Raw genomic sequence first — 102,015 nt, 5'->3', positions numbered from 1 at the left:
ATCTTCTAACCAAAAGTACATTAAAGCCTTTATTACATCAAATCGAAAAACGCGTATTTGTTAGTAAATATAGGGAAAATGACAAAATATACTTATATAGTAATTTTAAATGTTGCATTAATGATACACAATAAGAATGTAGGAAATGCCAAAAAAAATCTCTATGCATATCTGCAAATATCAGTCTTCAAAATAGAATCTTACCACCCAAAACATTAACGTAGTATTGTACAATTTGAAGATTCATGTATTTAAGATTGTCCTACTGTATTAGTCATAAAGTGTCATTTAATATGTAGTGAAAGTTATGTTATAAAAGAAAGAATAGTTGAAAAAATAAACATTTGAGACCTCCCAGGAGAGGTAACTTGAAGTTTTTCACCTTCAAACCATGTGTCAGTCTGGGCTGCCACTAATTAGCTAGATAGCTTTGAATAAATCATTCACCTGTGAGCCTCAGTTGTCTCACCTGTAAAATGAAGGGGAAGAATCAGATACTCCTCTAAGGTCACTTCTAGCTCCGACACTCTAGGATTCTAGTATGCCACTAGTGAAATTCACATTGTGCTAAGTGAGTAAGAGTCAAATTGACACTGATGATGAAAGCAGGAATAAGCCAATTGTTTCTATTAGGAAAACTCACTGAATTCAATAAAAATAGTTAAGTTTTTAAAAGAGGAACTTAAATATTTTTAAGGACCTGACCTATTTATTATAATTTACATCTTAACTTTGAGAGCTGCCAAAAAAAGATGAGTAAGAGTCACCGAAAGAGTTATCATCTAAGTCTTAGCCCAAATTTCCAGAGTCAAGGCAAACCCCTGAAGGGTTCGAGAGTGTGCTGGGAAGGGAATGAACATTTGTATCAAGTATCTGACATCCAGGGTCTTCCGGAACTCTCCTCTGATTTTATAAGACAGTTATTATTCTTATTTCAGAGATAAAGAAATAGCTCTCTCTTTTTAAAAGCAGACTTGGCTAAAAATAACTACAACTGTCAACAATCCCCTCCTGTTTTCTTATTTCTCTAGTGGAAGCGAAAAACCTACCCCATTTGTCCCACTCCTCCACCCTTTCCCCTCATACTCAACCCCCGGGGAATCAGGAAATAAAACAATGATTTGGGCCTAAAGAGTACAATACACGCACCTAATGCTGCGGTGGTAGTCTCCATTCAGAGTTCAAAATACCAGTTTTATCCACTCAAATAAATGCAGGAAAAAAAAAAAGCCTACCAAAATTTAAATAATGTAACCACAAAAACAAAAGATCATAGTTAGGCAGGGCCAAATCCCATTATATACACCCATCACACACACCCTACCCCATCTTAGCCCTTAACCAAAGGGGGGAAAAAAACCCCAAGAAACCCAAACCTAGCAGGAAAGGCAATACAAAGCTGTTAATTAATAAACTGGAGTTTAGTACTTTATAAACATGAAACCCATTTTTCAAAAATTAAAACAAGGCTTTTGACTGGCACACCAAATTATTATGAATAAAGAGAACTACTTATTACCAAACAACCTGACTCTTCACATGACTAAAATGTAGTAAAATAGGTGGTGACTTGGAAATCTTTAAAGTGAACTTTCTAACAGAAAAGGAATGTCTACATGTAGATACGAAGAACTATTTTGGGAAAGGGGGAGGCGCAGATTTGGATCTGGTTATATTTTGACCTTGCAAGTAATCATTTTTTGCACAACTAGATGGAAAGGATCCAGTGCTTTTTATAGTGAGAACACAGACAAACACTGGTAAGTCTTTAAAAAAATGTGATTAGAAGTTGGAGTGCTGAGTGATTTCAGAACCTGAAGCAACAGCATTTCTAAACAATTCTTAAAATAAACTTGTTATCCACATCAGCTTCATGCATTACATTTCACAACTCATGGGGAGAAAAAAGGTCTTTCTTAACTCTAAACATTCAAGTTTTAAAAGAAGAGTTTTAATGAACTGAGGCTCCCAGAACAGGAAAAGCCTTATGTTAAAATAATTCAGTCGTTGGCCAACAACTAGATTGAATTAACTACCTGACTTGGAGCTGACATGTTCTGGAAAACACATTTAAGAACCTTTAACACTTTTCTCCCCTTGTAATTTAAATTCAAAGCATAGACTATATAAGTAAAAGTTAACTTAATGAACATTTAACTAAACCTAAGTGGAAGTGCAAAGGTTTACACCATAAAACAAGACATCCCCCCCAACCAGGGAGGTCATTATTTAATTTGAAAAGTTCTCATTTAAATTCACAATGCTTTAAATGACTGTCACTTAAAACAGTCATCCACAGAGGTGAGGAGAACATGACAATATTCTTTCTCATAGAAAATACAATGAAAATAGGATTTTTAAGTTTCACCCTCAAATGTTTCTCTGCAGTAAAATGCTTCACTCACCTCTATTGACAGGTTGGTTTAAGAATCTTTAAAGCAAACCCTGGGTGTTGTATGAAGCACTTTTAAACTTCTATTTTTTAATCTCTATTGACTCTTATTCAAGTTTTATTTTCTTTTTAATATTTAAACAAGTATTCTCATTTTCTTGTCAATATTTTGTAATTTCCAAGAGATTTTAAGGATCTTGAGAGAACATTTATTTCAGAAGTACCTACTACTATTACTAGTCAAGGAAACAAAACAATTTAGGTAAAGACTTGACATTTTGTCCTATATACATCTTAATTATGCAAACAGTAAAAACGCACATGAAACTTTAAGATACAAGATGATATGAGAATCTCAACATGGAAAGCTGTCACTATAACTACAAGCAGTGTACAAACATGCTTCTACTTTTTCCTACATAAGCTGACAGATGTTTAAAATACTGGGTTAACAAAGATCTTTTAGTAAAGTGACTTAGGCAGGCTTAAACTAGCAAGGATTAAGGATGAATCCTTACTAATTAATTGGAAGATCTGAGACATATTTTATATTTCATTTTACAAAATCAGGAATATTTATTTTGAAACAAGAGAAGACATGGTCTACCTGTCAGAAAACTACCACTCAGAAATATTTTTCATCCACAAAAGCAGGAAAACAAAAAAACATTTAAATTTCACATTGGCACCAAAAAGGTTAACTGCTCTGCCTTCTTGGATTAGAAAAACTAAAGCTGAGCAATAAGTAGTTTTGCAGGCGTTTGAACATGCCTAAGCCTTTAAATCAGTAAAATACTTTCTAAAAATTCTGATTACAAAATTAATACATACTTACAAAAATCCAAACAGAACAAAATGAAAAAAGTAGAAAGTGAAAGGCCCCTGCAACACACCCCCCCCCCCCCCCCCCCCCCCGCTCTGGGCCCTACCCTCCCCCCACCAAGAGAAACCACACTTTAACAGTTTGGTGCTTTATCGATCCAAATCTTTTGTTCTATACATATACAAAACACACACACCTTCATCTGACTCATTCTATACACAGTGTTTTGCCACTTCAGCCTACACTTAATATATCTTTGACATCTTTCCATGTCAGTACATGTTGGCTAGACGGTATTCTATCCTTAAATACCCTTTTAACAATGGCAAAATAATTTTTTACAATCACCCATCCAAGCACGTGTGTCTAATTTTAAAACAGAATGGACAAAATACTAAAACACAAAGACAAACATCTAAAAATAATCTCTATCTTTCCACCAGTGTGGAACAGTTCATTCCTTTTCACACAAAACAAATTATGTGATTGGGGAGATTAACTCTAATCTCCACGTTTACAAAGAATGCTCCATTTGTTAAGCCTCTATGAAAAGAATGAAAAATTCAGCTGATTAATTCACTTACACTTAGAAACTAAGTTAGTGTACTACAAATACACATTGTGATCAGTTATACAGTATGATGCTTCTTAGTCTAGATTTCAATTAAATAAGAGTGAAAAAAAGGATATACAATATATCTAATATTTCTCCAAATCCAGAAATTCAAATTTTAGATTATGAACTAGAACACTGTAGTTTACATTTTGTCTACTTGGTAGCAAATGCTAATGGCATTCAATGCTGATTACTTAAAGTCAGTTCACATCACACACTCAATCAGGGTAATGACAAGAACATAATGCGCCGAACTGTAGAGTTAGATTAAGACATAAAATTTTTTAAGACATAAAAATTTTTTGCTTGAAAGTAATGACTGTGTAGCACATGGGACATTTGTCAACTGCTTCAGCACATTGTTTACAAGTGACCAGATGTCCACAAGGAATGAAAACCACGGCAATATTTCTATCCATACAGATTTTGCAAAGCTTTTCCTCTTGCAGGAGCCTTAGCTGCTCTTCAGCACTAATCTCTGCACAAAGAGAAAAGAAATGTGTTAATTTTTACTTTCTTAGTTGTTGAAATGTACTGAAACAATGAGAACCCCTACTGTGTGCCAGGTGCTAGGCGAGGGCCGGGAGATAGGACAACTCACGCACGAAGTCTGCTCTCAAGCAGCTCGTGGGCTAGAGAAGGACGTGAGCTGAGGCTATGGAGAGAAGCACAAAGTACAAAGCGGCAATTGCTAGGGGCGCCTGGGTGGCTCAGTGGGTTAAAGCCTCTGCCTTCGGCTCAGGTCATGATCCCAGGGTCCTGGGATCGAGTCCTGCATCGGGCTCTCTGCGTGGCAGGGAGCCTGCTTCTCTTCCTCTCTCTCTGTCTGCCTCTCTGCCTACTTGTGATCTCTGTCTGTCAAATAAATAAATAAAATCTTAAAAAAAAAAAAAACAAAGTGGTAAGTGCTATAATCAAGTCATGTACAAAGTGCTCGGGGATGAGATGAGAGAACCAGTTCTTCTGTTCAGATGAAGTGGGAAAAGCTTCTCAGGTTGGCAGCTGCAGGGTGTGGGGGACGGGGAAAGAGGTGGAGTGACATTTAAACATGGCCAACAACTTGCCAGGCGGAGAAGCCAGGATTAGGTAAAATGAAGTGACGTATGGAAAGGGCACGACTTACTCCAGAAATGGAGGGATGGGGCGCCTGGGTGGCTCAGTGGGTTAAGCCGCTGCCTTCGGCTCAGGTCATGATCTCAGGGTCCTGGGATCGAGTCCCGCATCGGGCTCTCTGCTCAGCAGGGAGCCTGCTTCCTCCTCTCTCTCTGCCTACTTGTGATCTCTCTCTGTCAAATAAATAAATAAAATCTTAAAAAAAAAAAAAAAAAAAAAAAAAAAAAAAAAAAAAAAAAAAAGAAATGGAGGGATGGATGTGAGGGACACTTCTGAAGTGGGACTACTAGGATTTGGTGACTGACTACATGTGAGGGATAAGGAAAAAGAGGAACCAGAGTTGATTTTAAGATTTCTAGTGTGGCTACAAGGGGATGGTGATGCCAAAAGGAAATATTGGTTTGGCATTTTTCAAGTTGTTTTGGAGGTGTCTGCAGGGCATCTGTATATAAATGTCATTGGACAGCCACGTCTTGAGATCAGAAGTTAGGGCTAGAAAAAGAGATTTGGGTAACATCAGCATGTAGGTGGCACTAAAGTACTTGTTTAATTCAGCCTTTCCCAAACTAGGTTTTGAGGTGTTAACAAATACATCACAAAAATGTGTTTCGTGGTCAAACAAAACAATAATGGCAGGGGTACTTGGGTGACTCAACTGGTTAAGTGTCCCACTCTTGATCTCAGCTCAGATCTCGATTTCATGGTTGTGAATTCAAGCCCTGTGCTGGGCTCCACACTGCACGTGGAGTCTACTTTAAAAAAAAAAAAAGAACTATAATGACAACAACCAACAATGGCAGCAGTTAATAGTAACATAGCACTTATTATTACGTGCCAGGCACTATTCTAAAGGCATTACATATTTTAACAATCTTTGTAGACCAGTGGTTTCCAAATGTGGCCTCACGTGAGAATCACTTGGGGCATTTTTTTAAAAAAATGTATTTATCTATTTCTGAGAGTGGGGGAGGGGCAGCAGGAGGGAATCTTCAGACTCCCCACTGAGTGGGGAGCCACTCTGGGGCTCCATCACAGGACCCATGAGATCATGATCTGAGTCAAAACCAAGAGTTGGATGCTTAACTGAGCAACTTGGGCGCACTTGGGCATTTTTTAAAATGATCGACTGCTATGCCCCATTTACTAAATCTAAACTTTCTGGGTATTTTTGTTGTTGTTGTTCCAAAATTAAAATATGCAAAATAAAGAAGATATGGTTTTATACAACAACAACAACAATTTCTGGAATTACACACACTGGCTTGGGAACCAATGCTATGAAGTACAGGTCATATCCCCTCATCTCCCCTGTAAGTACAGTACAGTGCATATCCCCTCTTAGAAAGTCACATTTAACTACAGAGTTCCTTTTTTTTTAATTTTTGCTCCCTTTTCATGGCATCCCCTTTAACATCCTGGGGAACACTGTTTGTTTGTTTGTTTTTTTAAGATATTTATTTATTTATTTGACAGAGATCACAAGCAGGCAGAGAGCTCGAGGGAAGCAGGCTCCCCAGAGAGCCCAATGCGATTTCAGGCTTGATGCTACACCCTGAGATCATGACCTGAGTCAAAGGCAGAGGCTTAACCCACTGAGACACCCAGGTGCCCCAGAACACTGTTTGAAAACAAGTTTGGGAAACAGTGGTTGAGTTTTGTTCAACAAATATTTACTGAACACTTAACTAGGTTTTAGGAACTTGAGATACAACAACTAGCAAATACAAAGGCCCTAGGCCCCTCATCGTTCATAAACAAGTGAGAAACACAAGTAGACAGGAAATTATAATAGAAGGTAATGATAAGGGTAATTGCAATATATTATAAAGAACACAGGAAAGGTGTAAATGTGCATGTACACATAAACAGAAGGCCTCTTGGAAGAAATTATAGTTAAACTGTGTCCTAGAAGAGGAGGAGGAGTTAACTAGGAAAGATGGAGGGGGGACCCTGGGGGACAGAGGCAGTGGGAGAAGAGTGTTCTGGGCAGAGGAAACGGTACAGGCAGGCTCCGAGGGGAGAGACAGAACCAGGACTACAAGTACACGGATAAGCCTTGGGGAGACACAGCATGACTTGAGGCTACAGAATATCAGCAGATGCCCCACCATGGAAGACTTGGGAACCCACCTAAAGGAGTTTGGACTTGATCCTAAGGGTCCTGGGGGCCAGTAAAGGGTATTAACCTGGAGAGAGATAGCAGGAGATTTGTGCTTTGGAAAGGTATGCCTGACCAGGGTGGAGAGGAAGTATTATTTAATCTCTTTCTTCTTAAAAAGCAACCTCATGGGCATAATCAAAACTGTAAGCTCCTGTAAGCTCAAACGTGGACTGCACCGGAGATAAGATAAAGCACCCATCCTCAAGAAGCTTCGTCTGAGGTGCTGGACAGAAAAGGAAAACCATAACAATGTTACGAATGCTCTCATAGCAGCACACATAGAGAAGAGGGAGCTCCGGACTCTAATGTGGGTAACTGGGGAAAGCTTCAGAGAATGACCTCTAAGTGGAACCTTGAAGGATGAGTTCACAAGATGGATTTAGGGGACTGGGGGTGGAGTGGGGAATAAGACTAGGTACACAGACAGGGAAAAGGCAGATGGGGTGCAAGTAACAATGGAATTAAAGAGATGGCACTCTACACTGATTTGTCTCCTATGAAAGCATTTAACCAAGAAAGTTAGAATCAAGTACATACTCATGATGCCCCATAAGGAGGAAAATAATTAAGAAATTTACACATGGGAGCGCCTGGGTGGCTCAGTGGGTTAAGCCTCTTAGCGTCCTAGGATGGAGCCCTGCATCAGACTCTCTCTGCTCAGCAGGGAGCCTGCTTCTCCCTCTATCTCTGCCTGCCTCTCTGCCTACTTGTGATCTGTCAAATAAATAAATATGATCTTTAAAAAAAAAGAAATTTATTCATGACTTTTAGATGTGATGCTCCAATGAGTAAAAATGAACACTGGACCTAGAAGAGTCAAGTTTAATGGAGACAGAAAGCACAATGGCGATTATTGGGCTGGGGGAGGAGGAATAAGGATGTGTTGTTTAATGGGGACAGTTTCAGTTGTTTAAATAAGAAGAGTTGTGGAGACTGGCTGCACAACTGTCAATGTACTTAACACTACTGAACTGTTCACTTTAAACATTTTTTTTAAAGATTTTATTTATTTGACAGACAGAGATCACAAGTAGGCAGAGAGGCAGGCAGAGAGAGAGAGGAGGAAGCAGGCTCCCTGCCGAGCAGAGAGCCCCATGCGGGGCTCGATCCCAGGACCCTGAGATCATGACCTGAGCCGAAAGCAGAGGTTTAAGCCACTGAGCCACCCAGGCGCCCCTAAACATTTTTTTTTTTTTTAAAGAGGAACACTGGACCACCTGTCAGGAAAACTGATTTTTATTCTCAACTCGCTGAGTGATCATTGCCAACACCACCATCTATACTTCAGTTTTCTTACTGAAATAATGAAAGTTTTTTTAAAAAAAGATTTTATTTATTTATTTGACAAAGAAAAATCACAAGCAGGCAGAGAGGCAGGCAGAGAGAGAGAGAGAGAGAGGAGGAAGCAGGCTCCCTGCTGAGCAGAGAGCCCGATGTGGGACTCGATCCCAGGACCCTGAGATCATGACCTGAGCTGAAGGCAGAGGCTTTAACCCACTGAACCACCCAGGTGCCCCTAAGTAATGAAAGTTTTTATATGATCTTTCAGGTTCATTTTGGTTCTGATGATTTGTGATTCTGTTTTACAGAGCACAGTGGAATGAAATGCCAGGCCTACCAAACACTGTTACTGATTTTTCCTACCTTATTTCAGCCTTATGTACAGCAACTTACTTGACATGGTGAGGTTCTGGCCATAGATTTCACCCCCTGAGACTAATAGTTTACCTCTGACAATTTTATTTCACTCAAATCTTCCGGTAACTATTGGATTCTACATCCTTTACTATGGTACCTTTCCCCTTACACTGTCTTTCCTTTCTTTAGTATTTAATTAATTTATTTATTTGAGAAAGAGATAGAGAGTACATAAGCAAGTGGAGGAACAGAGGGAGAGAAACAGGAAGACTCCACACTGAGCACAGAGCCTGATGCTGGGCTCAATCCTACGACCCCGAGCCATGACCTGAGCCGAAATCAAGAGTCAGATGCTTAACCACCTGTGCCACCCAGGCACTCCCTCTTTTAAAAAAGATTTTATTTATTCATTTGAGAGACAGAGAGAAAGCAAGAGTTGGGGGGGGGGGGAGAGGAAGACTTCCCTGCTAAACTAGGAGCCCAATGTGGGACTAGATCCCATGACCTGGAGATCATCACCTGAGCTGAAGCCATACACTTAACCACCCGAGCCACCTAGGTATCCCCAACTTTTAAAAAAATTATTTGAGAGTGACCACGTGAGTGGGAGGGAGGGGAGAGGGAGAAAGAATCTCAAGCAGACTGGCCACTGAGCACAGCACCCAATGAGGGGCTCAATCCCACAACCCTGAGATTGACCAACCCTGAGCTGAAATCAAGAGTCGGATGCTTAACCGACTGGGCTACCCAGGTGCCCCAGCACACTATGTAACCTTTAAAAAGAAATAAATATTCTATCATATACTATTTTTAGAAGATCATTTACTGGGCTATTCTCTGTCACATAGCCATTGGGATAAAGTTAGTACTGAATCTAGGATTTCTCAGTAAGCAACAGTAACAGTGTAGTTTTTCTAATAACTTCTACCCACTTTACCTCAGTTAGGCCCATCTTCTCTTCTGGATAGAATTAAGAGTCTTAGCGCCAGTCTTTACTCATCAGCCCTTGGTAAGAGGAATAGGCAGTAGCCCTGGTGTGAGAAGATAGCCTGTATCAGTTAACCTCCCTCTCAATTTAATGAGACCAAGGAGACAACTGATGAATTCCAACTCCTGCTTCTGAAGGCTGCCATTTGCTCAGGCCTTCCTTCCCACACCATCCTAGTTTGTAGGCTCTCTGGTAACAAGAATGCCCATCGACTCCTGTTGGGTAGAAAACAGACACTCCCTAAAGTACTCTGCCCCTTGTTCTCTTCCTATTGCAACCCACTAAATCATCCTGTTGCTGACAATACCTTTAGGTATAAAAACACCTTATTGTCAAACTTGAGTTGTGGTTTAGATGCGAAAAATGATACGGTCACTTGTATTTCTATTGTAGTAGAAAGATGACCAAGTCAGTGGTTCATTTTACCACTGCCAGGATAAGTGAAGCTATTACTGGTTTTATTTTTTTTTTTAAGGCTTTATTTATTTGAGAGAGAGAGAGAGAGAACATAAGAGGAGAGAAGGTCAGTGAGAGAAGCAGACTCCCCACCAAGCAGGGAGCCCAATACAGTAGTTGATCCCTGGACTCCAGGATCATGACCTGAGGCAAAGGCAGTTACTTAACCAACTGAGCCACCCAGGCGCCTCTATTACAGGTTTTAAATAAATGCCTATTTAGGAAAAGAACAGTATGCTTTCTGTTGAATGTTTTATATCAACCGATATAACTTAAAAAAATCACTATTATACTGTTTTGTGACCAATTAATTATCTGAATGTTTTAGAAGCACTGGAATTAACTTAAAGATCAAAAGGGTATATTCATATTTTAATTTTTATTTTTTTTAAGTAAAGCCTACACTCAATGTGGAGCTTGAACTTATAACCCCCGATATTAAGAGTCACCAGCTCGGGGCGCCTGGGTGGCTCAGTGGCTGGGCCGCTGCCTTTGGCTCAGGTCATGGTCTCGGGGTCCTGGGATCCAGCCCCGCATCGGGCTCTCTGCTCAGCAGGGAGCCTGCTTCCTCCTCTCTCTCTGCCTGCTTGTGATCTCTCTCTGTCAAATAAATAAATAAAATCTTAAAAAAAAAAAAAAAAAAAAAAAAAAAAGAGTCACCAGCTCTTCTGACTGGGCCAGCCAGGAGTTCCAAAAGGGTCTTTAATGTAAAAAAAAAGTAAACTTTTAGATTTATTAGCACTGGGAGAATTTTCAACCTTTGCGAGAGGTGGTCAAGAGCTCAAAGAATAATGACTATAACAACGTACCTCAGTACCCAAAATTATTCATAGTTTGAAATGTACTCATAGTTTGCCAAGCAAACATCAAAGAGTTGCTTTCATCCTTTTTTAAAAAAAAGATTTTATTTATTTATTTGACAGAGATCACAAGTAGGCAGAGAGAGACAGGGTTGGGGAGGGGGGCGGAAAATGCGGGGCTCGATCCCAGGAACCTGAGATCATGACCTGAGCCAAAGACAGAGGCTTAACCCACTGAACCACCCAGGTACCCCGAGTTGCTTTCATCCTTAAAGAAGGAACTTATATATTTTTAAAAGATTTTATGTATTTATTTGTCAGACAGAGATCACAAGTAGGCAGAGAGACAGGCAGAAAGAGAGGGGGAAGCAGGCTTGCTGCTGAGCAGAGAGCCCCATGCGGGGCTCGACCCCAGGACCCTGGGATCATAACCTGAGCCGAAGGCAGAGGCTTTAACCCACTGAGCCACTCAGGCACCCCAGGAACTTACATTTTTTACCTTTTACTGCATAAACAACAAAATGGCAGTTCTACCGGGATGGGGCTGCTCTGGCTGAATAGGCTCTTACACCTCTTGTTCCTAAAAGGAGTTTATATGCTTCCCTTGCACATTATTTAATGCAATTTTTAGGGGCACCTGGCTGGCTCAGTCAACAGACCATTTAACTCTTGATCTCAGGGTTCTGAGTCCAAGCCCTGGGTTGGGCGTGGAGTCTATTTAAAAAAAAAGTTTAATATACTTTCCATATATGATTTACACTACCAGGGTGCCACTCATTCAAGCTCTATTTAGTAATATGGTGTGTTTACAGGTTTACATCGCATGAAAAGTTGCAGAACACTCTAAATCCATTTCAATTGCAAAACGTACAGATTCCACACATGATCATAAAAGCCTTCATTGTTCTTTATCTAAACCCACACCTACATAAATCAAATAAACTAGGCATGCCTGGGTGGCTCAGTCAGTTAAGTGTCCAACTCTTTTTTTCTTTTTTTAAAAAGATTTATTTTAGAGAGAGACAGAAGGGGGAAAGGCAGAGAGAGAGAATCCTCATGTGGACTCCCAACCCAGCACGGAGCCTGATCCCACAACCCATGATATCATGACCTGAGTTGAAACAAAGAGTTGGATGCTTAACCAACTGAAGTACCTAGGCACCCCAGCATCCAACCCTTATGGCTCAGGTCATGATCTCAGGGTCATGGGCTCAAGCTCTGCAAAGGTTCCATGCTCAGTGGGGAATCTGCTTGAGATTCTCTTTTTCCCTCTCCCTCTATCCCCTCCCCCAGCACTATCTCTAACATAAATAGGTAAATCATTACAAAAATAAAATAAAATTACTAAACTAGTGGATCTTACCTGAATACCAATTCGGACAAATCAACTGTTATGAATGTTTCAAGACAATGGAAAAAATTAAAACCAACTGACATTCAAATGATATTATGGAATTACTGATAATTTTGTTAAGTGTGGTAACAGTATGTTATGGAATAAATGTATCCACTCAAAAATTCCTATGTTGAAGCCCTAAACACCCAATGTGATGGGACTCACAGACAGGCCCTCTGGGAGGCAGGTAATTAAATTCAGATGAGGTCATAAGAGTGGGACCTGCTCATTATGGAATCGGTATCCTTTTTTTCTTTTATTTCTTTCCTTCACTTTATTATGTATGTATGTATACACGTATGTATGTATTTTTATTTTCATTTATTTTAAAGACCTTATTTTTAAGTAATCTCTACACATAATGTGGAGCTCCAACTCACAATCCCACGATCAAGAGTTACATACTCTACTAAGCCAGACAGATATTCCATGGAATCAGTGTATTTATAAGAGGAAAAGAGACCAGAGTGCTCTGCCTTTACAGAGAAAAAACAGCCATCTGCAAGCCTGGAAGAGTGTCCTCATCAGGAACCAAATATGCTAGCACCTTGATCCTGGACTTCCTGGCCCCCAGAAATGTGAGAAATAAGTATCTGTTGTTTTAAGTCTATGGTATTCTGTTAGAGCACTCTGAGCATAGTTTAAGTTACTGCTTAACACGACAGCCTTAAGTTAAAAAAATCTTTATCTGTTAGGTATATATTAAAGTATTTATAGGCAAATGATATATGTGATACCTGGAATTTTCTTTGAAATACCACAGCAAAAAATGTTGGGGGAAAAAAATGAAGCAAGATTGGAAAACTGATGATGATTACTGTATCTGATTTATGGGTACATGAAGGTTCACTGTACTGTTTTCTCCAATTTTGACTTTTTTTTGAATTTTTTATTAGCAGGAAGTTTTTTTAAAAAGATTTTATTTATTTATTTGATAGAGTGAGCACAAGTAGGCAGAACTGGAGACAGAGGGGGAGGAGAAGCTGGTTCCCAGCCGAACAGAGGGCCCCATGGGGGCTTGATACCAGGATTCTGGGATCATGACCTGGGCTGGAGGCAGAAGCCCAACAGAGAGCCACCCAGGTGCCTATAACAGAACATTTTTTTAAAAAAATTGTTTAAAAGATTTTATTTATTTATTTGACAGACAGAGATCACAAGTAGGCAGAGAGGCAGGCAGAGAGAGAGGAGAGAGGAGGAAGCAGGCTCCCTGCTGAGCAGAGAGCCCGATTGGGGCTCAATCCCAGGACCCTCGGATCATGACCTGAGCGGAAAGCAGAGGCTTTAACCCACTGAGCCACCCAGGCGCCCCAACAGAACGTTTTTTAAAAGAAATTGTTTATGCCAGGGGGGATGTGAGAAGGAAAAAAATGAATGGGTCACAATCATATAAGATATGATCCATAATGAAGTACTATTAGGCTTTTCTTGCTTTTTAAAAATAAAAACAGCCATGCATACCTTTTTGTAATGAAGTTTGGCTTGATTCATCTTGTGTATTGTCTTTCTGAGCACTCACTAAATCTGAAACCAGAATCTCAAGTGATGTATAGTTGCTCCCAGATGTCTGAATTTTTTCCTCCATTATTTTCTTAATGTCCTTGAAATTGAATCCCATTCGTAGAGCCTCTTGTAACATAGGATTTTGGAAGATGGCATCATCTGAAATAAAAGTTGGTGAGGAAAAAGAACACAGAGTTTAAACAATTATTTTCATTAACACAACTCAACAGCAAAGTACAGTTAAGAAGGGGCGCCTGGGTGGCCCAGGGGGTTAAAGCCTCTGCCTTCAGCTCGGGTCATGATCTCAGGGTCCTCGGATAGAGCCCTTCATCGGTCTCTGCTCAGCAGGGAGCCTGCCTCCCCCACTTCTCTGTCTGCCTCTCTGCCTACTTTTGATCTATCAAATAAATAAATAAAATCTTTTTAAAAAAAGTACAGTTAAGAAGAAAAAGGTACGCAGCAAGAAAATTAAAAAAAAATCAAAGCTACTCTGGGAAGATTTTAAAATACTTAAGCACTGAATAATCAGAATCTTATAATCATTGACAATACAGTATTATTTTGTAGCACTATTAATTGAGATTAGATGCTTTATTTTTTTTTTTTAATATTTTATTTATTTATTTGACAGACAGAGATCACAAGTAGGCAGAGAGGCAGGCAGAGAGAGAGGAGGAAACAGGCTTCCCGCTGAGCAGAGAGCCCGACGCGGGGCTCGATCCCAGGACCCTGGGATCATGACCCGAGCCGAAAGCAGAGGCTTTAACCCACTGAGCCACCCAGGCACCCCGAGATTAGATGCTTTAAAGACTAAAGAAATAGTGCAAGATTAGGTAAAACTGAGAAGATAAAGTTAAGTGCTTCAAAAATCAGATTTTTTTTCCAAATCAACTGTACTCATTAACAGCTAACCTACATACTGAAGAGTAGATGTCTTTCCCAAGTCACTAGCAATTATTTTGGAAAAATCATGGGAAATGGGGGGAATTTGGAGTCTGTGACCTTGAATGTGTGAGCTTCCTAACTCTGAGACTTAGTTTCTGCAGCCGAGGGGGGTGAACTAGATAAGGAAACAAAATGAACAGAAATTCACCTCAACGGTACTCGAAGTAGAAATACAGGTTATGAATGGAACTGCTGAAAGAGGAGACTTACACCCTCTGATTCACCAATTCTACTTGAGTACTAAAAATAAGTACAAAGGTCCACAAAAAAAAAAAAAGATCCACCAAAGATATACACAAGAATATTCATAGCAGTGTCATTTGTAAGAGCCTCAAACTGGAAACAACTTGAACATCTATCACCAGGTGAATGAGTAAGTAAACTGTGGTATATTCAAACACTACACAGCAATAAGAAAAATGAACTTCTGCCACAGACAACATAATGAATCTCACAGATCTGATGAACAAAACGTCATCATAATGATGAACCAGAGACAAAAGAATATACCGTATGTTTACGTTTATTGGATGTTCAAGACTAATCTATGGTGGGGCTTCTGGTTGGCTCTGGTCATGATCCCAGGGATGAAGCCCTGAATCAAGCTCCTTGCTCGGCCAGAAGCCTGCTTCTCCCTCTTCCACCACCCCTTGCTTGTGTCCCCTCTCTCACTGTGTCTCTGTCAAATAAATAAATAAAATCTTAAAAACACAGAAGTCAGAACATAGCTTGGGGTAGATATTGATTGGGAAAGGGGCCTGAAGGAGTTTCTGGCATGGTGGGAATGTTCTATTACCTTTTTATTTTTTTTTAAAGATTTTAATTTATTTATTTGAGAGAGAGCATGCAAGCAGTAGTGGGTGGTGGGGGGGTGGGGGGAGGGAGAAACAGACTCCCCGCTGAGCAGGAAGCCCTCTCTAGGGCTCCATCCCAGGATCCTGAGATCATGACCTGAGCCAAAGGCAGATGCTTAAATGACTGAATCACCCAGGTGCCCCCAGTTCTATATATATTTTTAAAGATTTTATTTATTTATTTGACAGAAATCACAAGTAGACAGGGAGGCAGACAGAGAGAGAGGAGGAAGCAGGCTTCCTGCTGAGCAGAGAGCCCGATGCGGGGCTCGATCCCAGGACCCTAAGATCATGACCCGAGCTGAAGGCAGAGGCTTAACCCACTGAGCCACGCAGGCGCCGCCCCCACCCCCAGTTCTATATTTTGATTTGACTAATCACTACACAGGTAAATGCGTGTTAAAGTTCACTGACTTAAATACTTAAGATTAGTCTATTTTAAGCATTTTATTTTATGTGTATTATACTTCAATACATGTTTTTTAAAAAGAGAAGTTGGAAAGGGATTTGATTTTAAGAAATATTACATGGTAAGTAATAAGAGAAGTAAGAAAGTAACTTAAGATCTTTGATATGTTGGGAAGTTATAATGCAGATAAAAGACCATTTATGAGACTACTAAAGCAACTGAATGAGAAATAAGGGCAGAAACTAGGGCAGAACCAGTGATTTTTGACAATATTATAAAGGTTGAATTCATCAGACCTGGTGGCTAATTAAATATAGAGGGATTAAGGAAAGCAAAGAGCTTAAAATGACTCAAATTACTGGGCAACTTTGTGAACTGTGGAACTATTAACCAGCTTGGGGGGAAAAGAACAGGACTGGGTTCAGTCTGAGTGATTTTTAGAAATGCTGAATTTGAGCTGCTTTTTGAGATTTCTAGGTGGATATGTCCAGAGGTCAGCTGGACATCACTCCTTCCTGGTTCTACTGTCTGATTTTTTTTCCAGCTTGTTTTGCTGGCTCCTTCTGCTCACCTGATTAGACACTGGTGGTTCCCTTCTATTCCCTCACTGATTCCCCCTTTTTAACAATCTCTCTGGATACTCCCCCCAATACCACAATTTTACCCTTATTTACGTGAGTTCCAGATTTTAAGACCCACCAATTTGGATATTCTGTAGGTATCTCAAGGTTATTCTGCTAAAAAATAAAAGCAGGGACAACAGGATATCCACATGAAAAATAATTAAAAGGGCCCCCACCTTACACATATATAAAAACTAACTCAAAATGGATCAAAGAACTGAATGTAAGAGAAAACCATAAAACTCTTAGAAGAAAACATAAATGACCTTGGATTAGGCAACGGTTTCTTAGATATAATACTAAAAGCATAAGCAACAAAAAAATAAGATAAATTGTTTTCATCAAAATTAAAAATTTATATACGTCAAAGTACACCAGCAAGAAAATGAAAATGAGTGAAAATATTTGCCAATCATATATCTGACAGGGACTTACATGTAAAGAACTAGAATATACAAAGAACTCTTATAACTCAGTAACAAAAACATAAATAACCCAACTGAAAAACACACAAAGGCGATGGACACTTCTCCAAAGAAGACATACAAATGGCCAACAAGCACAAGAAAGGATGCCTGACATCATTAGCTATGAGGGAAATGCAAATCAAAATCACAGTAAGATACCACTTCACATCCACTATGATGGACATAATAAAAAGACATACAATAGCAAGTGTTAACAAAAATGTGGAGAAACAAACTGGAACCCTTCTACACTGCTAGTGAGAATGTAAAATGGTGCAGCCTGTTGGAAAACTGGCCATGTATCAAAAGGTTAAATGTAGAGTTACTACATAACCCAGCAATTCCATGCTGAAATCTATACTCAAGAGAATTAAAAACCTTTGTCCACACAACAATTTGCACACGAATGTTCACAGCAGCATCAGCATCATTCATAAGAGCCAAAAAGTGGAAACCCAAATGTCTATCAACTGATGAATGGATAAAGAGAACGTGGTATTACCCATACAAAGGAAAACTTTCCCCCCATAATAAAGAAGGAAGGATTCATATGAGTACCACAACATGGATGAACTTCAAAGCCACGTATTATTATCCCATTTATATGAAATGTCCAGGATAGGTAAATCCAGAGAGACAGAAATAGATTGGTAGTTGTCTGGCTAGACTTGAGGGTGAAGGGGCAGCAGTGGTGACTGACTGCTAATGGGTACACAGTTTCTTTTAGAGATTATGATAATGTTCTGCAATTAAATATCAGTGATGGTTCCATGACCCTGTGAATATACTAAAAAACACCAAAGTGTACAGTTTGTAAGGGTGAAATTTTTGCTATCTGAATTACATGTCCATTTTAAAACATTAATCCTGAACTAGAGCAAGAGTCGCAGTAGTCATTGTAAGTACAGTATAGGGCACCCGCATGGCTCAGTTGGTTAAGCAACTGCCTTCAGATTATGATCCTAGAGTTCCAGGGTCGAGTCCCACATCGGGCTCCCTGCTCAGCAGAGAGTCTGTTTCTCCCTCTGATCTCTCCCCTCTCATGCTCTCTCTCTCCCAAATAAATAAAATCTTTTTAAAAAAAAATATACATTGTTAGGGTGATTACTATCAAGAAATGTTACAGAATCTTTTTTAAAAAAAGATTTACTTATTTGACAGAGAGAGACACAGTGAGAGAGGGAACATAAGTAGGAGGAGTGGGAGAGGAAGAAGCAGGCTTCCTGCCAAACAGGGAGCTCAATGTGGGGCTGGACCCCAAGAATTATGACCCAAGCCAAAGGCAGATGCTTAACGACTGAGCCACCCAGGCGCCCCAAGAAATGTTATAGAATCTTCATTTGTGGATAGTTTCAAAAATATAGGCTGGAATAAGTGGTTTCTTAAACTTTAGTACTTATGCCCATTACAAAACCTGTATCAAACATTATCAAAGTGGCTCTCCTTCTTAAGCATATTTATGCTTATATATAGTTTTCTCGTGTAACCCTTAGAGGATGCTGTAAGGAGTGGGGAATTAGCAGACATATTCTACAAGACCAGCGCTCTCACCCCTGAGCTGTGGAGCCAGCAGACATACTCTAAATTAAAATTTTTTACTATTTCTGAAACATGATACCTAAGTTGAGAACAATATCTACAGTGTGATGTAGGTTTCAGAAGACCCTGTTTACAGTCCTAGTTCTATTAATGATTCATAATGTAACTGTGGGCAGGTCACTTAACTTCATTGACTGTGTTTCTTCATCTGTGTTTCTTCATCTGATAATGGTATCATCTCTGCTTAACACAGTATCTTTCTGGTTTTTAAACATGTTTATGATGAGTTAATAATCTTCGGGATAAAAACCTCTACCTCTCTATAATGTAACAGGAGATAAACTGAACCATGCCCCTCTGCGAAGAAACTGGGGATGCACAAAGATGGCATGGGATAAGGAAGCAGGTAGAGCTGATCATGGTGATGGCACATTAGCAGATCACTTTGGATTCATGATCCCGGCTAACTCAAGAAGCACCTGGGACAAAAATACACTTACCTCTTCCTTTTTTGATTTTAACAGAAATGGCAATAGACAGCCATTTGGATCCAAATGGACAGCTGCTGCTTCTGAACTTAGAAAAGCTAACTGCCCAACCTCCATAGGAATGTCGTTTCTTAAAATTTTATTTATTATTTTTAAGTATAATTAATATAATTTTATATATGTAACTATATAACTTATAATTTAATATGATTTAGTGTCATTGAAAATTTTTCCAGTACAATTAATGTACAGTGTTACCTTTGTCACATGAATGTTATTAATATATAAATATCTGGCTTAAATTTATAGGCACTTCATTAATTCTTAGCTTTATAGCAATCTCATCTTAAATAAAGATACCTTAATTACCTTGAAAGAACAGCCTTATGTCTCCACCCTATAAATAACAACTGCAATAAATTAGCAATGGGATTAAAAGTATATTTATTTTAGGGGTACCTGGGTGGCTCAGTGGGTTAAGCCTCTGCCTTCAACTCAGGTCATGATCTCAGGGTCCTGGGATAGAGCTCCGCATAAGGCTCTCTGCTCAGCAGGGAGCCTGCTTCCCTACCCCCTACCCCCGCCGGCTTCTCTGCCTACTTGTGATCTCTGTCTGTTAAATAAATAAATAAAATCTTAAAAAAATAAAAGTGTATTTATTTTAATAAACGTATTTACCAATTCTTTTAGTTAATGATGTTGTTTTTTCAGCAGTTCTTACCTAAAACAGAAATATGGATTATAAGTTAGAATTCTTTTTGGTAGAAGGCAGTTACCTCAATTTGAAAAGTTATACTAATCATGAATTTATAAGTTGGCTTTATTCCAATTTAACATATGAGAGTTTGCAAGAGGCATAATATGATGAAGCTAGAAAGAAGTTAACAGACCATCTAACCCAATCCATTCCCTTTACAGACAGGACGCTGAGGCGTCTTTATCAGGGAGATAAAGCAACTCCATCCAGGCTAGAGAGTTATGGTAAAGCCATAATGGCAACTCAGGCCTTCCATTCTAGTCCATGGCTCTTCCCATGTGGTGCCGATACCTTGGCCACCCCAGGCTGCACTGTCAATTTAGATACGTTTTTGAGATTTTAAAATAATGTCTATGAAAAGTTTACAACTATTTATGAGTATAAAACACATTACACAAAAGTAATTTCAGAAGCTGAGGGGTTAAGTACTTTAGTTCTTCAAGCCCATTTTTGTTTACGGTGATCACTGAATGAGTCAGCTCATGGTGATTCCCTTTTCACAAATCTGCTTCAGGTCAAGAACAAGCATTCTTCAAGATCTCCTCTTTAAGGCTCACTGTACATTATTAATTTAAGATACTATACTGTGACTTTTACACCAAGAAATCATTGCAAAAGAAATTAAATATTTAAAATTAGGTATTCTACAATATGTGACTTACCATAGAGTCCTCAAGTGAATGGGTTAAATGAATATTGCTTACATATTCTTGTCCCTTCTCTTCTAACAGATATTTACACCTAAACAGTTAAAAGAAGGTTAAAAGAAGGTTAAACTTTGGTATCTGACAAATTAGTAAAGTATAAAGAAAAGATATAATCTCCATGGTCTTAATTCCATGAACGTGCTTTTTGGCATTTCTAAGAAGCTGCAAAATGAAATGTTATCCAATTCCCTATCAACTGTCATTTTAAAGTTAAAAAAAAAAAGGTTCCCTTTGTTACGCTACTTTGCTAATCTTAGTGAGGCAAAAAATACCAACGTGAGAACTTTCAACTTTTAAACAAGTTATTACATTATTGCCTTAAGATTCAAAAATTTTTTTCAAATAGTTAATCTTAAATTTTATTTAAAGGATTAACCAACTGTACATTGTGAAGGAATTTTTTGGGCTTTCAACCTTTCCTCTTAAGGCTTTTTAGGTTTAAGGTTTATTTTCAAACAATCACTCTTAAGTTTTAAGTTATACTCTTTTGCAGGCCAAAAATTCTACACCACCTACATATATGTATACTTTATTTTTAAAGATGACAAAGAGACATTTAGAGTATGTCATTATTATTTTAAGATGCCACTGATTATAAGAAGCATGATTATTTTATGTGTCATGAGTGCCAATTAAATTATGACCCACCACTAGATGTGTCCTCTTTTCAAAAATCTGAAAATATGAACAACTGTATGTCTTAGAATCAGTGAGACACAGAACTATTTGCTAGGGGATGTGATGGGTTCTTAGGAAAAATCCTTGGCAACAAGGGCTCTCTTGTGCCCACTGTGAAAAGAACCCACTTCCAACAACAAAACTATATATTCCTAATTTGCTGTTTAGAAATAGAATCATCTGAATGTCATAGATACAACACATAAGCAACAAATGCTTTGGTCACCAGAGAAGGCTTAGGGTTTTTTTTTTTCTATAAAGTAGGTGACCCCATTTTTATAAACCTGGTGTGAATTGCAAGCCATGGTGAAGGCAAAAATAGTTGAGGTGAAAAGTTATTCAAGATTTTCCCATCGCAAATGTCTAACTTGCCTGTTCCTGAATAAACATTTAAATACCTTACCCTGGATACCACTTAGCATGTTGTTCCCAAGGGTCTTCACTGGGCTTCCAATCAGTTAGCCCTCCTCCACAGTGAAAGCATTTTACTTTATCACCTTCCCCTAAGAAAAGACACAAGTAAAAATACATGTATTTGTGCAACTGGAAGCTTATGAAAAAATACCCCCTTTCACACCATGAAATTAATCATTTCTAAATTACATGAAAATCTTACAGCTTCAAGGAAGATATTCAAATTCATATCTAAGTAAAAGATATGATTGTTTGAGGAGGAAATGTATAGTAAACTCACTGATTTAATTGAGGTATTTTACATGCCCAATTTTTATGTAAAAAATTACGACTGTTAACTTCTTTATAACATGTCATTTAGGGCCACCAATACTACACTTTTTCAAACTGTGGAACTTCAACAGTAAAGTTCAGCTTAACAAAAACACAAAGTAAGTTTCTCTAAGGTTATTATAGCTACATGACACTAAACAAGCCTTCAAGATTGCTATAGGAGACTACGTAAATAAAATACTGAAATAACTAATAATTTGTGTTTTGGTACAACTCAATCCTAAAATAAATGGGTCAGATATATAATGGTGTAACTTTTCTTAATACTCCTGGAAGCCATCACACCAATGGTCCTTCCTGACACGTTTACAGCAGTCCCTTTGAGAAGTGCTTATCTGAAGCAAGAAGCATCATATAGGTCAGCTTTCAAATATACAGTTTCTGTACAAAAGGCAGATATCAATTTTAATATCAGCCATACTAAACTCTTTAATGTTAACTCTTTTTATGATATGTAGAAAGAGTGCATATAATACATGTAATACATGACTGAGCTCAATAAATTAGAGTTATTATTATGGTCAGAGCCATTGTCTCAGAGAGAACTATCATCTTTTGCATGCCATCCTTCTCCAAAAAAACAATCACATAAAGGTAAACATAAGTCACAATATGGTAGTCATTCTCCCCTAAACGTAGTGGTTACACTGCAGATTCAACATAAGGGTTTGCAGATTAATACTGATATAATCATGCCAGCCTACACATAAATATTTACCAGTTCAAGGGGCTAAAGGAATCTACTTTTAAAAAGCACTAGAATAGTTGGAAAGTAAGTTATTAGCCTGGTTTTATAATGAAGTTTACCTAAAGCATAAAATCCAGCTCTTGCAAGCTGCTCCTTGTTAACTGAGTATATCCACGTCCCAAAAGTAATGATCCGTGCTTCGTAATCTGCCATGGCTGGATTTCTTGGAACATTTGTTGAATTTGGGAAATTCCTATCAGAACTCACAACATCAGATTCACTTCGCATGTTAACATTCCGGCCCAGAACAAAGAAGCAGTTGGGAAAGTGTCGCCTGTGTTCTGACCATGCACGATCACACGGTTCCCAATTTTTCAGTTTTCCACCACAACAAAAGCACTGCACTTGATCATCAATACCTGTGTAGTAGAGTCCAGCACTAGCTAACTCTCTTGGGGTCAAGTGGGCATAGTCTGGCCAGTTCTGAAAGGACTTTAATCTAGCTTCTTCACTACACATGGCGGGGTTCCTCGGGTATATGGTGTCTGATATATCTACAACCTGCCCAGTTCGCAAAAGATAGTCTGCATGAGTCTCAGATGGCCTGTCTAAAACAAAATGATTTCTGTTTCCCAGGTAGCTTTCCACTTTATACTGACCATTTGGGATACCCGGATTTGTAGGTTGTGCAGCGGTATTTTCAAAATAAAAGCCATTGATAAACCTGCAATTTGGGGATACTTTCCTGTGTCTTCCAACTGCTGAGTCTCCATATTGCCATCTATCTACTGCTGCATGACAACTAAAGCACCGAACGACGTCTCCTTCACCAGTATACAGAAAACCAGCTCGTGCTAGTGTTGATGCGGAAACAGGACTACTACTTGGAAAATTAGCAAAAGTTTTTAATCTATTAAACTCTTCTATAAATTCTTCATCCTTATCGATGTCTGCAGGTACACAAGTTTTAGATCCTTCAAAACTGTTAAAACTCATCTTCTCTTGAAAATAGGACTTGTCCACCTTTTCTAAAAAGAGAACATTACATTAGGAAATCCAAAATGTGAAACATAGGCGATAGAATTTTGATATTAGGAGCTAACAAATTACCTACTGATGACATAAAATTTATTACACAATCTCTAAGAAACCGTCTAATTCTAAATACTAGAGCTCTATATTACCACAAGATTCAAGTTATAAGATAAAACCTAGCATTTTCATTTTTTAGAGGAAAGTAATATTTTAGCAGGTAGAATAGAACTATTCATTTTTAATTGCTTATTTCACATAAACATGGAAACTATGTGATAAAGAATATATTAAAATTATTAACCATGCAAAATTATTAATTAGGAAAAACAAAAGCATAAAATATGCAGATTCTCAAACTATGCGTAATTGTTATAATGGATCATTATATATTCAAGGCATCAAAGTTCAGTTCTTACAATTTAAAAAAAGTATGTTCAGAATCTTAATGAATTAATTTTTGGTATTTCTTTACTTTTCTGCTTAGCAAAAGGTATTTGAGTTTTACTCATCGTATTGGTTCCAATATGTCCTTTAAGCGCATCAAATGTTTCTGATTTTCATGCATATGAAAACAGGACTTTTTGTCCATATTTTGTTGGAATCGGATCATTTCAGGTGTATATATTACTGCCCTCTAAAGAATAGCTCAGGAAAAATACTAAGTATGGGTAGACCCTAACTGCAGTTACTTTTGCTGTCAACTTCCCATGGTCAAGAAATAATCTGCTCAAATGGAAGAGAAGTGCTACTGCAGCCTCATTAAAGCTGCTGAATTACAGCTGTGTAACCTTTAACCCAGATAAAATAGTAAAAGGAACTAGCTGGATTATGAGAAGGATGGCCAGATAATTCATCCTCCAAACCTAGACACTTTGGGAAGTGAAAAATGATGCTACTAATAATTACACTAGGACAACAGGTGTAAATCAGAGTTGCCTCAGGCAACCTGATTCTCCAGAATCTCACACTGTTCCTAATACTGTGCTCAGTATATGCTTGGGAAAAAAAAAAAAAGTCACAATAATTCTGTCTCTACTTCCTATGTGCATTAATTGATTTCTTGGGAAGAATAAGGAGCCCTGGCATTATGTTGGCACAATATGTCTTAGAACATCATCTCAGAGTAATGTTCAACACAAGGCTTCTGTCCTGCAGGCTCAACAAACTTTAGCCATTCAATTGGCCTTGTCAATTTACAATGGTAGTAATTCATATATACCACAAGAGCTGAGATATTATCTGCATACAACAATTTTTGGAAGATAGACTCCATGATTCTTCATTATTGTTTCCCAGATGTCTGAAAACATTTTGACACTAGCTTCAAGACCCCTTGTTCAGGGGCACCTGGGTGGCTCAGTGGGTTGAGGTCTCTGCCTTCGGCTCAGGTCATGATCCCAGAGTCCTGGAATCGAGCCCCGCATCAGGCTCTCTGCTCGGCGGGGAGCCTGCTTCCTCTCTCTCTGCCTGCCTCTCAGCCTACTTGTGATCTCTGTCAAATAAATAAATAAAATCTTTTTTTAAAAAAAAAGACCCCTTGTTCAATCAGCATAAGCTAGATGACAAAAATCAAAATTCAAAGAAACTAAGGCTGGCTGACAGGCTGAGATGAAATTTCACAGGGTTATTAAACATTACATTCTGACTTTAGAAATTTGTTGTACAACTAAAGGAAAATGGAAACTTGGTTTGGAAAGAAGTCATGTGAAGGCAAATCTCTATGTTAGAATCTTGGGATTTTAGTTAATTAAAAATTCCGTTATGAGGGGTGCCTGGGTTGCTCAGTTGGTAGAGCCTGAGACTCTTGATCTTGGGGTCATATGTTCAAGCCCCATGTTGGGTACAGAGCTTATTTTTTAAAAAATTCATTATGAGCCAATATCAAATGGCTACTAAAAAGAAATTTAAAGCAACTCCAGGCTGCATTAATGTCCAGATGTACAAGGCCTGGACCCAATTCAGCTACACACTGATTATTATTTTCAGTACTGAAAACACTTCAGAAGGAACATTAACAAAGCGTCCTATCTATAGACAGCAATCGGGATGATGAAACTGGTGCTCAGTGAGGAACAGGTAGAAGAGCTGAGAGTGTTTATCTCAAAGGGAAAAAAATATGGAGAGAGAGAGAGAGAGCTGTAGAGGACAGAATAATTACCGTTAGCTATCTAAAGGGCTGTTATATAGGAAAGGGATCAAATTCAGTGTAGCCTGAGGACAGAGGCTGAGTCAATGAATATAATTCTAGCCAGCAGATTTTAACTCAATACAAGGAGGAACTGTTCGAACAATCAACAGCAGTGCAGAATGGACTGGGGTCTTATAGATTTTTCCCATCATGAGAAGGCACTTGGGCATACACTAGGAGACAGAACAAAACATTTCTAAGTCCATAATGACCCTGAGGAATTAATGCTCAATATAATCCAAACATATGAAAATTACCTTCTCTGAAGTGCTAAGTTTTATTTCTCAGGTCAATCAAAACAGAAGTATAAAATCAAGGATCTATTCTCATTTTGCAATAGTGGACATTTTGTATGGTTCAAGTAGTCACCCCATTTTAGATATTATTATATAAAACTCCATCATTCAATAATAGCAGGAGAATCTCGATTTGAAGCTTTCAAGTGGAGACCTCATCTTCCCAATGGTTATTTCCATGCTAATAGTTTAGATTTCACTGTTTTGAAAAGCAGATATTTATTCAGAAGCACCCAACTGAACACTACACATACATTATCAGAGTGTGAGCTTTTGTTGAAGGGAGCAAAAGCAGAATTACCAGAGATTAGGGGTAAAAGGGAGAAAAATGACTGACAACAGATAGAAACCTTGGGATTGGCGGAAGGCACCAAAGAAAAGGGATGAGAGAGAGGATTTTTTAAATAAAGGATTTAGGTGAAATGAAGGTGGGAGAGATGATATTTAGAAAATAAGCATAGATGAAGCACGGGAATTGTGAATAGAGAAGAAAATGGGGTACAGATATTGGAGGAGGGTGATAAAAAGCTTTAGATGTGAAAAGGTCTGAAAGTAATAAAGTATGCTGAGATCATTTAAGGCTTCTTTGTGAAAGCACACTCTCAGGCTTTATACTGGGTAAGCAGAAAGGTAAGAAGGCACTGAGAGAAAGATGTCAAAGAAATCTCTGACATTAAAGGGGCTAGGTAGTCAGTAATCTTGAATGGAATGGTCGTTGGGAAAATGGTATCACGGAAACCAACACGGGCGCAGAAAGAATCAGCAAGCAGTGCTACATGTTTATACGAAGGACATGGACGATTTCAAGATAGTGAGATGTTGTTTAAAATATATACATACCCCAAAAATACACATACATGTACATATACATACATACACAGTACACATACATATTTAGCGCAGTCAACTGGGTAAAGACAGCCATGAATGGGTACCGAGGAGTGATCGATTGTTAATCTATCAAAAATGTGGTAATGGGGGGGGATTAGAGGGAAGAGAAAAAAATACACATAAAACCACCTACTGATATCTGCACATAATACAAAAGTTTCTTTTTCTTTTGTTTAAAGATTTATTTATTTATTTATTTGCCAGGGAGAGAGAGAGATTGAGATCCTGAGCACAAGCAGGCAGAACAGCAGGGAGAGGGAGAGGCAGAAGCAGACTCCCGGCCAAGTAGGGAGCCTGACCGTGGGACTTGATCCCAGGACCCTGGCATCATGACCTGAGCTGAAGGCAGATGCTTAAAGACTAAGCCCCCCAAAGTTACTATCCCTCCAGCTTTAATTACTAAAGTTTTTAAATATATAGAAAAAAGGTTATTTTAATGGGGAATAGGACATAAAGTAATTTGTACATTAGACTGCCACTGCATGACAACATATACTCATGGATAAGACCTGTAAGGTAATTTTTTAAAAGCAAACTCTACCCAAACATGGGGCTTGAATTCACGACCCCAAAATCAAGAGTTGCATGCTTCACCAACACATCCAGCCAGGCACCTCCCTTTCTTTTATCATAAGATAACTTATGTTAAGTGAGTAAATTATGTTAGGATGACAGGAACACAGGTGATCCTTTTCTCCAGAATGTCTGCCCCACCACCCTGCAAAATGTCTTTAATAATATTTTCACTTACAGTCTCTCAGGCTGGCACTGTTGGCCCGGATCAGGAGCCCAGGCCCAGGTCAGGAGCCTAGTCATGGGGAAGGTGGATGAAAGCAAGGAGGTGGATAGGCTAACTGCCCCCTCAACCTCCTGCACTGGAGCCCGGCAGAGAGGTGGAAGGAATTGTGCCTCTACGCGCTGCGCTGCCAGACAACTCCTTGCTGCCCTGTGAAAGCCCCGTGGAGCTCAGTGGAGCTGAGCACCAAGATCCAAGCTACTGTGATAGGTGCATCTGCTGAGCTGTGGATTCCTGGGCTGCAGCTGAGGGTGCACATGCGCCCAACGGGCACTCCACACAGAGGCAGCCCAACACTCAACAGGACAGTGGTTGCCAGGGCATCCTGGAGGTGAAGAGCAGGTCTGGCAATTAATTTTGTTGGTTTTTTGCTAGAAAGAGCAAACCTTGGACATTTTGAGTAGTTTTATGGATTACTACGACATGTTCATAAGATACCTAATGCTGACAATTTATTAAGCTATGCAGACTTCAGGGAGACGTACTACCTACAAATAATAATTATCACAAAGGTGTTTCAACAGACAACCCACACTTAGGATCTTTATGCAAAAAGAGGAAGAGGCCTCTACCTTAAGAAAGAGGCACTACCTTAGTGCCTAAGGTATAGACATGCTAATGAAGAAGGAAAATGTTTACTCAATGCATTGTGCTTCCTCAACACCCAGTCATTGGTATGTCCCAAGCTGTTAGACTTGCATCTTCTATTACGGCCATGAATATCCTCCCAGAAAAACATCATAGGGTTAGTTTATCTTTACAAACACAGGACTGAACATTCTCCAGGACTCGATAGCCAGAATGGTTTCAGAAAGCCCAAAGGAGACACTACACGGCTTTGGTAAGTCCCAGGGATCTTTCTGGTTTACAGCGCAGGATTACTGAATATTCATGATGAAGTTTTAGAAGTTAATGGCATAGACGTTTCAGAAAAGAGTTTTGATCAAGTAACAGGATGACTGAAACAGATGCAATTTCATCATAACAGCCAGACAAGTAAACCAGAATAACGTTACGAACAGTAGGACTTCCAGCAGCTCTAGCAAATCTACCGATAATAGCCTTCTTGGCTATCCACAGCAAATTAAACCAAACTTTGACCAAAGGATGAAGACAGTGATGAAGATGACATTACTACTGAAGATAATGTATGCTACAAAAGATTCCTAAAGCTCTTCTCACTATCAGAAAGCCTGGAATGGTTAACACACATTGAATAAACTTGATTTTGAGTCTGGACAAAATGGTTCTATTCCTTCTGAGTGTAACATCCCTATCAAGTGGCACAAACAGAATTTGAAACACATGACCCAGATCAAAACCTCTTAGAATATGGAACAATCATATTATGAAGTCATCATTTGAATGTTTTATGAATGAAGATGTCATAGGACTTGTAAATATGGCTACTTGAAGAACTTCTAAACCTCTGAGTCAGTGACCTGGAATAGGTATGAGAACAATAATGTTGCAAGTTTAAAATGTTATGAAAATAAATAGAAACAGGAAGTAGATTAGTGATTGTGCACAGCTAGGGCAGAAGGGGACTAGAAAGTGACTGCAAATGGTTACTGGGTTTTCTTTTTTTTTTTTTTAATTTATTTGATGGGCGGAGATCACAAGTAGGCAGACAGGCAGGCAGAGAAAGAGAGTGAAGCAGGCTCCCCACTGAGCAGAGAACCCGATGCGGGACTCGATCCTAGAACCCCAAGATCAGGATCTGAGCCGAAGGCAGCGGCTTAACCCACTGAGCCACCCAGATGCCCCGGTTACTGGGTTTTCTCTTCAGAGTAATGAAAATATTCTAAATTAGACTGTACTGATGGTTGCACAACTGTGAATATACTAAATGGCAACAGAACTACACACTTTAATTTTACGGTAGGTGACAAGTATCTTGATAAAGCTGTTTCAATGCTAGTTTGGCAATTGTTAGTATGAACTGGTAGATTACAGGTGATTTTTAATTAAAAAAATTATTTTTAAGTAAATGCTATGCCAAACACAGGGCTTGAACTCACAACCTTGAAATCAAGAGTCACATGTTTCACCAACTGTGCCAGCCAAGAGCCCTGGATCAGATGTGATTTTAAGGCTAAACCAAAGGGACCTTTGCTAATGAAATTATGTGCTTTTTTATATGGAAAACTAGATGTTACTGTACATTTTCAGAAGTAGGTTGAGAGGACAAAATCACTTCTATTTGAGGTGGTTTAATATTTAACCTGTTACAAAGATCCTAGTTAATTTTTCTTTCAACTACATTCTTCAAATTCTAATATGAAGTCTAATTTTCTACCCTGAGGACCTCAGTTCTTATGTTTTCAATATTTTCTTTTTTTTAAGGTTTTATTTATATGAGAGAGAGAGAGAGCGCGCGAGCAAGCAGGGGCGGGGTACAAGCAAGGGGAATGGGAGAGGGAGAAGCAGGCTTCTGGCTAAGGAGAAAGCCCAAGGCAGGGCCATCCCACCTGGGATCATGACCTGAGCCAAAGGCAGATGCTTAACCACTGAGCCACCCAGGTGCCCCAATATTTTATTTCTTAATATTCTTCTGTTCCTAATCATTACAAATCATTTTCTGAAATGTAGTCTTTTCTAACTTCTAAGAAAGCAAGCCAACTGGCTGTTTTTTTTTTAAAGATTTTTATTTATTTATTTGACAGAGAGAGATCACAAGTAGGCAGAGAGGCAGGCAGAGAGAGGAAAGGAAGCAGGCTCCCCGCTGAGCCGAGAGCCCGATGCGGGGCTCGCTCCCAGGACCCCAGGATCATGACCTGAGCCGAAGGCGAAGGCTTAACCCACTGAGCCACCCAGGCGCCCCCCAACTGGCTGTTTTTAGGAGCTTCTTTCCATATTATGAAACACTGAAGCTATGTTCCTGAATTATGAAATTCTGTGAGTTTTTAACATTCGCTCTGTTCATCTTACAGCTTACATATTTATAAACTAGTTCCAAACAGGTATAATTCATTACTAAATGCAGTTAATGACACGGACTCTGGTAATATAGGAGACTCTCCTTTAAGTCTTATCTTCATTCCCTCTCATTGAAAGCATTCTTTTTGCTGTGTCTACACATACGTTAGCACACTTTTGAACCTTTTTAATGTATTCAAGTAGTGTGAATTGTTTTGAAACCAAAATACACATAGATTGAAAGATTTTTACACACAGGACAGATTTGTGCACAAATTTAAACACAGATAAATCTGCGCGCAGGTTTATACAAAGATTTTAGATCTTCTTCAGCGGGATTATTCTAGGATCACTGACTACACTTTAGAAGAAAGTTGTGGTATTTATTATTGACAGGTAGAGTTTGTCATCCATATTATTTTCATTAGGCTATTTATTTCTCGCATATCCACTTAGAACAAATAAGAGTAAGGCTGCTGGGATGCCTGGGTGGCTTAGTTGGTTAAGCCGCTGCCTTCGGCTCAGGTCATGCATGATCCCAGGATCTGGGATCAAGTCACACATCAGGCTTCTTGCTTGGTGGAAAGCCTGCTTCTCTCTCTGCCTCTGCCTGCCACTCTGCTTACTTGTGCTCTCTCTGCCAAATAAATCAATAAAAATCTTAAAAAAAAAGAAGAGTAAGGCTGCTAACTTTCATTCTTTGCCTGACTTCCCTGGTATTTATCATTGTACAGTGTGCAAAAGCACTATAGTATACATGTATATAGAAATTAAGAATATCATGAAGTATATAAATTCCTTACAGTTTATGGGTAATTGCCCCCAAATCTATTTATTTCATTAACTAATCTCTATGCACAATGTGGGGCTCAAACTTAGGACCCCAAGATCAAGAGTCACATGCTCTACTGAGCCAGCCAGGCACCCCAATTAATTTTATGGTAGTTCTGCTATGGACACCTTTATTTTTTTTAACAGGATTTATTTTTTGGGGGGGAGGGGCAGGGCATAGAGAGTCTTAAGCAGACTCTGCACTGAGTGCAGAGCCCCATGCAGCCTCGACGCCAGGCTCGATGTCACAACCCTGAGATTATGACCCATTTAACCAACTGCGCTACCCAGGCGCCCCATGCATGCCTTTAGAAACAGTTGTGTACTATTAAAACAATGGAAGACCCAAATGACTACATTCTGAAGGGCATATTCTCTAAATGGTTAAAAAAAAAAGAAAAAAAAAGAAAATCCTGATTAATTGAAAAAGGAAAAAAAAAACCCAGCCTCTAGTGTTAAAAGCAATAGAAAAAAAATCCCATGCAGAGAGAAGTATTTTTTGTTAGATTTAATAAAAGAACACTATTAAGAAATGTATTAAGCTTTTTAACAATACCTGCCTTACTTGAAACAAAGATTAATATTTTTTTAAAAAGTTGTTTGGTAGTCAATTATTACTGGCTAAGGTAATTTTAAAAAACAATGTACCCCATAATATCATGAGTTTCAGTATCACAGTACCTTTGAAAATATAACTACGCAGTTTCAGATGTGTACCAGTGATGAAAAGTCTGCAAATTAATATAAATTTATTTAAGATGGCTAACTAGGATGATGTCTCTGATGACTGAAATTAAATACTATAAATACCCATTAAAATTTTTAAAGTCAAAATAGCACCTGAATAATAAATCACCTTTCTTAACAAATAAATAGCAGAAGCTTTAGTAGTGGGTTTTTTTTTTTTTTATATCAAGCTCACAGATCTCTACAATCTGTCTATGCTTCACTCTTCTGGTCTCTGGAAGACATTTATCCAATCACTACAGGCTCACTTAATGAACTACAAATTTTTTAAGATTTTATTTATTTGAGAGAGAGAGAATACCTGAGAGAGAGCACAAGCAAGGGGAGCAGGAGAGGGAGAGAAGAAGCAGGCTCCCTGCTGAGCAGGGAGCCCAATGTGAGGCAGGGCTCCATCCCAGGACCCCAGGATCACAACTGGAACCTAAGGCAGCCACTCAGGCAACTGAGCCACCTAGGCACCCCTGAACTACAAATTCTTTTTTTTTTTTTTTAAATTTTTATTTATTTATTTATTTATTTATTTGACAGAGATCGCAAGTAGGCAGAGAGGCAGGCAGAGAGAGAGAGAGAGAGAGAGGGAAGCAGGCTCCCTGCTGAGCAGAGAGCCCGATGCGGGACTCGATCCCAGGACCCTGAGATCATGACCTGAGCCGAAGGCAGTGGCTTAACCCACTGAGCCACCCAGGTGCCCTGAACTACAAATTCTTAACATTATTCCTGCAACCAGGGGCTTTGTTAACCTCTCATCATGAAAATGCATTTCTCAAGTAATTATATTGATGATACGGCACAGTACAAAGGGAACTAAATGATTGTTGCAGGTTGAATCATGCCCCCACAAAAGGTATGTTTAAGTCCTAACCACTGGTTAGGAATGTGAACTTACTTGGAAACTGGGTCTTTGCAGATGTAATCAAGTTAAGATGAGGTCATTAGGATGGGCCCTTATAAGGACTGAAGTCCGAGTAAGAGAAGAAACACAGACAGAGAGGCACATAGGGAAGATGGCCATGTGAAGGTGGAGGCAGAGACTGCAGTGATAATGACCATCAATAAGCCAAGGAACACCAAGGATCAGTGGCAACTCCAGAAGCTACAAGAAAGGCATGGAACAGATTGTCTCCAGAATCTTCAGAGAGAATGTGGCCCTGCCAATTTCTAGCCTCCGGAACTATGAGAAAATAAATTTCTGTTTATTTAAGCCACTCAGTTTGTGGTACCATGCTATGGCAGCCCTAAAAAAACTAGTAACAATGATGTTAAAAATTGGACAGGAATTATGCAAGCAATATATCCCTATTAGCTCCCACTGCAGCACTATTATGCTTAAATACATTATGTAATTAAATAAAGGCATCTGTTTAAAACTCAGAAAATGTGTGTTTTTAAGAATCTCATTTACAACATCCTTGCAGATTCTTCCACTCCAAACCCCAGAAAGATTACTCTTTGTGCCCCTACTATATCCTCTATACAATTTGCTGATGACCCAAGTTTTACTAGGACAAGATGTAATAATTTCTGTATGCATGTATGTATGTGTGTATATACGCAGTACATTGTTAGAATGGTCCTTTTTGGCAAGGATTGTCTTACCACACCTGTATTCCCAATGCCTAAGGAAATCAACATACAGTAGTGCTTAATGAATGGTGGGCAAAACCATCTCTAGTAGGTTACTGCTAATATTACACCACATCCCACCCACCATCTCCCTAAGACACTTGAGATTATGGTGAGCACTAAAAATTATTAATATATGCTTCAGAAATGTGAACAAAATAGGAAATACAGGCATACCATGCAAACAGCATAATTCTTCAGTGATTAAAACCTATACTAGGGGCGCCTGCTTGGCTCAGTGGGTTAAAGCCTCTGCCTTCAGCTCAGGTCATGATCCCAGGGTCCTGGGATCGAACACCACATCAGGCTCTCTCTCTGCTCGGGAGGGAGCCTGCTTCCTCCTCTCTCTCTGCCTGCTTCTCTGCCTACTTGTGATCTCTGTCTGTCAAATAAATAAATAAAATCTTAAAAAAAAAACCTATACTAAAATCACATTTTAGGGGCCCCTGGCTGGCCCAGTAGGAGTAGCATTTGAATCTTGAGTGGAGAGATTACTTAAATAAAAACTTAAAAATCACATTTCAAAAATATAGGATTCATAAAATTTTTCATAGTAACAATCAAAATCTTATGTGTTCACCATAAAATACTGTAATTTCAAATTTATCTTAAGATTCTCTCTCATTGGGGCACCTGGGTGGCTCAGTGGGTTAAAGCCTCTGCTTGGGCTCAGGTCATGATCCCAGGGTCCAGGGACAAAGCCCCAAGTGTGTGGTTCTCTGCTCAGTGGGGAGCCTACTTCCCCCTCTTTCTCTGCCTGCCTCTCTGCCTACTTGTGATCTCTGTCGAATAAATAAATAAAATCTTTTTAAAATTTTCAAATTTTAGCCAAATTGTTTGCTTATCCTAGTAGGGTTCTTCAAACCATGACATATTATAATTCTTTTAACTTTAAGTAATCTCTACACTCAATGTGGGGCTCAAACTCACAACCCTGAGATCAAGAGTCGCATGCTCTTCCAACTGAGCCAGCCACGCACCCCTCTTTTAACTTTATATTAATGGTCAACAAAACGTTTTTGAGATTAATCACATTCAATCAAATCAAAAGTTCATTCCCTAAAATTAAGCACCAGAGTCATTCAAATAACTAAATGACATTAATGAGCACTTAGCTTATAAGTTCAGTCAATAACCTAAACTTATGAATAGTGCCATATACAATAGGTACTTGATCGTGAAACCTACTTCTATAGACACCTGCAAAGGCATACTTAGAATCAATAAATAGAGTTATAAATTACATGCTCTATACTTGATTTATAAAGTCAGAGTAATACTTAAATTTTGAGCACAGACCTCCAGTCTTTGCCTAATTATTTATAATAATTAATTCCACAGGTACAGTTGCTCAGAATGGACACACAGTAAGATATTCCCTCCTTTTTTTTTTTTTTTAACATTCCCTCATCTTTTAACAAATTATGCACCTGTGTTTCCCAAAACAATGTTCTGCATGAAGAATACACAGGTTTGGGGCTCAATAATTCATTAAAGATCATAAAAAGGCTCGATATCACTATTACTATTCCCTCTTTCATTTTATTGGCAACTGTTCAAAACTTAAGCAATTTACCATGCTTGCTAATCAGCTGCCTCTGATTAAAAAACAAACCATCTACAGTCCAAACTGTAGATCCATGACATAATTAATATTTATGCTTATTCAGAGCCCAGATCAAAACCTTTGCTAAAATCTGAACAGGCAGAAAAAAAAAATCTCAAGATGGACATTAACTCAATCTTTAATACAAATGTTTTCTTTCTTATTTTTTAAAAGTTTTTGAAGATTTTGGGGACGCCTGGGTGGCTCAGTGGGTTAAGCCGCTGCCTTTGGCTCAGGTCATGATCCCAGGGTCCTGGGATCGAGGCCCACATTGGGCTCCTTGTTCAGCAGGGAGCCTGCTTCTCTCTCTGCCTCTGTCACTCTGCCTGCTTGTGTGTGTGCGCCACGCGCTCTCTTCCTGACAAATAAATAAATAAAATCTTAAAAAAAATTTTTTTGAAGATTTTTTTTTTATTTATTGGGTGGGGAAGAAGAGGAGCAGAGGGAAAAGCAGATTCCCTGCGGAGTGTGGGAGAACCGATCCTAGGACCCCGAGATCATGACCTGAGCCGTAGGCAGATGTCTAATCAGCTGAGCCATCTAGGTACCCCTCATGTTTTCCTTTTCAAAGGACAGGAATTAAAAAAGAATCTTATTATGCAGGCTGCGACCTTTAGTATATTTAACCTTTTAAGACCCTTTCCAGGGGTGCCTGGGTGGCTCAGTGGATTAAAGCCTCTACCTTTGGCTCAGGTCATGATTCCAGGGTCCTGGGATTGAGCCCCGCATTGGGCTTCCTCCTCTCTCTCTGCCTGCCTCTCTACCTACTTGTGATCTCTCTCTCTGCCAAATAAATAAATAAAATCTTTAAAAAAAGACTTTTCTGTGTGAATGTACACATGACATTATAAATATTTCTAGAGGGGATTTATTATACATGGTATTTTATAACTTGCTTTTTATCTTTTTTTTTAAAGGTTTTATTTACTTAAGAGAGTGAGTGAGAGTGAGCACGAGAGTGAGGAAAGGGGCAGAGCGAGAAACAGACTGCCTGCTGTGCAGAGATTTGCCCCCCTCCACCTGCCAAATGTGGGGCTCCATCCCGGGACTCCAGGCTCATGACCTAAGCAGAAGGCCAATGCTTAACTGACTGAGCCACCCAGGAGCCCTTGTTTTTTTTTTTTCCATTTAATAATGTATCATAAGCATCGTCCCAAATCCATCTTTATCTTGATTAGAACATTATTTTACATGGATGACTAAGGTGCCTCATTAGCGCAGTAGGTAGTGCATCAGTCTCATAAATGAATGACCAGTACATGACTATACAAATGTATCATGACCTCATCAAATCATATTTCTGAACACTTAATTTTAGATGTATATTTCATTTTATTTTTAAAAATATTTTTATTTATTTGACAGAGAGAGAGCACAAGTAGGCAGAGAGGAAGGCAGAGAGGGGAGGAACCAGGATCCCCACTGAGTAGAGAGCCCGATGTGGGGCTCAATCCCAGGACCCTGGGATCATGACCTGAGCCGAAGGCAGAGGCTTTAACCCACTGAGCCACTCAGGCACCCCTAGATGTATATTTAAAAAAGAGACAATACACACATGATCAAACAGTTCGAGAAGTCACCTCATTCATGTTACCTACCCTGTACTTGAAATCCTCTGGTTTCCCTTGAAGGGATTCAGCAGCTTTCCCAAAATATGCCACTTTGGCATGTGGATTACTTTAAGTTGAAGTCAAATCAAGGCCCAAAGACTCAAAAAAAGCTTTTACCTTCTCCTTAACTGCCTAAAGGAATTTAGATAAAGGGCCACATCCAGGAAGAGGATATTAGAGAAAACTACAAAGAATCTGGGTTAGGTGTGCTTAAGCTGGGGAAAGCTCTACCAGGCCTAGAGATCAAATTCCTCTCTGGTCCCACACTCTCGGTATGGTCTGGTAAACATTTGTTTATCAAACATTTGTTCTTCCCACCTTCTTGTAAACGGTCTTTCTCCTCTTTGAAGTCTCAGACCCCTAACCCCCACCCCCGCCAGCTTCGGATGGCAAATAAGCCTCAACCACCTGACTGCCTGCAGCTCTCATATTCCTATGTGGCTTCTGTACATACTTAAATTTGTTTTTTTCCTGTTGCTCTGTTTTGTATCAATTTACCAGCCAAAGAACCTGGAATAGCAGAGGAAAAAACTTTTCTCCCCAACAGTTGGTGAGCCAGGCAGGAGCAACTTTACTGACTGATCACTGCTTGCTCCAGGGCTACGGCAGCTGAGAAATCCTGGCATCTCCAATAGGCATGGCAGAAGGTAAGAATTCTTACCATGTCAGTCTTCTGGATCTCTGCCTAAGGGGTCCAGTGGAAATTAGAGTGGTCTGAGTCCTTTTTTTCCTTTTCTAAATTTAGATTAGTAGGAAAACATTTGTGAAACTAGTTCCTTGGGTATAGCCACTGTGCTAAAGATCTATTATGAGTACTCTTGATTTTTTTTAGTATTTTTTATTTTCATTTTTATTTTTTTTAAAGATTATTTATTTATTTATTTATTTGACAGACAGAGATCACAAGTAGGCAGAGAGGCAGGCAGAGAGAGAGGATGAAGCAGGCTCCCTGCTGAGCAGAGAGCCCGATGTAGGGCTGGATCCCAGGACCCTGGGATCATGACCTGAGCCAAAGGTAGAGGCTTTAACCCACTGAGCCACCCAGGCGTCCCGAGTACTTTTGATTTTTATTGATCCTTTTCCTCCCAGAGATAGTCACTGTTTTCCTTTGTCTCTGCTGTGTTGTCATAAGAAGGAAGACCATAGGGTAGAGAACACAGGCTCAGGCCCTATAAGTCTGCTGTTCAAGCCGGCCTCACTGATTGGTGAACTCATGGTTCTCACCAGACCGGTGTCTGTTTATACAAACTCTGCTATGGGTTAATGAGCACATGAGGTAAAGGCTGCTGCTAAGAAACATCTTGGAAGCCAAAGTCACAAGATTGGAGGGTATAGGTCAAGTATTTAAGAGCTATTACAGCACTGGCCACGTAATCCAAAGACTCCTGTATTAGAGTAAGTTGGAACAGAACAGGTTAGATTCCTATTAGGTCACCTGTCAAACTCGGAAAAAATTCCATGCAAGTTACTCTGTAAACCACCACACGATCCCCAAACATGGATGGTGGAACATCCATCTTAGGTATTAGTTTGGCTCGAGAGATTGGCTTAGCTTAAGCTGTTAACATACATATACAAAAAGCTGAATAAGGTTTTCCTTTTGTCTTGTTCTGTCTTAGAGAGTGTGGCTGTATGACCAGTGAGAATATTGTCTCTTGTCTCTGCCAGCCAGAAGATGCACATACCAGTGTGCATCTTGATGGCCAAAGAGACTGGGTTCTGAGACATGAAATCACAAGCAGCACTCTTTTCACCTAACTGTGCCAGCTCTCAGGGGAGTCTGTCAGAAGGGGTCCCATCCTAGTCCATAAGGGGCTTTTATGGCAACCTTCTTTGTTTTCCTAGTGTTGGAAAAAACCCATTCTAGTAATGCCTGGTATCAGATTAGTGGGTCTGGGACTGAAGATGTTTTTTGCGAGAAAACAGAGACATGGTTTTCATACCACTCTTACAGCCTGTAACAACAAAGGGCTTTACTTTCTTCGACTATCTTTGGGAGTGAATTTTTAGGATCTTGTAAGGACTGCATCTTTTGCACTCTCTTGTAGGATACCTCTTGCATCCTTGGTTAAGCCATAAAAAGGCTTCCTGATTTGAACCACTACTGACATTAATAGATGCTACTTGTTGGGGCACCTGGGTGGTTCAGTCAGTTAAGCATCTGGCTCTTGATTTCGATTCAGGTCATGATCTGAGGGTCAGGAGATCGAGCCCCATGTCAGGCTCTGTTATCAGTGGGGAGTCTGCTTAAGATTCTCTCTCCTCTCCCTCTGCCCGCTGCCCACTTCACATGAGTGCACACTCTCAAATAAATAAATCTTTAAAAAACATAGATTCTACTTCTCAGTGGCCAGATGATGGATCTTCAGAAATGAAAAAGTTCTATATTAGAAAAAAATTTTTAGAGAGCTCTCATCCTGAACAATTGTCTTAATGGTACTTATGGGAAAACCAAATTAAAAAGTAGACAGAAAGACACAGAAGAGCTAGCCTTAGAGATTCCTTTAACAAGATATAAGAATAGAAATGAGAATAAAAGCTGTGAAGTCCCCAATATGAATTCACCTTCTTAAAATCTGGTCCATCTCTTCAGCAAATTCTTTAGTCCCCAGAGCTCCTTCACCTTCCCCAGAAAATCCCTTAAAGCACTTAGCTGCTTGTTTCAGCTTCCCCTTCCCTACAATATTTACAGGGAGCACTCCTGCATGATTTCTAAGACTGGGGTAGAGAAGTTACTCAGGTAAATACTGAAAGTCAGAAAATAAATTTAACAGAAGTACCTAGGATGGACAATAAAGCTCATACATAAGGCTTATTTTGCTGGGTTCTATAATCAGGCTCCTCCAGTTTCCTCCTAGGCAATGTCCCTAAGAATTCCATGTCCCCTGGACAGCAGATCTTTTAAATTATAAAGCCCTTACCTCTACTTTCAGGAGCCTACCAAATTTAAAGAGGGATTCAAAAAATTAATGGCCATTTACAACTCCACTCAGCCAGACCACCTCCTGAAAACCTCCCCCTGCCTGGAATTTCTCCCAGGCCCTCCTACAAATATCAGCTGAAGGCGATGTTTGGGGCCGACAGGGAGGCTTTTCCCCTTAAGGTGAATTCAAGGTTGAACTGAACACTAAGAAAGAAGGCCTTTATTAAAATGCTTTATACAGGGGCGCCTGGGTGGCTCAGTGGGTTAAAGCCTCTGCCTTCGGCCCAGGTCATGATCTCAGGGTCCTGGGATCGAGCCCCACATCGGGCTCTCAGCTCAGCAGGGAGCCTGCTTCCCCTTCTCCCTCTGCCTGCTGCTCTACCTACTTGTGATCTCTCTGTCAAATAAATAAATATTTTTAAAAATAAAACAAAATAAAATGCTTTATACAGACTTTACAAAACTGTATTAAACTTGGAAAATGTTTGCTATCTATCTGGCTAAAAACTGACAAAGGTTTTTTTTCCAGGGATGCCTGGCTGGTTCAGTTGGTAGAATATCCAACTCATGATCTCAGGGTCATGAGTTCAAGCCCTATGATGGCCATAAGGCTTACAGCTTACGTAGTTCTGTGGTAAGAGACTGGCCAGGTTGAAAGCTAATATTCAGAGTGTGACAGGAACTTTTTTGGCCTCCTCCCCTAAGTTGAAATAAAACTATGTACCCAGAGGGAAAGAAAAATCTTCTAATGTTCCTGGGTAAGGATTCAAGTTGCAACCCAATTCTTGGAGGGCCTGAGAGCACCTGTCCTTATCTTACAAATCTTTGCAAAACTAGAAATGCAACACTAGAGGCAATTCAAAGTTCACCTATACCTTTTTACCATTCCCCAAACCTCTATTTATCTCACAAGGCTTGAAATATTGGCCTTAAGAAGCAGAAATTTATCTGAGGAACTTGTACTCTTTCCCTGTACCTTTGAGATTTTTAAGGGTAAAATCTTACCTAGACTATGCCCAATTCCTAAGAGTGGTGTGGAAAAAAGGGGTAGGGGACAGAAACATTTTTACTTTTTTATTTTTTTATTATTATTTTTTTAAAGATTTATTTATTTATTTGACAGACAGAGATCACAAGTAGGCAGAGAGGCGGACAGAGAGAGAGGAAGGGAAGCAGGCTCCCTGCTGAGCAGAGAGCCCAATGTGGGGCTCGATTCCAGGACCCTAGGATCATGACCTGAGCCGAAAGCAGAGGCTTTAACCCACTGAGCCACCCAGGCGCCCCCAGAAACCTTTTAAAAATATAAACTGCTAGCTTTGCACAGTGGCAGTCAATGAGATTTATTTGAGACACGATTATTGCTAATATAAACTTCTAAAAAGGCTTTTGTGCCTCAACTCTAGACTACAGCCTCCTTAAATATTACTTGTCAAGGACAAATACATATCTTATAAGTCTTCTCTATAAATATGAGCTAAAAGGCTTCTACTCAGGTAAGCTAAACTTATTCTGACTGTTCTAAGATTTTATTTATTTATTTTTTTAGATAGAGCATGTGTGCATGCAAACATGAGCGGGAGAGGAACCGAGGGGGAGAGGAAGGAGGGGAAAAAAATTTCAAGCAGGCTCTGCCCTGAGCAGAGCCTGGCAAGGGGCTTGATCTCCTGACCCTGAGATCATGACCTGAGCTGAAACAAAAAAGTCGATAGCCACCCAGGCACCCCCACAACTGCTCCTTTACAAACTAGTGAGTTTTGCATTATCATACCCATCTCATGGCTAAAATGCCCAACGTGGGGCTTGAACTCACGACGCTAAAATCAAGAGATGCATGTTCTATCAACTGTGCCAGTGAGGTACCCTTCTTATGGTTAACATTTTAAAACAAGGTCTCTACCTGCATTTATCTATATATTTATCTCTGTGTTGTAGATGGGTGGCATTTTCTATCTCCAGGTGGTATTACTAAAGTTAATTTGTTAAAAAGCTCTATAAAATTAAATGCTTATAAATTAGGTATCCCAAAAGTTCTCAGAGACTCTCTTCCTCTCCCCCTGCCTCTCCCTCATGTGGGCTCGCTCTCTCTCAAATAAATAAATATCTAAAAAATAAAAAATAAAATAGGCATGTTTTTAGAGTTATCAACACTGATTATAATGCAGACATTCAACTTCTATTCTGCCTAGGTTTACTAGTCAAGTATATAGCTCTTACAGAAAATAGCTTGGGGTGACGGCTGTCTAATGCCTCATGAAATTTTTCTGAGTAGTCTAAACACAACCGTTGGGAGCAAGTGATTTAGTTAGATGTGAGATGTTAAGTGGGGTAGAGGTTTTTGGTTGAATTTTTGAGCAGTTAACTATATTTTACAGTATGTGTACTTAAAAATAGCTTCTAGGGGCACCTGGGTGGTTCAATGGGTTGAAGTCTCTGCCTTTGACTCAGGTCATGATCCCAGGGTCCTGGGTTGGAGCCCCGCTTCGGGCTCTCTGCTCAGCGGGGAGCCTGCTTCCTCTTCTTTCTCTGTCTGCCTCTCTGCCTACTTGTGATCTCTGTCTGTCAAATAAACAAACAAAATCTTAAAAAAAATAAAAATAAAAATAAATAAATAAAATAAAAATAGCTTCTAAAATCTTTTTGGCGGGACGCCTGGGTGGCTCAGTTGGTTAAGCAGCTGCCTTCGGCTCAGGTCATGATCCCAGCGTCCTGGGATCGAGTCCCACATCGGGCTCCTTGCTCCGCAGGGAGCCTGCTTCTCCCTCTGACTCTGCCTGCCACTCTGTCTGCCTGTGCTCGCTCTTCCCCCCCCCTTTTTTTTTGATAAATAAATAAAATCTTTAAAAAAAAATTAAAAAAAATCTTTTTGGTAACTTTACTTTTTTTTTTTTTTTTTTTAAGATTTTATTTATTTGTCAGAGAGAGAGAGAGAGAGAGCGCAAGCACAGGCAGAGAGAGTGGCAGGCAGAGTCAGAGGAAGAAGCAGGCTCCCTGCAGAGCAAGGAGCCCGATGTGGGACTCGATCCCAGGACGCTGGGATCATGACCTGAGCCGAAGGCAGCTGCTTAACCAACTGAGCCACCCAGGCGTCCCGGTAACTTTACTTTTTTAAAGGATTTTATTTATTTGGCAGAGAGAGAGAGAGCTTCAGCAGGGAAAGCAGCAGGCAAAGGGTGAGAGAGAAGCAGGCTCCTACCTAGCAGGTAGCTGATGTACGGCTTGATTCCAGCACCCTGGGATAATGACCTGAGGTGAAGGCAGATGCTTAACTGACTGAGCCACCCCGGTGCCCCCTTTTTAGTAACTTTAAAGTTTAGAGTTTTGCTAAGTTAAATGATGGAAGTTTACGGAATATCTAATTTCCAAGTAAGATAAACAATGAAACATTAATTACTGAACACAGGGGAAGCCTGGGTGGCTCTGTTGGTTGGGCCGCTGCCTTCGGCTTGGGTCGTGATCCCAGTGTCCTGGGATGGGAGTCCCACATCAGGCTCCTTGCTCAGCGGGAGCCTGCTTCTCCCTCTGCCTCTGCCTGCCACTCTGTCTTCCTGTGCTCACTCGGACAAATAAATAAATAAAATCTTTTTAAAAAATTACTGAACACAGGTTTTTATCTAGTTTTGGGTTCCTGTTACACATAAAGATAAATATGGGTCTATTAGTAAACACATTTTACACCAAATTAAAAGACTAAAATGAAGAAGCATATGCTTATAGGAATTATGAAATGTACTCAAAAATTTGCCAATCTAAAAGAATACTGATGTAAACTGCACACAATTGCTTATTAGTTTTAACCAGAAAAAAAAAAGCTGGTTGTGTTTTTGGCTATGAAAGTGCATGAGGTATGGAGATGCATTTGTGATATAGGAAAAGAAAGTAATTTGTCCTGAAGTCAATCCGGTTATTTCAAATTGGGAAAGGTGAAAAGAAGGGACAAACAGAAAGTTGGGAACACAGAGAGAGAGAGAGAAAAAATCCTACCTGGCATAATAAAGCTGGCTAAAATTGAATTGTTGGGGCACCTGGGTGGCTCAGTTGGTTAAGCATCTGCCTTTGGCTCAGGTCATGATCCTGGGATCCTGGATCAAGCCCCGAATAGGGCTCCCCACTAAGCAGGGAGCCGGCTTCTCCCTTTCCCTCTCCCTGCTCATACTCTCTCTCTGGCTCTCTGTCTCTCAAATAAAATCTTTAAAAAATTTTGAACTGTTATTACAAGGGTTTTTGTTTGGGTGCCTCAGTGTCTCAGTGGGTTAAGTCTCTGCCTTCAGCTCAGGTCATGATCTCAGGGTCCTGGGATGGAGCCCCATATCGGGCTCTTTGCTCAGCGGGGAGCTTGCTTCCCCCCCTCTCTCTGCCTACTTGTGATTTCTCTCTCTGTCATACAAATAAATAAAAATCTTTTAAAAATTAGGGTTTTTGTTAAAAAAAGGGGGGCACCTGGGTGGCTCAGTGGGTTGAGGCCTCTGCCTTTGGCTCGGGTCATGATCCCAGGGTCCTGGAATCAGGCCCTGCATCAGGGTCTCTGCTCAGTGGGGAGCCTGCTTCCTCCTCTCTCTCTTCCTGCTTCTCTGCCTACTTGTGATCTCTGTCTGTCAAATAAATAGATAAAATCTTTAAAAAACAAAAATAAAAATTAGGGTTTTTGTTAAATTTAATTTTTTAAAAAAGATTTTATTTATTTGAGTGAAAGAGTGTGCCAGCAGGGGAGGCGCAGAGGCAGAGGGATAAGAAGACTCCCTGATGAGCAGGGAGCTGGACACAGGGCCAATCCCAGGACCTGGAGATCATGACCTGAGCTGAAGGCAGATGCTTAACCTACTGAGCCACGCAGGCACCCTACAAGGGTTTTTTAAATAAGCTTTAATATTGGTAGTACACTTACGTAAAATTAAAACTCAATTTTTCATTTGCTAAAAGGATAATGTTTCCTTGCACTATTGCTCTGCTAATTTAAGAGACTGTGAAAGGTTTTTCTTTACCTTTTAAGTAATCTTCTTAGAAAGCAAAGATTTTGTATTTTATTAAAATAATTTCCTGTGCTTTATCAATCAGCTCTTTGATTGGTTTTGCTCACAACTATGTAAGCTTTTGTATTTGCCCATAAAATCTTTTGTCACTCTGGTTAAATAATGTTTCATAATCATCTCTGATCCTATTTAGTCAAATGTTTTAAAGTATTTTGGTATTTTTGACAAAGTTTTCAAAAATTAAATTACAAATAAAGTCTTTTTGACCTCAAACTAGTTTGGGGATTTTTCCAAAGGGCACCCTTGAACCTCTCAAAAGATTTGTTCTCTCCTTATAAAAAGTGAGATATTAACTAATTAGGCTCATTTGGTATGTTAAATTACATGGGAAGCATTGTCAAATAACTGATAATAATCTTCTTAAACCTAAGTGTTCCACAAATCATATGAATTTTTAAAAAAGATTTTATTTATTTATTTGACAGAGAGAGACACAGTGAGAGAGGGAATACAAGTAGTGGGAGTGGGGGAGGGCAAAGCAGGTTTCCTGCCAGCAGGGAGCCTGATGCAGGGCTCCATCCCAGGACCCTGAGATCATGACTAGAGCCGAAGGCAGACACTTAATAACTGAGCCACCAAGGCACCCCTCATATGAAATTTCTAGAAATCTGGGGGTGCCTGGCTGGCTCAGTTAGTCGAGTGTGCAACTCTTGATTTCAGGGTTATAGGTTTGAGCCCCAAGTTGGGTGCAGAGATTACTTAAAAATAAAACCTTAAGGAAAAAAATTATAAAATATTCTAAATTCTGAAAAAATTCTAAAAATCTGTTACATACTGGTATGCTTGCCATCTTAAAATGTATCTCACCAAAACAACCAAATTTCCTTGTCAACCGCATTATAACAAACACTCATCAGATCTTTAACCATTGCCATGTTAAAGGCTTTTGCTACTTACACTTATTTACTCTGATGCTTTTGCAAATGTTCCGCGCAAGTGTTTCACCTTCAGAGAAATTCATGGGAAGGACTCTTTTTGCTTTTCCTTTTTAAGTAGGCTCCCTGCCCTGAGTGGAGCCCTATAGAAAGGACTCGACAGGTACGCTAGAATATAGGTTTCCAATAACTTTAAGATCATAAAACTGAACTGGGTGAGAATTTTTGGAACAAATGTAAAAGCTGGATTTAACAGAACAAGTACTAATTACATAATACTATAAAGAACTGAAGAGGTTGATTAGGATTCTTTATGACTTGTTTATAATATCACTTGTTCTTTCGTCTTTTTTTTTAAGGTTATTTATTTATTTATTTGACAGACAGAGATCTCAAGCAGGCAGAGAGAGGGGAAAGCAGGCTTCCCACTGATCTGAAAGCCCGATGTGGGGCTCAATTCCAGGACTCTGGGATCATGACCTGAGCTGAAGGCAGAGGCTTTAACCCACTGAGCCACCCAGGTGCCCCCAAATAAATAAAATATTTTTTAAAAAGAGATTTAATTTATTGGGGCACCTGGGTGGCTCAGTTGGTTAAGCATCTGCCTTCGGCTTGAGTCATGATCCAGGGGTCCCGGGATCATGCCCCAGGTTGTTGGGCTCCCTGCTCAGCGGGGGACCTGCTTTTCCCTCTCCCTCTGCCGCTCTCCCTGCTTGTGTTCAGTTTCTCTCATTTTCAGATAAATAAATTTCAAGTAAGTTTATTTGCGAGAGAGAAAGTATGTGTGCATGGACTCAAACTGGGAGAGTGAGAGGGAAAGAATCTCAAGTGGACTCTGCACTGAGCATGGAGCCCAAAGTGGGGCTTGATCTCACAAACCCCAGATCATGACCTGAGCTGAAACCAAGAGCCAGATACTTAACCGACTGAGCGAGCCAGGCACCCCAGGAAACCCTTCTTCTTAAGCTACGACCTTAAGCAATTTGTTAAATGATACCTTTGAGAGCAGAAATGGAACATACATTTTTTACCTGATCCATCCAGAATTTGGAAACTCAGTATTCTTATTTTCATGGCAAGATAGTTACTTGCATAGCTTCTATAAGAATCTGTTCTCCTTCTAACAGGACACAACTGGGAACACTGGCTATAGTACCAAGGCTTTGACTGGGATGTTATGTTTGAGAGAGACATGCACAGACTCAGATACCATTAGACAGCTTTAAGGAGCTAAGGCTAACTTCATGGAGCCAATAAAGCCCCTTGGAAAAATCAGCCTGATACCTTGCTTACAGGATTCCCGGTAGCCTTACCAGGTAAGGAAGGAAGGTCACCTTCAAGAAGGATAGGAACCTTAGGAAATCCTGGGAACTGTGAAAAGAGAAATTAACCCAAATCTGTAAGTATTACAGGTTAAGTCTAATGGCAAGTCTTAGCTTGGCTTTCTAACCCCAAGAAGCCTTTAAAGAGTCCAATCAGATTTCTTTTTTTTTTTTTTTTAAGATTTTATTTATTTATTTGACAGACAGATCATAAGCAGGCAGAGAGGCAGGCAGAGAGAGAGGAGGAAGCAGGCTCCCTGCTGAGCAGAGAGCCCGATGCGGGGCTCGATCCCAGGACCCTGATCATGACCTGAGCCGAAGGCAGAGGCTTTAACCCACTGAGCCACTCAGGCGCCCCTCCAATCAGATTTCTTATGAAAAGTTCCAACAAAGCAGATTAAAAGAGCCTATATGACAAATCAACACTCTTGTTACACTTATGTAAATAAGCCAAGTTTATTGAAACTAGACTGAATTTGCGAATAGACAGGTATGTGACTAACTTTGATAAAAATGGGGGGGGGGAATCTGACAGAGAAAAATTATGTTTCAGTAATACACCATTATGAATATCAAATTCTAGTTCTACTGGGGCACCTGGGTGGCTCAGTCAGGTTAAGCATTTGACTCTTGATTTTAGTCCAGGTTTTGATCTCAGGGTTGTGAGCTCAAGTCCCACATTTGATTCCACATGAAGCCTCTTAAAAAAAAGTGGGGGTTGCCTGGGTGGCTCAGTTAGTTAAGTGTCTAATTTTTGGTTTCAGCTCAGGTTGTGGGACTTCATCTCATGGGTTGTGGGACTGAGCCCCACGCTGGGCTCTGGGCTTAGCAGGAAGTCTGCTTGGAGATACTCTCCCTCTGCCCCTTTCCTCACTTACGTTCTCTCTAAATAAATAAATCTTTTTTAAAAACTCTCAAGTGCTAGTGCTATTGTCTTTGAGTTCTACCTATAAACTGGATTGGATTCTGAATCCAGAAGTTTCCTCCAATATTTGGCTACAACTCTCCAAACTAACATTTCTAAATTTACCCCAACCTCCTGAGTTGGAATCATAGAACTAAAACTGCTCCTTTTCCAAAGCCATGTGAGCTAAAGCCGGACAACTTCAGAGACATCACAACAGCTCACATACAGTCTTCATGCCTATTGCTATGTGGACCACTCAGAAAGATCACCAGAGACATTCAGGAAAATCTTTGAGAATGCCACTGTCTGCCTGCACTCTATCTGAAGCTTCTTCAAACTGACCATCTAGAAATCCTCTCACCAGGCTGCCTTCAGAACTCAGAAACTAGGCGGGTACCTGGGTGGCTCAGTCCTTAGGCGACTGCATTCAGCTCAGGTTGTGATCCCAGGTTCCTGCGATGGAGCCCCACATTGGGCTCCCTGCTCAGTGGGAAGCCTGCTTCTTCCTCTCCCACTCCCTCTGCTTGTGTTTCCTCTCTCACTATATCTCTCTCTGTCTAAAAAAACAACTCAGAAACTGAAACTTTCATCTGCTCTATTAACCTTTCTGTTTCGTTTTCACAGAAATTTCTCTTATTAAATACCAGACTGTTTGCATCACAGCCCTAACTTTGGGAGCTCAAGTGCATCACCATCTTCTGAAATGAGACACAATTATTTAACTGAACTGACTATTCTCAGGATTAAGAGACCAGTTCAGTGAGATGGAGCAATATACCAACTCAACTTCTGGGTTGTGAAACTTCATGGGCAAGCTTCAAAGGCTGGACTAAAGGGTATCAAAAGAAGCCTTCCCAAAGTGTCCAGCTTTGGTATGAGGATTACTTTTAAAATATTTATTACTATTATTACTCATTATAATTTCTACACCCAACTGGAAGCTCCAACTCACAACCCCGAGATCAAGTTGGATGCTCTTCTCAATCAGCCAGTCAGGCGCCCCTTATTTTTCTAAGTAAACTCTACCCTCAATGTGGGGCTTGAACTCAAGACCCAGAGATCAAAAGTTGCATACCCTACCAACCCAGCCAGCCAGGCGCCTGGGGCCTGTGGACTACTTTAAAAATATATAAGGATATTCAATACAGTGCTATTGATAAACAAAAAAATTCAATATCCAACAAATGAGGACAACACTTCGGTAATGTGGATACTAGGCATTCATTAAAAACTGAGGTTGTAGAAGAATATTAAAGGACACAGACATATGTTCACCCTGTTGTCTTAAGTGATAAAAAAAAAGCTGATTACAAAATACTGTGCAGTATAATCCTAATTATAAAAAAAATACAGATATATAAAGACAGGCTAAATTATACATCAGAATTCTACTGTGGTTATCTCTGGCCAGTGGGATTATTGATTTTTATTTTCTTCTTTGTGCTTAATTTTCTAAATTTTATACAGTAAATGGATTATATTCTAATCAAAAGAAAAAAAGCAGTTGGGCTCTTAGTCAGGTCCCTTATATAATCCTACTCAGCCGACTGGGGGGTGTTACTTGGCTATATGCCAGGTGACCATGCTTCCTTCATCTGTAAACACATAAGCCTGGTAAACTATCAAAAGCAGGGCCTGGTATTGCAAGGTTTGGGCATTTCATTCACAAAAGATCATTCTCATAACAAGGAGAGGGAAGGATATATTCTTGGTTCGTATCTTTTTGCCTTTGGTGAGAATTTTTGCCAGCTTGCTACTTTGTAATATTACTGTTAGGTTACTAACTCCAAGCCACACCAATGAGAAAGAAGAAATTGTAAACTGATGTCAACACTGTCAATCATCAGGCTCAAGAAGAAAAGAGAGAGATACAGGTCAACTCCCAGAGGTAAAAGCGGTAATCAGGTCATATCTACAGTGGTTGGCCATGAACAAATGTCATCTGGTGCCCTGCTTGGTGGCAGTAAATCACCAGCAGTGAAGACTGAGAAATACAGGTATTACCTAATTGCTACTTCTTGTTAACTTGAGTTGAAAATGGGAGGGACTAATCACAGGCCTGTACCCCTGAAACAAATAATATATTATATGTTAGTAAAAAAAAGAAAAGAAGAAAAAAAAGAAAATGAAAGGACTTTGTTGCAAATGTTTGAGTGATGTCTATAGCAGGAGTTCTGAACTACTCATTCACTGCGTTATAAAAATCATCAATTAATTTGGGACCTGGTAAGAACAAGAGTTGCCTGTAATCTTTCCCAAAAAAATTCCCCTAGTTTTTACAAAAGGGAAGTTCTGAATCAAGTACATTATAAACCAAAATCATCATAATTTTCAGACACCCACAAGCAAAACTTGTTCACCAGAGCTGACTGTACTTGTGTTGACAGGATAACAGAAATCACTCTTTCATTTTGAAGCATAAGGAAGTTAAATGATTTGACTGAGGCCATAGAACTGATTGGTGGCAAAGAAGTGGAACTTACTCTGTTTGATACTTACCCAGATAACTTATCCTGACAGAATGATTAGAATGCAGGACTTAAAAAAATCAGATGGTTCCACACGTGCCATGCTGAGGTTCTTTAATAGATGATTTGGTGAACAGGTAATACCTACCCTAGATATTTCTCAGAATTAAGTACTCTTCCATGATCATGTTGAGATCTCAAGCCAAGTGCTGAAACAAGCTCTTGGTAAAAGCCAGTATCTTTTCCTTTTCTCCAGTAAAAATATTTAGTTCTATCTGAAAGTCACTCTGCTGCCTATATGCATGCAGGTTTGTCTTCTGTCTGGGTTTGAATTAAAATGACACCAAGTAAAGGAGACTGCCACAGCAGTCAGATTAAAACAGTACCACATAGTTAATGAGTGCTCACGTGTTCTAAACTATCTACAAACTCACTTTCATTTCCCTCTATACAATCATGTTAGCTACACATAAAACTACTATAACATGCTGAATTGAAACTGAAAAATGTCACCCTATTTAACAGAAGGTCAAAAACTCAACACAGAGCTTGTGTGAGTCCACGGCCCATCCTCTCTTTTTTCACCACGTCACCTCTGATAATAACTAAATACGTATGTGAATTACAATTAGAAGGTTTTCATATGTGGTATCTAATTTAAACTAAGCAATATATCACAGCCCCCATTTGAAATATGGGGAAACTGTGGTTTTCTGATAGTTACTCATCAAAGATCATACAGTAAATGACAGTCAAAAGACAAACCTGGTGATTATGAGCAATATGGGTCTAAAGAAATTACTCTAAGAATTACTGGCAGAAGGGTCAGTTTGGTGAGGCAGCAGAAAATGTCAGTTCCTGGCCCTTTCAAGGCTTGAAAAATTAGCGGGAACCACTGAAAGGTAAAGCACATAGCAATGTAATTACATATAGGAGAGGCCTGTATTGTGAGGCCAACAAAATTATCACAAGATGTATAAAAGTTCAAACCATATGTAAGAATTTATAGATTCCAGGGAATACAACTTTCCCCAGTTAAGGAAATCAGCCTTAACTCACTCAGTTCAACCTCTGCCTGATCATCTGAGTTCAAGCTATTTCCAGTCTGTACAGGTAAACCTCAGTTTCACCATGACCTGTATTCTTCAAAATACATTATAAAAGCAGATCATGGCAGGGCGCCTGGGTGACTCAGTGGGTTAAGCCTCTGCCTTTGGCTCAGGTCATTGTCTCAGGGTCCAGGGATCAAGCCCCACATCGGGCTCTCTGCTCAGCAGGGAACGTGCTTCCCCCTCTCTCTCTACCTACTTGTGATCTCTGTCAAATAAATAAATAAAATCTTAAAAAAAAAGCAGATTATGGGGACACCTAGGTGGCTCAGGTCATGATCTTGGGGTCCTCAGATCAAGCCCCACAGGCTCCCTGCTCAGTGGGGAGTCTGCTTCTCCTCCCCCTACTGCTGCCTCTGCCCCTCCTCCCCACTCGTGTTCCCATTCTGTCTCAAACAAATGAAATCTTAAAAAAAATTTAAAAAAAAAGCAGATCATGATAAGTGAATCACATGTATCCTTAACTAAGATTGGGGATCAACCATACCAAAATCAAGTTGTAAAATGTATCACATAGCAAAACTACAACAATACCAGAATTAAAAATAATAAAAGTCCATGCCAAGTCCTACAAAATTACATAAAATATGCTTTTACCACACAAAGAACAATCTAATATTAAGTATAATCAGAGCACATAAAACATATAACTCGTAAGTCTGGCCTCAAATTCTTTTGGTAGATATAGTAACTAATCAACAGCCGCTTTGGTTAATTTCTCAGAGCACAGAAAGACCTTTTTTTCTCTGGAAGGCCTTAGAAGTTTCAGTTTTTCCTTTTTTATCTAATACATTATAACAAGCAAAGGCATTCAGTCAACATTTTTTTTAAAGACTCCACTTCTTTATTTGAGAGAGAGAGCACACAAGCCAGGGGAGAAGCAGTAGGAGAGGGAGAAGCAGACTCCCCACTGAGTGGGGAGCCCAACCCAAGGCCCAATGCCAGGAATCAAGACCTGATCCAAAAGTACACCCAACCAGCTGAGCCACCCAGCTGCACCTCAGTCAACAATTTTTAAGATTTATTTATCTGAGAGAGAGATGGGAGGAGGCAAAGGGAGAGTGAGAACTTTTTTTTTTAATGGTGTATTTAAACTAACAAGGCAAAGAAAAGAATTCAGATATTTCTGACTTCAAAAGAGATCAATCAGCAATAAGCTAATTTTTAAAAAAGATTTTATTTATTTGACAGAGAGAGACACAGTGAGAGAGGGAACACAAGCATGGGGAGTGGGAGAGGGAGAAGCAGGCTTCCCGCGGAGCATGGAGCCTGATGTGGGCCTTGATCCGAGGATCCTGATATCATGACCTGAGCTGAAGGCAAAGGTTTAATGACTGAGACCCCCAGGTGCCTCATAAGCTAATTTTTAAAACCCAACATCAAAACAAACAAATCAAAAAGCACCCAGTAAGCATCTTTCAAACGTTTAAGCAGTATTTTTTAGCTTGAGGTCTTAGTGTTGACCTATACCTGATAAAACTCTTCCTTTAACTTGACAAGAATTATGCTTTCCTTCTTTCAGCACCGAAATGAAAGGCAGACACCCTAGATTTATTCACTTCTCGCTGGGAGAGCTACAGTGTTAGGCTTATAAAAATACAAACAAAAGAAACGCATCTCCAAGGGAGACAGAAACTTAAGCAGACTCCACGCCAAGTGTGAAGCCCAATGTGGGGCTCGATCCCACAACCCTGAGATCTTGACCTGCACCAAAACTAAGAGTTGAATGCTCAACCAACTGCACCACTCAGGCGCCCTTCAGTCAACCATTTTTTGCCAGGCACATACTTACTACATGCCAGTCACTTAATACAGTGATGTAAGAATTTGGCTCAGGGGCGCCTGGGTGGCTCAGTGGGTTAAAGTCTGTGCCTTCAGCTCAGGTCATGATCCCAGAGTCCTGGGATCGAGCCCCGCATCGGCTCTCTGCTTGGCAGGGAGCCTGCTCCCCCCCGCCCCCGCCTGTCTCTCTGCCTACTTGTGATCTCTGTCTGACAAATAAATAAATAAAATCTAAAAAAAAAAAGAATTTGGCTCAAAGCAGAAGGTGCTCAGGGTGTGTTAGTTGGGTTGTCTCAAGCTGAAACCATCTTAAGTGCTATCTCAGCATTTCTCACTTCAGTTCCTCAATTCATTCAAAGATACTAAGTTAGTCAATTTTGATCAAAGCAACACCATCAAAATATGTGTCTAAGAGATCTTCTAAAATATAACATGCAATGGAAGAAAAGCATGGCTACCAGAATCGGAGAAATCTGGATTCCAATCCTACCCCTGCAACATAATAGCTATTTGGACTTTAAGCAAGTTACTGAACCCTTCTGAACTTCCACAAATTTTCTCTCCTCTGTACTATGATAATCCCAGAAACCCAGTTTTTCCCTCTTCAACTTATTCTATACCCACCCTACAAGATAAAACAGGCCAGCTTTTAACACAGTAGTGACACAGATATCATCACATCTTCAACAAATTAAAGTTCAAGTACTTAGCATGTGAAATTTTTAAAAAATAAAGTATTCAAATCATAAAGACAGAAAAAAATGAAAGAATAATCACAAATTATTAAGGTTTCTATCTCCACCTTATTCTTAATTTCTTTTCATTTTATTTGAGGTATTTATTCCAAAAAGATTTTGAATTGTTATTTGGGATTTTTTTCCTTTGGTAAAATCTGAGATAATCAATTTAAAACAAAAACCTATTATAATGGATTTTCAATCTTTGGAGTCAACTAGCCCAAACCTGTTACTTTATAAAATGAAGGCAAAGCATAGAGTAAGATGTAGGATATGGGGCACCTGGGTGGCACAATTGTTAAGCATCCAGCTCTTGGTTTCTGATCAAGCTGTGATCTGCAATCGGGCCCCACATCAGGCCCCTAGCTCAGTGTGGAGTTTGCTTAAGACTCTCTCTCCCAGGGTGCCTTGGTGGCTTAGTAGGTTAAGCGTCTGAGTTCAGCTCCGGTCATGATCTCAGGGGTCCTGGGACTGAGTCCCCTCCCCACAACAGGTCATCACTCAGCAGGGAGTCTGCTTGTCTTTCTCTCTCCCTCTGTCCCTCCCCCTGCTTGTGCTTTCTCTGTTTCAAATAAATCAATCTTAAAAGAAAAGAAGAATATGGAGAATAAATAAAAACTACATTTTAAAAGACTTTTCATGACACAGGAAATCTTCAATAAAGAATGCTGAGTAAGAAAAAAGGATTACCGCAATGGACATACAATATGAGCCAAAACAGTAAAAGCAAGCATAAAAGAACAGGATTTTGCTTCTTCTCTTTATACTATTCTCAATTTCATAAATTTTCCATAATAAACATATTTATCTTAAAATTTAAAATATTCAAAATATTCTATGTTTTAAATGGGATATTTAACTCATAAAATGTTAAGAAAATAGAAATATGTAGGCACTGAGGGGTTTAGTGACTTGCTCACAATCTCACAGCTAAATGGAAACAAAGCCAAGACAACCCAGGCATCAAATCCAGGGCTCTTCTCACAGTACCACATGACCTCCACGACATGAAAATAGTAAAATGTTCACCGGGAATTGCACAGGAAGAACTGATGAAGAGCTGGAAGCCTGGAACTTTTAAATTTTGTTAGCAATAAATACCTTTTTTGCCTTAAGTTAAAAAAAAAAGAGTATTCAACATCAATTTCTTTTACCACTACTGTTTTTGTCTCCTCAAATCTACTCACGATGACCTTAAATAGTGGTACAGATTACATTTTATAATACTATTACCAGATTAGAACACAGAGATAAAGTTTGAGAACTGACAGCTCCTGATAATCTCCCAGCCTCAAGAGAACAAGGACATCTATTTTGCCACATCTGGTCTTTCGAACCCTACACCACACAGTAAAATCCCTGGCATACAGTAGGTGATCAATAAATGTTTACTTTATAAAGTGTAACTTTCCCCCCCTCACATTAGCACTAACTACCAGACTTTTAAATATTAGAACAAAAATAACCAGTGACAATATCATTTCATACTGGGGTAAGTGTTTACAAGAGAAACAAAGAATTTATCAAACAAATTAATGTTTATAACCAAATGTAAGGGGTATATTTAGGTTAGTAAAATATTTCAAGCACTATACAAATTAACTGGCATGTTAATTACAGTAATTCTTATCTACTGAAATGGGCCTAACCTTTAGCCAGCATTTCTTTTTCTGCCTAGCTGGGAGTCTCTGAATGGACTACAAAGCAATAAAGTTACAAAGGTAGCACAAGGGGTACTGGACTAGGACCCAGACCTTAGTCCAAGCTCTTCTAATAGTTAGATATATAATCTTGGGCAAGTTACTTTTTCAACTCTTTTGAGTCCCAGTTAATCTATTCATAAAAAGAAAAGAGTTGAAGTACTGATCACTAGAGACCCTTCCAATCTCAATTTTTAAAAAATGATTCTTATCCACAAAGATTCTACATTCAGATTTTTTCACTGCATCAAACTGGGTATCTTGAATGTTATAGTTTGCTATATTACTTGATAAGGAAAAGCCAGCATATTTTCTAAGAATATATAAAGATTAGTAGTAACATATTCTTTTTACCATCTTATATTAGGGACAACAAGAGAACACAAGAAATGTGAGCATCTGTTAATCAGGCCTGCTCTGCCAGGTAGGCTGACAGGAACCATACTGGATTTTACAATATAGACCACTGATACATAAATGCATATATATGTATGTCTTTACATAGCACAGATAAATACTTATATTGATATACATAGAGGTGTGTGAATTTTAAAAATTGTTCCTAATTGTAAAATCAATACTTATGTTAAGAAATTCCAAACAGGGGCGCCTGGGTGGCTCAGTGGGTTAAAGCCTCTGCCTTCAGCTCAGCAGGGAGCCTGCCTCTCTGCCTACTTGAGATCTGTCAAATAAATAAATAAAATCTTAAAAAAAAAAAGAAAGAAATTCCAAACAGTACATTAGGCCACATGTGAAGAGCAAATTAAAAAACGTTCCATCCCTCCATTAAGTAGCCACTGTCCACGTTTTTCTTGTGTATACGTCAAGAAATTATCTAAGTATATTCAAATATGCATATGTGCATGTGTGTATAAATCTTAACCTACTGTTGCCACTTCTTGAATGATGGGGAAAGTATCTCATGCACTGGCTTCATAAACACGTGAAATACATTGAAAGTTTTAGCACAGCTGTATGGTACGAAGCGGTATACGCTTCCGAAGTGTGCAGTGAATTGCTTGGAGGCATGTGCAGCAGTTGCTCTGAAAGAGCGGTGAGCAAGGAGCCAGACAAGCTGGGTTCTAATCTTAAATTGAGTAGCCTCAGGCAAGCCATGAAATCTTCCCGTACCTCAGTTTCCGCTTTTGTAAAATTAAGACGATTCAACTAAGATCCCTTCCAACTCTAAAATGTTATAGTTCTAAGATGGCCGTCTGTAACTGTGTTCTTTTGAACTGGTTTTAAGAAATCCCGAAGTAAAAAAAGGGAAGAAAGATACACCATAGCAACCTCCAGTCTTACAAGAGTACATTTCTATGCGTCACTGACTATCAAGGTATGGTGTGACAAACCTAGGGACATAATTATACTTGAAAGCAAAGTAGTAGATTATTAAAATCGGATAGGTTTTCACAAAGCTTTGATTGACATTTTTTTTTGGAGGTGGAGGGGGCTGTTGCTGAAACGCTTAGTTTCAGCAATAACCAACCCCCTCCTCCCAAAAATAAGTGTATTATGGAGTTAAAATAATGAAACTGAAAGACTGAATTTTGTTTTACTCACAGAATATGCTCGGGAGGTGACTAGGGCAGCAAAGATTGGAAAGAATTACTAGCTAATTTCCTCTTCCGGAAGCTCTTTGGCTCCTATTCTTTCTGCTTCACAAGCCCTTGCCAGGCACACTCCACCCAGCTCAATACCTGCCACACGCATCAGATGGGGGGGGGGGGCTCTTTGATCATTTAAAAAAAAAAGTTCTTTGACTGCATTTACCGTAGGGGTCACAGGGTTTAAGAAGGCACCCGGCCACCTGAAGCCACCCACCCACCCACGCCTTCCTTCGGCGCTCCCAGGAACCTGGGCGAGCAGCCGCTGCTGGGCCACCCGCGCCGCACACGGGCGGCCTTCCCGCCCTCCCCCGCAGCGCGGGGCCCGCGGGGAGGGGGGGGTTGAGGAGGAGGAAGCCCGTACAGGCAGTACCCACCGCGCTAGGAGAGCCAGCCCGGATCGCCCGCGGCGCCCTGCGCGGTCCGGAGGGGAGGGTCCTGGAGGAGGGGCGGCCCGAGCCCCAATCTGGAAAGGCCAACTCCGCTCTGCGGCCGGGCCCCAGCCTAGAAGGAAACGGAAGTCCCTTCGTCTCCCGCAGGCGCACCCACCAGCCCGCCCATCGCCCGGAGGAACCCCGAGTCCATGGCAGGGCCTCAAACAGACACCCGCCACTGTCGCTCAAGCTCACGGCCCCGGCCTCGCCACGGGTACACCCCCCTACGCCCCCCCCCCCCCCGCACACTCCTTTTTACCGCCCCCGCCCGGGGGCCAGCCTCCCGCCCTGCAAGGCCCCTCCTTCTTCCCCTCCGCCATTTTCGAACTTACCCTTCGGGCCCTGGCGTCCTTGAGTAGTGCTGAGCCCTCCCGGGGCGCAGCCAAGGTCTCGCCACTTCCCTGGGCCGGAAGGGGGCAGCCAGGACAATTGAAGCCCTTGTTCCCCCCCCCCCAACTCCCCCCCCCCCCCCACAGCTGGAAGCCACAGCCTGACCTGGCGGATGCGCCTGCGCAGTGTGTACTTCGCAGTCCCCGCCCCCCCGCTCAAGCGTTTCCTCTTTGCCCTTGAGGTGTTTTTTTTCCCACGGCTTTTACCTGCTGGACTCGTGTTGACCAGTCGGGGACTAGAGATAAAATTACGAATGAAAAGAGCGAACAAGTTGCGTTCTCACTGTAGACCAGGCAATGTGGTAGGCATATAACGTGTTCTTTGTTGTAATTTTGACAACTCTGTAAGATAGGCACTCTCTTATTAATCCCATTTTACAGAGGAAATTGAGGCCTAGAAAGGATAAGCCCCTCCACTACCATGCAACTAATAAATGAGGGAACTGGGATTAGAATATGGTCTGTAGCCTAGTTGGGAAGGATAAAAGGAAAGAGATTTTCATTTCGGACAGCAAGGGGATTGAGAGATAAAGGGAAAATGAGTAGGATGAAGGCAGGGAAAACTGGAAATCTGGTACATAAAATGCTGAGCATATCCTGGATTTATTTCAGGTATGCTGTGCTGTAAGATTGTCAAACAGACAAATGAATTTTGTGTCACAAACTTGGGAGCTCCCTTATATGCTGGCATAGTGACATGAGAGGTTCTGAATGAGTGTTTCATTTAAAATGAAAGAGGAAGAGGGACGCCTGGGTGGCTCAGTTGGTTGGACGACTGCCTTCGGCTCAGGTCATGATCCTGGAGTCCCAGGAACGAGTCCCGCGTCGGACTCCCAGCTCCATGGGGAGTCTGCTTCTCTCATTTAAAGAGGAAGATTATAAGTATCACCTCCATCCTCAAATGATGTTGCTCTTCTTGAAAAGGGAACTTGGAGGGAGGAGCGGAAAGACTCTTTGGTTGTTAGGCTTTTGCTAAATATTACCCTCTCCGATCCTCTTTTACTGTCATAGCTCTGAGAATCTCACATCTGACTTACTGTGGTAATACTAATTGCAATCAAATACTTATCTCACTTAATTCTCAGAGCAATCTTATGAAATATGTAACTACCATCATTTCCATTTTACAGAGGAAGACATTGAGGTTTAGAGAATTTAGGTGGCTTGCCCAAAGTCACACTGTGAGTAGGTGTGGGAGCTGAAACACTGATTCAAACCTAGATCTTCTGATTACAGGTGTGTCTGACCACTACCTGGTCTCCTGGACTGGCCTCTCTATCCCTAGGACTGGTCCCCAGCATTACAGCCTGTACAAGGCCATGTAAGTTAAACCCTTCAACACTACTTCCCAGATAATGTTAAAACACCTTAGCTCTATGTTCACTCCCCTGGACACCCTACTGTCAAGTGAAAGAAAACCATCCTCAAAGTAGGTTAGCAAATGCTTTATTCATTTTCTTACTGGGGACTATAGCCTGGGAAAACAGTCTTTCAGATGGCTCTGAAGAACTGCTCCAAAGCTCATTAGCTACCGGGGATTATATATACAAAAGGGGAAAAGGGTATGCCTGCTTGCAAGCAGCTGTCCAAATACTTGCACATCAAAAGGTATAATTTGTTACGGTTGTAAAAATTAAGGCTTAAAAGAAAATAAGCTTTATTGATTTCCACACAGACACAAGAAAGACCCTTAGGTCATCTTAAGACTTTATGTTTTTATCATATCTGTTTAAAAATATTGCTTGCATGTCTCTGCTTAATTGGTTTTCCAGTTCTTTCTGTTTTTGATTCTTCCTTGAGGTCACTTGAGACAGTCACAGAACGCTGTCATCAGTCATCGACTGTAGTTTTAGTGCACACTATCTTCTAACAAAATAGAGCTATGAACTAACTGTGCCCCTGCCCACCTCCAGCTTTTCTGCCTTCCATTCATTTACTGAAATGGCTCAAGGGTAGAAAGACTGCCCTTACTCAAAGCCTCTGATTCCTTTAGCTGAGGGTCATCTCTTCTTCCTATTCTGAACTCTCTTGGCACTTGAATTTTTGTTTTTGGTTTTGTTAGCACCTTTTCAAAGTTTTTTTTTTTTTTTAAAGATTTTATTTATTTATTTGACAGAGAGAAATCACAAGTAGTCAGAGAGGCAGGCAGAGAGAGAGAGAGGGAAGCAGGCTCCCTGCTGAGCAGAGAGCCCGATGCGGGACTCGATCCCAGGACTCTGAGATCATGACCTGAGCCGAAGGCAGCGGCCTAACCCACTGAGCCACCCAGGCGCCCCTCAAAGTTTTAATTAAATGTGTATAACATAGGGGCATCTGGTTGGCTCAGTCAGTGGAGCATGTGACCCTTGATCGTGGGTTGTGAATTCCAGCCCCATGTTGGGCATAGAAATGACTTAAGAAAAAGTATATAATGTAAAATTTACCATTTTAACCATTATTAAGTATACATATCAGTGACATTGAGTACCTTGAGAAATTTTTATCTCACTTGGCACTTGAATTTGTGCCCTTGTTATGGAACGCAGTGCTTTCTGTGATGTAATATACCTATTTGTGTACATGTCTTATCTCATCTATACCTGAAGTTCATTTATGGTAAGATCTATGTCTAACTCATTTTTGTAATTCCTCCAAAGCTCTTGGAGTCATCTTTAATCCACCCCCCACTCTTCTATCCCACATCCAATTCATCAGCAAATCCTATCCATCTCAATTTTCAAAATATATCCAGAATCCCACCAATTCACATTGACACCATTATGACCCTGGTCTGTCTGTCTCTTGCACTTTAGCTTCCTCGCTTGTCTTGCAGCTTACATCCTTGCTCCTCTCCAATCTATTCACACAGCAGCCAGAGCTATGCTAGTAAGTCAGCTCATTGTCATTTTCATTTATCAGCTCAAAGCCCTCAGTGGCTCTCCATTTTACTCAGGGTAAAAGCCACAGATGTATAATGGCCTACAAAGACTATTGTAGCCAGCCACCAAGATGATCTCTACTGATCTTTACCTCTTGCTCTTCATGCCCTTGGCTAGTTGTCTTCTACAGAGAAGTAGGGCTGACCTGTGTAAACTAATAGAATACTGTGGAAGTGATGGCAGATGATTTAAAAGCCTAGGTCAGGGGCGCCTGGGTGGCTCAGTGGGTTAAGCCGCTGCCTTCGGCTCAGGTCATGATCTCAGAGTCCTGGGATCGAGTCCCGCATCGGGCTCTCTGCTCAGCAGGGAGCCTGCTTCCCTCTCTCTCTCTCTGCCAGCCTCTCTACCTACCTGTGATCTCTCTCTGTCAAATAAAATAAAATAAAATAAATCTTTAAAAAAAAAAATAAAATAAAATAAAAGCCTAGGTCATAAAAAGCATTGTGGTCTCTGCCTCACTCTGTCTTGGATTTGTTGCTCTGTGGGAAGCCAGCTGTTATGTCATAAGGATTCTCAAACAGCATGTAGAGAGGCCCACATGGGAAAAACCTGAGTCCTCCCCTTCTTCACCTCTACTCCTCCCCCACCACCAACAGACACCAACTTGTCAACCACATGAGTGAGCCACCTTGGAAGTGGATTCTTGAGGCCCAGACTTCTGATGACTGCAACTTCTTGAAACCCAAAGCCAAAACCACCAGCCAAACCACTCATAATTCCTGTGTATTGCTGTTTTAAATAGCTAAATTTCACTTGTTTTTATTTTTTTCCATAATCTCCATGCCTAATGTGGCTCAAACTCATGACCTCGAGATCAACTGTCCTGTCTTCCACTGACTAAGCCAGTCAGGTACCCCTTAAATAGCTAAATTTTAGGCAATTTGTTATTCAACAATAAATTACTAATACAAAGGCTCTACACAGTCAGGGTCCTTTGTCCCTTTATGTCTTCATCTCCTAGTCTTTCCCTGATTTCTTTAGCTTTCCTGCCTCAGGGCCTTTGCACTTGCTATTCACTCTGTATGGAACACTTCCCCCAGATTTTTCCATGGCTTGTCCTTCAAATCTTTGCTTAATTGGCACCCTCTCAAAAAAGAAAATTGTCACCTTCTCAATAAGGTCTACCATGACCACCATATCTAAAATTACAACTTCTCTCATAGCATTCTCAATCTCCCCTGCTCTACTTCCCCTCCCCCCCCCCATGGCATCTATCACTTTGGAACATACTGTATGGTTATTTTTTTTTAATATTTTAGTTATTTATTCGAGAGAGAGAGAAAAAATGAGTGGTGGGGAGGGGCAGAGGGATAGGGAGAAGCAGACTTCCTGCTGAACAGGGAGCCCTAAGTGGGGCCCTGTCCCAGGACCTGGAGATCATGAACCTGAGCTGATGGCAGACATTTAACTGACAGAGCCACCCAGGCACTCCAATTATTTTCTTTATTGTGTTTATTTGTTGTATGTCTCCTACCAACCCCTACTAGACTCTAAGCTCCAAGAGGACAGGAATTTTTCTCTTCTTCACTGATCTAGCCCAAGTACTTAGAATAGTGTCTGGCACAGTGTAGCTACTCAGAAGTTATTTGTTGAATGAGTGACTAAAAATTTTATAAACACGCCAGACCCTTGGAAAATATTTGTTAGGTGATTTGTCATTTGGGAGATGTGAACAGCAAAGGCAGACATAGCTGAGGCATGGTGTTTAGGTTTTATACGAACGGACACAGGAGGTGTGAAGTTAGAAAAATACAATCTTTGGAGGGGTTACTCATGTCTGTACAAGGATGTTTTGTTGTAATTGTTTTTGGTCGAGGAGAAGGAATATTTAGAGAGGAAAAGTACAAAGGTATATTAGCTTGGACCATCTGAATTGCCAGTGTTAGACCATTGCCAGATACTCCAAGCAGCAATTTAATGGCAAAAGGGAAATAGATAGCATAAAGATGCAGCAGAAATGAGAAAGAGATAGAATCAAGAATGAGTAGTAGCATTAACCTTGAATGGGAAAAAGGATACATCCTTAGAGGCTAAAAGTGATGAGATCTAGGTAAGTAGAGAAGAATCTAGAGGGTGATCATCACACCTCAATGGCAGCTGGATTCTGTGGAAAATAACATATGTAGTTATCTGCTGGGAAGAACAGCCAAAGTTTAGCACTATAGTGCTTTTTGGAAATGCAGTTTTAAGTGAAAGTCCAACTAAATAGAGAGCAGAATTGTTTACAGTGAAGGAAGGTGGGGTGAGCCCTGACTTCCAGGCATTGGCCTCAGAGCTATGTACCTTCTGGCAGGAAGGAGTACACACCTGCATAGGATTACTCTTGACTCATCACCAGAGAATAGACTCCGTGAAGGTCATTCATGCTGAACAGTGTCTATCAGCAGCACTGCCCCTCAGTCTCCTGACTTCTGCTCAGGTGTCTTGATTGCTAACTCTCCCTCCCTCCTTGCTGCCAGAAAGATGGCTACTGTAATTTCCTCTCTTTGAGCAGTCACAAAGATGCCTGCCCTTATCTCGTGCCCACAAAACTAGCATCTCCAGCCAGCCCTCTCTTTTTTTCCTTTGCTTTTATCTTCCAGGACTCAGTAATACAGAAGAGACCTTTTGCTTGTTTGGAGTAGGGACCAAAGAGCTCACTCTCAAGTTAAGCTATTGGAAAATTCTGCCCAGGTTTCTAATCTATTCCTATGGTTGTACACAATGTTTTTATTTTAATAATTTTTTTAAAGATTTTATTTATTTATTTGACAGACAGAGATCACAAGTAAGCAGAGAGGCAGGCAGAGAGAGAGGAGGAAGCAGGCTCCCCACTGAGCAAAGAGCCTGATGCGGGGCTCGATCCCAGGACCCTGACATCATGACCTGAGCTGAAGGCAGAGGCCTAAGTCACTGAGCAACCCAGGCGCCCCTGTACACAATGTTTTTAGTCTGCAAAAGTCCAACAACAGTGTCAAGGTCAGGATATTGTCATGGTGTGTCTGGAGTAGGGTGAAGGTTATAGTTACAGGAGTTGAGGTCCAGGAGAGGTGCTAGCATGTTGGAGGTGTCATCACTCAGGATGACAGTAGGATTTGTGTTTAGGGAGGAAGACTGAACCAAAGGCCACAGATGTCAACAGATGTGAGTAAGTGTCCTGAATATAGATAGATACTAATTGTTAGCACTTACTGAGAGTTTACCATATGCTAGGCACTGTCTTAAGTCTCTCATAATCCTCTCAGTAACCCTGTAAGTTAACTGTTTTTTTTATTCTCATCTTGACTCGGAACCCAAAATGGTGCCTGCCATATGGTAGGTGCTCAAGCCAGATCAGGTCACTCCTCCACCTAAACCCCTGCAATGGCATCTCACTTGGTAGAGGCAAGCACAGAGTGCTGTGGGAATCCAGAGGAGAGCTCTAGAAGCGTGGGAGGGAGGAGAAGAGTGAATCAGAGCTGGCTCTACACGGACTTCAGTCTTGAAGGACAACCAAGATTTAGCTAGCTGAGGAGGTGGGAGAAGGGCATTCTAAGACAGTCAGCAGACGTGCTGACTCAAGGAGGTGGAACAAAACAACATGTAGCTGGAGAATGGCAGTTAGTGGAGAATGGCCAGAGTGTAGCCGCTAACATGTATTGAGTATTTTTATGTTCACATTGTGTTCAGATCATCAGTTAGATGATCACATTTAATCATCGTGCAGCTCCTGGAACGTGATATTATTTTCCCCATTTCATAGGTAAGAAAACTGAAAGAGAGGTTAGGTTGCCCAAGGTCTCAAAACTAGCAAGCCAGAGGTGTGGGTGGGTGGTGATGGCGGGGATGCATGGAACCTGACAAGAGAGCTGTGGCTCTGGTAGTTAGGGCCCAGATAAAATCCTTGTATATTAGTCTCCTCGAGCTGCCATAGCAAAATACCACAGACCATGTGGCTTACACAACAGAAATTTTATTTTCTCACAGTCTTAGAGGCTTAAAGTCTGAGTTCAAGGTGTTGGCAGGTTCAACATCTGAGGTCTGTCCTCTAGGCTTGCAGATGGCCGTCTTCTCTCTGTGTCTTCCCTCTTGGTGTGTCTGCCTCCTAATCTCTTCTCAATGAAGACATCTGTCATATTGGATTAGGGCACACCCTAATCACCTCGTTTTTAAACTTAATTGCCGCTTCAAAAGCCTTATCTCCAAATGCAGTCACATTCTGAAGTACTGGGGGTTAGGACTTCAACATGAATTTTGGGGAGAATGCAGTCCAGTCTCTAACACCTTGCAGGGCACATTATATCATTTGGCCTTTATCATGTAAGTCAGTGTTTCCCAAACCTGAGGGTGAGCCAGAATCACTTGAACACCGATTTTTTTTTTTTTTTAACAGACACAGCGAGAGAGGTAACACAAGCCAGAAGTAGAGCCTGATGCAGGCTTCAATTCCAGGACCCTGGGATCATGACCTGAGCTGAAGGCAGACATTTAACAACTGGGCCACCCAGGTGCCACCACTTGAACAGCTTTTTGACAGTACTAATTTTTGGATACTCCCCACTCCTGTGATTCGAAGTCAGTAAAGCTAAGCCATGTTTGGTGGAAATGTAAAGCTTCGCCACAGGCTCCAGCTGATTCTGGTGCTGTGTCTATCTGGGCTATGTTTTAGGGAAATCAACTCCAGCCTGATTAGAGACAGAAATGTGAAAGGCAGAACTTTGACATTTTTTCAAATTTTATTGTTATTATTATTTTTTTAATCGGGAGAAAGAGATAGAGGGAATGCTCAAGTGGAGGGAGGGACAGAGAAGAGCTCTGATGAGAAGATCATGATGTGATCCCAAACCAAGTCTGATGGTTAACCAAGTCACCCAAGTGCCCCAAAACTTTGACATTTTTAAAGAAAATTCAAGAGAGGGTACCTGGGTGGCTCAGTCAGTTAAGCGTGTATCTTCAGCTCAGGTCACGATCCCAGGGTCCTGGATCAAGCCCCACATTGTTGTCAGGATCCTTGCCTGCTTCTCCCTTGGCTCCTCTTCCTTGCTCCTGCTTTCTCTCTCAAATGGACTCTGAAAAACAATCTGAGGGTTTTGAAGTGGCGGGTGGGTGGGAGGTCGGGGTACCAGGTGGTAGGTATTATAGAGGGCACGGATTGCATGGAGCACTGGGTGTGGTGCAAAAATAATGAATACTGTTATGCTGAAAATAAAAAAAAATTTAAAAAATATATATAATGTTTAAAAACTAAAATACAAGAGAGTATAATTTCATCATAGGATAGGAAATGATTTTTAGACCAGTGGTTTTCATGCTGTTTGCTCTCATATCCCTCAAAGAATTTTGAAAAATTATGGATTCAGTTTTACATGTTAATGTGACATAAAAATGTTTTCATTTTAAGTTAAGATACTTACAAAGGATGGGGGCACCTGGGTGGCTCAGTGGGTTAAGCCTCTGCCTTTGGCTCAGGTCATGATCCCAGGGTCCTGGGATCGAGCCCCACATTAGGCTCTCTGCTCTGCAGGGAGCCTGCTTCCTCCTCTCTTTCTGCCTGCCTCTCTGCCTACTTGTGATCTCTGTCAGATAAATAAAGAAAAAATCTTAAAAAAAAGAAGATACTTACAAAGGATGTAATTTCTAAGATATTATAAATGGTGACATAAAAGCCAAATCTATCATTATTTTAAATGAATTCTAAGTACCATAGTGGTTTGATACCCATCATCCATATGAAAGTTAAAGGGATGAGATCTTCTTTAAAAGGCCAGAAAATTGTTATCTATTTTTGTCTTTATTTCATTTTTCCTTTCCACTTCTCCCATAGAATTTTATCTTAGGTGATATATTTTTATGCTTAGATTTTTATTTTTATTTTTATGCTTTAATTTTTACTTTATTGATCACTCTATCATATTTCTTTTTTTAAAAAAAAGATTTTATTTATTTATTTGACAGAGAGAGATCATAAGTAGGCCGAGAGGCAGGCAGAGAGAGAGGGCGACGCAGGTTCCCTGCTGAGCAGAGAGCCCGATGCGGGGCTCAATCCTAGGACCCCAAGATCATGACCTGGGCTGAAGGCAGAGGTCCAACCCATTGAACCACTCAGGCGCCCTATCACTCCATCATATTTCTTTGCACAAAAATGTGAATATAAAACAATTTTTTAGCAAATGTCCTATAAACATTTTTAGCTATTAAAAAATTTCTCTGGATTGAGTTATTTGTAACTGTTATTATTGGTGTAAAATTGCTCAAAACATAAATTTTTTATACATTTTGATAAATTAATGGAAAACATAAAAGTCAAATTTTATTGGAAATGCACCCTTGAATGAGATGGACTTTTTTTGTTCCTTCCAGTGTACATATATGGGTGGATGAATACAACCTGTTGCTAGAATGAGAGTTCAGTTTCAATTCTGTTTTTGTTTTTATGGTGCACTGAGAAAATTGTTCAAACATGTAAGCATCTGAAAATATAATAGTATTGTAATAGCATTGTAATTTAATTTTTGAGCTCTTTCTGAGTTGTTTGCCAAAAATCACATAATGATCTATCAGAAATGTCTTTTTATGATCTCTTGTCTGGCTACTTGATTAGATTTTCCTTCAAATTTGTTGAAAGCAAAGGATTGGAAACCATGTGACTTGTAAAAGGATTTGTTACTCATTCACTAGAGTTATTCAATTTCTCACCTTCTTAGGAACTATACCAAAAAGGCTTTTTAGATGACTAGTAACTGTACCTCTTTACCTTTTCATTGAGTGTAACTTATTTAACCTGATATACTCAGAAAGTGTTGGAAAAATTAAAATATTAATTTGAATGAATATTTGCCAATTTAGTATTTTAAAATGAATATTTCTGTTTCTTCTTGAGCTTTAAATATTTTTTCATCAAAAGATTTTGATGTTACTGATCAGAGTTTATTCAATTTACAGAAAATGCCCACTATATAATCTAACTGGAAGTCAGTCCTCTTCATCATAAAAAAAAAGGTCAAATGAGACTTATTTTGTTTTAAAAAGTCTTTTTTTTCAATTCAAATAAAACTGTATTAATGCCTTCCTTGTAACAACTATCTCAATTCTGCATTCTCATTCTAAGATAGATGAGGCTGAGTCTTGCCATGAATTTGTTGCCTAGATGAAATAAGGCACTGCCACCCTCAGTATTTCTTACCACAGTTCTCATTGCTTTGTTCTCATGGACCTGTGTCTCAGAAGCAGAAAAAGACACAAGACTTTGACTAGAGGAAGCTTCCTCAAGATCTACTTGTTTTAAACAAGTAAAGAAATTGATAGAATTGTACACAAATGTCCATATCCTTGACACCTAGATTCTACAATTGGCATTTTGCTGTGTTCACTTTAATACCGCCTTTTCTATCTACCCATTGCTCTATCCATTGTTGGGGTAGAAGACCTACCTTTGCCTTATGGTCCTTCTAAGTGGACTTAGAATCAAATTGTCATGAGACAGATTGCCAGGAGAAAACCAAATTTAACAGACGTATGTGTAGTAAATCTACAGACCTGGAAATTCCAAAGACAGCGAGGCAACATGAAGCTTATGTGAACTCAGGAGTGGTCTGAGGATACAAAGAGAAGGCCATTAGCAGGAAGGTGAAGGGAGATGTTTAGAAAAGCAAGGTTTTTCTGTTATGCAGTTAAGTTCCTTACATAAAGGGGAGTCTTTGTTAATAGCATTCTTCCTGGGGCACCTGGGTGGGTCAGTTGGTTGGGCCTCTGCCTTCAGCTCAGGTCAGATCTAGGAGTCCCAGGATCAGCCTCAAAGGGCTTCCCGCTGGGGGGGAGCCTCCTTCTTTCTCTGCCCCTCCCCCTACTTGTGCACTCTCTCTCACTCGTGCTCTTGCTCTATAGATAAATGAAATTTTAATTTTTTTAAAAAAGATTGATTTGGGGGTGCCTGGATGGCTCAGTGGGTTAAGGCCTCTGCCTTTGGCTCAGGTCATGATCCTGGGGTACTGGGATGGAGCCCTGCATCGGGCTCTCTGCTCAGTGGGGAGCCTGCTTCTTCTCTCTCTGCCTGCCTCTCTGCCTGCTTGTGATCTCTGTCTGTCAAACAAATAAATAAAATCTTTAAAAAAAAAGATTGATTTTATTTATTTGACAGTGAGATACAATGAGAAAGGGAACACAAGCAGAGAGAGTGGGAGAGGGAGATGCAGGCTTCCCACTGAGCAAGGAGCCTGATGCTGGGCTTGATCCCAGTGACCTGAGCTGAAGGCAGATGTGCAATGGCTGAGCCACCCAGGAGCCCATAAATGGAATCTTTAAAAAAAAAAAAAAAAAGTTCTCTTCCTGGTACAGGCTCTGCTTTCCAATGTAAATTTAGGCCGTTTGTCGGGACCTAGAGAGCTTTTCCTGCATCTCCTTTTGATTACATTTTTTTAAATTAATTTATTTATTTTCAGAAAAACAGTATTCATTATTTTTTCACCATACCCAGTGTTCCATGCAATCCGTGCCCTGTATAATACCCACCATCTGGTACCCCAACCTCCCACCCCCCTGCCACCTCAAGCCCCTCAGATCAAAATAATCTTTATGCCAAAGTGGCCCATCTTGGGGCAGCCTGACCTGGACCCCTGTACCTTCCATTAACCCATGTTGTGTTTTTACGCATTTTAAAGTAAGTTTAAAGACATTAGTACACTTCACTCCTGAAAACTGACAGTGACAGCAAGTCACTTCGAGACTTAGACATTTTAGTAAGTAGACAGCAAAAAATAAAGTAAGCCTAAGTTGCCTGCTCGCCATGATCCTTGTTGCACATACTAAAAAGGACAACACCGAAACATGCATATTATTTGCTCTTGTGTTTTTTTGTTTGAGGTAGGCAATCTTCATTCCCACCACAGAAGCAACCACTGTTCTGACTGTTCTCACTAATAATTCATTTTCCCTGTTCTGTAATTTCATATAAGTATAGTATGCACACTTTTTTTTAAAGATTTATTTATTTATTTGACAGAGGTCACAAGTAGGCAGAGAGGCAGGCATGATACATGATGCATGATACATGATAAAGTAAATGTGACAAAATGCTCATGTAGCTATCACCCGAATTCACTGCATAATTTTTTAAACTTTATGTTTAAATTTCTTTTCGTAATACAGTGTTAGGAAAAAAGCAGTAATGAAATACTGTCTTACACCCATCATTGGCACAAACAAGAACTGATAGTGTTGTGTGAAGATGTGGTAAAATGTGGTGGAAGTAGAAACTGGTATGACCACCTTGGAGAGTAATATAACAATATCGAATAAAGCTAAAAATGCTCCTATTTTATGACTTAGAAATTCCACTTCTAGTATATAACCTACAGTTTCATGTGCCCAGCCAGATATGTGCAAAATGTTCTTTGCAGCATGGTTCCTCCCCGTAACTTTTTATTTTGAAATAGTTTAAGATATTAAATTGTAAGAATCATATAACAAATACCTATATACCCTTTATAAATTGTTAGCATGTTGCCACATTTGCTTTATCTATGTGTAAATATACTTTATTTTTTCCCTGAATCTGTTGAGAGTAAATTGCATGGATTCCCTGAATACTTCAGCATGTATTTCCTTGTTTTTTTTTTTTTAAATAAAGACCTTTAAAAATATGAAATGCTTCACGAATTTGCACGTCATTCTTGTGCAGAGGCCAAGCTCAATCTTCTCTGTATCGTTCCAATTTTAGTATACGTGCTGCTGAAGTGAGCACAGCACGTGTTTCCTAAAGCAGAAGCATTCTTCTACATAGCCACAATACAATGATCCCACTCGGGACATTTTAACATTGATTATAACGCTATTATCTGATTTATAACCCATATTCAGATATCTCTAATTACTGTAATGATGTCTTTTAGAGGTGTTTAAAACTTCATCGAGAATCCACTCAAATGTCACAGATTGTATTTAGTTGTCACTTCATTTAGTCTCCAGTAAAGTTCCACAGCCGCCTTCTTGGTGCCTTTTGGGACATTGACTTTTGAAGAGCCTAGGCAAATTGCTTTGTGGAATGTCCTTTCGTTTGGATTTGCAACATTTTAGAAAAGGGGAGCCAATTAGATTCTAGGCCCCTCAGTTAGTGTCAGAAACAGCAACAGCTTCCACTGGGTAGAAGGAGGCAGACCTTGTCAGTGGAATCAACGGTAGCCTCAACCAGTCTTGTTTGGATATAATCACAGCTTGGCTGAGTGGAATGGCTCAAGGCTTGTCAAGCTTACACATGAGACAAGGCCTGACTGATCTGGCTGGTAAAAAGACAGCAAGTCACTTCAAGACTTAGACATTTTAGTAAGTAGACAGCAAAAAGAAAAGTAAGCCTAAGTTGCCTGCTCGCCATGATCCTTGTTGCACATACTAAAAAGGACAACACCGAAACAACAGTGTTCCAGTATTGCGGAGGAGCTCATTCTAGGCTGCCACTAAGGGGTTTTATATTCTGCAGCTCTATTCCAAAGGCCTAGGAGAGAGAGCTTCATATCCCATCAAAACCAGGGAGGTAATAAGAAACTGTCTCATGACAGCCTCCCAGGAAGTAGAGGGAGTTGACTGGGAGACAACCTCCTTACAGACCTCCTGTGCTCTTGTGTTTCAGGAGGCTCACAAGGCATTCTGCCACAACTCAGATAGTTCAAGCCTTTCCCTGTGTGGATATGTGCAATGTCACCACAGGAGAGCTATTTCCGTAATAAGGCTATTTCTCTATTGACAATGACTAGAAACAGAAACAGCAGTGGCCATGAGTGAATACAAGGACTCAGGCCTCTCTTGCATGATCTGGCATTGACCTGGATCGATCATGATTTGGAGGAAATCCAAGTTCAGATTTTTTAGGTAACTGGATATATTAGGTTAGTTCCTAGAATCTTGATGTTGTCCTAGAAATAGATTCACTTCCCTTTGCTGCACTGCCAAGGGAGAGAGGGGATTAGTGGTAGTTCACGAGTTTGGCTACTATGTCAATTGCAGTACATTTTACTTTTTCTTATTTTGTCCTTTCTAGAGCAGAGGCTCCATTTTCTAAATTCTTTGGGTTTTCTTTAGAAATTCCTAAGCAAAGCTCTCTGTGTTAAGGAAAGAGCTCTTAACTGGTGTTTGGCTCTAAATTATAGTCACAGCAAGGTTTCTGTCCAGAGAAAGAGCTCACTAAGTCAACACTTCTACTTCAGGATGGTGTCTGAACAAGGCCCATTTCTGTTTGGGTATGCCGCATGTTACAAGGCATTAAGAAAAATTAAGATTAACATTCAGAAAGTCAATAACCCACAGGAAGCCTGTGGACTATTTTCAACATAACATATCAGAAGCCTGAGAAAATGTATGCCAATGATCAAAAATACTAGGCACTTGGGACATAAAATATGCAGCTGGGTTAGTTGGCAAAGTCAAAGAGGCTATTGTAAGAAGGGGAAAGGCATCTTTCAAAAAATGGAAATAATAGCTTCTAATGAGGAAAAAAGGGAAGTCTGGAAAAATATGGCAGCTCAGATACAAAGTAGAAATTACGTGGGCTAAAAGAGAATGAGGAGTTCTTTGCCAGGGACTCTAAAGCTTCTCTGTGAAATGTATCCGGGAGAAAGCCAGCTAGAGAATCAGTGGGATTACAAGGATTAAAGAGGGATTTGACGTGTGGTAGGAGCCTGGAAGGTGGGGGTTTCAGGTTGCTGGTGGCTTAAATGAGAGGGCTCTAGCAAAGCTTTGGGTGAGGCTCTGGAGAGGTGACTGAGGAAGAGAAGTTTTAGCTTTCTCTCTGTCTCAGTGTCTTCTTTCCTCCTCCGACTTTATTCTCTCCCTGGATCTGCCTCATCTTGCTCCTCTTTGACTTGAATGTTCCTTTTCAGCTTCTCTGTGACCAGATCTTGGTCATTTCCAAATTGTGGTGCCTAACGGAGACAGCAGAATACTTTGGATTGGTCTCACTCTGTAGGCACATATGTTCTCACCTAAGATTGGTACTAACAGATGTCTGCACCTAAGTAGCTCTGATTAGGAATAGGGGAGGGGTGAAGAGTGGCCGCAAGGTCCTTTGTTACTTCCACTGGTGTTTGGACAGGGTAGACAACCGGGTCACCCTTGACCTAGTAGGGTTTAGCTAGGGGATCCTGACACCTGGTGGTTACACTTTGGAGGTGCAGAGGAGTTCTTAATAGCCCCACCCCTTCACCATTTACTTAACCATTTATTGAGCTATTAGCATGATACGAATCATCTCATTTAAAACACACAACAACCCTCTGAAGTATCATTATTATTATTTTTTTAAAGATTTTATTTATTTATTTGACAGAGAGAGATGACAAGTAGGCAGAGAGGCCGACAGAGAGAGGGGGAGGCAGGCTCCCCGCTGAGCAGAGAGCCCGATGCAGGACTCGATCCCAGGACCCTAAGATCATGACCTGAGCTGAAGGCAGCGGTTCAACCCACTGCGCCACCCAGGCACCCTGAAGTATAATTATTTTAACTTGACATATGAGTTATTTATGTTAAATAGTTGTGAACTGATTTAAGCAACGGGATAAGGGATTTTTTTTTCTTTACTCCGCTCTTGGGGTGGTGCCTGCCACATAGTAGGTTCTCAGGAAATATTTGTTGAAATAACATTTTATGTGGCACCTGGGTGGCTTGGGAGGTTAAGTGGCTGCCTTTGGCTCAGGTCACGATCCCATGATCCCAGGGTCCTGGGATTGAGCCCTGTGTCAGGCTCCCTGCTCACCCAAAAGCCTGCTTCTCCCTCTCCTTCTACGTGCACCCCCCCCCCCATCGCTTCTCGGCCTTTTGGCTAAGATCATGTGTACGTGCACCCCCCATATTCTCTTTCTCTCTCAAATAAGAAAATCTTTTAAAAAGGTATTTTGTACTTATCAAAATCATGAAACGTTGATTCAGAAGACAGTATCTTTGTAATAAAAATGATGCGGGGGTGTCTGGGTGGCTCATTCTGTTAAGCATCCAACTCTTGACTTCAGCTCAGGCCTTGATTTCAGGGTTATGATTTCAAGCTGCATGCTGGGCTCCATGCTGGGCATGGAGCTTGCTTTAAAAAAATTGATGTGAGTGCAGTACTGCCAGCCAGATAAGCCTAGACTCAGTCTGCTGCAACTCTTGCTTAAATGCTCTTTCCCAGAAATTTTCCTGCCTCAGATACTTGGAGACCAAGTCTGCTGCTGAGAAAAATTCAAATCTATTGAAACTCTACTCACTACAGTCATCCTAGACTATCCTGGACACCATAAGGCTGAGTTTCTTTTCAAATGCGGCCATTTCATATTGAGAAACCACCAGAAAAACCACAAGTTTCGTTCAGCTGACATGGCTCAAATGCTGCCTTCCTAAACTCCCCTACCTGCACATTAGGTGCCAAGATGGATGTTTGCTGAAGATGTCTGGGATGATGGGCAGTTTGTTAAGAGAGGAAGACTGTGAGTCAAGTGGCAACATTCAGTGAATGACAGGGAGAGGGAGAGAGAGACTGACCAGTAGTTGTTAGATGATCACAATGAAGAGGAGAAAATGAGTGAATGGTATGAACCTCAAGGAAGCAATGTTGGAAGTGTTATGGCTTAGAAGTAGTGATGAAATAGTAGGAGAATGTCAACCCTGTCTCTAGGTCCTGTGATATGTGGAGATGCAGGGGAAGTGGTGTCTTGAGGGGAAAACCATGTTTCATTTAAGGCTGGAAAATGAGAGTTTCCATGGAGGAGAGGAAAAAAAAAAAGCCTATCTTTTTAAAAAAAGATTTTATTTATTTATTTGAGAGAGAGCAAGGGAGAGGGAGAGCAGGAGTGGGGTGAAGGGCAGAGGAAGAAGCAGACTCCCTGCCGAGCAGGGAGCCTGATGCGGGGCTCAATCCCCGACTCCAGGACCACGACCCAAGGCAGACACCCAACCGACTGAGCCACCCAGGCACCCCAAGTTTGTCTGTCTTTGAATGAGAATTCTCTAGGGCCGAGTGGAAAGGTCTGGGAGGGAAAGGTGCCATGGGAATTTGGGTGGGTGAGATAGCAGAGGGCAGTGTGGAAACAGAGCGACTACACTATCAGAGGGGCTTCATCTTGGATAGTGGCCAAATATGGTAGAATATAAAGAAGAGGGGTATTAGCTTCTATCAAAGCTAAGGCAGGAGACTGGGACATTTGGAGTCATTATTTTGAGACTCATAAGGGAGTTGCAGAGATAAATTCAAAGCCATCTGAGTGATTAAACCTGGCAGGTAGAAAAGAGAGGGAGCAGAAGGTGAGTCGTGCCTCAAAACGGCTGAAGAGTGAAAGCCTCTACATATTGGCTGACATCATGTGAAAAAGAAGAGTGTTTTCAGAAGTCAGTAAGCTGCTCCATAAGAAATGCTATACTCTTAGGCCCCAAACTTTAGTGGGCTGCTTGTTTTGTGATTTCAACATCTCTTTGGATGACAGCTTCCTGAAATTTCTTGGCAGGCTCTTGGTAATTCCTTTTATTTTTTTTATTTTTATTTTTTTAAAGATTTTATTTATTTATTTGACAGACAGTGATCACAAGCAGGCAGAGTCAGGCAGAGAGAGAGGAGGAAGCAGGCTCCCCACTGAGCAGAGAGCCCGATGCGGGGCTCGATCCCAGGACTCTGAGATCATGACCTGAGCCGAAGGCAGCGGCTTAACCCACTGAGCCACCCAGGCGCCTTTTTTTTTTTCTTTTAAGATTATTTATTTGAGAAAGAGAGTGGGAGGAGGGACAGAGGGTGAGAGAGAGGGAAGGGATGCCCCCGCACTGAGCATGAGGTTCTGTCTCAAAACCCCGAGATCATGACCTGAGCTGAAATCAGTAGTCAGACATTTAACCAACTGAGCCACCCAGGCACCCCTCTTGGTACATTTTTTTAGATCGTTGTTCTTGATCCTCATAGAATTCATTAAGGTCTGTGTTCCTTAAGACCACAGATCAACCATGTCTGTCTCTCAGATGCCCCTGTATTTCTGTCTCTGCCCATTTGACATGTTTTCATAATGGGAATAAAGGAAGTGAAGCATTTGAAGATCAGAGATTTTGAGGTGGAGAAGAGGGAAATTGAGGAAGCATATGTTGATGTCCTTGTTATTTCCTGTACAATGGAAAGCATGGTCAATGGCTGAGGGTGATGGGGGTAATTCTTTTTTTGTTGAGATTTTATTTATTTATTTGGCAGAGAGAGATACAGTGAGAGAGGGAACACAAGCAGGGGGAGTGGAAGAGGGAAAAGCAGGCTTCCCGCTGAGCAGGGAGCCCAATGCGGGGCTCAATCCCAGGAACCCCGGGATCATGACCTGAGCCAAAGGCAGACACTTAGTGATTGAGCCGCCCAGGCACCCCAAGGAGGTAATTCTTACCTCACATGGTTGTGAGCATTAAAAGACATAGTGCATATGAAGCATTGAGCACATGTAGCTCAATAAATAGAAGTTTTGTTTTTTTAATGTTTTTTAAAGTTTACTTATTTTTCAGTAACCTCTGCACCCCACATGGGGCTCGAACTCACAACCCTGAGATGAAGAGTTGCATGTTCTTTTGACTGAGCCAGCCAAGTGCCCCTAAATTGGAGTTTTAAAGAGCTCCCTGTGAAGAAGTCAAAGTCCTGATTGGGCACAGAAGTAGTCAAGGCAACTGACAGAGGTTGGGCAAAGTTTCAACTGGGAAAATGGTGTGGAGTTGGGTAGGTGGTGTGCGTCTAGGCAGCACTCAGCAAGGGATGAAAGCACAGAAGCTGGGATCTAAGCAAGGACAGACCAGCAAGCTACTAAAGGTGGAAGAATAAACAGGTATCATCACATGGTATAACCTTAAGCAGTAAGTTTTAAGTGAGGCATGGATCTTGGAAAACTGTTTGCTAGCTAGGTGGTTGCCTTAGACCCAGAGGTTATATCCTTCCGCAGCTGAACTTTATTTTATTTTATTTTCATTTTTTAAAAGATTTTATTTATTTATTTGGCAGAGAGAAGGAGAGAGATCACAAGTAGGCAGAGGGGCAGGCAGTAAGGGGGAAGCAGGCTCCCCTCCAAGCAGAGAGCCTGATGCGGGGCTCGATCGCAGGAGCTGAAGGCGGGCGCTTAACCCACTGAGTCACCCAAGCGCTCCATGTAGTTGAACTTTTTTTTTTTTTTTTTCATGCAGTTGAACTTTAAAGAGCATTCATTATGACCCATTATGGAGGCTAGAGAGCCCGGCTTTGTATTTTTATCTCTGCAAACACCAGCCAATATGATTTAGAGTTTCTTTAATAATACTTAGTAGAAAAAAAAAATAATACTTAGTAGAGGGTGCCTGGTGGCTCAGTTGGTTAAGCGACTGCCTTCAGCTCAGGTCATGATCTTGGAGTCCGAGGATGGTGTCCCACATGGGGCTCCCTGCTCAGCGGGGAGTCTGCTTCTCCCTCTGACCCCCTCCCTTCTCATGCTCTCTCTCAAGTAAATAAATAAAATCTTCTTAAAAAGTAATACTTAGTAGATAGGAAGAGGGTATAGTGAAATTGGGATGGGGACAGGGACTGGCAAAGGAAGAAATGGATGGGGGAGCTTAGGATAGTAAAAGCCATATTATTGGAGTGTTTGATAAAGGGATGAAGCCAAAAACGGGAGAGTATTGTGTAGGATAGCAGACAAATCTAAAAAAGAAGGGGAGGCAATGGAATAATGACGTTATATTTGCTTTCCCTTCATCAAATATAGTACCTAGAACCCAAATATGTGAGAGCTAGAATCTTAATTCTAAGTAATAATATAATAAATCTCTAAAGTCTGAAGTAAACTTATTTATAAAAAAACGGATTAAAACTGTACTAACAAAATAAGATGGAAAAAAAAAAAACTGAGTAAGCAACATTCACACAAAACATTTCCCTGGTTATGTTTTCAGTTCTTTGTCTCTCAGAATAAAAGATGTTGCAGTGCTTTATTTTATTTTTTAAAAGATTTTATTTTAAGTAATCTCTATACCCAACAACCTCACAACCCTGAGCTCAAGAGTTGCATGCTCTACTGACTGAGCCAGCCGGGTGCCCCTGTTGCTGTGCTTTAAATCAGTGGGAAATTTTAAAATTCACTTGTTATGATATTAAAAAAAATCTTAGTCCTATTTTCAACAGGTACTGCTAACATATACTAGTAGTATTTTAACAGTCACAGTTGCTTGACAAATACAAATGTTTGATGAAATGCAGTTGGCTAAATTATACTTTCTTGTCTAAGGAGGAACATTCCTTTTTTTTTAAAAAAAAGATATTTATTTATTGAGAGAGAAGGCGTGCAGATATCAGTGTGGGAAGAGGCAATGGGGAAGGAGAGGGAATGACAGAATCTCCCAAGTAGATCTCCCACTGAGTGCGGAGCCCCACCAGACCCGAAATATGGCCTGAGCAGAAACCAAGCGTCAGATGCTTAACTGACTGAACCACCCAGGTGCCTCCAAAGAGGAAACATTCTAGGGAAATGAAAAGATGTCCTCAGCATTTAAGCAGGATCTATCTGTACAAAAGAAAAGAAGTAGAAGCAAGGTATATTAGTTTACTATGGCTGCTGTAACAAATTACCCGGAACTGGGTCACTTAAAACATCAGAAGTTTGTTCTCTCATAGTTCTGGAGGCTGGAAGTCTGAAAAATCAAGGAGTCTGTTGGGTTCCTGCTGAGCCTTGCTCCCTCCGAAGGCTCTGCAGAAGATTCCTTCTTTGCCTTTCTTAGCTTGTGTGGGTTGCCAGCAACCTTTGGTGTGTAGACACATCCTTGCAGTCTCTTCATCTTCATCTTCACATGGCATTCTCCTTTCTGTGTGTCTCTGTGTGTCTGTGCCCCAAATTTCCTCTTATAAAGACACCAGTCATATTGGATTTAGTACCTCCCCTAATCCAGTATGACTTCATCTAAACTTGATGACAGGCACCTGGGTGGCTCATTCGGTTAAGCCTCTGCCTTGAACTCAGGTCATGATCTTAGGGTCCTGGGATGGAGCCGCCCATTGGGCTCCCTGCTTAGTGGAGAGTCTTCCTCTTCCTCTCTCTCTGTCCCTCACCCCCACTTATTTCTCTCTCTCATTCTACTCTCTCAAATAAATTAAATCTTAAAAAAATAAACTTTCACAGGTTTTGAATGGACACGAATTTGGGGGGATACTATTCAACCTAGTACAAAGGGGAAATATGCTCTCTTGAAAGCTGGTATTACCAGGACAGCAAATGTACTCCGGGTTCACAAGACTATCACTGAGGATGGCAGAGGAGTGACTGGTAGAGAAACTAAAGAGGAAAGGCAGAATTAAGAATTAATGATAATGGTGAAAGGAAAGGTCTTCACTACTTGTTTGTTATTGAGATTTCTTAGTATCTGTGTAGACTAGATTTCTGGGAGGACTCCCTGGCCTCTAAGTTGAAGCTGCTGATGTGACCTATGTTGTCAGAGTACAGTATTGCCTGTAGACAGCAGAGTTGCTTCAGAATGAGCATTCTCTGTAGAGGAGAGGATTATGCTATTCCAACAGAAATTCAGGGTATGGAAACGGGCAGCTCAGTTGTACTACTGATGGGATGTGTAGCACTCACCCAGACAGAGACTGATATGCTGTCACCATTCAGCATATTAGAATATGGTCCCTTGGGCACCTGAATGGCTCAGTCCGTCAAGCGTTTGGCTTTGGCTCAGGTCATGATCCCGAGGTCCTGGGATCGAGTCCCTCATGGGGCTCCCTGCTCAACAGGAAGTCTGCTTCTCCCTCTCCCTCTGTTCCTCCCCACTGCTCGTGCACTCTCTCTCAAATAAATAAAATCTTAAAAAAAAAAAAAGAATATGGCCCCTTCCTGGAGCTGGGTTTATAGCTATACCACTGCTTAAAAAACAATGTCCACCTTTACCCAAACTCAAACACATATAACACCATTTAAACTCTTTAGAAACAACCTTACCCCTGTATCTTACCACTAGTCAATACATTGCCAGAAAGCCCATGTTGTCAGTATCCCTAGCGCTACTCATCAAGCCTAAGTGAAGGCTCCTGCACTGGCCACTATATGTACGCATCTGACCTCTAACCACGTGGGGACAGCCATATCTCCTGAGAGCCTAAGGCCATTCCAGTCTTCAACATATCTTGGCAGAGTCCTGCTCAGATCACTGTTCATTGTTCATACCCACATAGTCCTCAGCAAGTCAGGAGATAGCTCTTATCTGAGAACTGGGCTGCCCCCACACATCTTTAAAGTTTTTTCACAATAAAAAAAAAATAAAAACATTAAAAAAAATAAAAATAATAAAAATAAATTTTTAAAGTTTTCCACAAAATAGCCCTGTATCAGGCCAGAACCCATAACCAATATGTAGCACACCAGTGGACAGATTCAAATGCAAACAAGAACAAGAGTCACACAGCTCATTAGCAAGTCCATACGCATGCTTGCACATCATGCGAAGGTTAGCACAAAGACCAAAACTTATCTGCACTTTCCCCAGATCTCAGTATTCTACAGAATGTACAAATCAAAGACCTGGGAACACACTTATTACATCATCCATTAAGCCATCAGGAGCTCCACCCCAGAACAATAATCCAGAGTCAGTCCAGCACTCATCACACTAGGAGGTTTTCCCCAACAAGACTAAGGTCCATATTGCAGATTGCTTCTTAGCAAACCAAGAAAAAAAATCTTACACAGAAAAAGGATAATATATAGCACCATTGAACACCATACTAGAAAGTCCTTGTTGAATAGGACTGATAACTGTACTCACACTTAACTCATCAGGAAACAGCCCTCACTTGCATGAGATCCTATGCCTATACCATTATAAATATCAAAAACACAATCTGAAGCAGACCATCAAACTCCCATACCATCACTTAGCATGGTGGAAAGATTCATATGGGGGGGGACCCTATATATATGTTCACCAAAGAAGTAATGAGCCCCTGTGAAAAACTGAGCCATGACCTAGATCTACCCCAGCACACCACCATAGAGCCCATCTCAGATGGGCATGTATAGTCATACCAAACCACATGGCCCACTATGAGACAGTGCCAATCCAGAATAGAGCTTTCACCCATGTCACTCCTCCACGTGCCAGAAGACCAGAAGACATTATCTTTCCAGACCACGTTTTGTAGTTACATCAGGACTGCGTATACCAGGACAAAGCCCCCACAAAGATAAACTTAAAGCTACATCATCACTCAGGTCATCTGGAGAACCCCACTCCTCAGCTACCACTGGGTTTAAGGCACATACCTTCATCCCCTCTTGGCACCATCGTTGCCTAATCCTTCCCAGACAAAGGCCAACATCTACTCCACCATTGTGCATCCTAAGTGGCAGCATCTGCTCAGGGAACAGCCATTTCTTTCTTCCTATATCAGTGCTTCAAACACAAGGAGAAAGCCCAAACTAGGGGGCTATACCAGCACTTGGTGAACCAACAGACAGCTTCAGCCAAAAACAGAGCTTGTGAGTACATCTCTGCTCAGCAAATCACTGGACAGTTGGGATGACCAGACCACTGATCTGCATACTGAGCATAGTCTCTTGCCTAGGTTAGGACCTGGATAGGCGACCACTTGGTACAGACAATGCAACCCCAGAGGGGATAGAACTAAGTCACACACCCCCAATTTGGCATACCAGGAACCATCAGAACATGAATCATACCTGGGCCATTGCTCAGGATACTGCAAGAAGGGCTTCCCTAGTCAGACCTGGACATAGATCCTTGCCCAGTGCTCAGCTAGCCATGACACAGCCTCAGGCCACATCCCATGCCACCACTTTCTCAGCAGAACAAACTGTGATGCTGATTCCAGCACCAGCTGAAGCAACTCCCTTCAGGACAGGATCTTCCCTTTCCTCATACCTAGCAAGGCACAGGACAATCTTTGCTGAGGATATGATACTTGCCACCCCTCAGAACTGGGACTCAGTGTCCTTATTGGACTCAGTGTCCTTAGTTGCTCAGGATAATGAACGAGAGATTCAGTTCAACCTGAGACCTCTCCCTTACCCTTTGCAGTATGCCTGGACACAGCCCCCATCCAGAACCCTCAGTTCTATCTCTTCGGTCTTCGTTCACTCCTTTTCTACTGGGTCCTTCCCCAAAGTCCCCCTTATAACCTACTGCATCTTTCTCTTCCATCCTAAACACCAAAGCCAGCCCTTTCTACTTCTCTTTCTATTCATGTCAGAGCTGAGCTATTTGTTTGTTTAGTTATTTATATATTTTTAAGATTTTATTTATTTATTTGACAGACAGAGATCACAAGTAGGCGGAGAGGCAGGCAGAGAGAGAGGAGGAAGCAGGCTCCCTGACAAGCAGAGAGCCCGATGCGGGGCTCGATTCTAGGACCCCGGGATCATGACTTGAGCCGAAGGCAGAGGCCTCAACCCACTGAGCCACCCAGGTGCCCCTAGTTATTATCTTTAAAAGATTTATTTATATATTTGAGAGAGAGCGAGGGTGAGCATGAGTGGGAGGGACAGAAGGGGAGGGAAAGAGAATCTCAAGCAGACTCTGTGCTCAGCGCAGAGTCCCACTCAGGGCTTGATGTCATGACCCTGAGATCAAGACCTGAGCTGAAACAAGAGTTGGTTGCTTAGCTGACTATGCCACCCAGGTGCTCCAGAGCTGAGTTTTTAGAAGAGCATTCTGTAGCTCTGTGTCCACCTCCTCTGCTGGCTTCTGTCATCATGCCTTAGTTAACACGCGCAAAGTTTACTCGTCCAGCCCCCTCACCTCCTGGACCTGGTTGGGAGATCAGACACTGGGTTTCAGCTTCCTCAGTGAAAGTGTCTCCTCCCTTAGGCCCCCGGATTCTATTCCTGCATCTTTCTACTTTTCCACACATCCCTTGTGCCATCCCATGTCCCCATGGACACTGTTCTCTAGGCCCCTGAGATCTCCCCCAGTGCCCTCTTCTTTGTACAGCTTCCAGGTAACCTGTGAGGCTCCTCTCAGGTGTCCCTCTGCAAGAAACCCTGGCTGATCCCACCCACAATCCCTGCCTGGCCTTGCTTCTCTAGCACAATGCGACCTTGCATTCTGGAGGGGTGCATCCCTCCCCTTCTAGAGCTTAGGTCCTCACAGGCAGGTACCCCCTGTCGCTCACCTCAGGGTCCCCTGTTCAGGGTACAGAACCTGATTCTGAACCAGCTCTTGATAAAATTGTGTACCTCTGGGGCTGGAGAGCTGGGTGTTTGGAAGCAAAGAGGCAGCTAGGACCTGTGCATGGGTTCCTGAGCTCCCAGGAACAGGCAGGAAGCCTGCATATTGCTGATTTGGGGGGGCGGGGGAGCTTTTGCAGAAGGTGGGAGGGGCTGTCAAATCAGGCCTGCTCCCAGCAAGTGGCAGCAAGGGCCACCTCTAATAACCCCCATAAGGGCTCAGTAAATGTGTGTTGAATCAGCTGAGAGGCGTCTGTGCAGACTTAGCCATCATGAGAGGCATGAAGAGCCCTTGAATCCCCGCTGTTAGTAAAGATAATTTGGCAGGCAGAAGAGAGGGAGGTTGCATGAGCAGCTTGTAGAGAGAAGCACCCAGCTGCAACAGAACAAGAAATAGTGGCCCGACAGTTTTAGGTCAAGTGCAGGGCTCTGATGGCTTCTGGGAAGTGGGGGGAGCCAGGTGCCTTCCTGTATGCAGAACCAGAGCACTCTCCGTAGTAATGCGTGATACACACCCACACTATCATGGTGATGCCATCATAGAGGAAAGGGGTGGCTTCAGGGTGACCAACTGTCCCAACTTTCCTGAGATGGGGGAATTTCCAAAGAGCTGGCACTTTCGGTTTGCAAACTAGGACAGAGCCCTGGGCAAACTGGGACAGTTGGTCACGCTTGGTGGCAGTGGAGGGAGTATCAGTCTCAAGTGGGGCTCGCTTCCCCTCTGCTATTTAGAGCACGGGGACTCAAGGAGGCATCAGTCTGAGTTGCAGCCCCATCGGGATGTTCCAGTGGGGCTATGGGCCTATATCAAGTTTGCAAGGGGAGGGCTTCCTAGAGGTGGCATGGGTTGGGCCCTCTTCTCTCTACTGGAGGGCTTATCCTAAGGGAGTTGGGTCTCACTAGCTTGGGGTCACTGTGTTCGGCAGGGGTGCTTTGAGGGTTAATGCATATAAAAGGGCCAAGTCTTATGTGCAATCTGCATGTGAGATACACAGGACGTCTGAAATTATCCTGAGCTGTTTTGCCGCAGCGTAAAACCTAATGATCACTAGCGTGGCTCTGCGACCAAGGGTCCCCAAGAATTTCAGGGCAGTTTTTACTACAGTGTCGGCATTGTTTTGTTTATTTATTTTTAACTGAGAATAAATTCACATCACATGTAATTTGCCATTTTATTTTTTTTTAAGATTATTTATTTGTTTATTTATTTGAGAGGGAGAGCGTGAGTAGCAGGGAAGGGCAGAAGGAGAGGGAGTGGAAGAGGCAGACTCCTCACCAAGCGTGGAGCCAGACGCAGGGCTCAATCCCAGGACCCCCAGATCACGACCTGAGCCAAAGGCAGACGCTGCACTGGCTGAGCCACCCAGGCACCCCTAGAGCATTTATTATTTTTTAATACTTGTGAGACGCATGGTTTGCACATGGTCTCGAAGCCACCCTCTTTACTCCTGCCCAGGGCTCTGGGGTCGAAATTCTGCAGTTTCTAATCAGAGAGAGAAAGCACATCCCACCATGGCCCTTACAGAGGAGGACAGCTAGAGCTTGCACCTGTCCTCTCCACATACCATTCTGTGAGACAGCCTTTGCCCGTGATGCTTGTCCTTACTTTCATGCTGTATTTTATTCTTCAAACTCTACATTTGCAAGCATTGTCATGTTGGAGCTCTGGATCTTCAGTAGCAAGCCAACCCTGTTCTCACTACTGGGAGCTTGAAGTAGGGGAGTTGTGCCTGCTTCTTGTCTGGAGATTGGGGAAGGGGCAGGGGGACTGTAGAACTAAGCTGTGCCAGTGTGGTATGAAAGAACTGTAAAGTGCCATCTAGACATGTAGACCTATGAGAGAGGCCCAAGGTCTGTCTGATTCCAAAGCCCATGCTTTTGATGACTTCTCTGTACTACCCTTTCTCTCTTCATCAGGGATTCCTGTCACAAAGGAAGGCTTTCCATTTGATAGCCTTGTGTCTCTACTCGGAACTAGGGCTTGGCATGTTTTCCTTCCTTCCTCTCTCCTCGCCTCCCTCGCTTGATTCCCTATTGACTTAGTCCTTGTCCCTTCCTTTCTTCCTTTCCTCCCTGTTTCTCTTCTTTCTTTCCTTCCTTTTAAAATTCCTTCTCCTTGTTTCCTTCCTTCCCTCCTCCTTTACCGTTAGGATTCTCTCATTGTCTATGCTACCGTCCTACAACCCTGGGTAAATACCTCAGTTAACCCACTACTTCATACAATGTCTTGTAAAAACCGGACCCTAAGATTCATATTAGCTTCCCGCTGGCAGCATTGCTGAAAGAACTTAGAGGATACTCCCTAGCCCACCTCACAGGTATGTGGCAGACAGGGTGAGATAGCATACCAGGAGCTCCACCTACAGGAGGAAAGTGCTGGGTATTTTCCGTGGATCTTCTTAACCCCCCCCCCCCATCCATTCCTCACATTTTGCTGCCTTGTCCTGCTCCCTAGGAGACCAGCCCTTCCACGGTCTATGTCACATGGGCTTCTGGTTGGGTTTGGCCAGTGGCAGGCGCTGACATGGGCTTAGAGGGTAGAAAGAGAGAAGCAAGATTATATATTCTTTCTGTTCCCTTCCTGTCCAGCCATGGTTCTGGAAAGGGCAGCATTCCTCAATGACCACAACTGCCATCAGGCCACCTTCTTCCATAGCTCCTTCTCTTAGCAGGTTCTAGTATTACTCCCCTCTCTTGGCCCCTTTTGGTGAAGGGGTATTTCCCTCTGTTACGAGTCCCTGAACACCTTATCATCCCTTGTTCTCTTATTCCTGTCCACATCTTCATTCAGTTCATCTCGCATAAATCCTTTGGGTGTGCCATCTACCGCTTGCCAGGACCGTGCCTCATACAAGCAGGACAAGGAGCCACCCAAGGACTGGGGCCAGGATAGTGCCATTTCCATCAAGCCTGGGGTTCTCTTCTCCATCAAGAGAGAGCACATGTTGTCAGAGTCATGGGTTTGGGTGCTAGAAAAAACAGTGAATCCAAATCTGAAATTGGAATGCAAAAGACATTCTTTCATACAAGGCTCTTGGGCTTTGTGTGAGGAAGTGAGGTATGAAGGCCAGGCTTTGCTAGGACTATCAGACCCTAAACAAAGTGGATGGTACAGAATTCTATTCACTTCTGACTTACTGGTCTGTGTCAAGGTGGCTTAGTGCTCTCAAATCCAGACTTCATGGGAATGAACAATCTTATCTGAATCAGAGAGAGTGATAAATCAGGGTATCATTTTAGTCCTTAGTAGGGCAGTGTGAGTACAGCGTATTTCCTTTGCCTACATTGTTCCCAAGCCAGCTATCTGGCAGCCTCTATGACCTCCTCGAATGATAGTAATCATCTGAGGTGACTATTGTGGGTCTCCTGGTTTGTGTTAATTGTTCCCATGGCTAGAATACAACCATGTCTGTGCACGTCTCATAACTTGGAGGGGAGGCAACACAAAGCTATTTATTTGCATCAGTATCAAAGTGCATAGGGCACCTGTGTAAAGGAGGTTTTCATGGGCACCGGGGGAGATATGAAAATAAAGAAGATGGTGCCTTATTTTTCTTGGGTGTTGATTTTCCTGCCCAGCCTCGGACACATGTATTTGATCCCTATATGTAGAGAGAAGCTACTGGCAAAAGCTGATGGATCTGGTTCCCCTCTGAAGTGTGACAGTGTGGGAGGGGGCACTCCCCTGATGCCTCGAGAATTTGCAATTTCAGCGGTCGAAGGGGGCCACACTCTTCATACAGATATGGTAGTAAGAAAAATTATGCACAATCTGGAAATAAGGCAAAAGGGTGTCCTTTGCATGTCATATTGGATCCTTGTCTAACAAGTCCGCCTAAAAAATTATTTAATTCTCTAAGGAAATGCATTTTGTGTGACTTACTATTGACTATTGATTAAGGCCAAACCTTTATGAAGTCTCTGTTAACTTGCAGATTTTTGTTTGTAGGGATGCAGGTGATTCAGTCCAGTAGAAAAGACTGCACCCAAGGTAACAATTGTATTTCCCCACAGTCCATTAACTAGTATTGTATCTAATTTAGTAATCTTACTCTAGAATTATTTCTTTTAGTGCCTCTATGCATTTTCCAATTCTCCTTTGAATCAATTTACCATACTGCTGTTTCTCCGTCAATGAGTTAAATAAAATTGGTATAGGTGCTAACTTTATATTTTGTACTAGTCATATTTTTTAAAGATTTTATTTATTTGAAAGAGAGAGAGGGTGCCTGGGGGGCTCAGTTGGTTAAGTGTCTGCTTTCTGCTCCATGGTGGTCCCAGGGTCCTGGGATTGAGTCCGGAGTCAGGTTTCCTGCTCACCAAGGAGCCTGCTTTTCCCTCTCCCTCTGCCATTTCCTCTGCTTATGCTCTCTCACTCTCTCTGTCTGCCAAATGGATAGATGAAATCTTTAAATGAAAAAAAAGAGAAAAGAAAGAGAGAGCGAGAGAGAGGGTAGATGAGCAGAAGGGAGGGGCAGAGGGAAATGGAGAAGCAGACTGCCTGCTAAGCAGGGAACCCAATGTGGGGCTTGATCCCAGAACCCTAGGATCATGACCTCAACTAAAGGCAGATGCTTAACTGACTGAGCTACCCAGGTGCCCCTGTACAAGTCATATTTTTAACTTTCTAAAGATTATACTTTGACAGTGGACAGTGGTAGCTGTGGCATGGAGGAGGGACTCAGAAGATGTTTTATTGAGCAATGTGAAAAGAATGGTGGGCACTGTTAACTATAGCTGACAGATATGTTTGTGAGGACATTAGATGACACCTCCTGATGACTCCCGGACATCACTTGGTGAAATAAATATTTTCCCCAAAGTTCCTGGTTTTATCTTGACTGTGAAGGCAAAAGGAAGTCAGAAGAGGGAAGCTGCCCAAGTTTCACTGAGATGTTTTTTCAGAACCTTTTCCTGAAAACTTCTGGTTGGTTATCTTTTGGCCAACTCCAACTCAGCATATCTAATGCTGACCTTATCTTTTGTCTCAAAGGCACTCCTGCCATTTTCCCTACTCAATTGAATGGCACCTCTGTTCATTCAGTCCTTCAAGCCAGAAACTGGAATGTCCTCTTGGGCTTCTCCTGCTTCTCCATCTTCTACCTATAATCAGTATTGTCAACCTAAATAAAGAAGTAAACTGAGGCAAGTTGGAATTACCAGAAATTGAGTTTATTCAGGTGTAGCAGAGGAATTTCAATTTGGAGAACCCATGCTGTAGCAATCTACAGGCTAGTCCATCAAGGGCTGGGGGTGGGCTGTATTCATGGGCAGAGTACAAAGAGGGGGAAGTCCAGCCCCTGGCGAAGCAGTGGGTTCATTGGCTTAAGGACAAGAGAGATTCCTGGTGGGTTTTCATTGGTCAAGAGATAAGTCTCAGTCTTCTTGTAAATCAGACATTTAAGGGAAACTGGTCTCTCAATTCCTAAGTTCCATTCTTCCAAGTGTGTCTCCATGAGATTCTCCATTTTGCATTCACCAGTTCCATTTTATTTATTTATTTATTTAAAATGTGTATTTTTTTTAGTAATCTCTACACCCAACAGGGGGGCTCAAACTCATGATCCAGAGATCTAGAGTCACACGGTCTACCGACTGAGCCATCCAGACACCCCCTTCAGTTCCATTTTAATTCTATTTTATTTCATTTTATTTTTATTTAAAGATTTTTTTAACTTTTAAGATTTATTTATTTACTTATGAGAGAGTATGTGCATGCATGCACACAAGTAGAAAGGGAGGGGCAGAGGGAGAGGGAGAAGCAAACTCCCTGCTGAGCAGGGAGCCCAATGCAGGGCTCGATCCCAGGACCCCGAGATCATGACCTGAGCTGAAGGCAGATGCTGCACTATACTGAGCCACCCAGCCATCTCTTAAAAAATTTTTTTAAAGTTTTATTTATTTAAGTAATCTCTATACCCCACATGGAGCTTGAAGTCATGACCCCAAGATCAGGAATTGCAAGGTCCTCAAACTGAGCCAGCCGGGCACCCCTAAAGATTTTTTTTTTAAGATTTTATTTTTAAGTAATCTGTACACTCAACATGGGGCTCGAACTCATAAACCCAAGATCAAAAGTCACATGCTCTACCCAGTGATACAGCCAGGAGCCCCTCCAGTTACATTCTGGAGTGAAATTCGTTTATATACCCAAGTCTTACTAATTCTGTCTCCTAAACATGTATCCTCCTGTTACTACTTTCTCAATTCAGTTCTTCATCACCTCTCACTTGATGAGCATCCTCACCTGCCTCAAGTTCGCCTTTCTTCTCACCCATTCTGCCGGCCTGGTTTATATCATGTTGCCAATTTCATCTCACTAAAAGAAAATTGTAATCATGTTACTCCTCTGATTAAAACCCTTCAAGGGAGGGGAGCCCTTGGCTCAGGCGGTTAAGTGTCTGCCTTCAGCTCGAGTCATGATCCCAGCATGCTGGGATCAGCCTCCTTGCTCAGCAAGGAGCCTGCTTCTCCCTCTCCCTCTGCCTCTCCCCCCTGCTTGTAGTCTCTCATGCGTGTGCTCTCTCAAGTAAATAAATAAATAAATAATCTTTAAAATACATAAAATAGGGGCATCTAGGTGGCTCAGTGGGTTAAAGCCTCTGCCTTTGGCTCAGGTCATGATCCCAGGGTCCTGGGATCGAGCCCTGCATCGGGCTCTCTGCTCAGCAGGGAGCCTGTTTCCCCCTCTCTCTGCCTGCCTCTCTGCCTACTTGTGATCTCTCTCTCTGACAAATAAATAAATAAAGTCTTTTAAAAAATACTTAAAATAAAGCCCTTCAAGGGAAGCCAGTGCAGAATTGGAATGGATAGAATTTAATGATGGAATGGATAAAGCAATCAAGGGCATGAAAAAAAATCAAGGGTTTCTTGCTGCCTGTAGGATAAAGTCCAGTCCAGGCTCTTACCACTATTTTATAACCCGATCTCAACCTATTTTATCAGCCTTGTCTCATCTCCAGGCCCTCCCTAGCAAACATCCTAGCAAACATCCTGTACTGTAGTTATATTGCACTTCTCACCATGCTCTTTTGAGCTTCCTTGTTTTTGTGCTTTCTGTTCCCTTTGTCCCAAATGACTTAATTCCTCTTCATTTGTGACTATATTCCTAGTCACCTGTCAAACTCCTCCAGGTGGGAGTCACTGGTGTGTCCTTAAATTTTGCTCCCTACACACCTTACTCACCTCACCCTAGTCCCAACACTGGTAGCCCTTGAAAATACCACTATTAGATAATATTAGGCAAAAAGAACAAAGTGAAACAGAGTATTAAGGTAGTCTTGCCTTTGTTATGAAAAGAAGGAAAAATTTCAAAAGCATTCATATATCTATTTATCTATTTATCTTTCTAAAAAGAAACACAAGACAAATAAACCAGAATACAACCAGGTTGACCACTTACTAGAGGCTGGGTCAGAGAAGAGAGATGGTGCAGGAAAGATGTGGGAAGGAATGACAATTCCTGAGTATGCATTACTACATAGTTTTGACTTCTGAAGCATATTAATATTCTATATATTCAAAAATGGGGTGAAAGGGGGGAGGGGCTCCTGGCTGGCTCAGTCAGAGGAGTGTGCAACTCTCGATCTCGTGGTTTTGAGTTCGGGCCCCAAGTTGGGAGTAGAGATTACTTAAATAAATGAAACTTTAAAAAAAAATGGTGGGGGATGACTCAGCTGAAAGCATATGGAACAAATGAACCACATTGTATTTCAAATAATCACACTTAAAGAGGAGGTGAGGGCAGTAGAAAGGACTAATTCAAGTCATTTATGAACTGGACTGAGATGAGATGGGGTTATGAGGCAAGCAGAACTACAAACAAATACTGAACTCTCTTTAGTAGGCTTTGTTATGGTAGAGGTATAGGCAAAACAATTCTGAAATGACTCAAGATAAAGCATTGAACAAATGAATAAATGGATCGATGTAGTTGGGCATCAGGGTTCTAATTGTGAAAGAAGGGACATACAAATATGAAATGGGGAAAGGCAAGAAAGAACCCTGTGAGGATGGATTGGAATTGGAAGGATTGGTATGAACTCATTATTTCTGAAATATGTATATATGCATGTTAATGTGCTCATTATATGTGTGTGTATGTGTGTGTGTGTGTGTGTGTGCATATATTTACTAGTTCTGTCTAATGAAAGGGCCCAGAGGCAAAGATACCCCAATAGTAATGAGTACACCTAATGCTCAGATCTTTATCTCTAATGTTTCCTCCCTAAAAGGGACCAGGCTCCTCAGAATAATGGCAGATTGTAGGGCTGGGACAAAGTAGGGATGAAATAAGTCTGGAACATCTTTTTTTTTTTTTTTTTTTTTTTTAAATAGGCTCTGTGCCTAGTGTGGAGCCCAATGCAGGGCCTGAACTCATGACCCTGAGACCAAGACCTGAACGGAGATCAAGATTCAGAAGCTCAAACCAACTGAGCCATCCAGGTGCCCCAAACCTGGAACATCTTTTATGTCATAAAGTAAGGAAGTGCTTTAAAAACAATGAGGGCATGTCATAAGTACCCAGCAGCCAACTCGAAGGAGCTCCCATTGGCCAAATCTGGGAGTATTAGAGCAACAAAATAATTCAGTGTAGGATAAATTATAAATCATTGAAAAAAATAGAAATCCATGAGTCCATGTGGACAGTCCATCCATCCACCCATGTCATCTATCCATCCATCCACCCATCTGTCCATCCATCAATAAGGGAGGAGGGTAGGCTCTTGTTTAGAATGTCAAGTGCTCACTGATTATTGTAGAAAGAATTCTGCAGTAGGAAAGTCAGAGTTTTGTAACTATTTTAGTAAAGATTGAATCAGGCAAGACTCATCAAAGGGTACTAAATCCAGGGGGAGTTTTTTGGGGTGCCTAGCTGGCTCAGTCAGTAGAATATAAACTCTTGATCTCAGGGTCATGAGTTGAAGTCCTATGCTGAGCACAGAGCTTACTTACTTAAAATAGATAAATAATTCCAGGAGAATTTTTTATGAGGAACAAGATATTTTCATTGCTTTAAGATGTATCCCCTATAGAATTGCTTATTAGTTTCAAGGAAGAAAAAAATAATTATATAGCGGAGAAATCTGACAACCCCTTAACTAGGTGATTAAAATGAGCATTACTGGGGCACCTGGGTGGCCTAGTCAGTTAAGTGTACAACTCTTGATTTTGGCTCAGGTCATGATCTCAGGGTCATGAGATAGAGCCCCACATTGGTCTCTCTACTAGGCATGGAGCCTGCTTAAGATTCTCTCTCTCTCCCCTCCCTCTTCCTCTGCCCCTGCTTGCATGTTCTCTTTCTCTCTTAAGGACAAATGAACATCATGTACCTCCAGTGGTAAAACCCTGAGAAGGACATGACACTACCTATGGAAGATTCCTGGCAAGAATACAATGGAGGGCACCTGGGTGGCTCAGGGGTTTATGTATCTGCCTTCTGCTCAGGTCATGATTGCAGAGTCCCCAGATCAAGTCTCGCATTAGGTTCCCTGCTCAGCAGAGAGCCTGCTTCTCCCTCTGCCCTTCACCTAGCTTGTGCTCTCTCTTTCCCTCTCTCTCAAATAAATAAAATAAAATAAAATAAAAATTAAATTAAAAAGAACACATACAATGGAATAAAAGGAATGACACATGCCACCACATGGATAAACCTTGAAGACATATGCTAAGTGAAATAAACCAGACACAAAAATGACAAATATTGTGTGATTCCACTTATATAAGGTACCTAGAGTATTCCAATTCCTAGAGAAGGAAAGTAGAATGGTAGGTATCAGGGGCTAAGGAGAAGGAGGAATGGGAAGTTACTGTTTAATAGGTACAGAGTTTCAGTTTGGGAAGGTGAAAAAGTTCTAGAGATGGATGATGGTGTTGGTTGCACAATGTGAATGTATTAATGCCACTTAACTATACACTTAAAAATAGTTAAACTGGGGGCGCCTGGGTGGCTCAGTGGGTTAAGCCGCTGCCTTAGGCTCGGGTCGTGATCTCAGGGTCCTGGGATCGAGTCCCACATTGGGCTCTCTGCTCAGCGGGGAGCCTGCTTCCCTCTCTCTCTCTCTCTCTGCCTGCCTCTCCATCTACTTGTGATTTCTCTCTGTCAAATAAATAAATAAAATCTTTAAAAAAAAATAGTTAAACTGTGGGGTGCCTGGGTGGCTCAGTCAGTAGAGCATGCGATTCTTGATCTCAGGGTCATGAGTTTGAGCCTCATGTTGGGCATAAAGTTTACTTTAAAAATAAATACAGGAGCACCTGGCTGGCTCAGTTGGTAGAGCATGTGACTCTTGATCTCAGGTTTGTGAGTTCTAGCCCCATGCTGGGTATTGAAATTACTTAAAAAAAAAAAAAGAGTACAACATTTCAATGTAATCATGAGGAAATAGAAAAACAAAATAAAAAATAGTTTATTTTTGGGTCGCCTGGGTGGCTCAGTGGGTTAAAGCCTCTGCCTTTGGCTCAGGTCATGATCTCAGGGTCCTGGGATCGAGCCCCACATCGGGCTCTCTGCTCAGCAGAGAGCCTGCTTCTTCCTCTCTCTCTGCCTACTTGTGATCTCTCTCTGTCAGATAAATAAATAAAATCTTTTTAAAAAAAGAAATAGTTTCTTTTTTAAAGGAGGGTATGTATTCTTCGAAAACGTCTGTGTCATAAAAAACAAAGAAAGAAAAAAAAAGAATGGGGGCATCTAGGTGGCTCAGTTGGTAGAACATGCAACTCTTGATCTCAGGATTGTGATTTTGATCTCTTATTGGGTGTAGAGATTACTTAAAAATAAAATCTTAAGCAACTGGGTGGCTCAGTTGGTTAAGCATCTGACTCTTGAGTTCTGCTCAGGTCATAATCTCAGGGTCATGGTTTTGAGCCTGGTGTTAGGCTCTGCTCTCAGCGGAGAGTCTGCTTGAGATTTTCTCTCTCTCCATCTTCCTCTGCCTCTCCCTGCCACCACCCACAAATAAATAAATAAAAATAATAAAAAATAAATAAAAGGGGTGTCTGGGTGGTTTCGTCGTTAAGCATCTGCCTTTGGCTCAGGTCATGATCCCAGGCTTCTGATATCGAGGCCCACATTGGGCTCCCTGCTTGGTGGGGAGCCCGCTTCTCCCTCTTCCACTCAGCTTGCTTGTGTTCCCTCTCTCACTGTGTCTATCTCTGTCAAATAAGTAAATAAAATCTTAAAAAAAAATAAAAATAAAAAAGAAAAGAAAAGAAAATCTTAAGAAAAAAAAAAAGACAAAGCCTATGGAAATGTTCCAGATTAAAGGAAGCTAAAGAGACAAGATATTGGTTCACAAACTAAAGTATATAAGGGTGAGGGGTAATTATGTATAATACTCTTAAATAGTTTAGGGGAAAATATAGGCAGATAGATAAAGCATTCAAAAGCACATGGGCTAAAAAGTTAACATTACATGAATCTGGATAAAGGTGTTAGAAGAGGTCACTGAGAGGGCATGACCCCTGATTGACCCATGAGCTAGACCCCATTCAGTTGGAGGCTCCTTACCTCTTCTCCTATCCTGGGAATGTATGATATGCCCACCATTCCCACAGTGGAAGCTGTTCCAAGGTCATAGCCTTGAGAGAATAAAGTGTTGTTGAGACTGTATGGACTATATATGTAACTGAGCCCCATTAAGCCCTCTATATATACGTTTTCTTTAGGGGCACCTGGGTGGCTCAGTTAAGCACCTCCCTTCAGCTCATGTCCTGGGATTGAGCCCCACATCCAGCTCCCCATTCAGTGGAGAGCCTGCTTCTCCCTCTGCCTGCTGCTTCCCCAGTTTGTGCTCTCACTCTCTCAAATAAATAAATAAAATCTTTTTCTCTCTCAAATAAATAAATAAAATCTTTTTTAAAAAGATTTTTTTAATCTTTAATCTTTTTCTTTAATCTTTTAAAAAATATTAAAACATTTAAAAAATATTTTTAAAAAATATTTTTAAAAATCTTTTTTAAAAAGATTTTTTAAATCTTTAATCTTTAATTTTTTAAAAAAGATTTTATTTATTTATTTGAGAGAGAGAGAGAGAGAGAGAGACCGCGCTCGAGTAAATGAGGGGGGGAGGAGCAGAGGGAGAGACACAAGCAGACTGTACTGAGCGCTGAGCCCGATGTAGGGCTCCATCCCATGACCCTAAGATCATGACCTGAGCACCCCAAGGCCTCTGTATAAACTTTTAAGATTAAGTGGGTGGGCACAGAGATTTAGTCATCTCATAGCCACCTAAGATAAGGCTTGCATGTAAGTTCTTTTGCTTAGTAAATCTGCCACCTACCAATCTACAATGGTCTGCCTCTTTTTTTGGTTCCCACTGCCCCTCTGTGTACTGGGGCCAATTTTAGATTTCACCTAGGAAGCTGCCAAGGTTTCAAACCAACAAAAGGTGTCCTTCATGCTACTCTTATTCTAGCATGCTTGCCGAAAGCTTGAAACTATCTCCAAATAAAAAGTTCAAAAAACAAAACAGTAGTACCTTTATAGTATGTGCCATAGCATATTGTGATTGTGGCTCCACTAATCTGTGAGTAATCACAGACACGGATTATATCTTTTTTTTTTTTTAAGTAATCTCTGCACCCAATGTAGGGCTTGAACTTCTGACCCCCAAGATCAAGAGCTACATGTTCCATGGACCGAGCCAGTCAGGCGCCCCAGACTTAATCACCATTGCCAGAGTGTGGGAGTGGATGGGTACCTTCACAGGACAGGAAGAATAGTAGGTATGCAGTGCATGTTGATAATTGAACATAAGCATTTGCAATCGAATGCTGCACAATAGTTGTGCTGATGTGGGTTATTTCCTGGGTGATATGAGGCAAGGGTTCAGGCAAGGAAGAAATCTCTGCTGGTTCTCCTATCAAAGCATTTATGGATTTCTTTTCCTTGTGGTTAGTATACCTTTTTTTAATGGTATTTCTTTTTTTGATTAGAGTATAATTGACATATAACATGTTAGTTTTAGGTATATAATATAATGATTCAATCCTTTATACATTGCAGAATGATCACCACTATAAGTCTGGTTACCTTCCATCATCATACAGTTACAAACTTTTTTTTTATAATGAAAACTTTCAGGATTTACTCCCTTGGCAACTTTCAAATATGCAATACAATATTATTGACTATCATCATCATGTTGTAGATTACATCACCATGACATTTATTTTATAACTGGAAGTTTGTACCTCTGAATCCACTTCACACATTTTACCCACCTTCCTTTCCCTTCCCTTCTGGCAATCACCAATCTGTTCTCTGTATCTATGAGTGTTGTTTTGTTTTGCTCATTTGTTTTGGTTTTTGGATGGTACATGTAAGTGAAATCCTATGGTATTTGCCTTTCTCTGTCTTATTTATTTCATTTAGCATAATACTTTCTAGCTCCATCCATTTTGTTGCAAATGGCAAGATTTCATTCTTTTTATGGCTAAGTAGTATTCCATTATATACATGTATCACATCTTTTTTATCCATTTATCCATTGATGGATGCTTAGGTTGCTTCCATATCTTAGCTATTGTAAATAATACTGCAGTGAACATAGCAAGTGCATATATCTTTTTGAATTTGTGTTTTCATTCTCTTTGGATAAATACCCAGAAGTGGGACTGCTAGATCATATGGTAGTTTTCTTTTTTAATTTTTTGGGGGACCTCCATTCTGTTTTTCACAGTGGTTTAGATTTCTTGATGTTATTGCCTCTTCAGGGATTCATTTGATATCACAGGCATTATATCTCTGTAAATGATGTACTGTGGATTCTTCCGTTCTGAATATGTTAAGGCTCTCCTAAAGAAAAGTCCAAAAAATTTTATGCAGGCTATGTTGAGATTTACCATTTCCTGCATCTCTGTAATTGAGAAGACACCCTGAAAAATTTGTGAACACTCCCACACCACCTTCACAAAAAGATAAGATTGTAAGCCACAAAGGAGTCACGTGATTCACTGAAGAAACTCTCCAAACAAGTGCCCGCCTCATATCTGCATCTAATTAAGAGAATGACTCATCAGTATTCCATGATGGTTAATTGTTTTTACTACTGCTTTTGACTATTTTCAAAACCATAACTCAAAAAATTGTTTTAATCATAATTCACTCATTCATTAAATTTAAAAAATGTTGAATATCTACTGTTTGAGGGATATCGGTCACTGAGGATACAGTAGTGAATAAAACAGATGTCTCTGTGTCATGGAGTTTACAGTGTAGTAGGGGAGACAGATATTAGACAAATAAGTATATCAGAGATTAGCTTTGTAAAACTCAACATTTAAAAAAAGATACAACAGGGGCGTCTGGGTGGCTCAGTGGGTTAAAGCCTCTGTCTTTGGCTCAGGTCATGATCCCAGGGTCTTAGGATCGAGCCCCACATCGGGCTCTCTGCTCAGCGGAGAGCCTGCTTCCCCCTGTCTCTCTCTCTCTCTTTCTCTCTCATCTCTCTGCCTGCCTCTCTGCCTGCTTGTGGTCTCTGTCAAATAAATAAATTATAAAAATATATAAAAAAAGATACAACAGATTTCCAGGCCTAAGAGTCAACATTCCTAGAATTTATTTATTTAGGAAGTTTTGGTGTATACATTTTGTGGTTTTACAGAATTATCAGTTAGAGTCTTTCTATATATCCCCTCCTTGGATTGAAAGTTAATGAAAGTTGGTTTGTCATTAACAGAAGTAATAGAATTAACTTGTCAGCAGTTTTCTCAGTAACTTAAGAAATGAGCCCTGTATCAGTGACCAGTGGGAACAGATGGCACACTCACATTTTTTTTAAGATTTTTTTTTTATTTATCTGACAGAGATCACAAGTAGGCAGAGAGGCAAGCAGAGAGAGAGGAGGAAGCAGGCTCCCTGCAGAGCAGAGAGCCCGATGTGGGGCTCTATCCCAGGACCCTGGGATCATGACCTGAGCCGAAGGCAGAGGCTTTAACCCACTGAGCCACTCAGGCGCCCCCACACTCACATTTTTTGAAAGAAGCTTTTAATAGAGTTAACTATGTGCAGAATTTAGGTAGTGTGTTGAGAATCCACAAGTGATATTCCAGAACATGCGGCTAGCAAGGCTGTTAACACCCTTATACCTAAAGCAGCAGAGGGAGAGAGTGATTTCTTTCTTTTTTTTTTTTTTTAAAGATTTTATTTATTTATTTGACAGAGAGTACAAGTAGGCAGAGTGCAGGCAGGCAGAGAGAGAGGAAGGGAAGCAGTCTCCCCGCTGAGCAGAGAGCCCAATGTGGGACTCCATCCCAGGACCCTGAGATCATGACCTGAGCCGAAGGCAGTGGCTTAACCCACTGAGCCACCCAGGCGCCCCTAAGAGAGTGATTTCTTGAACCTGGATTAGGGAGAGCAAGGGCCTTATGGCAAGGGATACTTGATGAGAGGGACTATAACCTTCAGGTGAGGGAAATAGCCAGCCAGCCTACAGAAACTTCTCAGAGAACAAGTCATCATAGAAGTAGGTACCCCAACTTTGTCCTACTCCATTCCTGCAGTTTCTTGCCAGTCCTTTCCATTGGCCAAACCCGACTGGAAGCCAGTGGCCATGGAGCTCACCGATATCTGTATGTGGGTGAATATGGAGCAGAGTGGGGAGTGGATCCAGAGATGGAAATCAATAAAGGATTAGGAGCACAGGTCCTTAGCACTCTCTTCTCACCACAGCCTAGATCTTGACTCCACCTCTCTTACATTTTATTTTCTAATCTTACCATCTCTTGCTCTGCCTTTCTAATGTAAAACTGGGGCTCATATTTGGAAGCTAATCCTTGTAACTTTTTCCTGGTTGTTGTAGAGGCTACTTTGAGACCACAGGGTTGAGCCATGGAAACTTGGTTAAGGCAAAAGGGACCATGGTATCCCAACCCCCTGGCTGAATCCAGACAGGCCCATCAGGCGACCCATCTCAAAATAGCCATAGCCCCTAACTAATCAACGGGGCGGCTATGCACAACCAGTTTCAGTTACCAAAAAAGGGGAAATTCCATACATCCCCCTCCCTCCTCACTTTTCCCCTTTAAATACTGCCCACACCCACTACCTCCCCGCAGACAATCTCTGCTTTGCTCCCTTCTGTGGTGTATTCGGTAAACTTCTAGCTCCTTTGTGCAGCCTTGGGTGAATTCTTTCACTACTGGGGCCAATGGCTTCCACTCCATCAGGTGGCTCCACATTTGGGGGCCCCCATCGGGTGGGGAGACACACCACAGTTGCAACTTCTGGCCTTCTTCCTCCTTCCCTCATCCCTTTGACCAAGATGTTTTCACCTGCTCTGGGTAACCTTGCCCAGTTCAGCCCAAGATCTGGAACACAATTTCTCGGCGAAGACCTTCATAGCAAGAACTTCTTCCTTTAGCCTGGTGTAGTGTGGCAAGTGGACGTAAAAGAACGAGATGGGAAGCCCTTATTTGTGTTAAACTAGTAACTCAGTCACCACTCCAGTTCTGTTTACCTCCACCCCCACCCCTTGCCTGGCAACCACACCCGTGATTAGGATCATTGAGAACAAAGACACTGAACTCTAAACAACCAGATTCAAAGATACCACCTACCTCATCAGAGGAAGGATGAAAATGGTTGGAGAGACTATGATCCCGAAGAACTAGTATTTCTTGCCCAGGCCGGATGATGAAATTTTTTTTTTTTTTTTTTTTTTTGGATGATGAAACTTTTAAAAAGGCAGGCTAGTAAAGAGTTCTGGCATGCATGGGAAAGAAACTCCCAATTTCAGTACTGTGGCTACCTTTGGAGAGAGAAGGTAAAGAGATCCAGGAGAAGTACAGAGGGAGCTCCAACTGGGGTTATATTTTATTTCTTAATAACAGAAATGCTGAAGCATATGGAAGAAAATGCTAGAATTTGCTAGTGAATGGTAGGGTGCTACTTATGAAATTCTTTGTTCTTTTCTCTGTGTGGCGAGTACAGTTGGTGGGGCAGGGCTACACGTGACCCAGGAAAGCAGACAGGATGTACAGAATAGTGCAATTATCTGTCTGTCAGGGTCCCAGTGATGTTTTGGGAACCTGTTTCTTAAGTCTAGCCATAGGCTAACTGCCTCAGGGGGCTCTGGAATCCTGATAGGAGGAGTTTGGAGACAGATAAAGTTGGAATTCCTAGCTCTGCTTCACAAAGGAGGTAGTCCTCTGTAGGAGTTCAGAGCCAGTCTGGAGAGCCATCCTGTAGAGACGGCCTGTCCAGGTCAGATCTTGGTTGGGGAACGTCCTGGCCGTGTCCCAGTTTCCTCATCTGTAAAAGGGGATGAGAATGTCAACCCATGTCAAAGGGTTGTTGAGAGGATTATGGCCATAGACTTAGTTTTACACTATTTTTAGGCTGTTTTTCTCCCAGACAAGCTGAACTAATGAGAACAGTCGTCTCATGTGGGGTTGGCAAACTTTTTCTCTAAAGGCCAAGTGCTAAACATTTGAGACTTTGCAGGCCACACAATATCTGTCCCAAGTGATGTAGGAAAGATGTTAGGGTTCAAAGCAGATGGCCGAAAAAGAATTCTTGAGACATCTTTGGTGCAAAAAGTGGTTTTATTAAAGCACGGGGGCAGGACCCATGGGCAGAAAGAGCTGGGGTCATGAAGAGTGACCTATTATACACTTGCCAGTTGGGAGGGTGTTAGGAACAGAACAAAGCTCCAAGGTATTTTGGAAACAAGTTTTCCAGGATCCTGAGGAGCCTAGCTCTTGTTAGGAAAGGGCATTTATTACTGTTTAGTAAACTCTCAGTCAAGAGATCCTTTCAGATGTGTATCAGTGGGCCACAAGGAGGACGATTCCTAATGTGAATGGGGGGTGTGTATGGGGGTTGAAATAAAGGGATCTCCAAAGGAATTTCCATATATTTAAAGTAGACTCAGAGGATCCTGGAGGGTCCGGCTAAGATTGCCTTTTGCTCTTAGCAAAGTGTCAACATTTAGGCAGTTGAGTCCCTAGAGGAATGTCATTCTGCCTGTTTCAAGAACTTATCAATGGGCTGTAAGTCGTAAGGAAATTTAATAATTTTTCTTTTGCCTCTGTTGCCTTTCCCAGATCACCAACTACTTAACTCTGGTGTTGTAGTGAGAAAGCAGTCATGTACAATACATAAACAAATGGATATAGTTGTGTTACGATAAAATTTTATTCATTACACCCATTAATAACCAGTGGGAGCCAGAGGCCTGAGTTTTTAGGGTTCAAGGAGGGATTGGGGGAGCAGGGACTTCATTATCCTTTGGGGAAAGGGGATGCAAAGACAGGTCATGAGGGTGGCTCTAAGAGATTGACTTCTGAATGGGAAACAGCTTAAAGGGGAGCACTGGGAGCTGTGGAGGAGAAAGGGGGGAAGAATTAGAGAAGAATTCG

General features: G+C 41.2%; 2 protein-coding genes, 1 non-coding gene and 1 pseudogene across 8 annotated transcripts; 2 read left to right on the top strand and 2 right to left on the bottom strand.

The window, feature by feature from the left end:
• Positions 1-3,292: 3,292 nt before the first annotated feature.
• Positions 3,293-58,291, bottom strand: XIAP (X-linked inhibitor of apoptosis). Of its 6 annotated transcripts, none has more exons than XM_059158740.1 (8): positions 58,165-58,283; positions 47,469-47,526; positions 22,908-23,816; positions 21,757-21,856; positions 20,631-20,709; positions 19,890-19,932; positions 13,845-14,045; positions 3,293-4,309 (listed from the first exon to the last, which is right to left on the bottom strand). In XM_059158740.1, exons 3-8 carry the CDS (start codon positions 23,782-23,784, stop codon positions 4,116-4,118), a joined length of 1,494 nt encoding a protein of 497 aa, XP_059014723.1. In that variant the 5' UTR covers positions 23,785-23,816; positions 47,469-47,526; positions 58,165-58,283; the 3' UTR covers positions 3,293-4,115. The 6 variants fall into 6 exon arrangements, with proteins under 6 accessions (XP_059014723.1, XP_059014725.1, XP_059014722.1 ...); XM_059158742.1 differs by lacking the exon at positions 58,165-58,283 and adding an exon at positions 48,782-49,099; XM_059158739.1 differs by lacking the exon at positions 47,469-47,526 and having other exon boundaries at positions 58,165-58,291.
• Positions 28,013-29,346, top strand: LOC131821053 (partitioning defective 6 homolog beta-like; annotated as a pseudogene).
• On the top strand, positions 57,103-101,730 carry LOC131821052 (uncharacterized). Its single transcript, XM_059156835.1, has 6 exons — positions 57,103-57,234; positions 58,034-58,435; positions 59,847-59,931; positions 87,602-87,643; positions 91,990-92,132; positions 101,701-101,730. The coding sequence occupies exons 1-6, from the start codon at positions 57,103-57,105 to the stop codon at positions 101,728-101,730; spliced, it is 834 nt and encodes a 277-aa protein (XP_059012818.1).
• LOC131822278 (U6 spliceosomal RNA) lies at positions 71,118-71,225 on the bottom strand. The gene has a single exon (XR_009350159.1). It is a non-coding gene; the product is annotated as a U6 spliceosomal RNA (small nuclear RNA).
• Positions 101,731-102,015: the final 285 nt, after the last annotated feature.

Source organism: Mustela lutreola, chromosome X (assembly GCF_030435805.1).
Source record: "Mustela lutreola isolate mMusLut2 chromosome X, mMusLut2.pri, whole genome shotgun sequence".
Taxonomy (NCBI): domain Eukaryota; kingdom Metazoa; phylum Chordata; class Mammalia; order Carnivora; family Mustelidae; genus Mustela; species Mustela lutreola.
This window is presented reverse-complemented; position numbering and strand designations above follow the sequence as displayed.

Bases quoted from the DNA above. Each gene is read 5' to 3' on its own strand.
- XIAP (XM_059158739.1), bottom strand. From the start codon at position 23,784: ATGAGTTTTAACAGTTTTGAAGGATCTAAAACTTGTGTACCTGCAGAC. The intron at 20,710-21,756 runs GTAAGGTATTTA...TTAACTGTTTAG, and splicing joins CATGCTAAGTGGTATCCAGG to GTGTAAATATCTGTTAGAAG. The intron at 14,046-19,889 runs GTAAATACGTTT...CTTTTATTTCAG, and splicing joins ATCATTAACTAAAAGAATTG to ATGATGCCATCTTCCAAAAT.
- LOC131821052 (XM_059156835.1), top strand. From the start codon at position 57,103: ATGCACTGGCTTCATAAACACGTGAAATACATTGAAAGTTTTAGCACA. The intron at 57,235-58,033 runs GTGAGCAAGGAG...CGGCGCTCCCAG, and splicing joins GCAGTTGCTCTGAAAGAGCG to GAACCTGGGCGAGCAGCCGC. The intron at 87,644-91,989 runs GTAACAATTGTA...TTTTTTAAATAG, and splicing joins TAGAAAAGACTGCACCCAAG to GCTCTGTGCCTAGTGTGGAG.